The sequence below is a fragment of the Manis pentadactyla genome, chromosome 11, assembly GCF_030020395.1.
Source record: "Manis pentadactyla isolate mManPen7 chromosome 11, mManPen7.hap1, whole genome shotgun sequence".
NCBI classification, from domain to species: domain Eukaryota; kingdom Metazoa; phylum Chordata; class Mammalia; order Pholidota; family Manidae; genus Manis; species Manis pentadactyla.
Window position 1 is genome coordinate 80,333,805 of NC_080029.1, and position 144,179 is coordinate 80,477,983.

General features: G+C 39.2%; 2 protein-coding genes and 8 pseudogenes across 2 annotated transcripts; 2 read left to right on the top strand and 8 right to left on the bottom strand.

The window, feature by feature from the left end:
* Nucleotides 1–993: 993 nt before the first annotated feature.
* On the bottom strand, nt 994–1,924 carry LOC118909845 (olfactory receptor 11G2-like; annotated as a pseudogene).
* Nucleotides 1,925–14,489: 12,565 nt separating this feature from the next.
* LOC118909844 (olfactory receptor 11G2-like) lies at nt 14,490–15,574 on the bottom strand. The gene has a single exon (XM_036880607.2). The coding sequence runs from the start codon at nt 15,438–15,440 to the stop codon at nt 14,490–14,492; it is 951 nt and encodes a 316-aa protein (XP_036736502.2). The 5' UTR covers nt 15,441–15,574.
* Nucleotides 15,575–26,186: 10,612 nt separating this feature from the next.
* LOC118909840 (olfactory receptor 11G2-like) lies at nt 26,187–27,170 on the bottom strand. Its single transcript, XM_036880602.2, has one exon. It carries the CDS (start codon nt 27,120–27,122, stop codon nt 26,187–26,189), a length of 936 nt encoding a protein of 311 aa, XP_036736497.2. The 5' UTR covers nt 27,123–27,170.
* Nucleotides 27,171–35,145: 7,975 nt separating this feature from the next.
* Nucleotides 35,146–40,502, bottom strand: LOC118909854 (olfactory receptor 11G2-like; annotated as a pseudogene).
* Nucleotides 40,503–45,680: 5,178 nt separating this feature from the next.
* LOC130679422 (olfactory receptor 11H4-like) lies at nt 45,681–46,611 on the bottom strand (annotated as a pseudogene).
* A 12,599-nt stretch (nt 46,612–59,210) lies between these two features.
* On the top strand, nt 59,211–92,696 carry LOC130679665 (olfactory receptor 11G2-like; annotated as a pseudogene).
* Nucleotides 92,697–95,166: 2,470 nt separating this feature from the next.
* Nucleotides 95,167–100,785, top strand: LOC118909886 (olfactory receptor 11G2-like; annotated as a pseudogene).
* A 3,777-nt stretch (nt 100,786–104,562) lies between these two features.
* Nucleotides 104,563–105,557, bottom strand: LOC130679666 (olfactory receptor 11G2-like; annotated as a pseudogene).
* Nucleotides 105,558–117,307: 11,750 nt separating this feature from the next.
* LOC130679667 (olfactory receptor 11H6-like) lies at nt 117,308–118,250 on the bottom strand (annotated as a pseudogene).
* A 25,565-nt stretch (nt 118,251–143,815) lies between these two features.
* Nucleotides 143,816–144,179, bottom strand: part of LOC118909885 (olfactory receptor 11G2-like) — a 638-nt pseudogene continuing 274 nt past the window's right edge.

The window sequence follows — 144,179 nt, forward strand, 5'->3', positions numbered from 1 at the left end:
AGGCTGTGTCCCTAGAGTAAGGGTCATGTTTTTGAAATAAGAGCACAACTGACACAGACTATTTTTATAACACTTAAAAACAGCCATTAAATGAGAATAAAGTAATATGCCATGTGCTATCTCTACTGCTAGAAGAAAACTTAACTTCTGTTGAGTTACTATGTCTATTATCTTTATAATTTTTAAAATACAATGTTCAGCATTCAATTAAAGAAATTGAGGCACACTTAGGAACAGGACAAATGACTGAGAACCAAGAGAAGAAATAAACAACATACACATGCTCACAGGTGATTGAAGTTTTGGTCAATACTAGGATGAACATTTATCTAATAAAACCAGTTTTTATTTTTATTTTTATTTTTTTAAAATAAGTTCTTACATGGTGAACAGTGCAAGGGCAGTCATCACAGAAACTTTCGGTTTTGATCACACATCATGAACTATAAACAATCAGGTCAATTATGATTATTAGTTTGATTTTTATACTTGATTTATATGTGAATCCCACATTTCTCCCTTATTATTATTATTATTATTATTTTTAAATAAAATGCTGAAGTGGTAGGTAGATGCAAGATAAAGGTAGAAAACATAGTTTAGTGCTGTAAGAGGGCAAATGTAGATGATCAGGTCTGTGCCTATAGACTAAGTATTAATCCAAGCAAGACAAGGGCAACAAAACATCCACGGATGCAGAAGATTTCTCTCAAAACGGGGGGTGAGGTTCTAAGTCTCACCTCTGTTGATCCCCAATTTCTCACCTGATGGCACCCCTGCAACTGTGCCTGTCTTAGGTTGTTCCTCCCTTGAGGAATCTTACCCATCTCTGGCTAACCAGTCATCTTCCGGGGCCATACAGGGAAATGTAAAGTTGAAAACCAGTTTTATTTTAAACTGAAAATAAGTAAGATACTTTTGTAAATCTTTATAAGTAAGTTAATTACAATTCTGGGCTTCAATTGCCCAAGAACCTTTTCAATTAACATCTTTTTATATTCTCAGAAATTGCTTTACAGCCTTTTTCATATCTTTCTTCCTCAGACTATATACCCTAGGATTAAAGAGTGGGGTCACGACAGAATAAAACAGAGTCACAATCTTGCATGTTCCAGCTTCGTGCTCAGAAGATGGGCTCTGTACATGACCAGTACTGAACCATAAAAGAGTGAAACCACAGCCAGATGAGACCCACAGGTGGAGAAAGCTTTTCTTTTCTCAGCTGCTGAAGGGACAGCTCTTAGGATCAGAGCATAGACCCCATGATGAAAATAAAAATAATGATGATGGGCAGAAGACTTAAAGTAGAGAAGGCAAGTTTTACCACAGGAGCTTCTTTGCAAGTGAGTGCTAGAAGAGGACCTGGGTCATGCAGGAAGTGGTCAATTATTCTAGATCCACAGAAGGACATATGGGAAATGATGATGATGGGAATCAAGAACCAGAGAAAACCAAGTACCCAGCAGTTGACCACAAGTTTGGTGCAGAGATGTCCAGTCATAAGAGCAGGGCAATGCAGAGGCCAGCAGATGGCAAGGTATCGATCAAATGCCATAACAGCCAGGAAAAAGCATTCTGTAGAACCCATGGAGAAGAAAAAGTAGAACTGGAGAAAGCAGCCAGAGAAGGAGATGATCTTGGTGTCAGAGAGGAAGTTGGCTAACATGTTGGGGACAGTGGAGGTGACATACCAGACATCCAGGAAGGAGAAGTTGGCAAGTAGGATGTAAATGGGGGTGTGGAGTCTCTGATCCCAGCTCACAGCACAGATGATGGAACCATTGTTCATGAGGGTGAGGAGGTAGACCACAGAGAAGAGCACAAAGAGGAGGATCTGCCCCTCCTTGGGGCAAGGGAAGCCCAGGAGGATGAAGCCAGAGATGGTGCTGGGGGCACTGAGGATATTCATAAGTCTGTGAGCCGTGAAAGGACCAGCAAATATCAAATGACTGTGTAAAGACTTATGGGAACCCAGATTTATATTTAAACCACTTGGGAAAGAAAATAAAGACTTACATATCAATAGCTACTTTTTTCTTTAAAACTAAAATATTAAACTGGGTTGCTTCTTTATTCTCATTCACATATTGAGTGTGGACTGAATAACTTTTGGTCAGAATTGATATGCTCTTGAAGGAGAGTGTTGTAGAGGTATTTGGGGATTATACTAGGCTTTACATTTAATAGAATATCTATTCTCACATAAATGGAATATCATCTGGAATTCACATCATTGTACTTATAGCAGAAACTGATTCAAACTATGTAGCTATGTAATGTGAACTAATGGAACTTTTCAATCATTTCTTTTATGTAACTTTTGAAACTGGACTTATGTCAAATTAGATGATTAACTTACTAATTTAGTAATATTATATACTAATTTCAAGTGTAAAAGAGTCAGATCAACTAGAAAAAGTTAGCCTTAGTTTCTGTCATGTTAAAACAGCAATCCTAGCCATCCACAGTAGGCCAAGGTGAAAGAATTATTAATGGGCTATGTTGAAACAGGGCTATGTTTACCTGGAAAAGAGATATGAATTTGCCCCAGTTTAGAGTTATAAAGAAAATTCTCTTCCAATAATATAAACTATGAGTAGTATTGATAACATGGAATCCTAAATAGCAGTGGATTTGTTGGGAATAGAAAGCTAAAACTTAGCTCCATCTGCTAGTAGCTACTTGGGAGCATCTCATGGCAGAGTGGCTTTTAAAGGTTGAATACCTGGATAATGCTTTCCTCTGTCCTAAGTGAGTTAGAATACCTTTGTTAAACATTCATGCATTCAGGCCTCGGTATCTATTGGAATCCTCTGTAAATAAAAGTATAAATGAGCAACTTAGAGAGTCTGAGTCCCCACCCCTTCTTCTATGTTATATCCATATTTTGCCTTTTGAAATTTGACATGGAGTTCCAGGGAGCCCAGTAATTTCTTACTAGGAATATTCACATTCTGAGAAACCTCTAGGACCAAGATTAAAAGGTGGGAGCAGCAAGCTGATACCTCTTCCCAAATACAGGTGTGAGTGCTTAGAGTGCTGTGTGGGAAGGGGAATACAGTTTGTGGGGTTTGGGAGGAGACTGGAAGAGTAATTATGACACAATGTATAAATTCTTTTAAATCCCTTTCTGGTCATTTTAAATTAAGGATTCAGTATTCACTGATTCTCATGGCATGAGGGATGTTTGGAGCCAATAAAATCTCTACAGATCTGCAAGACTCTATCTGAATGTATGTAACTAGACTGGGGTTCAATGGACTCTGCCCTTGGTGGGGGAGGGTGGCTAGGTTCTAGTGATTGCACTATTAACTTCCATTTCTTACAATACTTTTACTTTTTTCTTTTAAAGTCATTTGTCGAGGAACCCACTGTATTTCTGAGAACACATATTTACTTTCATAAAGGGGAGTTGAAAACAGACAGCAGAAGAATCTAATATTTTTCAGAAGTCACTCTGTATAAGCTTCACTAATGATGAAGGACATTAAGTATTTAGCCTTTGTAATATGTTTTCAAAGTTATGTTGGAGTCATATGAGCCCACTGATTGCTAATGAAGAAAAACAGGGACACAAAAGCAGAATTCTGTTATGTGTAAAGGTCCTTGGATTTGATGATTCTAAAAAAGATTAAGTCTATAAGTCTAGTGCCAATTCAGAGTAAGTTAAATTTACTATGATCAATTAAAAACAATTGTTATTAATAATGATTAGGTATTTTTGACCAGGGTTGCTTTGCTGTTTTTCTTGAAAGTTCATTTTAGGAATAAGCATCTGCTTGGCATTTAATAACTGACCCCTTGTATTAAATGTTTAAGAACTTTTCTTTCTAGTGGAATTTATTTCAGTGGAGTATTTCCTCCCTTTCTTTTCCCCTCACATATAATTAATCTCCAAAATAAATCTGTCTATTTGATTCTCTATACTTTTAGCCATCTTTTCTCCCCTGAACCACTGTGATACTTGAAGGGTCCCCACCAGTAAGATGGTGAACTTCTGGCTTCTCTTCCTGGTCCTCAGTTCCCAACGGCGCCACCTAAAGACCAATCACCTCTCTCCCCACTCCCACTCCCAGCACCTAGCCAATAGCCACCAGCCCCGTAGAATTGACACCACAATCACCCCATGCCCCTTCCTATATAACCCAGCACCTTTCCCCAATAAAGCGGAATTCTCTGGTGAATTGCTGCTGTGTGTCGCTCCCTTCCTTTCATTGGTGCTGAAACCCGGGAGACGGGACACCCCAACTGGGCCCCGTCTTTCCACCGACACCAGCAGCAGCTTGCCCTTATCCTCTTTTTCCGGCGCTGGCTCCTCACACTCACCACTCCTCTTTGGCCTTTAGTTAAGTTTTCCCCCAGAGTGGGCCACTCTTCCCCGAGCTGTCGCAGTGCCATTGACTGTGATCGTCCGGCAAGGCCCTGATGCTCGGGGATGAAGAAGGAACTCTCCCCACCTCCGGCCTTCATGGCTGCAGCAGACCCTCAGGCCCCCCTCCAACAGCCATAAATTGCCACCTCCGGCCTTCACGGCTGCAGCAGACCCTCAGGTCCCCCTCCAACAGCCATAAATTGCCACCTCCGGCCTTCACGGCTGCTGCAGACCCTTAGGCCTCCCTCCAACAGCCATAAATTGCCACCTCCGGCCTTCGCGGCTGCAGCAGACCTTCAGGCCCCCCTCCAACAGCCATAAATTGCCGCCTCCGGCCTTCACAGCTGCGACAGACCCTCAGGCCCCTCCTCCAACAGCCATAAACGAGGTGACTCCTTTGTGGATGAGAACGCTCCCTTTTCCACTTCTTCCTTCTGTTCTACCTGCCGAAATCCGTTCCATCTGCCAAAAACTCCTAGTACTATGTACCTCGGACTCCGGCACTCTGCCTTCTTAGAGAAGTCTGGGTGACGACCCACACTTCCTAAGAAACCGACTCGTATGCGAGTTTCCGCAGACCCCCAAGGATCATCGGGGACGCCCTTTGTCTCCCTGCGGTCTGTTCCCACTCCGAGGATCTCCGTTCGTCTTCCCCTGTTTGTCTCCTTCTCTGTCCTTTAGCCATGGGAGCCTCCTCATCCCTCCCTGGAAGTTCACCTCTTGAATGCCTGCTCAAGTATCTAGCCACCCTCTCCCTGACGCCTGATATAAAAACCAAAACTTCTCTGCAAATACTGCTCCCAAATTGGCCGACATACCCCCTAGACAATAACAACCAATGGCCCACAGGGGGAGCTCTTGATCCTAACATCACTCGCGATCTTTTTAACTACTTCCAGCGCCTGAAAGAATGGAAGGAGATTCCCTATACCGAAGCTTTCCGCCTCCTCCCCCAGCCTCCCCCCAAGTTCTCCTAGCCTGCAAGCCGTCTCCCTCGCAAAAGCCTCCCATTCACTCCCTTTCCCCTCCTCCTCCCGCCTCCCTCGCCGCTGCCACCGCCTCCTCCCCCCCCCCGCATCCCCCCAAGTTCTCCTAGCCTGCAAGCTGTCTCCCCTACAAAAGCCTCCCATTCACTCCCTTTCCCCTCCTCTCCTACAACAACCCCTCCCCCTTCCTCCCCCACCATCTCCTCCCCCACCTCACTCCCCTTGCAGTTCAAGCCTGAGCCTTTCAGCCCCCCTCTAAGTTCCAAGAGCCTCCTCTGTCTTTGCCCCATCACCTGTTTCTCCCCCACAGACTGAGCCAGAACCCTTCAGTCCTCCTCAGACTCAGTCCCCAGCGCCTCCTAAAATTATCGCCCGCCTCTCCTAGACGTAGCAAGATCCGAAAGCATTGTGCGCATTCACGTCCCTTTCTCCTTAGGAGATTTAGCCCAACTTTGAGAAACGCCTAAGTTCCTTTTCCACTGATCCCACAACATATATCAGAGAGTTTCAATAGACCCTCCAGTCATACAGCCTCACACATCATGACATTTTCATGCTCCTAGCCAATACCCTCCTTCCTGAAGAGCATAGACGAGTTTGAGACTTCGCCCAAACGCATGCCACCAAAACCCACAGGATTGACCCCACCTATCTCCCTGGCCCCACCGCTGTCCCAGAACAAGACCCACACTGAGATTATAACACCACCGTGAGTCTCCGCTCTCGAGATATCTTCGCCTGCTGCTTAATAGCAGGTCTGAAAAAAGCAGCTCGTAAATAGTCAATTTTCAAAAGCTCCCTCTGAGTTCTTAGACAGACTCCCTCAAGCCCTATTACAGTATACCAGCCTGGACCCAGAAACGCCTGACGAGAGACATGTCCTTATGACATACTTCCTAGCTCAAAGCTACCCCGACATTAAAGCTAAACTCAAAAAGTTAGAACAGGGCCCTGCTACCCCACAGACTGAGATCTTAACAGTGGCCTTTAAATCTTCAATAACCGGGAGGAGGAGAAAGAACGCCGTAAACAAAAGGCTGATCAGGCCAATTTCCAAATGTTGGCCCAGCTGATAAAACCACAACTCGGGCACTCTTCTACAAATAAGCCCCCCACAGGAGCTTGTTTCAAGTGCAGACAAGAAGGACATTGGTCAAGGGCTACCACCCCATGCCCCAGATGCCACAAAAAAGGCCACTGAGGGTCTGATTGCCCAGCCACCCGAAGGGGAGGCTGGACGAACAACCCCCATCCTAAGCCCTCCATAGTGGGGCTGGCAGAAGAAGGTTGAGGTGGCCTGGGGGCTTCTCGCCCGACCATTTCCATCACCAAACAAGAGCCCAGAGTTACTTTAATAGTAGACGGTTGCCCCATCTCCTTCCTCCTAGATACAGGAGCCACCTTCTCAGTCTTGCGAGAATACCGGGGCCCTACCACGCCTGCCATTACTCCTATAGTCAGGGTAGGAGGTAAACAGATTTTCCCATTAAACCCCCCCCCCTTTTATGCACAATCCAAGACAATCCCATACCTTTCTCCCACTCCTTCCTGGTTATGCCCCAGTGTCCCATCCCCTTACTAAGACGGGACATCCTTTCTCTCCTCCATATTTCCATAACTATATCCACTCCTACAGCCCCCAGTACTCCCTTTCTAATGGCCCTCATAGCCGACGACCCCCTTCTACCCAATAAAAGCTCCAGTTCCACCCTCATACACCCTGTAAATCCCAGAGTTTGAGACATTACAAGCCCCTCCATAGCTCTATGTCCTCCTGCCTCTATCAAATTAAGTGACCCCTGTCAGTATATCTGTCAGGCCCAATACCCCCTAACCACTTCAGCCCTCATAGGCCTCCAACCCATCATTCAAGATCTTTTAAGCAAAAATTACCTCAGACCCACTCACTCCCCATTTAATACCCCCATATTAGCTGTTAAAAAAGACCAACATATCTTTCGGCCTCATCCAAGACCTTCACCTCATCAACATGGCCATTGTCCCTATCCATCCCTTAGTCCCAAATCCATACACCCTTTTATCTCTGCCCTGCCTTGGCCTCCCGAGACCCCTCCTCCCAAGATTTTTTCACCTTCACCTGGACGGACCCATACACAAGACATTCTGAACAACTCACTTGGACAGTTTTGCCACAAAGCTTCCGAGTCCATCTTATTACAATACGTGGATGATCTTCTACTCTGCAGTCCCTTGTGAGAACAGTCTCAACTTGACACTGCCTCCCTACTTAACCTTCTAGCTTCCAGAGGTTACCGGGTATACCCTGTCAAAGCTCAAATCTCTTCCCCTTCTGTCACTTACCTCCGATTTCTTCTATCTCAACAAAGAAAGTCCATTACCTTAGACAGAAAACAGCTCCTCTCTGACCTGCCCGTTCCCAAAACCAAGACAGAAATCCTTTCCTTTCTAAGCCTGGCTGGGTATTTTAGAGTGTGGATCCCTAACTTCTCCCTGTTGGCAAGACACCTACGGGGGATGTCCCTACTAGTCTTGCGCCATTCACTACATGAGTAACTCCCAGTACCCACAGTATTACTCCTCCAACCATTTCATGAAATACCCCAACAGCTCATTCTCCTTATCAATCCCAGATCCCTAGGACTCTCGATGGGCCACCGGAGTCACAGCCTCAGTTTACTATGGGGGGTCCTCGACCCCCCACGGTACCCTTCATATCACTCGAGAGTATGTTCCCTCTCACTCCCAGATCTCTCAAGTTGCATCAGATATTGGACATTCCGAAAAAGTCATTATCCAAACTCTTGATGGCACTTCTTCATCTTCTTATTCCTCCTACTCTTAGTTAACAGCTTATTCAAGACACCACCATCTTTCTCAACCACATCCTCAACACTGCCAATTGTTTCTTGTGTGCATCACTACAGTGCCCATTGCTCGCCGCCGTGCCCCTTAATATTTCCAACTACTCCTTCCATGCAGAAAGACAACCCCTCCGCCCCCTGGCAGACATACCCCTATGAGAACCAGAATACGCAGATAATCTCACCATCCACCACTGTGTAAGCCCAGCTCCACCCCCTTCCAGCGCACTTCACTGCCTCTCTATCTACACCCCTACCTCCGGCTCTAAGACTTTCACTCAACCGAGACACTTCTTTTAGTGTAATGGCAGTCTTTTCAACTCACTGCCTCCCAACTCCGATATACCCTGCATTCTCATCACCCTAATCCCACAGCTTACACTTTACAGCATGGCAGAATTTCTTGAGCTCCAACCTCCCTTGCCCTCGTGCACAAAAAGGGCTGCTTTCCTTCCCATCATGGTCGGTATCTCTTTGACCACCTCAGCCATTGGGGCAGGGTTTTCGAGAGGAGCCTTGAGTCACTCTCTATGGGCAATTAGAGATCTCAACGCCAAACTTGAGGGAGCCCTGACATCCACTGCCGATTCCCTAGCCTCTCTCCAAAGACAGGTCACTTCGCTAGCTAAAGTCACCCTTCAAAACCGGAGGGCCTTAGATCTGCTTACAGCCGAAAAGGGCGGCACCTGCGTCTTCCTTCGAGAAGAGTGCTGCTATTACATCAATGAATCCGGCATTGTGAAAACTGACATTACCAAACTCACCAACCTTGCCTCCAGCCTCCACTCTGCTTCCAATTCCAACCCATTCTCTTCAATACTAACAAACCCCCTCCTTACCTGACTCTGGCCCATTGCAGGCCCCATAATAATCATTCTTCTCGCCTGTCTCTTCTTACCCTGTATAATAAAGTTCATCAAATCCCAAGTCGGAAAAATCTCTAATCAAACTTTCAACCAGCTTTTACTCAGGAACTATCAGCTTCTAGCCACAGAAGATCCCTCACCCTCATGTAACCTCCTCACCACATGCTGAGATGGACCCCTCTCTCCACTGGAAACTGTTCCTAGAAACAATGGATGCAGACGCCTGGCTTCTGGCACCCATATCCTCTTGGCACCATTAGAATCAACAAGTCCTCGACCTATAATTACAAAGAACCTTCATTGATTTCCAACCTGAAGAAGTCCACATCTACTCGTCCTTACTGTGGGGAGTCCTATCAACCCTTTCCCCCCAATTCTCAAGCCCTCACTCCCTTCTCCGCCCCCATTCAGCAGGAAGCAGTCAGAAAGAAAGCAAAGTCCACAACCCCATAGAGGAGAAAGGGGGGAATGAAGGGCCCCCACCAGTAAGATGGCGAACTTCCAGCTTCTCTTCCAGGTCCACAGTTCCTGACGGCGCCACCTAAAGACCAATCACCTCTCTCCCCACTCCCACTCCCAGCACCTAGCCAATAGCCACCAGCCCTGTAGAAGTGACACCACAATCACCCCATGCCCCTTCCTATATAACCCAGCACCTTTCCCTAATAAAGTGGAATTCTCCGGTGAATTGCTGCTGTGTGTCGCTCCCTTCCTTTCAATACTATTCTTGTCTCTCTACAATCTGCTATCCATGCCAAACTATGTATCTGTAATGTAGCCAGAGAGATTCTTCAAAAACAGAAAGTCAGATCAGTCCTTTCCCTTGTACACAGACTTTAATTAGCTTCCCAATGCACTTAGAATAAAATAAAATCTCCAAACTGGGATCTTTGATTTGACCCCTCTTAACATCTCTAACCTCATCTCATGATTCTATTAATCAAACACACACACTCTCTCTGCTTCTCTCTCTGTCACACACACACCACGTACACATACACAAACACACACTCTTTTGAGCAAAGGAGACACACACTCCACTAACATAAGCACTACAAATATAAAATAGGATACAACAAGCAGAGGTTATATATCATCTGCTGCACTTTCCTGATCCCTACTGAGAGGTAGGTGCATGTAGACTATATCCACATGAGTCAGCATTTCAGTAGAAAGGGAACCACCTCTATAATGCTCTATGTTGGGGGTCGGTAGAATTTTACTGAAATAATTTAGGCTTCTAGGCCATGCAGTCTCTGTGACAAATACTACAGTGATTCTGGCCTGATAGAATGAGTTTGGAAGTATTCCCTCCTTCTTTCCTTTTTTTGGAATACTTTGAGAAGGATAGACATTAATATCCATCTTTAAATGTTTGGTAGAATTCACCTGTGACACCACGTGGTGCTGCACTCTTGTCTGTTCAGAGTGTTTTGATTACCAGTTCAATTTTATTACTGGTAATTGGTCTGTTCAGATTTTCTCTTTCTTTCTGGATCAGTCTTGCAGCTTGTACTTTTCTAGGAATCTGTGTATTTCTCATTGGCTGTCCAGTTTTTTAGCATATCATATTTAATAGAGTTCTCTAATAATTCTGTGGTGTCAGTTGTGACTATTTCTTTTTTGTTTCTGATTTTATTTGTGTGCTCTCTATTTCTTGATAAGTTTGGCTAAGGTCTGTTTATTTTGTTTGTTTTCTCAAAGAACCAGCTCTTGGTTTCATTGATTTTTTCTATTTTATTCTTCTCTATTTTATTTATTTCTGCTCTAATCTTTATTATGTCCTCCTTTTACTAACTTTGAGTTTCATTTGTTCTTCTATTTGTAGTTTCTTTAACTGCGAGTTTAGACTATTTATCTGGAATTGTTCTTGCTTTTTGAGGTAGGCCTGTATTGCTATGTACTTCCCTCTTTGAACTGCTTTTGCATCACTCCATATATTTTGAACTGTTTTATTTTGTGTTCATTTGTTTCCATGTATTGCTTGATTTCTTCTTTGATTTGTTCATTGACCCATTGCTTATTTAGAAGCATGTCACTAAGCTTCCATGTATTTGTGGGGGTTTTCTGGTTTTATTCATGTAATTGATTCTAGTTTCATACCATTGTGATATGAAAAGATGCTTGATACAATTTCAATCATACTAGTCAACATTCAGTCCAACACTTTCCTTCTCTAACTGCTTTGCTCAATTCTGTACATTTCTTTGGATACAACTGAAAGCTTCTGGCTGTCTCTCATAGCCAGCAATCAATACCTGAATATCTGTTGTATTATCTCACCATCATGAGTGGGTGGCTCTGGGCATTCTGGTTTCCCTGTGATCACTCATTGATGTTCTTATATATTTAACACTCATCTTCTTCTTTTTTTTAACATTATTTATCACTTTCCATGTGACATGAAACCATTGATGCTCTGTCCTGTACCCCCATACTGTACATCATGGAATATGTATATCACTCCTGGAATCCCACATTTGAGAGTTCAATTAAAATACAGACAATTATTACATCATAACACTGAGATATTTTGTAGTATTGCCAATATCAAATGCTCTCATCTCTAGCCCATCTTGACAATAATATGAATCTTGCCCTCAGTCATATCTTTGTGGAATGATAATTAACCAAAGCTTATGACTTACCTTTAGATATCCCAATAGCTCCATCTCTTCCTGTTTTGGCAAACAGGAACATGGGAAAATTCAAGCTGACCTGTATATATCCTTTATGCATCTCTAGCTGTTAGTGCAAAGGAAAATATATTTTGTATGTGTAATCAAATTTTAGTACACATACTATAAACAAAAACAAAATGATAGATTAGAGAAAAATATTTCTAATATAGTCATTAGATAAAGGGTTAATATTTAAAATAAACTAAACTCTCTTAAGAAAAATATAAATAATCAAAAATGGATCAGGATGTTAACAGGTAAGTCACAGTAGAGAAATTAATTGGCCAATGACATGAGAAAAAAGATGTTCAACCTTATCACTACTAAAAGAAGTGGCACTGACATTCATTAACAAGGGGCTATTTCTCCTGATGCCTTGGACTGCAAAACTTGCAGGCATTATATCAGCTTCTAAGAGTAATAGGGTGCTCATGTTGATGGTGGAAATGTGATTGTATACAGCTTTGAATGGAAGCAATATAACACTAGCTAGTCTGTGTACTGCTCTTTGATCTATAAATATGCTCCTGGAAATCTGTCTCATAAACCAAAGGCACAAGTATTTTAGAATATGTGTGTTTGTATACATATGTGTATAAATTCTATATATACACATTAATATAAATTATGTACTACATATATTTAATATACATATGCATACAGACATGTCTGAGGAGATGGTACCAAAAATTTAATGGCAGTTACCTTAGGATAGTGGGATTTTTGGGTGGTTTACCCCTGTTTATACTTTACTGTTTAAAAATGTTCATGAATGAGTACTATGTGATAAAAAAGATAAATAAAAATGCTTTTATTATAAAAAATAATTACTATATTAAAAATTCATGTGAATGGAAAAAACCTGATCTTTACTTTGAGATATATGTTGAATGTAAAGGGAAGGGCAATGAGCTGAAGCAGTTTCCAGCTCTGGTGGTTCCTACTCAAAGGGAAATCGGACAGGCTATTTTAAATTCCATGTTTCTTGAAGAGAATTTTTCACATTTTAGTCATAAAATAATCTATTTTTAATTGCACATGTTGTTTTTTAAAATGCATTTTGGTCTACATTTTGTCATATTTTATAGTCAGACTTCTTTTGCCTGTAGTTGCAGTAAATTGGAAAACATGAGACAGACTTTAAGAGCTTTGTGGACCCTTTCAAGGGACACCCTGACCTTTATCTTGCAAAGACCTTGTAGACTGTAAGTTGTAGTTAACTGTGCACAAATACTTCCTTTTCTTGGTCTTTTACCCCTCACCTTTCCATACTTTGTACACACTATTCCCCAGCTGACTCCTATAGCAACTGTATCTCTTTTGGTAATAGCACATATCATAATTAAAATTTTTTTCTCATCCTAAACTGTCAGCTCCATGGGGGACTGAAATGGGACTTATTCGTTTTATATGATTTATTTCCAAGCTCTGTACTAGACTTTTTGAAGGTATTCATTAAATGTTTTTAAATGAATGAGTGAAGAAAAAGGAACATAAATATACTAGTTCTAAAAAGCGACTTAGTTATTACTTTAACACAGTTTATTTCCTCTTACAAATCTTCAGATGAAATAGTAATTTCCCATGTTCTCCCTGTAGAACCAAGAACTGGAAATGAAATGATGTCTGTGGGTTGTTGGATCCGGGCTCCTTGTTTGCCGTGGAAAGTAGCCTCCTTCATAGATCCCCCAAAGAACCCAGGAATTGTAGGGAAATATTTCTTGAATACCAATTCTCAGAAAATTTACCAGTAGGGATATAATCACCATCATTATCAATCATCTATACAATTTTGTATAAAAGAGTAACAGTGAAAGTCTTTTTTGTTCTTTTTTATCCAAGACTCTCACCTTCCAAATGCAACCACCTCCCAAATGCAATCCATAAATTTAAAGGATTTCATTTAAGTGAAATCCTTTAAAAAAAATACATACACAGATTTATAATTTTATGCATAAGGAACAGCTTACATACCATATACTATTTATTTATTTAAAAATAAAACCTGGAGGTAGTTCCACATCTGCACATCGCAAACTCATTTAAAAAGTGCTACATCATATTCAATTGCATGGACACCTTGTAATTTATCAAATATGTCTCAATATATTGGCATTTAAGCAGGTTCTAATAATTTGTTATTCATTAGAAGCAGTGCTACAATGTATTTTCATACATGTATGATTATATATGTGTAGCCCAAGTATCTAGAAGTGAGTGAAATTTCTGGGTTAATGTATATGTACATTTTATATTTTGTTTATTTTTTCCTAGAAGAAGAAGTTGTACCAGTTTACATGTCTATTAGTAATGTATATATCTTCCCCTCCTCAGATGAAAGACTATTTGATGGCTTCACATCCAAATGGCAAAAAATCCAGTATTCTCTTATAGTTTATTATGTATTTCTCTCTTTATGAGTAGAAAGAGCAGTTCTTTAAAAAAATAAAAAGATTTCTATGTGCATTATAAAGTTATGACCTGAGCAAATCACTCAAACTTTCCATTGTCCAGCTTCTTCATGTGTAAAATGAGGAAGTTTAATAGTCTCTGAATCCTTTCTCACCCTAGGAGAAGTCTAGGAAAAGTACAAACAGCTAATGACAAATAGGTTCAATGAGAGGATAAACAATTTTCAGAGCAGTACTAGTTATTTTCTTAAAATTTGTTTTACCTGAAAAAGTATGCAGATAGGCTAGTTGCTGAAATATTTTTGTGTTTTTTGACAAACACTCTAATTTTTATAGTCCTAGAAACTTCTGCAGGGCATGTTTCATATCTTTGTTCCTCAGACTATAAATGACAGGATTAATGAGTGGGGTTCCCACAGAGTAAAACAGAGTCACAAGCTTCTGCATTCCAGCTTCATGCTCAGAAGTTGGGCTTAGATACATGACCATCACTGAGCCATAGAAGAGTGAAACCACAGCCAAATGGGACCCACAGGTGAAGAAAGCCTTTCTTTGTCCAGCTGCTGAAGGGACCCTCAATACAGCTCTCAGTACTAGAACATAGGACACCATGATATAGAGGAATGGAATACATAAGAGCAGAAAACTTATGATCGTCCAAAAAAACTCCATTACTGGGGCTCTAGTACAGGTGAGGGCTAATAGAGGACCTGGGTCACACAGGAAGTGGTCAATTATTCTAGATCCACAGAAGGACATCTGGGAAATGATGATGATGGGAATCAAGAACCAGAGAAAACCAAGTACCCAGCAGCTGACCACAAGTTTGGTGCAGAGACATCCAGTCATAAGGGTAGGGTAATGCAGAGGCCAGCAGATGGCAAGGTATCGATCAAATGCCATAACAGCCAGGAAAAAGCATTCTGTAGAACCCAAGGAGAAGAAAAAGTAGAACTGGAGAAAGCAGCCAGAGAAGGAGATGATCTTGGTGTCAGAGAGGAAGTTGGCCAGCATATTGGGGACAGTGGAGGTGACATACCAGATTTCCAGGAAGGAGAAGTTGGCAAGCAGGATGTACATGGGGGTGTGGAGTCTCTGATCCCAGCTCACAGCACAGATGATGGAACCATTGTTCATGAGGGTGAGGAGGTAGACCACAGAGAAGAGCACAAAGAGGAGGATTTGCCCCTCCTTGGGGCAAGGGAAGCCCAGGAGGATGAAGCCAGAGATGATGCTGGAGTTGTAGATTTTCATGTGTCTATGAGCTCTGGAAGTATGCATAATTAACGACTATCCCTGTAGTAGCAGAGGGACTTCATTTTCTTTGTCCAAGCAAGAAATTGAGATTCATTTATTAATTAAGTCAATATTTATTTATTTATCTATTTTAAGTTGAAGTATAGTTGATATACAATACATTGATTTTAAGTATAAAACATAATGATTTGACTGTTTACATTTTAAAATGCTCTACCCAATAAGTTTAGTTACCATTGGTCAATATAGAAATATATTATAGTATTATTCTATATTCCATATGCTGTACTTTCATCTCCGTAACTATTTTATGTTATGATTGAAATTTTGTGCCTCTTTATCTCCTTCACCCATTTTACTCACCCACCCAAACCCTCCCCTATGGTAACCACCAGTCATTTCTCAGTGTTTGTGTGTTTATTGCTGTTTTGTTTGTTTTGTTTTGTTTTTAGATTCCACATATAAGTGAAATCATATAGTATTTGTCTTTCTCTCCTTGGCTTATTTCTCTTAGCACAATACCCTCTAGGTCTATCCATGTTGTTACATATGGCAGGATTTCCTTTCTTTTATGGCTGAATAATATCCACTGAATATATGTACCACAACTTTATCCATTCATCTATTGACTGGCACTTTAGTTAGTATTTGTTGAGTGTTTACTGTTTGCTAGGTATTTTTTTCTAGATACAGGGGATACAGCAGTGAACAAAATAGAACAAAATAGAATTCAATAGAACAAAATAGATTTAAATACCTGCCCCAGATAGGGGAAAGTAATGTGTATTCTCTTTTATTTCCCTCTTAAACTTAATATACTGAGCTAGTTCTCTTTTTGGAGAATGACTTTTTCAGAATAGGCTGAGGTTATTGCTGTGTCAAACACAGTGTTGTGGAGATGACTGGGGATGTATACGACACTTGCATTTAGAATAGGCTCTGTAATTTTTATGTTAATGAATGGATAAATGCATTTCTAAGTATTCCATGAGCAGCAGTCATCACATGCAGCTGCTTGTATGCAGGTGTCCTGTTGGATCATGTGATGTGGAGCAGGAAAAATGTAGGACTTTTGATGTCACTTAAAAATTATCTGACAGTTGGCTGTATCTCAACTTTACAGGTTAATTCATTCTCTCTAATACCATTATCTACAATTTCATGAGTAGATCCATCAGGTTTGTTGGAGAAAATTACCTGAAAAAATAGTTCAAGAAGCCAGATGGATAGGTATCCTGAAAGATAAAATTAACATATTTAACTGTATTAGAATAGGCCTATTGTGTAGGGAAAGGATACAGTAGTGTGCTGGAAACCCTTGGGTCAGGTTTGTTTAGGATATATCAAGAGATATGTGTCCAATAAAAACTCCCAAGATTCTAACCATCCGGGTTTTAATGGATATTACCACAGGGTCTTGCTGGCCTCAGCTAGGATGGGTTGGAGACAGGGAGAAGATAGCTACATTATTAGCTCTGTTTTCTATATGCTTTTGCTCAGCTCTTAAATTCATCTTTCTAGGGACTCAGATTAAGTTTGAAATGATTATGTATTTATTTCTCATGAAAGGTTGCTGAAAGCAGGTTTCATTTAAAAAGCCCACATCTATAAAATGACTCTACCATATTCATTTAGGATAAAAATATTCAGGACATTTGCCTTTGTTGAAGTTTGTTTGCTGTTTCCTGATTTGACTTGTCTCTTTGTAGATGTTTTAAAACTAATGTTGGTATCATTTGGCACACTGCTTATCCCTGAGTGGCAGAAGGCAGGATGTGATATGACCAGTGAACTCAGGGTATCTAGTCTCAGAAGTCAAAACAATACAAAACAAGAGGTTTATGAAGTCTGTGAGTTTGTAATATTAATTTAGAGAAATGACACCTGGATTTTATTGATTCAAGGAATCTGTGGCTTAATAGTGGTTTTGTAGTTTTGGCCTGGGTTCTAGTTTTCCTTAAATCCCTGTTTATATGCAGTCATCTTCTTCTGTATGCCCCATGTAAATTCCTTTGCCATTCTTTTGTTTATAAATGTCTAGTTACTTTCTTCTTGGTACTTATAAAAATCTGAAATTATTTTATTTCTTCACTTGTCTGTCTTTACCAGTTGAGTAAGGTTAGGAAACTTGTCTGTTGAACTCACTTTTTTATTATAGATGTGGCACCCAGTAGGTATTTAATACATTGTATTTAATAACTGCTTTCTTTTTTTTTTTTTCAAAAAATGTTTTTCTAATTATAAAATATGTTTATCATAGAACTTTGGAAAATGCATGAATTGTTATGAAGAGAATAAAAACTTCTTTGAAAAAATCTATAAATAGAAGACATTTTGGGAGAAATATGATTCAAGTCTTAAGACAATATTATCTATATGAAAGTGATTTTTACACTATGGGAACCTGAAAAAGAATTTAAGTAGAATTTGCAGGAATGTATTTTTTTCAGAACTTTTCTGTACCACATCAAGTTATTGGGGTATTTATGTAGATTTCAGGGAATTCAGGGTTATTAGATATTGAATATTTTTGGTAAGAGAAGCTATTCTATTTTAACTGATTACCTTTTCATCTTCTAAAAGATGGGATGCAAAGTGGAAGAGCGGAAAGACAAAAAGGCCTTTATTCTGTTGATTTAAAAAAATCCACAAACTTGCTTTATAGATCTAGCAGGTATTTAACATTTCTAAGTTTTAGTTTCTTAAATGTAAAATGGGAGTTGTACTACAAAATTCTTACTCCTGTTCATTTCTGAGAAGTTTATTGTTATGCCAGGAATGCTCCAACTACACAGGATAGCTAGGTTCGCAGGCCTAGAAGTGATATATAATCCTGCAGTGAACTGTTGCTGGATGTTGTATTAATTATATTTGCAGGTACAGAATTCAGGACAGTTTCCTTTCAGGGTGGTTCTCCAAGTACAAGCCTGACAAAACTGCCCCGGAAAACAGGAAATGTTTTGAAATATTTTATGCTAAACTAAATAAAATTAATCACATGGAAAGCAATACTTCCACTAAAGCTGCTTCATTACTCATCATTTGTCAGATATGTCCTAAGCATGGAAAGCAGCTGCTGTGTTAACTGGTTAGTCTGAGTTGGCTGTGTCACCCTGAATAGGCCTCAGTGGGTGCTGTGGCCAAGGTCATGGGGACATGAGCACAGGGGCCTCAAGGCTGTGTCTGTGCACCAGGCTACTTAACAGAGGATTCACAAAACAAAGCAAACAAGCTTCACTTTTTGATTTGTGAGACAATTGACTTCCAGATGTTAATTTAACAATATTGATATTTTCACTGAAATTTTCTTTATCCTTAAAGCTGGTGCCAGAAACCCCAGTGGAGTGAAAGCCTCGGTATCCTCACTAGTTTACATCTCTCATCAGCAGTCCTGACAATTCCCCTATAAATATAACTTTCTGCTTTGCTGGCCTGGCTTGGCTGCTCCATGGAGCACAGTTTGTAGAGCTTGATCAGCTGGGTTCAGAGCCCACCTCCACTACTTTCTAGCTGTAGATGAGTTATTAATCTCTTTGTGCTTTGGTTGCCTTTTTTGTAAGGTGGAGAGAATAAGACAACTGTTTATAGAGGGTATTTTGAGGATTAAATAAATAATATCTGTAAAATGCCTGGCAACAAGTTAGTGCTAAATAGCTCCCTATCTCATTGGATAAAATTTCTTAATAGCCCTCAAAAGTAAGCATATTTATCCATTGCTGGTAGGTGGTAGGAAATTGTGGTATACTAGAAATAGTACTGGACATGAATATGGGAACCTATGATATGAATTGCAGCACTATATTGCATTATTGTGGGAAATTTTACAAGCCAATTATTTCCTGTTTCGTAGTTTCCTCAAATGTCAAATGGAGATGATAATGCCTTGCCCAAAGGATGGTTCTAAAGATTGTTGAATGAAATAATGAATTAATAAGATGGAAGTACCTTGTCAATATCTGACACATAATAAATATTAGATGTTTTGTAGAAAACTATAATAGAGTTAGCAGGACAATTATTTCCTAGAGATAAAGATCCTCCAGCCAGACCTCTCTAAGCACTACATTACCTTCTTTCCTGATGCAGGAAAGGGAATCCCAACTGAAGCTTCTCAGTCAGTTTCTTTCAGGCTTTTCTGAGAGTAGAATTATTTGTCTTTGTAGTAACCAGCTGGGAGAGACGATGTAAAAACAGGTTGCGGTGAAGCTTAGTGAATGTATGTACTGTAAGTTCCAGAGATTATAAGCAAAGCTTGTCCTTTTCTCCTTGAGGGTTTATTTACTGTATATAGAAGGAGGACAGTGTCTGGAGACAAGTCTGTGCCAGTTAGTCCCTATCTTCTCTGGAGATCCCTGGCCTTCATTTCTGCCTTTATTTTCCCCAGTGGTGGAGGAAGTAATTCTTACTGTGTCTGAATCTCTTAGAGGTGGCTAGAGATGCAATCAATAGATTCATCAATCACTTACCAACCTTTTGGAATGTCTACCATGTGCTCAAGGGAAACTCTGTCAAACTAAGCCCAAGATAAAGTGTCTGTATTGCAGGAGTTTGTATTTGGCTTCTGATAAGCTGACGTCAATTATGGGTCCAGGGACAGATCTCCTTTCCCTACTGGGAAGAGAGATCAGCTGGGGGAGTAACGGACCTCAGTCAAGGGGTCTGTGGAGTCCCTCTCTTCCAAAGGCCATCATGGCCTCCTCAGTGATCTTTTAGTTAGAGTTTCTGAGTCACAACAGTTCCACCGAAGAACCTGCCTCTCACAGGACACTTACCAGCCTGAGGATACTGTAGGTCAAGGGGCCACTTAGCAGGGTCATTCAGCAGCAGTGTGCAGAGGAACTGCAACTGGGGGTTGGGCTTCAAGTTTTCTTCATCCCCAACAAAGGAGCAGGTCTTTTAGTACAGGTTATTGCCTTTCCATTCACACTTCTTGAAAGAGTTCTCATCTTAACATCTCACTTCCTGTTTAAGCACCTTTGATATTTCGCCTACCCACAGTGTAAAACTCAGTCTATTGCCTGGTCAATAAGGCCCCTGCAACACAGTCCTGGCCTATCTTTCAAGTCTTGCATTTTGGAGTTTTCTGTGCTTTTTTCCCTATGCTCTGCCATATTTACCTATGTGCACCTAAAACTCCAGCCATGTATTTATCAAGTGAGTCATTTTGCCTTCTGAATGGCATGAAAGAGCTCCTTGACTCTGAAAGCAGGAGATCCCATCTCTGTGGAGTGATACACTCAAAGAGCTGAATTCATAACTTCAAGTATAGCAAGTTTATGAATTAAATGCATATAAGATTATCCATGTGTTGCTATGGTTATTTTTCTTCCTTTTATTTGCCTTTTCCTACCCTTCCTGGTACCTGTGATGTGATTGGATCCTAGAATACATTGATATTATGAGCAGGTCCATTAGGATTGGACAAGATATCATGTGTACTGACTTAGGCACCTAATCACCATTTATAATGTTTAGATGGAAAAAAACCTTTTTCAAATTTCAATTCATCTTGTTGTGGATTTATATTTCCAGCAATTATTATTATAAAAGTACACACTTCATATGGGAAACTTGTCACAAAAAATAAAAAGATGCAAAACAGGCTTTAGCTTTCTATTCTGTAAAACATGTAAAATAGTAATGGCTACTACACAAAATGAAAATATTTGGTATATCTAGTCCTACTTTGGAGAGGGTTGCATATTATAGTCCAAATGAAAAAGCAATGTATAAGAAAGTCTATATAATATGATTTGATTTTTGTAATATAAACCATAAAAAACACTGACGTGTTTCAAGAGTATGGAGAATGGCATGAAGCATACATACTAGGTTGTTAATGTTGTTTATCTAGTAGGGGGAGGTGGTGGAGTGAAAAGCAGGTTGAGGACAAAGTGGTGGCAGAAGGGAATTGGAAGGAAAAAATAAAGAAATGTCCCTCATAACAGTATGTACAATATTCCACTCATGTAATATTGACATATGTGAGTTCATGTGTGTGTATAAAAGCATTCATAAAAGATTGTTCACTAAAATATTAATGGTGGTTACCGCAGAGTGGTGGAATTTCACATAACTTTTAAAATCTTTTTATACTTCAATAATTATTACAATGAGCATTTATTATTTATAAATTGAGAAAAAAACAAGCTGTTTTTTTTACTATGGATGAAAAGAAGTCATTTTCTTATGTGTGAGTATACTGCTCAGATAAATATCCAGGAGAGGAGTTGCTGAGTCAAAGGAATGCCCTTTAAATTTTATGGTTTTTAGCAATGTATCCTGTGTAGATATTGTATCAATTTATGCTCCATTAGCAAAGGACAAGATTGATCTTTTTCCCAATATCATTTTTGATCTTGTTAGTTTTGGGGGAAATGAAGCATATTTATCATAGTTTTCTTTTATTTATCTGATTCTGAATAAAACAGAATGTCTTTTCAGATACTTGAAAACCTTTGCTGTTTACTTTTTTCATATATTTGACACCTTTTCTATTGTGCAGATGCTTTTTTTCTTATTGATCTGAAGAGATATATGATATTTATCTTTTGTCTGTAATTGATGCCCCCATGACAGATGTTCTGGGTGGAAATAGAAGCTCAGTTAGAAGAATAAGGACAATTTGTTGTTGTTCAAAGGGTAATAGGAAACCAGGTTTGTCAAAATGTTATATAACCTTGTGTAATTTGTAAGCACAAATACAAATAAAAAAATAAGGGGCTCAATTATCTTAATGGAAAATAAGGGAGCTTGCCCCTCTCATTTTTTACTAGGGTTTACTTTAGAAAACTTGTAACTAAATTCTTTGTTTGAAATGTATGTAAATATTTTTAAGAGCTAAATGAACCTCTTGCCAGCTTTATGACTTTGTCAAAGATAGGAAGTATTTTTGAAATAAAGTCATCAAGGTAGAGAGCCCAGTTTCTGTGGGAAGGTAGGGACTTAACTCCACTGGCCTAACTTCCAAGTTGCAAAGCTACCCCAGGTCATATAGGTATGTTTATTTTTCCTTCTTGTGAAGCCAATTAGCAAACACAGATGGCCATCCCAATTACCAGGTGAATCTAGGATGACCTGTGTGACAACTGGTGTTGTCAGGTCTTTTTGAAGAATAGTTATAGCGTATCTTGAGATCATGTACGTAATGGGTTGTATTTGCTTGGCTATATAAAAGGATGAGATTTCTTTCTGTTTTTGCCATCTCTCAGTGAATTGACTGTGATGCATATATTCCCTTACTTTGATGTTTTTTCAGTAATAAAACTGTTTTATTCTCTTCTACCTTTGTGGAGAGGGTTTCTGGGCTGACAGATGTGTTGTTTTTAATTATATTTCCCCAACAAATTCAACTCAGCTTTAAAAATCTATGGCTTTATAATTTGTAAAATTATGGAGATGGAGTACATCTTTGAGACTCCTTATAGTCCTACAAATTCTAGGAAATAAAAAAACTCTATGGTGTGTAAAGTTCAAAAATAATTTGAACAATTTTCTAAGTGAGGTCAGTTAGTCTTCTTTTCAACCAAGAAATTAAAACAGATTCTGATGCCCAAATCTTTATGTCTATTTATTTTATTTATTTCTTTGCCATTAATCTACAATTACACGTTTACTAGGGTCCTCCCTTCACCAAGTTTCCCCCACAAACCCCATTACAGTCACTGTCCATCAGCGTAGTAAGATGCTATAGAATCACTACTTGTCTTCTCTGTGTTGCACAGCCCTCCCCATGCCCCCCCCACATTATACATGCTAATTGTAATACCCCCTTTCTTTTTCTCCACCCTTATCCCTCCATTCCCTCCCATTCTCCCCAGTCCCTTTCCCTTTGGTAACTGTTAGTCCATTCTTAGGTTCTGTGATTCTGCTGCTGTTTTGTTCCTTCAGTCTTTCTTTGTTCTTACACTCCACATATGAGTGAAATCATTTGGTGTTTGTCTTTCTCTGCTTGGCTTATTTATATCCTCTTGCTCCATCCATGTTGTTGCAAATTGTAGGATTTGTTTTCTTCTTATGGCTGAATAATATTCCATTGTGTATATGTACCACATCTTCTTTATCCATTCATCTACTGATGGACACTTAGGTTGCTTCCATTTCTTGGCTATTGTAAATAGTGGCTTTTGGATGTAGAGTTCTATAGATGTCTATTAGGTCCATCTGTTCTAGTGTGTTGTTTAGTGCCTCTGTGTCCTTACTTATTTTCTGTCTAGTGGATCTATCCTTTGGAGTGAGTGGTGTGTTGAAGTCTCCTAAAATGAATGCATTGCATTCTATTTCCTCCTTTAATTTTGTTAGTATTTGTTTCCCATATGTTGGTCTCCTGTGTTGGGTACATATATATTTATAATGGTTATATCCTCTTGTTGGACTGAGTCATTTATTGTTATGTAATGTCCTTCTTTATCTTTTGTTACTTTCTTTGTTTTGATGTCTATTTTGTCTGATACTACTGCAATACCTGCTTATTTTTCCTAGTTGTTTGCATGAAATATCTTTTTTTCATCCCTTGGCTTTTAGTCTGTGCATGTCTTTGGGTTTGAGGTGAGTCTCTTGTAAGTAGCATAGAGATGGGTCTCGCTTTTTTTTATCCATTCTATTACTCTGTGTCTTTTGATTGGTGTATTCAGTCCATTTACATTTAGGGTGATTATTGAAAGATATGTATTTATTGCCATTGCAGGCTTTAGATTCGTGGTTACCAAAGGTTCAAGGTTATCTTCTTTAGTAACTTACTGTCTAATTTAACTCACTTATTGAGCTGTTTTAAACACTGTCTGGTGATTATTTATTTTTCTCCCTTCTTATTCCTCCTCCTCTGTTCTTTATATGTTGGTTGTTTTTTTCTGTGCTCTTTTTGTGTTTCCTTTAACTGCTTTTGTGGGTAGTTGATTTTATTTGTTGCCTTTAGTTAGTATTTGGTTGGTCTACTTTCTTTGCTGTGATTTTATTTTCTCTGGTGACATCTATTTAGTCTTAGGAGTGCTGCCATCTAGAGCAGTCCCTCTAAAATACCCTGTAGAGGTGGTTTGGGGGAGGCAAATTCCCTCAACTTTTACTTGTCTGGAAATTATTTAATCCCTCCTTCATATTTAAATGATAGTCATGCTGGATACAGTATTCTTGGTCTGTAATACCCCTTTCCTTTTTCCCCACCCTTATCCCTCCCTTCCCTCACATTCTCCTCAGTCCCTTTCCCTTTCTTTCTAAACAATAAGGCCCTTCTCTTTCATTGCATTAAATATATCATGCCATTCTCTTCTGGCCTGTAAGGTTTCTGTTGAGAAGTCTGATGATAGCCTGATGGGTTTTCCTTTGTAGGTGACCTTTTTTCTCTCTCTAGCTGCCTTTAAAACTCTGTCCTTGTCCTTGATCTTTGTCATTTTAATTATTATGTGTCTTGGTGTTGTCCTCCTTGGGTCCCTTCTGTTGGGAGTTCTGTGCACTTCCGTGGTCTGATTGATTATTTCCTTCCCCAATTTGGGGAAGTTTTCAGGAATTATTTCTTCAAATACACTTTCTATCCCTTTTTCTCTCTCTTCTTCCTCTGTTACCCCTATAATGCGGATATTGTTCCTTTTGGATTGGTCACACAGTTCTCTTAATATTGTTTCATTCTTGGAGATCCTTTTATCTCTCTCTGTGTCAGTCTCTATGTGTTCCTGTTCTCTGGTTTCTATTCCATCAAAGGCCTCTTGCATCTTATCCATTTTGCTTATAAATCCTTCCAGAGATTGTTTCATTTCTGTAATCTCCTTGCGGACATCATCCCTTAGTGATTGCCTATTTCTCTGCAGCTCCATCAGCATGGTTATGAGCTTTATTTTTAATTCTTTTTCAGGGAGATTGGTTAGGTCTATTTCCTTCTCAGGGTTTGCCTCTCTGATCTTGGTCTGTATCAAATTCTTCTGCCTTATCATGGCGATAGAGGTATTTGTGGGGAGCTGGCATGTGTTTTGGGTAAGAGAAAGTCCCTTCTTGCTGTTTTGTGGCCTTCCTCTCCTGTGAGAAGAGCGACCCCTAGCGGCTTGTGCTGGGTAGCTGCATGCAGGCGGGTTTTCTAATTCTTGCCCGGCCGCTGTGGAGCTCCACGATTGCTGTGGAAGTGGCCAGCCTCAGGCTGCTTCTCCAATATGGTGGAGCCGTGTCAGAGGTGGAACGGGCGGGAGGCTGTTTATTGCTGTGAGGGGCCTCTGAGCTGTGCTGCCGCCCAGGGGGTTAGGGTGCCCGGAGTTCCCTGGGATTCCCAGCTGCTGGGCTAAGTGTCTCGGGATGCTTCCGTCCAGCTGTGGGGTTCCTGTCCCTTTAAGACTTTCAAAAAGCACTTGCTTTTCTTTGTCCCGGGTGCGCCAGCTGCGGGGACCTGCTCACAGGTCTTACTGTCTTGTTTCCCTAGTTTCCAGCACCCCACGCATGCACTGTGTCTGCGCTCTGGTGCGGATGGCTGAGGCTGGGTATTTAGCAGTCCTGGGCTCCCTCTCCCTCCCCACTCTGACTCCTCTCCTTCTTCTGGGAGCTGGGGTGAGGGACGCTCGGGTCCCGCCGGCCTGTGGCTTGTATCTTATCCCCTTTGCGAGGTGCTGGATTCTCACAGGTGTGGATATAGTCTGGCTGTTGTCCTATGTCTTCTGGTCTCTCTTTTAGGATTAGTTGTATTTATTGTATTTTCAAAAATATATATGGTTTTGGGAGGAGATTTCCACTGCTCTACTCATGCCATCATCTTGGTTCTTCTCCCCACAATCTTTTAAAACAAGATTCTTACTTTTATATTCTTAATAATTTCTTCATAGCATGTTTCATATCTTTGTTCCTCAGACTGTATAATACAGGGTTAATGAATGGAGTAACTACAGAATAAAACAAAGTCACTATCTTCTGCATTCCAGCTTCATGCTCGGTTGTTGGGCTCACATACATGACCATCACTGAGCCATAGAAAAGAGAAACCACAGCGATGTGGGACCCACAAGTGGAGAAAGCCTTTCTTCGTCCAGAAGCTGAAGGGACCCTCAATACAGCACATAGGACCAGAGCATAGGAACCCACGATAAAGAGAAAGGGAACAAATAAGAGCAGAGAGCTTAAGGTAGAGCTAGTTAACTCTATTACAGGGGCTCTGGTACAGGTGAGGGCCAATAGAGGACCTGGATCACACAGGAAGTGGTCGATGATCCTGGATCCACAAAAGGACATTTGGGAAATAACAATGATAGGAACCAGGAACCAGAGAAAACCAAGTACCCAGCAGCTGACCACAAGTTTGGTGCAGAGACGTCCAGTCATAAGAGTAGGGTAATGCAGAGGCCAGCAGATGGCAAGGTATCGATCAAATGCCATAACAGCCAGGAAAAAGCATTCTGTAGAACCCAAGGAGAAGAAAAAGTAGAACTGGAGAAAGCAGCCAGAGTAGGAGATGATCTTGGTGTCAGAGAGGAAGTTGGCCAGCATATTGGGGACAGTGGAGGTGACATACCAGATTTCCAGGAAGGAGAAGTTGGCAAGCAGGATGTACATGGGGGTGTGGAGTCTCTGATCCCAGCTCACAGCACAGATGATGGAACCATTGCCCATGAGGGTGAGGAGGTAAACCACAGAGAAGAGCACAAAGAGGAGGATCTGCCCCTCCTTGGGGCAAGGGAAGCCCAGGAGGATGAAGCCAGAGATGGTGCTGGAGTTGTTCGGGGTGTTGGAGATTTTCATGGGTCTGTGAGCTGAAAAGCAACAAATTATTGAATGAGTATGTAAAGACAGATGGAGACCCAGATATGTAATGAAGCGACTTTGAGGAATAGTTACTATTTAATCCCAAAATACTGTTCTAGCTTAGTTGTTGGATTATAAAAAACACTAGAAGTCAGTGAGTATCAGTAGATAGACAGAAATGTTTTTTTATTGTGAAATGTATGGAAACATGCTTAATGTGTAACTATACAGCTTAGTAAATCATTATACATAAAACTGCAAATAATTACCACTGAAGTCAAGAAATAGAGTATCACTTGCTCCCTAGACCTCCCCTCATGCTCCACCCAATCACTACCCTCTGTCTTTCTGCTCCCCCAATGGTAACATTCTCTTTTTCTTATGGTAATCATTTGCTTGTTTTTCTTTATTTTAATAACTATGTATGCATTCCTAAATGAAAATTTAGTTTGCTTGTTTTTGTACTTCACATAAATGAAATCATGTTATATGTAGTACTTTTCGATGGCCTCTTTTGTTTAACAGTAAGTTTGTGAAATTCATGTTGTTGCATGTATCTATAGTTTCTCTATTTTTACTTTTCTAAACTATTACATTCTGGGAATAAACCATCACTTATTTAGCCATTCTACTATAGAGGTATAGTTTCGTTATTTCCAGTTTGGAGATATCAGGAGTACTGCTACTATGAACATATAGTTAATTTTTTCCTGGTTCATACATGCATGCACACCTATAGGCTGGATCATAGGATGTGTGTATCTTCAACGTTAGTAGGTCATATAAGTACTGTTCCATCCTTAATGCATTGTTTTTCATTGCTACTGATAGTATATGAGAGGTCTGATTGTCAAACATTCTTTTCTAATGTTAAGATCTGTATTTACCAGAGCCTGGGGAATGACCTATAGACTACATTTTAATAGCTTCTCTCTTTTTCTTTTTCTTCTGGTAATATCAGACTGGATTGTTTTCTTCTTGGCAGTACTTTTTTTCAGAGTAGGTGTTTATATAAGAACTGTGCTGCTTTCAAGAGAGTATTCTGTAAGTGATAAGGAAAATTATCTCAAAACTTGGTTTAGGAGAACATTTTAATACCTGGTATAATTTACAGCCACTTCTGGAAGGTCCATTATCCATCTATATGAGCTTCGGGTCTTGTGATCAGCTTCATGACTAAACAAGACATTTATTTATCTAACCTCTTACTTTTTGTATATGCCTCTCCCAAGAGAGAATTCTTTGAAATGGCTCACATAAGAGAATCTTTCTAAACAATAATTTTCAAATAGAGCTCTGTCACAGGCTTAAAATCAGTTTGTTTGAGAAGTTACTTTGCTAGAAATAATTGGAATTAGCATGATGATTTGTACTTACACTGCTTTTAATAAATATTCATAAAATGAATGAATAAAGAGACTTTTTAAGTTCCCCAAAAAAGATCACACCAACATAGCTATTTGTGGGCAAAGCTGACTTCTCGTGTGGCCATGGAACAGAGGATCCTTGGGACTATTGGAATCACTTTTCTTTTGAGGTAGTTAACTAACTCATTGATTCTCTTTGGTAATGCAGTCTACCAGTCTAGTACTGCAGTAGTAAAACATGCAAACTAATTGTAAGAAATAGGTGCAACTTGCTTCTGTTAATATAGTTCCCCAGCCCTCCAAGGTAGGGATAGGATCAGTATTAATCAGATTTTGTTGAAACAGGTTTTTGATTGTCTGGATTGGGAATATGACTCTTCAAAATCCATTGGTTCCTATTCCAGTTATGTAAACTGTGGAACCTGATGTTACTGATCTAATATTAAGGTACAGGGAGGAGGAAACTTGAAAAGAAGAGAAAACTTAAAATTTTTTGTTCCCTTTCCCAGTTACTGCTTGGGAGCACCTCAAGGCAGAATGACCTTTGATGGTTACACATTTGCAAAATGATGTAATGTTTTTCTGAGTTAAAAAATAACAACCTTTATTAAATAATCCTGCACTCAGACCTTGGTTTTAGTTATTACAGCCTCTGTAAATATGGTATGACCTCCCTGGATAAATGGCAGAAAGTGTCAGGGTGGTTGATTAGAATGTATTTTTGTTTTATTTTTGGAGAGGAAGAAAATTTGTGACAGGGTACTCAAAAACTGATTAATATTTTAGAACTTATAAAATGTTGCCAAATCTCTCTGAGCCCTGTCTAGTTCTGGATTTTTTATATGATTCCCCCTGCATGGACTGTAGAGGGTACTGTGAATATTGGTACAATGATGTCTGTGTTTATGTCCTAAGGCCAAGTTAATGGACTGAGTTAATTAATAGTAATCACTTTTTAAAAAAAATTTACTTGTTGAATTAGTCACCCCTGGAAAGGTAGACTATGTCTGAGTGAGCACTGCCATGTCAAACACACTGTGAGAAAGATATTTCCTAATATTTAAATTTTTCTTCAAAGCTCAGGGCAGTAGAAATCTTGGTACATCCATGTGTTGGCCATCTTTCTACAACCAGGCCAGAGATGTCTCATGACAACTCATTTCTCTCCCTTAGCTAGTTTGCATGGTTTTAGTTAGGGTCTGCCACATCTGTAATATTGAGTAATCTCTTCCTGGAAAACACAAAAAAATAAGGATAATTTTCCAGGTTAGGCAGCTGTCTATAACAGAAAAAATACTGAATTTAGAGTCAAGAATTTTTTTTTACTAGTCAGAGGAAATTAATGCTCAGTTTTTTATAGCTATAAAATAGGCATAATTATCCCTTCTCTGTGGGCTATTAAGAGGATTATGGAATGAGATAAATGTCTGTGGCAGTACCTTTTACCAATGTTGACCAATAAGAGCTTAAATATTGGTTGTTTGTATATGGCCATAGAAAATTCAAAGAGAACTGTGGGTAACAGTTACTAATTATGATTGTTTTTTACTCTTCTAAACACTACATAACCTTATTACCTGGATCAGTAAAGGGAATTCCAAACTGAAGCTTCTCAAAGGTTTCTTTTTTATTTTCTTCATTAGAAGAAATAACCAGAATCTTGGCAATAACCAGAATGGAGAAGAGAGGTAGAAATGGTTGTGATAAGGATCCTTGATTGTGCTGCTGAAGAATGGAGGGATTATAAGGAGAGCCTTCCAGGAAGTAAGCCCTTTTTTTACTTGATCCTTGAGGAGCCATTTACTGCTTCTAAAGGGAAAACTGTGTCAAGAGACATCTCTATGCTTGTTATTCACTTCCCTTGGGCTCTGCCTTAATTTCTGTTTTTTTTTCTATGCAAGTTGAAATAATATATTTTCTTTGTTTTAAACCTCTCTAGGCAGAATGAAATTCAACAAATTAATTGGTTGTTTGATTTATTAAGCAACAAATAAATCCATCTTTAATTTCCCTTAGTGTGACTACCATTTGGCTAATGATGAATCTTACAAACCTGAAGAGGATAGAAGCAGCCTCAGATGTCCGTATCTGATCTGACATTCCCAACTAGGTCATGCTGTTCTCTTATTGGACATAAACAATATTATAAAATACAACCCCAGTTGAAGTTATTCTGACACCATGATAAAATGAGACAAAACAGGGGTACTTCTTAATTTTGTCTCTGCACAGAAAAAACAAGTTAACTGTGCTACCCATAAAATACCAAATATCCTCTCTTGGCTAAAATGAGTGGCTGCTACTTTTTTTTTAGAGCCAGTTACATCTTTATTCTCCTTTTTGTCTTTCTTCTCTATAGATAAGATCGGTTGAGACACAGACCCATAGAATTGCCCTTGCCTTGACAACATCCTGTCTGGCGCAAACCACCACTTCCTTAGACCCTCCTCCAGATCACTCAGCCAATGCAGCAATTCTGTCCTAGGCTCTTTCTAAGACCGTTTTAGTGGGACAGCCCATGGTTCTCTCATGATATATGCTATTCCTTGCTATGATGAGTAATAAACCCAACTCATTCATCTTCAGGTATTCCTGTGGTCTTTGGCCAAAGGGCATTGACAAACCTAATGCATAGCAAGTTGTCTGAGAAGCAGGAAGTTTTTTTGTGAGACCTCATGTAGACATCTCCAAGAAGGCAGCTGCATCTAGGGACACTTCCCAGGCCCAAGGATGTTCTGGGTTAGGGTCAGTCAATACAGGGTCATTCTGCAGTGGCTGTCTAAGTAACTGCCACTGGGAGGTGGCTCCACTGTTTGCCTATCCTCAACAGAATGGCAGATCCTTTAACACAACTGATCTCCAATGTCTCCATCCACCCTATTGTGGCAGAAATTCCTGTTTAAAATACTGTTGAGTTCAGTTCACTTGCCTGTTTGGCCACCATTTATATTTTAAAATATTTCAAAGTCCTCATCTGGCAGACATGGCATCCTGTAGCACAGCCTCATTCATTTTTCTTCCAACTTCCCAGAGTTTCTTGCAGATGTTGCTATGTCTTGGTAAAACCAAACCACTCAGGTGCACAGTGGGAGCTCAAAAAATGTGTCTAGCAAATGAAAAGAGCACCCAGTGTGAATGATTTGCAGTGGGCGAGGCAAGCCCTGTGGAGAAAGTGACCTAGAAAACCAGGTGTGGAGGGTTGATCAGTTAATTGTGTTCAGGAGTGTCCGTACTGCTCTTTGCCTCTTTTCTGTCCTTTTTATATTTCTTCACCAACTCTGGGATTGATTGGAGAATACTTCTACATTTTATTTTTAAAACAGTTTTATGGTATAACTGGCATACTATAAACTGTATACAGTCAAAACATGTAATTTGATAAATATTCACACATGTATATATGTGTGTGTATATATATATACATAACTGTGAAACCATCTCCATAACCAAAATTGTAAACAGTTGTCATCTCCAATCATCATGCCCCTTTGCAATCCCTCTTCCTACCCTTACCTGACCCCAGTCCTGACCACTGATCTTTCCCTTATTATAGATGAGTTTTCATTTTCTACAGTTTTATATGGATGGAATTGTACCATATATACTTTTTTTTTTTGGTTTAGTTTCTTTCACTCAGCACATTTTGAGATTCATCCACTTTGTGGTGTGTATCAGATCATTCCTCTTTATTGCTGAGTAACATTCTGTTGTACAGATATATCAGAATTTGTTCATCTGTTTACCTATTGATGGACATTTGGGTTGTTTCCAGTTAAAATAAACCTGCCAGGAACATTTCTTTGTAAGACTTTGTGTGGCATATGTTTTTTTCTCTAGGTAACTAGCTAGGGGTGAAATGGCTTTATCAAATAGTAGATGCATGTTTAACTTTTTAAGATACTGCCAAACTGTTTTCCAAAGAGCTCGTACTATTTTACATTCATACTAGCAGTGTGTGTGAGCATCAGTTCCTTTATGTTGTCACAAAAACTTGTATGGCCAGTTTTTGAAATTTTAGTCATTCTGGCATCTATACAGTGCTATTTCACTGTAGGTTTAATATATATTTCCCTAATTTCAAAACATTGAAAATATTTTAATTTTCTTATTTGCCATCTCTGTATCTTCTGTTTAAATCTTTTTCCCGCTTTTCAATTGGGTCATTTGATTTCTTATTATTGATTTTTGAGCATTCTTTTTGTATTCTGTATTCTGTATTCAAGTTCCTCAACAGACTTATGCTGTATCAGTATTTTCTTCCAGCTTGTGGCTTGTCTTTTCATTTTCTTAAAAGTGTCTTTCAAGGGCAGATATTTTAAATTTTGTTGGAGTTCAACTTTTCAGTTTGTTCCTTTATGGCTTGCATTTTTGGTGGTGTACTTCAGAAGTCATTGCCTAAGCCACAGTCACAAGAATTTTCCCTTGTTTTCTTTGAGGTGTTTTAGTTCCAGACCCATTTTGAATTAATTTTTCTCTACTTTTTGAGGTGTGAAATATTAAAATTACTTTTTTATATGGTTATCCAATTATCCAGCACCATTTATTAAAAATACTCCCTTTTCTCTACTTACTCTTGTGCCTTTGTTTAAAATCAGTTTTCCACACATATGGGACTATTTCTGGGCTCTCTATTTTGTTTCATTGATTGATTTGCTTACTTAAAGCTAATTAAGTTTTTTTATTGTATGCTAATTATTTTTATTATTGTAGCTTCATAATAAGTCTTAAAATCAGGTAATGTTACTCCTCCAACTTTGTTCTCTCTAGTCTAAGTCCTTTACATTTCTATATGAATATAAAAAGGCACACATAAATAACATGCAAGTAAATAAGTAGTTTTAAGAGAAGAAGAACTTATGAAGGTATGAATTTACGGTGAGATTTTTATTAAGCATTTCTTTTAGTGTATAGTATTGAGCAGGCCTCCCAAGGAATTAAAATAAAACTGTTTATTGGGTCCTAGAAAGTTCTAGATGGTCTGATCATGCCTACCTCTCCAGTTTCACATGCCATTTTCTTTTAGAATCGTCACATCAATTTGTTTTATTCTTTGAAAACTCCAAACCTTTATCTGTACTTACATGGGAACTTTGCATGGCATATTCTCTTATTTTGAAATATCAACTGCTAACAAAAGCATTCTCAAACCATCCCACATACATTATCCCTGTATTCACACTCAACATTTTCTGTATTCACACTCACTTTTATTCTCATGTATTGTGATACAGTTGACATATAACATTATATAAGTTTCAGATGTGCAATGTAATGATTCGATGTATATGTATATTGCAAAGTGATCACCACAATTAGTCTAATTAACACCCATCACCAAACATAGCTACAAATTTATTTTTCTTTCTTCTTTTTATACTACAATGACTACTGGAATTACAGACATGTGTTTATCTGCTTATTATCTGTCTTTCTCACTAGAATGTAAGTTTTACAAAGGCAGGGATTTTATCTTCTACACTAAGGCAATTAAGGGCACATCACAGAGGTAAATAAATCCTTAATGAATAAATGAAACGCATCAACTCCAGATGTCAGCTTAGACCAAATCACCTGGAGCTGTCATCAGATTCCTCTGTATCTGTCCTTGCCTCAGTATCTTAGAATCACTGGCTATTGCTCTATATCTGCCTTTACATCTTTTGGACTGTGCATCTAACTCAAACTTCCTTCACTTGGAACTAATCCAAATTGTAATGCCACTGCATACTAATCTTTGAAAATGTAAACCTATTTCCAGGTATCTTAATTAATTTGCATAAGTGAAAAAAAAGGTAAGAAGAATGTAATCTGTTTCTTATTTTACAAATGAAGGATTTGAAGCTTGAGGGAGGAAAAGAAACTTCAGCTGTTGTCATGAGTGTTTAAGTCATTTTTCATTTTTCTCAACTAATATAAGACTTTTATTTCCGTGTGTCACATATTTATTTAAAATATGGCTATATAAGATCAGTCTATATATGATCTTATAGCAGTCTGTATGGATGTTGAACTAGGTGAACCAGAATCACATGAGTAACATTAAAATAGGAGTTTCTGGGGCCCTCTTCCAAGATTCTGATTTAGATAATTTGCAGAAAGCCTTGGGAATCTGTTCTTTTAAAAGAGCTCTCCAAACAATTATGAAACAGACAGGTTTGGGATATAGTACTTTAGATCGTCATTAGTCTCTTGGATGTCAAAAAAAAACCCAACTTTTGGTTTAGTTGTATTGACTTGCACTAACTTCCTTTAATTTGAGATAAAAAGGTGTGTATGCTCTTGTCTTCTACTAGAAGTAGAGCAGAAATCATTAGGCCAGAAAAATCTGGTCTAAGAATGGATGCTTATAATAGAGGTCAAAAACATTATGAGGTCAGGGACCAGACTAAAGGGAAAGGAGATATTGGAGGACAGGTTGGGAGAAGAGTGTAAAGTCAGGCATCCAGGTCATTTAGCTCAAGTTACCATCTATCAAGTTCTGATTTGAAGGCAAGGTTTGGTTAGCTGGGTGAACCCTTTTTCATTATTGACTAGGCAGAAATGGATAAATCTGGGTCTTTGTCTTTAAGTGCAAATGAATAAAGACCTATTTTTAAAATGGGAATACAAGTGGGGGAAAATAAATATTTTGATCTTGGCTCATTCATGAGCTCTCATTTTCTTTGTCTAATTTTTATGCACACCTGAAATTTTCTCAAGGCAGCCTTCATGTCCTTGTTCTGAAGACTGTAGATCAGTGGGTTTATAAGTGGGGTCACCAATGAGTAGAACAAGGTTAAAATCTTCTGTATTCCAGCTGTATTTCCAGAGGTTGGACTGCTGTACATAAGCATGATGGTTCCATAGAGTAGAGATGCCACAGCCAGGTGGGAGCCGCAGGTGGAGAAGGCCTTACTCCTGCCAGCTGCTGAGGGGACACGCAACACTACTCTGAGAAACAGGGTGTAGGACCCAAGGATGAAGAAGAAGGTGATGAAGACAATAAGGGAGTCCAATACAGAATAGGAAAGCTCAATTCCAGGGGCAGGGATGCAGGAAATGGAAAGAAGAGGACCAAGGTCACAGATAAAGTGGTCAATGGTGTTGGGGCCACAAAACGGGAGTTGTGTGATAAAATAGATAGGGACTGGATAGCAAAGGAAGGCTGTTACGCAGCAAAGGGCCACCCAGTTCATGCACAGGTGGCTGCTCATGATGGTAGGGTAGCGGAGAGGCCGGCAGATGGCCAGGTACCGATCAAAAGCCATGAGGGGCAGTAAGAAGGTCTCAGTGATGCCCACGGAGAAGAAATATAACTGGAGGCAGCAGGCAGTGAAGGAGATGGTTTTGGTCTCCAACGGGAAGTTCCTTAACAAAATAGGAACAGTGGTGTTGATGTAACAGATCTCTAGGAAGGAGAAGTTGGCCAGCAGAATGTACATGGGGTGTGAAGCCTGCGATCCAGCTTTACTGCACAGGCGATGGCCCCGTTCCCCAACAGTGTCAGGATGTAGGACACAGAAAACAGCATGAAGAGGACGACCTGAACCTCTCTGGAGCAGGGAAAACTCAGGAGTACAAACTCAGTCACTGTGTGGACTCCTGACATATTGATGGCTTCCTAAAGGGTGGGGAGGAAAAAATGACAGGGACAAAGATGACTGACCTTATCTTTACTCCTCAGGAACATTTCCTTTAGATATCCCCAAGTCCCTCAGATTATTCTAGTAAATAAGCACTGCTGAAGACTGTCAAACTGAGAGGGCTTGATACGACCAGCCTTTGAATCTTTGTACTCTCTCACTCTTTCAGAGTTTGCTCAGATCCAGTAAAGGGTTCACATGCAGCTTGGAGAAGGTTAATGGCAATGTAAGTAGGTGTGAAAATCATGGGTTTTTATCTATAAGATAAGATATATTGATCCTTAATATTGGACACAGAATTTCAAAACTTTGATCTTTGGAATTAAAGACAAATGTTAGACATCAAAACAAAAGAGGGAAAAGGTAACATAACACAGTGAAATCTTTATGCATTTCACTTTTATCCTGGATCAGTGTTGGAAGTTTAAGTGTTGGCATATTAAGGTTGACAAAAAATGTCAATGTACCATCCTTTATTCAGTGTTCACTGAAGTGTGTTAACTTCAGTGTCTGAAGACCCAGACACCGGCTTTCACACTGGTCCCATGTGCTACCTGTTGAAAAAAAAACCTTACTTTAAAATCTTGGTCTAGGTTAAAATTCTACTGATATGTATAAAAAGTGAGCAGTGTATCTGGTATGTTCTTTAAGGATTTTGAGGGTTTTGCATGAGGTGTCAGGATTCCAGGTTTGTGGACAGATGCAGAGAATCTGAGACCTCTGGGCACCAAGGACGGTCGTGGGGGCCATGAGCTGTCACTGGACAAGGATTCCTGTCCTAGTTGGGCAGCCTCTCTGTCTCCCCCATCCTATTACAGATGTGCAAGGTTGGAGTTGTTTTGGGAGGTGGAAGGAGAATCTTTATGAAAACTTCCTCCTCTGAGCCAGACTCAGTCTTGGATGTTGTATGACCTCCGTGGTGAGAAAAGCAGAATCAAGCCATTGAATCCCCCAAGATTCTGCTAACAGTCATTTGTCTTAAGTTACTAACTTTTTAAGGATCCTTTCTCTTACTGAGGAACAGTCATCGTTTGGTCCTAAGTGATCTAAAGTGACATAACTGAGTGATGATATTTATACAGGAAATATAAGTGTGAAATATAGACCCCAATGCTTTTCTTTATTCTAGCTAAGAATATTTATTAATGTATTAGTTATCAAATGTGTTACTTTCCAGATTATGTAAAGTCATAACTTTAAAGATGTTGTTGATGAATGCAGTTAGTCATATAAAGATGAAAAAATTCAGAATTTTCCACATCAGACTTCATTGTGAGGCTCCTCATAGATTTGTGAAGAGATCATGTTTGTCACAGCAAGCTGTGAATGATTCCTCTGGAGCAAGAATTCAGAGTGACCCAGAAGCCAGAGAAACCCAGAGGAAAAAGTTTATAAAGCAAGAACTATTTGTGACTAATGTGTCTGAGGATTCTACTGGCTTTGTAAGCCATGTGGGGTGAACTCACTGATCTGGAGCGCTCAGTCATGTTCTCCCTTGCAGTGGCTGATCATCTGCTCTGTGGCTGAGCCAAACATGAGTAAAAAAAAGGAAGAGCTGCAGTTCTGTCTTGTCCAGCTCTGCACACTTTGTCGGTCATTTCCAGATGTCACCTCACTAAGATCTTTGTTCCCCCAAAAGCCTGGTTCTGACTGATACACCTCTTCATTAATAAGGACAGAATTTACATACTATTGAGGCTTCTTCCTCATCTTCATCTCTCAGTTCCCTGATGCCTGCACCACTTAGTTGTAAAGATGAATCTCTTTACATTAATTCATGTAACTTGAGGTGCTGTTGTTTATACAGCCACACAAAAGAGGTCAGAGATAAAGAGCACACCTGAGAACACTCCTCTACTTCTATACTTGTATCTCTTCTGAACCCATCTCCTCAGAGACCTGTCAGGTCTGATTTGTAATCTTCTGTTTTCACTGCAGTGAAAGGCAGGCAAGATGGAGCACACGGCATCCTTGGCAGCCAGCAGCCTAGAGAGGAGGCTTGCACTGCTGGACACAGGATACTGGTTTGGACAGAAATGGGCGTATTTGCTGCACAACAGAGACTTACCTATGTTGTGCTGAAACGTATGCCTTCTTCCTCCTAAGGGATATAGTCTTCTGTGAGTTCCCAAAGTGAGACTTTATGAGGGAAGATTGTCAATCATATCCCAAATGTTCCCTTCCCTCAGGGGCCCATTAATTGGCCTTTGGGACCCAGTTTCTCCAGTGGTGAATGATTATCTCATGTTATTCCTAGAGCAGCTGTTTATTTTGTTCTGTAGACAGGTTACTGTTATGGTGCAATCAGTACAGTCACGCCAGCTTAGCTGGAACACGAAGGTTTTGTCTCTCTTCTTGTTCCTTTGTATTCAATTTCATTCATGTTTTCAGTTTGTTTGCAAGCTTTGTACTTTCCTATCTGTCAGCATCAGAGTTATGATATCAGATTTCTCATCTTCTTTCCTACTGACTCACTGAATGACTTGAAGAGGGTCATTCCTTTTTTTTGGTAAACAGCTTACTCTCCTGGCTCAGCTCTAGTGTGGCACTGGTAAGTAAGTACCATGTCATGGTGATCAGGTCCCAGGAGCAGAAACCATAGCGCATGTGGTAAAATGCCAAACTTCTAGAAGATACTTCTCCATTTAGCTGTTTAGTTCAGTTCAAATAGAGTTTAGTATATTTCCTCAAGAGTTGTCATGCCTGTTAAAATTTTCATTTTTTAAAAATTTTCAAGTGAAGCATAACTGAGAGAACTCAAACTTTTGGACTCCTCTGTTATTATTATTATTATTATTATTATTATTATTATTATTATTATTATTGTATTAAAGGTATTATTGATATACACTCTTATGAAGGTTGCACGTGAAAAAACAATGTGGTTACTACATTTACCCATATTATCAAGTTTCCACCCATACCCCAATGCAGTCACTGTCTATCAGTGTAGTGAGATGCCACAGATTCACTATTTAACTTCTCTGTGCTACACTGTTTTCCCGGTGATCCCCCACACCATGTGTACTAAACATAATACCCCTCAATCCCCTTCTCCCTCCCTCCCCACCTGCCCTCCCACACCCCTACCCTTTGGTAACCACTAGTCCCTTCTTGGAGTCTGAGTCTGTTGCTATTTTGTTCCTTCAGTTTTGCTTCGTTGTTGTACTCCACAAATGAGGGAAATCATTTGGCACTTGTCTTTCTCCACCTGGCTTATTTTAATGAGCATAATATCCTCCAGCTCCATCCATGTTGTTGCAAATGGTAGGATTTGTTTCTTTCTTATAGCTGAATAGTATTTCATTGTGTATATGTACCACATCTTCAGTATCCATTCATCTACTAAGGGGCATTTAGGTTGCTTCCATATCTTGGCTATTGTAAAAAGTGCTGTGATAAACATAGGGTGCATATGTGTTTTTGAATCTGAGAAGTTGTATTCTTTGGGTAAATTACAAGGAGTGGGATTCCTGGGTCAAATGGTATTTCTATTTTGAGTTTTTTGAGGAACTGCCATATTGCTTTCCACAATGGTTGAACTACCTTACATTCTCACCAGCGGTGTAGGAGGGTTCCCCTTTGACTTTGGGGATAGTTAATTTAATTTTACAGTTGCTTAGTAATTAGCTGTTCTACTTTCTTTACTGTTGTTTTATTACCTCTGGTTACAGCAATTAAACCTTAAGAACACTTCCATCTATAGCAGTCCCTCCAAAATACACTGTAGAGATGGTTTGTGAAGGTAAATTCTCTCAGCTTTTACTTATCTGGAAGTTGTTTAATCCCTCCTTCAAATTTAAATGATAACTTGCCAGATGAAGTCATCTTAGTTCGAGGCCCTTCTGCTTCATTGCATTAAGCACATCATGCCACTCCCTTCTGGCCTGTAAGGTTTCTGCTGAGAAGTCTGATGATAGCCTGATGGGCTTTCCTTTGTATGTGATCTTATTTCTCTCTCTTGCTGCTTTTAATAGTCTGTCCTTGTCCTCGATCTTTGCCATTTTAATTACTATATGTCTTGGTGTTGTCTTCCTTGGGTCCCTTGTGTTGGGAGATCTGTGCATCTCCATTGACTGAGAGACTGTCTTCTTCCCCAGATTGGGGAAGTTTTTAGCAATTACCTCCTCAAAAACACTTTCTATCCCTTTCTGTCTCTTCTTCTTCTGATACCCCTATAATGTGAATATTGTTCCATTTGGATTGGTCACACAATTCTCTCAATATTCTTTAATTTTTAGAGATCCTTTTTTCTCTCTGTGCCTCAGCTTCTTTGTATTCCTCTTCTCTAGTTTCTATTTCATTTATCATCTCCTCTACCATATCTAATCTGCTTTTAATACCCTCCATTGTGCTCTTCAACGATTGAATGTCCTACCGGAATTCATTCCTGAGTTCTTGAATATCTTTCCATTCCATTGAGTATGTTAATGATTTTTATTTTGAACTCCCTTTCAGGAAGATTCATGAGGTTGATGTCACTTAAATCCTTCTCAGGAATTGTATTAATAATTTTACTTTGAACCATGCTCCTTTGGCATTTCATATTTGTATATGGTGCCCTCTAGTGTCCAGAAGCTCTACTTTCTGGAGTTGCTCAGTCCCTGAAGCAATGTCAGGGGTTGCAGGGTAGTGGTATTGGTGCCTGGGGAGAGGAAAGAGCTGTTTCCTGCTTCCCAGCTGCTATGCCTGTCTCCACTGCCTGAACCAGTAGGCTGAGTACACAGGTACAAGCCTCTATGCTTTGCATTTGTAGTTGCTGTAGACAGATCTTCCCTCTGGCTGGCCTAATGCCAGGGCAGGGTTTGCTGCTTTGCGAGCCAGGTGTGGCTGGCTGGGAGAAAGGCACGGTAGACTCTGAATCATGGAGGGGGTCCTTGGAGCTGTGTAGGCATCCAGGAAGCTGGAGCACCTGAAAATCATGAAAGTTCCCAACCTCCTGGGCAGAGTGCTCCTGGAAAATTTTGTCTACCTGTTCTTTGTCCTCAGCAGTAAGTTCTGTGCAATCATTGCCCCTTCAGCAGCCCTCTTGCTATGGGCTTCTTTGTTGGGAAGTCTCTCAGTTTGCCCACCTTTCTTTCATCCCACAGCAACTGGATATGGATTCCTGCTTTCCACAATCGGCTGGACTCTCAGTCTCTCCAGGAATTCTACCTGTCTTAGCTTTCCAACCCCCTAATCATGAGAGTACCATGTAAGCACCATGAAATGTAGGTTTGTGCTCCTAGAGCAGATCTCTGGAGGTAGGTATTCAGCAGTCCCATGTCTCCACTCCCTCCCCACTCTGTTTCTCTTCCTTCTGCCAGTGAGCTGGGTGGGTGGGGAGGGCTTGGGTCCCACCAGGCCACAGCTTTGGTACGTTACCCTGTTCCATGAGGTCTGCTCTTTTCTCCAGGTGTATGCCATCTGTCGCAGTCCTCTTTCCTGTTGCTCTTTCAGGATTAGTTATAGTAATTATATTTTCATATTATATGCAGTTTTAGGAGGAAGCCTCTGTCTCACCTCTCATGCTGCCATCTTTTGTGTGTAGAGTTCTTTAACTGTGTGTTAGGTCCATCAGTTCTAATGTATTGTTCAGTTCCTCTGTGTCCTTACTTATTTTTTGTCTGATTTATCTGTCCTTTGGAGTGAGTGGTGTGTTGAAGTCTCCTAAAATGAATGCATTCCATTCTTTCCTCCTTTAATTCTGTTAGTATTTTTTTCACATATGTAGGTGCTCCTGTGTTGAGTGCATAGTTATTTGTAATGGTTATATGCTTTTGTTGGACTGACCCTTTTATCATTATGCAATGTCCTTCTTTGTCTCTTGTTATTTTCTTTTTTTTGAAGTCTATTTTTTTCTGATACAAATACTGCAACACCTGCTTTTCTCTCCCTATTGTTTTCATGAAATATCTTTTTCCATCCCTTCACTTTTAGTCTGTGTATGTCTTCGGGTTTAAGGTGAGTCTCTTGTAGGCAGCATATAGATGGGTCTTGCTTTTTTATCCATTCTATTACTCTATGTCTTTTGATTGGTGCATTCAGTCCATTTACATTTAGGGTGATTATTGATGGGTATGTACTTATTGCCATTGCATGCTTTGGATTCATTTTACCAAAGTTTCAAGAGCAGCTTCTTTACTATCTAACTGTCTAACTTAACTCACTTATTGAGCAATTATAAACACAGTCTGATGATTCTTTATTTCTCTCCCTTCTTTTTCTTCCTATTCCACTCTTTATATGGTAGGTGTTTTATTCTGTACTCTTTGTGTTTCCCGTGGCTGATTTTGTGGATAGCTGATTTTATTTGGCATTTTGTCAGTATTTGGTTGGTCTACTTTCTTTGCTGCGGTTTTATTTTCTCTGGTGCTGCTATTTAGCCTTAGACATACTTCCATCTAGAGCAGTTCCTTTAAAATACCCTGTAGAGATGGTTTTTGGGAGGCAAATTCCCTCAACTTTTGCTTATCTGGGAATTGTTTAATCCTTCCTTAAAATTTAAATGATAATCATGCTGGATACAGTATTCTTGGTTCGAGGCCCTTCTGTTTCATTGCATTGAATATATCATGCCACTCCCTTCTGGCCTGTAACATTACTGCTGAGAAGTCTGATGATAGCCTGATGGGTTTTCCTTTGTAGGTGTTCTTTTTTCTCTCTCTGGCTGCTTTTAATACTCTGTCCTTGTCTTTCGTTTTTACCATTTTAATTACTATATGTCTTGGTGTTGTCCTCCTTGGGTCTGTTGTGTTGGGAGATATGTAGACTTCCACGGTCGGAGAGACTATTTTCTTCCCCATCCTGGGGAAGTTTTCAGCAATTGTTTCTTCAAAGACACTTTTTATCCCTTTTTTTTCTCTTCTTCTTCTGGTACCACTGTAATGTGAATATTGTTCCATTTGGGTTGGTCACACTGTTCTCTTAATATTCATTCATTTCTAGAGATCCTTTTATCTCTCTCTTCCTTAGCTTCTCTGTATTCCTGTTCTCTGATTTCTATTCCATTAACAGTCTCTTGCACCTCATCCAGTCTGCTCTTAAACCCTTCCATTGTTTGTTTCATTTCAGTTATCTCCCTCCTGAATTCATCCCTTAGCTCTTGAATATTTCCCTGTAGCTCCATCAGCATAATTATGACTTTTATTTTGAATTCTTTTTCAGGATTTTGGTGATTTCAGTCTTACCAAGCCCTCTCTCTGGTGTTTGAGAGATTTTGGACTGAACAGGGTTCTTCTGCCTTTTCATGGTGATGGGAGTGGTCACCAGTGAGTTGTGCACATGTCAACTGGGAGAAGAAAGTCCCTTCCTGCTTGCCGGATGCCTTGCCTATCTCCTCTGCCTGTTCACACACAGTGAACACCATCTGGATTAATCCCCTAAGCTGTTGTGGGTGGGATGGCCTTCAAGATGGCCCAGGGTATTGGTGGGGGTCGCAGGCAAGTGGCATGTGTTCTCCCACGAGAACAAAGCCCCTTGCATTCCAGAACTCTGCACCCATCTCTGCTGTCTGTGCTGGTTAACCATGCACAGGAATCAGTCTCTGGGTCTGGGCCAGTTAGCCGTGTGCAGGGAGAAGCCTCTGTGTTAAGCTGTGTGGTTGCTGTTGGCGGTGCTGCTTCCTGGCTCTTCTGCAGCAATGGTGGGTCAACCAGTTTGCTTGTAGTGCCGGCAGTGGGGAAGGAATGCAAGCTGCTTATTGCCCTGAGGGGGTTCATAGCTGTGCTGCCACACCGGAGGTTAGGCCAGCTGAAGATCCTTAAAGTTTCCATCCTGCTGGGGTGAGTGTGCTAGGATAATTTAAACCCTTGTCCCTTTAATACTTTTAAAGTGCCTGCTTTTCTTTTGCCCCAGGGCACCTGGCTGTGGCAACTGTTTGCAGTCTTAATATTGGATTTTGCTTTTCCACTCCTGTCAAATCCAGTGAACCATGCAATGTGTTTCTGTGCTCCCAGGGCAGATTACTAGGGCTGGTTATTTAGCAATCCTGTGCTTCCACTCCCTTCCCACTCTGATTCTTTTTTTCCCTCCTGTGAGCTGGGGTGGGGTGTGTTACCGGATCGCACTGCGTCATGGCTTTGTATCTTACCCTTTTCTGTGAGATGCTGGCTTCTCACAGATGTAGCCTGGCTCATGTACTGTATCTTCTGGTCACTCTTTTAGGAATAGTTGTATTTGCTGTATTTTCAAAATATATATGGTTTCTGGAGGAGATTTCCACCACCCTATTCATGGTGCCTTCTTGAGAATCCATAATTACCTACTGATATGGAGATGGGCTCCTTCTCTGTAGCCCTTAGAAATACCTATTGATATGGAGATGCATTAAAGCCAGGCGAGCGATTCTGGAAATATTGCAATTTTACCCACAACAATGATTATTATATTTGCGTTATAACATGTCTTATATTCAGTTTGATTTGTACCAAGTTTGTTTTTGAAAAGAAAAAGAATGTGGGTGTGGTCTCACATGTTCTAAATTTAGAAATTCCTAAATTTAATCTCAGTGTTCATAACTCTGTGTATTACAATATCCTGGGGAGGTTTTCACAATACCTGTGCCTAGGCCCCACCCCAAATCTGAGTCAGTTAGTTGAGAATCACTCTTTATATGGATATAGGTTCAATAAAGTTCTACTTATTTGTTGTGATTAGTGTGAGCCTTTCAGACAATCTGTGGTAGAGCAATGGTTTTCCAACTTTAATATGCCTAAGAAACCACTGAAAATAAAATGCAGATTCTGCTTCAATAGGCCTAAGATGGGACCCTGAGATCCTGCTTTCTAACAAGCTCTGCAGTGATGCTTAGCCGATGATCCAAAGTCCACATTTTCAGTTGTAAGTGTTGTATATTTTAAAATGTGCTGGAATAGAAGCATGGTTAGTAAGAAGAAAATGAAATAAAGCACTTACATTATTAGAGAAAGGGACTTATTAAGTGAAGGAAGATGCAGGTAATTTCTTGTACATTAACTTTCTAGTGAGATTTTTTCACTGATTTGATTATCACTTCATGACTGGTTCAACCAATTCAGGTTGACCTCATATTTTTTCTAGGAAAATTCGTTTCACTTCATCTATAGGACATATAAAATGAAGATTGTTACAGAGTTTGTGTAGCATCTTTAGATATTTTTCTGACTGTCAAGAAAGATAGAATCTAGTGAGAAAATATGAACAAATATAGGTGCTTTATTTAAATTGATATTTAATTTAAATTGATATATTTACATTTTTATGCTAGGCATTGTGTTGGGTTCTGGCATTACAGAAATTAATAAAGCATAGGACTGCTCTTAAAAATCTAATCTAATAAGGATGGGGAGGCATGTGGGGACAGATTTGTGAACTGCTAATTTTAAATGCAAAGAAGAGGAAACGACATGTTAAATAGACATGCGGACAATGTGCTACAGAAGAGGCAATTCCACCTGGAGAAGCCTTCCTTGATGACCTGGTATTTAGGATTTTGAAATGCTTCCTTCAAAACATTCACATCTCTTTGCCAGTTTCTCAGTGTGCACTCTGCAGTGACAGGAGGCTCACAGTCTGCTGGAAATCATTCACTAACGTCACAGACCAGTTTAAGAAATTCCTAGAACTTTCTTCAAGGCATCCTTCATTTCTTTATTCCGGAGGCTGTAGATCATAGGGTTGAAAAAGGGGTCAAAACTGAGTAGAACAAAGTTGTGAACTTCTGCATGCCCTCCACTTGTCCTGACCCTAGACTCACATATGTCATCATAACAGAACCATAGAATAGAAACACGACAGCCAGATGAGAGGACCAGGTGGAGAAGGCCTTTTTCTGGGCAGCAACTGAGGGCACCTGTATAACAGCACCAGGGTGTAAGAGCCAATAATGTAGAAAAAGGTGGCAAAGATGAGGAGAGAGCTCATGGTGCCACATATGAGAACAGTCCCTGGGACTGGGACACAGGCTGAAGCCAGGGCCAGCAGAGGACCCAGGTCACATAGAAAGTCATCAATCACATTTGGGCCACAAAATGATAGTTGAGTAATGAGTATCACTGGGATTAGAAACCAGAGGAAACCATACATCCAGCAAAAACTGACCAGGCTGCAACAGAACTTGGTAGTCATGACAGTGGGGTAGAGCAGAGAGCAGCATATCGCCAGGAACTGGTCATATGCCATGATGGAGAGAAATAAGCATTCAGTTGTGCCCAGTGAGAAGAAGTACAATTGGAGGAAACACTGAGCAAAGGAGATGGTTTTGGTCTGGGAGAGAAAGTTGGCCAGCATGTTGGGCACATCAAAATTGACATAGCAGATCTACAGGAAGGAGAAATTGGCCAGCAGAATGTACATTGGAGTGTGGAGCTGGTGGTTCCAGCATACCACACACACAATAGCCATGTTTCCAAGGAGGGTCAGAATGTAAGTCACAAAGAAAATGGAAAAGAGGAAGATCTGTATTTCCCAGCGGCAAGGGAAGCCCAAGAGGATGAACTCACTCACAGTGTGAGAAATGTTTCTGGCCTCTGAGGTCATTTCCTTCCATCCTATGAGGGTTGCAGCAGAAATTGCATATATAAAGGGAATTATGCCTCTTGATTCTTCCCCAGGAGAATGAGAAAAATTTCCTGATCATGGGGGAGGGGCCTAGACCAGTGGTTTCTGTTTTTGACTGGGTACCCCAATGAAACAGTTGCTGAGTATACTCCTCTGTACATAACAATTCATTTTTAAACTATATATAAACCCCTGCTGATGAATATAGTAAATATTGGTAAAGATTTTTTTTAAAGTTTTCTTATAATTAAAATAAGAATAGAAATTCAGATATTTCCTTACTGCATCCCTCACTGGGTTGCTTGGTGTCTGAACTTTGCTGAATTGGTCTAGACAATTTAGATAGGTGGTTGCCTAGAGCTGAATTATGTTAACTCTGCCACAGGCAATTCAATTATAAGAAAATTAGAATTGACAAATTTACTGAACAAAAATTTGTGATGTAAAGGAGAAAACGAGGTGCTTTGAAGCCAGATGTGAAAATAACCACAGAGTGACTTTAAGCGAGTTACAATTTAGCTACATTAAGTGAACATTTATAGGCCATTATTAGTATCTATTCTCTATCTGTAGGACAGTGTAGTACATGGGCTCCAGACAAGTATCAGAATCACATGGGGAAGGCTTTCAAGGGTGTAGATTTCTGGGCTTCAGCTTGGTTTAGGATTCACTAGTGTGGCGGAACACAGGCTTTAGAGACATTACAGATCTTGGCTCTGCCTCTTCCTGGGGAGTATTCCTTTAGGAAAGAACTTATGCTCTGAGATTACGTTACTTTCTTTATAAAATATGAGTAATACCTCCATAGCATGAATGACATGAGAACTGCATAAAACATTAAAAGCAGTTAATAAATTATGAAATGCTGCAGAAATATAAACTATTGCAAACTGTTCTGGTATTACTATGCTGGATGTTACACTCTCTTGTTAATCTTATAAATACAGAAGAGTTTTTTTTTTTTTTTTTTATAATAATTATTTTTTATTGAAGGGTAGTTGACACACAGTATTACATTACATGAGTTTCAAGTATACAACACAGTGGTAGAACATTTATATACATAATTCTAGGTTCCAGCTATCACCCTACCAGGCTGTTACAATATCTTGACTATATTCCTTATGCTATACCTTACATCCCGATTACTAATTTATTTTACCATTGGAAGTCTGTCCTTTTTTTTTTTTTTTTTTTTTTTTTTTGTGAGGGCATCTCTCATATTTATTGATCAAATGGTTGTTAACGACAATAAAATTCTGTATAGGGGAGTCAATTCTCAATGCACAATCATTATTCCACCCCAAGCCTAATTTTTGTCAGTCTCCAATCTTCTGAGGCATAACAAACAAGTTTTTACATGTAGAACAAATTCTTACATAATGAATAAGTTACATAGTGAACAGTACAAGGGCAGTCATCACAGAAACTTTCGGTTTTGCTCATGCATTATGAACTATAAACAGTCAGTTCAAATATGAATACTCATTTGGTTTTTATACTTGATTTATATGTGGATACCACATTTCTCTCTTTATTATTATTATTTTTAATAAAATGCTGAAGTGGTAGGTAGATACAAGATAAAGGTAGAAAACATAGTTTAGTGTTGTAAGAGAGCACATGTAGATGATCAGGTGTGTGCCTGTAGACTATGTGTTAATCCAAGCTAGACCAGGGCAATAAAACATCCACGTATGCAGAAGATTTCTCTCAGAACGGGGGGGTGAGGTTCTAAGCCTCACCTCTGTTGATCCCCAATTTCTCACCTGATGGCCCCCCTGCGACTGTGCCTGTCTTAGGTTGTTCCTCCCTTGAGGAATCTTACCCGTCTCTGGCTAACCAGTCATCTTCCGGAGCCATACAGGGAAATGTGAAGTTGGTAAGTGAGAGAGAAGCCTTATTGTTTGAAAAAGTTAGCTTTTTACTTCTTTGCATATTTGTGCCCTGTGGCTTCTATGCCCAGCATTTGTCTTGAGGTATCTTTACCACTTGGAAGAATTATGATACTCGGTAAATTTGATATGAGGCACGAATTCTATTTAAGGGTTGTAATTAGGAAGGAAGAAGAAAAGCTATAGAAGTAGCAGGCGGAAGAAAACATGGGAAGATTGATTATTTCTTTGATATATCTTCTTGTAGAGTAACTTCAGCATGTATAGGTTTTAAGCTACTACTTAAATTGCACACACACATTAACATAATAGGAGTATAGTTACATAACCAAAGCATATCTGTAATTACCAGCCATCTGCAGTGAAACCAAGAAATCCAGTTAGGCACCTTAGGCATTTGTGAAAACTTATCTATGATATGGTGGATATTGTCCAAATGAACTTGAACAGTCTGAGAGAAATCAGACAAATTAAAACAACCCATTCCTGGGGACTGTTCACATGCCATATGTTCTTTTAACAATAAATAGTTTGTAGTTGTAAGACTTTGGAGCGCTACAATTTGCACTTCTCCAAATTCTTGGTTGAGTTCCAACAGTATAGATCCAGTCCAATTTTGTTGTTTTACTGTATGCACAGGCCAGCTTAGATATCTCCTTCCTCATTCCCATGGCAGGTCCAGGAACTGGTGGGATGAGTGCATCTACAGCTGTAGCAGTGCGTGGATCTTTGTTGGGGTTTTTTGATTATCATCTTCTGGCATGAGTCTTCCAGAGAGTGCAGATGTTGGAAGTTCTTTTTCATATCGTATCTTAGTTCATTTTCGGAGTAGCCCAATTAGGCTATGATCCTCTGTATAAACACAAACAGCCCCTTTGCCTACACTTTTATATGCCCTTTATACCCTTGTGTAGAACTCGTTGGAGGTTACCACACAGGAACTGCCCTTTTTTTTTTTTTTTTTTGCTATCACTAATCAACACTTACATGATGAATATTATGTTTACTAGGCTCTCCCCTATAGCAGGTCTCCCCTATAAACCCCTTTACAGTCACTGTCCATCAGCATAGCAAAATGTTGTAGAATCACTACTTGCCTTCTCTGTGTTGTACAGCCCTCCCTTTTCTCCTACCCCCCCATGCCTGTTAATCTTAATACCCCCCTACTTCTCCCCCCCTTATCCCTCCCTACCCACCCATCCTCCCCAGTCCCTTTCCCTTTGGTACCTGTTAGTCCATTCTTGAGTTCTGTGATTCTGCTGCTGTTTTGTTCCTTCAGTTTTTCCTTTGTTCTTATATTCCACAGATAAGTGAAATCATTTGGTATTTCTCTTTCTCCGCTTGGCTTGTTTCACTGAGCATAATACCCTCCAGCTCCATCCATGTTGCTGCAAATGATTGGATTTGCCCTTTTCTTATAGCTGAGTAGTATTCCATTGTGTATATGTACCACATCTTCTTTATCCATTCATCTATTGATGGACATTTAGGTTGCTTCCAATTCTTGGCTATTGTAAATAGTGCTGCAATAAACATTGGGGTGCATCTGTCTTTCTCAAACTTGATTGCTGCATTCTTAGGGTAAATTCCTAGGAGTGGAATTCCTGGGTCAAATGGTAAGTCTGTTTTGAGCATTTTGATGTACCTCCATACTGCTTTCCACAATGGTTGAACTAACTTACCTTCCCACCAGCAGTGTAGGAGGGTTCCCCTTTCTCCACAGCCTCGCCAACATTTGTTGTTGTTTGTCTTTTGGATGGCAGCCATCCTTACTGGTGTGAGGTGATACCTCATTGTAGTTTTAATTTGCATTTCTCTGATAATTAGCGATGTGGAGCATCTTTTCATGTGTCTGTTGGCCATCTGTATTTCTTTTTTGGAGAACTGTCTGTTCAGTTCCTCTGCCCATTTTTTAATTGGGTTATTTGTTTTTTGTTTGTTGAGGCGTGTGAGCTCCTTATATATTCTGGACGTCAAGCCTTTATCGGATGTGTCATTTTCAAATATATTCTCCCTTACTGTAGGGATCCTTCTTGTTCTATTGATGGTGTCTTTTGCTGTACAGAAGCTTTTCAGCTTAATATAGTCCCACTTACTCATTTTTGCTGCAGTTTTCCTTGCCCGGGGAGATATGTTCAAGAAGAGGTCACTCATGTTTATGTCTAAGAGGTTTTCGCCTATGTTTTCTTCCAAGAGTTTAATGGTTTCATGGCTTACATTCAGGTCTTTGATCCATTTTGAGTTTACTTTTGTATATGGGGTTAGACAATGGTCCAGTTTCATTCTCCTACATGTAGCTGTCCAGTTTTGCCAGCACCACCTGTTGAAGAGACTGTCATTTTGCCATTATATATCCATGGCTCCTTTATCAAATATTAATTGACCATAAATGTCTGGGTTAATGTCTGGATTCTCTAGTCTGTTCCATTGGTCTGTGGCACTGCTCTTGTGCCAGTACCAAATTGTCTTGATTACTATGGCTTTATAGTAGAGCTTGAAGTTGGGGAGTGAGATCCCCCCTACTTTATTCTTCTTTCTCAGGATTGCTTTGGCTATTCGGGGTCTTTTGTGTTTCCATATGAATTTTTGAATTATTTGTTCCAGTTCATTGAAGAAAGTTGCTGGTAGTTTCATAGGGATTGCATCAAATCTGTATATTGCTTTGGGCAGGATGGCCATTTTAACGATATTAATTCTTCCTAGCCACGGGCATGGGATGAGTTTCCATCTGTTAGTGTCCCCTTTAATTTCTCTTAAGAGTGACTTGTAGTTTTCAGAGTATAAGTCTTTCACTTCTTTGGTTAGGTTTATTCCTAGGTATTTTATTTTTTTTGATGCAATTGTGAATGGAGTTGTTTTCCTGATTTCTCTCTCTGTTGGTTCATTGTTAGTATATAGGAAAGCCACAGATTTCTGTGTGTTGATTTTGTATCCTGCAACTTTGCTGTATTCCGATATCAGTTCTAGTAGTTTTGGGGTGGAGTCTTTAGGGTTTTTTATGTACAGTATCATGTCATCTGCAAATAGTGACAGTTTAACTTCTTCTTTACCAATCTGGATTCCTTGTATTTCTTTATTTTGTCTGATTGCCGTGGCTAGGACCTCCAGTACTATGTTAAATAACAGTGGAGAGATTGGGCATCCCTGTCTAGTTCCCGATCTCAGAGGAAATGCTTTCAGCTTCTCGCTGTTCAATATAATGTTGGCTGTGCGTTTATCATAGTTGGCCTTTATTATGTTGAGGTACTTGCCCTCTATTCCCATTTTGCTGAGAGTTTTTAACATGAATGGATGTTGAACTTTGTCAAATGCTTTTTCAGCATCTATGGAGATGATCATGTGGTTTTTGTCTTTCTTTTTGTTGATGTGGTGGATGATGTTGATGGACTTTCGAATGTTGTACCATCCTTGCATCCCTGGAATGAATCCCACTTGGTCATGGTGTATGATCCTTTTGATGTATTTTTGAATTCGGTTTGCTAATATTTTGTTGAGTATTTTTGCATCTACGTTCATCAGGGATATTGGTCTGTAGTTTTCTTTTTTGGTGGTGTCTTTGCCTGGTTTTGGTATTAGGGTGATGTTAGCTTCATAGAATGAGTTTGGGAGTATCCCCTCCTCCTCTATTTTTTGGAAAACTCTAAGGAGAATGGATATTATGTCTTCCCTGTATGTCTGATAAAATTCCGAGGTAAATCCATCTGGCCCGGGGGTTTTGTTCTTTGGTAGTTTTTTGATTACCTCTTCATTTTCGTTGCTGGTAATTGGTCTGTTTAGATTTTCTGTTTCTTCCTGGGTCAATCTTGGAAGGTTATATTTTTCTAGGAAGTTGTCCATTTCTCCTAGGTTTCCCAGCTTGTTAGCATATAGGTTTTCATAGTATTCTCCAATAATTCTTTGCATTTCCGTGGGGTCCGTCGTGATTTTTCCTTTCTCGTTTCTGATACTGTTGATTTGTGTTGACTCTCTTTTCTTCTTAATAAGTCTGGCTAGAGGCTTATCTATTTTGTTTATTTTCTCGAAGAACCAGCTCTTGGTTTCATTGATTTTTGCTATTGTTTTATTCTTCTCAATTTTATTTATTTCTTCTCTGATCTTTATTATGTCCCTCCTTCTGCTGACCTTAGGCCTCATCTGTTCTTCTTTTTCCAATTTCGATAATTGTGACATTAGACCATTCATTTGGGATTGCTCTTCCTTTTTTAAATATGCTTGGATTGCTATATACTTTCCTCTTAAGACTGCTTTTGCTGTGTCCCACAGAAGTTGGGGCTTAGTGTTGTTGTTGTCATTTGTTTCCATATATTGCTGGATCTCCATTTTGATTTGGTCATTGATCCATTGATTATTTAGGAGCGTGTTGTTAAGCCTCCATGTGTTTGTGAGCCTCTTTGCTTTCTTTGTACAGTTTATTTCTAGTTTTATGCCTTTGTGGTCTGAAAAGTTGGTTGGTAGGATTTCAATCTTTTGGAATTTTCTGAGGCTCTTTTTGTGGCCTAGTATGTGGTCTATTCTGGAGAATGTTTCATGTGCACTTGAGAAGAATGTATATCCCGCTGCTTTTGGATGTAGAGTTCTATAGATGTCTATTAGGTCCATCTGCTCTACTGTGTTGTTCAGTGCTTCCGTGTCCTTACTTATTTTTCTGCCCAGTGGATCTATCCTTTGGGGTGAGTGGTGTGTTGAAGTCTCCTAGAATGAATGCATTGCAGTCTATATCCCCCTTTAGTTCTGTTAGTATTTGTTTCACATATGCTGGTGCTCCTGTGTTGGGTGCATATATATTTAGAATGGTTATATCCTCTTGTTTGACTGAGCCCTTTATCATTATGTAGTGACCTTCTTTATCTCTTGTTACTTTCTTTGTTTTGAAGTCTATTTTGTCTGATATTAGTACTGCAACCCCTGCTTTCTTCTTACTGTTGTTTGCTTGAAATATGTTTTTCCATCCCTTGACTTTTAGTCTGTACATGTCTTTGGGTTTGAGGTGAGTTTCTTGTAAGCAGCATATAGATGGGTCTTGCTTTTTTATCCATTCTGTTACTCTGTGTCTTTTGATTGGTGCATTCAACCCATTAACATTTAGGGTGACTATTGAAAGATATGTACTTATTGCCATTGCAGGCTTTAAATTCGTGGTTACCAAAGGTTCAAGGTTAGCCTCTTTAGTATCTTACTGCCTAACTTAGCTCGCTTATTGAGCTGTTATATACACTGTCTGGAGATTCTTTTCTTCTCTCCCTTCTTCTTCCTCCTCCTCGATTCTTCATATGTTGGGTGTTTTGTGCTGTGCTCTTTCTAGGAGTGCTCCCATCTAGAGCAGTCCCTGTAAGATGTTCTGTAGAGGTGGTTTGTGGAAAGCAAATTCCCTCAGCTTTTGTTTGTCTGGGAATTGTTTAATCCCACCGTCATATTTGAATGATAGTCGTGCTGGATACAGTATCCTTGGTTCAAGGCCCTTCTGTTTCATTGTATTAAATATATCATGCCATTCTCTTCTGGCCTGTAGGGTTTCTGTTGAGAAATCTGACGTTAGCCTGATGGGTTTCCCTTTATAGGTGACCTTTTTCTCTCTAGCTGCCTTTAACACTCTTTCCTTGTCCTTGATCTTTGCCATTTTAATTATTATGTGTCTTGGTGTTGCCCTTCTTGGATCCTTTCTGTTGGGGGTTCTGTGTATTTCCGTGGTCTGTTTGATTACTTCCTCCCCCAGTGTGGGGAAGTTTCCAGCAATTATTTCTTCTAAGATACTTTCCATCTCTTTGCCTCTCTCTTCTTCTTCTGGGACCCCTATAATACGGATATTGCTCCTTTTAGATTGGTCACACAGTTCTCTTAATATTGTTTCATTCCTGGAGATCCTTTTGTCTCTCTCTATGTCAGCTTCTATGCGTTCCTGTTCTCTGATTTCAATTCCATCAATGGCCTCTTGCATTCTATCCATTCTGCTTATAAACCCTTCCAGAGTTTGTTTCATTTCTGCGATCTCCTTTCTGGCATCTGTGATCTCTTTCCGGACTTCATCCCATTTTTCTTGCGTGTTTCTCTGCATCTCTGTCAGCATGTTTATGATTCTTATTTTGAATTCTTTTTCAGGAAGACTGGTTAGGTCTGTCTCCTTCTCTGGTGTTGTCTCTGTGATCTTTGTCTGCCTGTAGCTTTGCCTTTTCATGGTGATAGGAATAGTCTGCAGAACTGGGACGAGTGACGGCTGGAAGGACTTCCTTTCTTGTTGGTTTGTGGCCCTCCTCTCCTGGGAGAACAGCGGCCTCTAGTGGCTTGTGCTGCGCAGCTGCGCGCAGACAGGGTTTCTGCTTCCTGCCCGGCTGCTATGGAGTTAATCTCCGCTGTTGCTGTGGGCGTGGCCTGGCTCGGGCAGCTACTCCAAAATGGTGGAGTCGCGTTGGAGCAGGAGCTGCTGGGAGGCTATTTATCTCCGTAAGGGGCCTCCCTGCTCCCTGCAGCCCAGGGGTTAGGGTGCCCAGAGATCCCGGATTCCCTACCTCTGGATTAAGTGGCCCGCCCTGCCCCTTTAAGGCTTCCAAAAAGCACCCGCCAAAACAAAACAACGACCACAAAAAAAACATGAAAAAAATTTTTTTTAATTAAAAAAAAAAAAAAAAAAATTTTAATTAAAAAAAAAAAAGGTGGTCGTTCGTTTTTCTTTATTCTCCGGTGCCAGCCTCAGGCCTCTGCTCACCGGTCTTTCTGCCCTGTTTCCCTAATATTGGGGTCCCTGTCCCTTTAAGACTTCCAAAAAGCGCTCGCCAAAACAAAGCAGCAAAAAAGCAAAAAAAAAAAAAAAAAATGGTCGCGCGCTTTTCTTATGTCCTCTGTCGCCCAGCCTCCAGTGCCTGCTCACTGTTCTTGCTGCCCTGTTTTCCCAGTATCGAGCGCCCTGCACTCTGGCCCGGATGGCTGGGGCTGGGTGTTCGGCAGCCCTGGGCTCCGTCTCCCTCCCGCTCTGCCTGCTCTTCTCCCGCCGGGAGCTGGGGGGAGGGGCGCTTGGCTCCCGCGGGGCTGGGGCTTGTATCTTACCCCCTTCGCGAGGCGCTGGGTTCTCTCAGGTGTGAATGTGGTCTGGGTATTGTCCTGTGTCCTCTGGTCTTTATTCTAGGAAGGGTTGTCTTTGTTATATTTTCATAGATATATGTTGTTTTGGGAGGAGATTTCCGCTGCTCTACTCACGCCGCCATCTTCCGCCTGCTCCAGAAGAGTATTTTTGCCCATAGAATTTTAGCCATGTGACAAGCTGAGTAAATGCATGTGTGTGTGTGTACATATATGTGTGTATACATGTGTGTAGTATAAGGCTACAAGGGAGCTCCTCAGTCCTCTCATACCACACCAAATGCAATTCCCTAATAAGACACATTTTGCCCATCAGACACACCAGGGCTCTTATTTTCTTCTTTACAGGCTGTCTTCCCTGGTAGGGATACCAGTAGAATTTTAAATTATAGGGTCATTTTCCTGATGGCTACAACATAGTTTGTACTAAGGTTACCTAGTTTTGAATCTGCAAAATATCCTGGGTAATCCCTTCCCACACTGCCCTCCACCTATGCCCCACTCCCCTGTGGAATTTGAGGATCAGACTGTACTCAACTGATCATAATAGAGGAGCACCAAGAAATACTATTTCAAGACAGGCAGCCTTATGGAAATCAAGTTCTTGTTGCAACCTTTTTCTTTCTTTATTCTTTGATTTTGTGGTTACTCAGACCTGGAGGAAGCCTGCCTATTCTTTTGAATAAAGGGAATAAAAGGAAGTTTATCTAAATTTTAGACCTTATCCTAAGCCAAAGTTTAACCCACAGGTTTGGAATATAGGTCTGCCATCTCTGTTTCACATATCTTTGTCCTCCTTTCCCAATTTAGAAGCTCAGGGCTTAAATGTTCTGTTTGCCTTTTCATAACATCAGCAGTTCTCTGAGAGAAAAAATCCAATAAACTCATGCATAAACTTACCCACCAACATCTATGAAGATTTCAGCAGTTCTCATTTTCCATGTTATGTACTCAGGGCACAAGACTAGATGGCACACATACTCAATTTACTGGAGCAGAATTTACTGGGGGAACTTGTTGGCCCAGGATCAGTCACAGGCATACAGGTCCCTCTTGCTTTTTGTAACTACAATGGCAACCAGAACTCAGGGATGTTTCATTCCGAGAGGGCACCCCAGCCTTTGAGCTGTGATTTTTTTTAAAACTGTATGATTAGGGAGTGCTTACCCCTCCCCTGATGTGATTAGGGTCAGGATATAATATCAAAATGAAGGCAACTTGGCTTTAGTCCTATTTCTAAGCTAAGAGTTTGTGGCAGGGGGAAAGCAGGCACCAGCTCTTCTGGTGTGATTGGGGGCTCTGGTTCAAACTTTGCAGTGGCAAGCTAATAGGATTCTTTATGTCAGCCATGTGATGGAGAAAGTAATTGCCTTAAGCACTGGGCAATAGATGCTTCATTTTGCTGGAGCTTCATAGGAGACAAATTCCTCTGTGAGAGGGCAGCTTGAAAGGGATTAGTTTTGAACAAGTTAGCCCTTATGTCTAACAGGTGTTATTTTGAGGGGCTTTCTTAATCACACTATAGGAAAGCCATAGCAAGGATTATTATCTCCATTTCACATATGAAAATATGAAGATTAAAAGAGGTTAAGTGGCTGAGGTCCCGAGTCAGTACGTGCAGGGTCAGGACAAAAGTCCATGTTTTTTGCTTCTGTTTTAGTTTTTTTGTTTGTTTTTTACCATTGTAAAGGAACTTTGAGGTAAATGTCTCTAAAATGTTACCCCAGGGAAAAAGTGCATCAGATTAATAAAATGAGTAAGTGTTGGTGTGATAGACATTACCACAACCATCTGAGGAGAAAGAGGTAGGGTCTCCCAAGCACCCCTCAAATCATACCACTTAAGTAGGATTTTGGTTTTTCCTTTTTACATGACCATCTTCTTTTTGTAGTAAGTAGTTAAAAAGGCATACAAAGACCATGCAATATAGTTCAACTTCGAGAGCTGAACCTAATTTATTCTCAAATATGGTCACAAAATGGCATCAACTGGCCATAGAAAATGGGATCTGCTGCACGTATTAATTTATGAAGGTAGTTTAAAAAGAGGTGATCCCTCTCAGATGACCTGAAATGAGATGAGCAGAGTCTGCAGTTACTTGTATTTTACTCTTAACTGACTTTTGTGACATGCAGTATTCAGCTCCTGTATAGTTACCCTAAACCTGAGGCTGCTCACCCCTCATCCAAACTCAAGATAAATGATTAACTTAAAGAAGTAAAATGAAAAGAAATTTTAAAAAAGGATACTAAGAATCAATGATAGACACTAAGAAGACATGTAAGGGGGATACAGACAATGGTTTCTTGGCATTTTTTGGGAATTATAATTCTATTTGGTGGAGCCTTTCATCTGTTTTCCAGATGTTTTGGTAGCACAGAGGACAATTGATTCGATGTCCTATGTCCTAGGGACTCACTTGAAGGAATAATTGAATTCTGTTCCTTGTTTACTTGTTTCCTTTTGTATTCTGGAGACAACAAAGAAACAGCCAAGTCTGGCTTTCTATTTCTGGGAATAATGTATTTCTCATATTTACTGACCACAGATATTGTGGTTTAGAATGGGTTCTACAAAAGTCACACTCTGTTACTGACCTGAGCTCACTGAATCATGGATCTGGAGGAGACTCCAGGGTTCTCTAGCCTCCCCTTCCACAGCAGTGAGAACCCCTGTCTTTTAACCTCTTGCTAGTTGGTTCTCTAGCTTCTCCTGTATTAATCCATCAAGTCAATGCACAAAGAGCTCATTGAAAGGCTGAATAGCTTTCATTTTTAGAAGTTATAATAAACTTCCCTGTTCTCCCTTACACTCCTGAGTCACTTTACAGCCTTGATTTATCATCTTGGTCTTACTTCTACCTCAGGGAAGGGAGGTTAACACTTGCTATGTGCCCATTATATGCACACACCCTGTTAAGATTTTGAAAATGCATTAGCCTTCTTACTCTTCCAACAATCACAGATGGAATCATTGAGCCACAGGAAGACAGTAAGTGGCAGTGCTGGGAAGATCTGAGTTCTTTCAATCATACTATATTGATTCAGACTAAGTTTACATAGCAGCATTTAAAAATATTGAGGAAGGTGCTCATGTCTTTGAATCTTCTCTATGTATACTAAGGATCCTTGGCTTCGTCAATGGAATATGACATAAGTTCCAGGGTGCTCATCATCCTGGTTGCCTGCCTCTGATTGTTCATAACTTTTTGAAGATGTGATCTTGCTAAAAGTGAACACACCACTCATACTGTGTGACTGACACAGAGCACAGCAGTGCTATAATCTATTTTGCTCTAGAAACTCATGCACATTTATATTGACATTAGCTTTTTTTGGGGCAGGAACTTTATGCTGTTTGACTTTTATTGATTGAGCTTTCATTTTACCAAAGCCTTTAGAGTTTGTTCACAAGAACTTACTTAAAACCATGTTGGCCATGTGTGATGTTTGTGATACTGAGTTTTTGAAGTGAGGGAAGTTAATTACTGAATTAACTTTCAAGTATTAGCTGCCCTATCTATTTTTATTGCCTATAAGTTTGATAAAATTTCCTGTGAGTTTCACTCATGTCTTTGATTAAAATATTTGTAGAACATGGGAGGGGCGGAAGATGGCGGCGTGAGTAGAGCAGTGGAAATCTCCGCCCAAAACAACATATATCTATGAAAATATAACAAAGACAACCCTTCCTAGAATAAAGACCAGAGGACACAGGACAATATCCAGACCACATCCGCACCTGAGAGAACCCAGCGCCTCGTGAAGGGGGTAAGATACAAGCCCCGGCCCCGCGGGAGCCGAGCGCCCCTCCGCCCAGCTCCCGGCGGGAGAAGAGCAGGCAGAGCGGGAGGGAGACGGAGCCCAGGACTGCCGAACACCCAGCCCCAGCCATCCGGGCCAGAGTGCAGGGCGCTCGATACTAGGAAAACAGGGCAGCAAGAACAGTGAGCAGGCACTGGAGGCTGGGCGACAGAGGGCATAAGAAAAGCGCGCGACCATTTTTTTTTTTTTGCTTTTTTGCTGTTTTGTTTTGGCGAGCGCTTTTTGGAAGTCTTAAAGGGATAGGGACCCCAATACTAGGGAAACAGGGCAGCAAGAACAGTGAGCAGGCACTGGAGGCTGGGCGACAGAGGGCATAAGAAAAGCGCGCGACCATTTTTTTTTTTGCTTTTTTGCTGTTTTGTTTTGGCGAGCGCTTTTTGGAAGTCTTAAAGGGATAGGGACCCCAATACTAGGGAAACAGGGCAGAAAGACCGGTGAGCAGAGGCCTGAGGCTGGCACCGGAGAATAAAGAAAAACGAACGACCACCCCTTTTTTTTTTTTTTTATTAAAAATTTTTTTTTTTTTAAATTAAAATTTTTTTTTAAATTATTATTATTATTATTTTTTGTGGTCGTTGTTTTGTTTTGGCGGGTGCTTTTTGGAAGTCTTAAAGGGGCAGGGCGGGCCACTTAATCCAGAGGTAGGGAATCCGGGATCTCTGGGCACCCTAACCCCTGGGCTGCAGGGAGCAGGCAGGCCCCTTACGGAGATAAATAGCCTCCCAGCAGCTCCTGCTCCAACGCGACTCCACCATTTTGGAGTAGCTGCCCGAGCCAGGCCACGCCCACAGCAACAGCGGAGATTAACTCCATAGCAGCCGGGCAGGAAGCAGAAACCCTGTCTGCACGCAGCTGCGCAGCACAAGCCACTAGAGGTCGCTGTTCTCCCAGGAGAGGAGGGCCACAAACCAACAAGAAAGGAAGTCCTTCCAGCCGTCACTCGTCCCAGTTCTGCAGACTATTCCTATCACCATGAAAAGGCAAAGCTACAGGCAGACAAAGATCACAGAGACAACACCAGAGAAGGAGACAGACCTAACCAGTCTTCCTGACAAAGAATTCAAAATAAGAATCATAAACATGCTGACAGAGATGCAGAGAAATACGCAAGAGAAATGGGATGAAGTCCGGAAGGAGATCACAGATGCCAGAAAGGAGATCGCAGAAATGAAACAAACTCTGGAAGGGTTTATAAGCAGAATGGATAGAATGCAAGAGGCCATTGATGGAATTGAAATCAGAGAACAGGAACGCATAGAAGCTGACATAGAGAGAGACAAAAGGATCTCCAGGAATGAAACAATGTTAAGAGAACTGTGTGACCAATCCAAAAGGAACAATATCCGTATTATAGGGGTCCCAGAAGAAGAAGAGAGAGGAAAAGAGATGGAAAGTATCTTAGAAGAAATAATTGCTGAAAACTTCCCCACACTGGGGGAGGAAGTAATCGAACAGACCACGGAAATACACAGAACCCCCAACAGAAAGGATCCAAGAAGGACAACACCAAGACACATAATAATTAAAATGGCAAAGATCAAGGACAAGGAAAGAGTGTTAAAGGCAGCTAGAGAGAAAAAGGTCACCTATAAAGGGAAACCCATCAGGCTAACGTCAGATTTCTCAACAGAAACCCTACAGGCCAGAAGAGAATGGCATGATATATTTAATACAATGAAACAGAAGGGCCTTGAACCAAGGATACTGTATCCAGCACGACTATCATTCAAATATGACGGTGGGATTAAACAATTCCCAGACAAACAAAAGCTGAGGGAATTTGCTTTCCACAAACCACCACTACAGAACATCTTACAGGGACTGCTCTAGATGGGAGCACTCCTAGAAAGAGCACAGCACAAAACACCCAACATATGAAGAATCGAGGAGGAGGAAGAAGAAGGGAGAGAAGAAAAGAATCTCCAGACAGTGTATATAACAGCTCAATAAGCGAGCTAAGTTAGGCAGTAAGATACTAAAGAGGCTAACCTTGAACCTTTGGTAACCACGAATTTAAAGCCTGCAATGGCAATAAGTACATATCTTTCAATAGTCACCCTAAATGTTAATGGGTTGAATGCACCAATCAAAAGACACAGAGTAACAGAATGGATAAAAAAGCAAGACCCATCTATATGCTGCTTACAAGAAACTCACCTCAAACCCAAAGACATGTACAGACTAAAAGTCAAGGGATGGAAAAACATATTTCAAGCAAACAACAGTGAGAAGAAAGCAGGGGTTGCAGTACTAATATCAGACAAAATAGACTTCAAAACAAAGAAAGTAACAAGAGATAAAGAAGGACACTACATAATGATAAAGGGCTCAGTCAAACAAGAGGATATAACCATTCTAAATATATATGCACCCAACACAGGAGCACCAGCATATGTGAAACAAATACTAACAGAACTAAAGGGGGATATAGACTGCAATGCATTCATTCTAGGAGACTTCAACACACCACTCACCCCAAAGGATAGATCCACTGGGCAGAAAATAAGTAAGGACACGGAAGCACTGAACAACACAGTAGAGCAGATGGACCTAATAGACATCTATAGAACTCTACATCCAAAAGCAGCGGGATATACATTCTTCTCAAGTGCACATGAAACATTCTCCAGAATAGACCACATACTAGGCCACAAAAAGAGCCTCAGAAAATTCCAAAAGATTGAAATCCTACCAACCAACTTTTCAGACCACAAAGGCATAAAACTAGAAATAAACTGTACAAAGAAAGCAAAGAGGCTCACAAACACATGGAGGCTTAACAACACGCTCCTAAATAATCAATGGATCAATGACCAAATCAAAATGGAGATCCAGCAATATATGGAAACAAATGACAACAACAACACTAAGCCCCAACTTCTGTGGGACGCAGCAAAAGCAGTCTTAAGAGGAAAGTATATAGCAATCCAAGCATATTTAAAAAAGGAAGAGCAATCCCAAATGAATGGTCTAATGTCACAATTATCGAAATTGGAAAAAGAAGAACAGATGAGGCCTAAGGTCAGCAGAAAGAGGGACATAATAAAGATCAGAGAAGAAATAAATAAAATTGAGAAGAATAAAACAATAGCAAAAATCAATGAAACCAAGAGCTGGTTCTTTGAGAAAATAAACAAAATAGATAAGCCTCTAGCCAGACTTATTAAGAAGAAAAGAGAGTCAACACAAATCAACAGTATCAGAAACGAGAAAGGAAAAATCACGACGGACCCCACAGAAATGCAAAGAATTTTTGGAGACTACTATGAAAACCTATATGCTAACAAGCTGGGAAACCTAGGAGAAATGGACAACTTCCTAGAAAAATATAACCATCCAAGATTGACCCAGGAAGAAACAGAAAATCTAAACAAACCAATTACCAGCAACGAAATTGAAGCGATAATAACAAAACTACCAAAGAACAAAACTCCCGGGCCAGATGGATTTACCTCGGAATTTTATCAGACATACAGGGAAGACATAATACCCATTCTCCTTAGAGTTTTCCAAAAAATAGAGGAGGAGGGGATACTCCCAAACTCATTCTATGAAGCTAACATCACCCTAATACGAAAACCAGGCAAAGACACCACCAAAAAAGAAAACTACAGACCAATATCCCTGATGAACGTAGATGCAAAAATACTCAACAAAATATTAGCAAACCGAATTCAAAAATACATCAAAAGGATCATACACCATGACCAAGTGGGATTCATCCCAGGGATGCAAGGATGGTACAACATTCGAAAGTCCATCAACATCATCCACCACATCAACAAAAAGAAAGACAAAAACCACATGATCATCTCCATAGATGCTGAAAAAGCATTTGACAAAGTTCAACATCCATTCATGTTAAAAACTCTCAGCAAAATGGGAATAGAGGGCAAGTACCTCAACATAATAAAGGCCATCTATGATAAACCCACAGCCAACATTATATTGAACAGCGAGAATCTGAAAGCATTTCCTCTGAGATCTGGAACTAGACAGGGATGCCCACTCTCTCCACTGTTATTTAACATAGTACTGGAGGTCCTAGCCACGGCAATCAGACAAAATAAAGAAATACAAGGAATCCAGATTGGTAAAGAAGAAGTTAAACTGTCACTATTTGCAGATGACATGATACTGTACATAAAAAACCCTAAAGACTCCACCCCAAAACTACTAGAACTGATATCGGAATACAGCAAAGTTGCAGGATACAAAATCAACACACAGAAATCTGTGGCTTTCCTGTATACTAACAATGAACCAACAGAAAGAGAAATCAGGAAAACAACTCCATTCACAATTGCATCAAAAAAAAATAAAATACCTAGGAATAAACCTAACCAAAGAAGTGAAAGACTTATACTCTGAAAACTACAAGTCACTCTTAAGAGAAATTAAAGGGGACACTAACAGATGGAAACTCATTACATGCTCGTGGCTAGGAAGAATTAATATCGTCAAAATGGCCATCCTGCCCAAAGCAATATACAGATTTGATGCAATCCCTATGAAACTACCAGCAACATTCTTCAATGAACTGGAACAAATAATTCAAAAATTCATATGGAAACACAAAAGACCCCGAATAGCCAAAGCAATCCTGAGAAAGAAGAATAAAGTAGGGGGTTCTCACTCCCCAACTTCAAGCTCTACTATAAAGCCATAGTAATCAAGAAAATTTGGTACTGGCACAAGAGCAGAGCCACAGAACAATGGAACAGACTAGGGAATCCAGACATTAACCCAGACATATATGGTCAATTAATATTTGATAAAGGAGCCATGGACATACAATGGCGAAATGACAGTCTCTTCAACAGGTGGTGCTGGCAAAACTGGACAGCTACATGTAGGAGAATGAAACTGGACCATTGTCTAACCCCATATACAAAAGTAAACTCAAAATGGATCAAAGACCTGAATGTAAGCCATGAAACCATTAAACTCTTGGAAGAAAACATAGGCAAAAACCTCTTAGACATAAACATGAGTGACCTCTTCTTGAACATATCTCCCCGGGCAAGGAAAACTGCAGCAAAAATGAGTAAGTGGGACTATATTAAGCTGAAAAGCTTCTGTACAGCAAAAGACACCATCAATAGAACAAGAAGGATCCCTACAGTAAGGGAGAATATATTTGAAAATGACACATCCGATAAAGGCTTGACGTCCAGAATATATAAGGAGCTCACACGCCTCAACAAACAAAAAACAAATAACCCAATTAAAAAATGGGCAGAGGAACTGAACAGACAGTTCTCCAAAAAAGAAATACAGATGGCCAACAGACACATGAAAAGATGCTCCACATCGCTAATTATCAGAGAAATGCAAATTAAAACTACAATGAGGTATCACCTCACACCAGTAAGGATGGCTGCCATCCAAAAGACAAACAACAACAAATGTTGGCGAGGCTGTGGAGAAAGGGGAACCCTCCTACACTGCTGGTGGGAATGTAAGTTAGTTCAACCATTGTGGAAAGCAGTATGGAGGTACATCAAAATGCTCAAAACAGACTTACCATTTGACCCAGGAATTGCACTCCTAGGAATTTACCCTAAGAACGCAGCAATCAAGCTTGAGGAAGACAGATGCACCCCTATGCTTATTGCAGCACTATTTACAATAGCCAAGAATTGGAAGCAACCTAAATGTCCATCAATAGATGAATGGATAAAGAAGATGTGGTACATATACACAATGGAATACTACTCAGCCATAAGAAAAGGGCAAATCCAATCATTTGCAGCAACATGGATGGAGCTGGAGGGTATTATGCTCAGTGAAACAAGCCAAGTGGAGAAAGAGAAATACCAAATGATTTCACTTATCTGTGGAATATAAGAACAAAGGAAAAACTGAAGGAACAAAACAGCAGCAGAATCACAGAACTCAAGAATGGACTAACAGGTACCAAAGGAAAGGGACTGGGGAGGATGGGTGGGTAGGGAGGGATAAGGGGGGGAGAAGTAGGGGGGTATTAAGATTAACATGCAAGGGGGGGTAGGAGAAAAGTGAGGGCTGTACAACACAGAGAAGGCAAGTAGTGATTCTACAACATTTTGCTATGCTGATGGACAATGACTGTAAAGGGGTTTATAGGGGAGACCTGGTATAGGGGAGAGCCTAGTAAGCATAATATTCGTCATGTAAGTGTAGATTAGTGATACCAAAATCAAAGAAAAAAAAAAAAAGGGCAGTTCCTGTGTGGTAACCTCCAACGAGTTCTACACAAGGGTATAAAGGGCATATAAAAGTGTAGGCAAAGGGGCTGTTTGTGTTTATACAGAGGATCAAAGCCTAATTGGGCTACCCCGAAAATGAACTAAGATACGATATGAAAAAGAACTTCCAACATCAGCACTCTCTGGAAGACTCATGCCAGAAGATGATCATCAAAAAACCCCAACAAAGATCCACGCACTGCTACAGCTGTAGATGCACTCATCCCACCTGTTCCTGGACTTGCCATGGGAATGAGGAAGGAGATATCTAAACTGGCCTGTGCATACAGTAAAACAACAAATTTGACTGGATCTATACTGTTGGAACTCAACCAAGAATTTGGAGAAGTGCAAATTGTAGCGCTCCAAAGTCTTACAACTACAGACTATTTACTGTTAAAAGAACATATGGCATGTGAACAGTCCCCAGGAATGGGTTGTTTTAATTTGTCTGATTTCTCTCAGACTGTTCAAGTTCAGTTGGACAATATCCACCATGTCATAGATAAGTTTTCACAAATGCCTAAGGTGCCTAACTGGATTTCTTGGTTTCACTGGAGATGGCTGGTAATTACAGATATGCTTTGGTTATGTAACTATACTCCTATTATGTTAATGTGTGTGTGCAATTTAAGTAGTAGCTTAAAACCTATACATGCTGAAGTACTCTACAAGAAGATATGCCAAAGAAATAATCAATCTTCCCATGTTTTCTTCCGCCTGCTACTTCTACAGCTTTTCTTCTTCCTTCCTAATTACAACCCTTAAATAGAATTCGTGCCTCGTATCAAATTTACCAAGTATCATAATTCTTCCAAGTGGTAAAGATACCTCAAGACAAATGCTGGGCATAGAAGCCACAGGGCATAAATATGCAAAGAAGTAAAAAGCTAACCTTTTCAAACAATAAGGCTTCCCTCTCACTTACCACCTTCACATTTCCCTGTATGGCCCCGGAAGATGACTGGTTAGCCAGAGACGGGTAAGATTCCTCAAGGGAGGAACAACCTAAGACAGGCACAGTCGCAGGGGGGCCATCAGGTGAGAAATTGGGGATCAACAGAGGTGAGGCTTAGAACCTCACCCCCCCGTTCTGAGAGAAATCTTCTGCATACGTGGATGTTTTATTGCCCTTGTCTAGCTTGGATTAACACATAGTCTACAGGCACACACCTGATCATCTACATTTGCTCTCTTAGAACACTAAACTATGTTTTCTACCTTTATCTTGTATCTACCTACCACTTCAGCATTTTATTAAAAATAATAATAATAAAGAGAGAAATGTAGTATCCACAGATAAATCTAGTATAAAAACCAAATGAGTATTCATATTTGAACTGACTGTTTAGAGTTCATAATGCATGAGCAAAACTGAAAGTTTCTGTGATGACTGCCCTTGTACTGTTCACTATGTAACTTATTCATTATGTAAGAATTTGTTCTCCATGTAAGAACTTGTTTGTTATGCCTCAGAAGATTGGAGACTGATGAAAATTAGGCTTGGGGTGGATTAATGATTGTGCATTGAGCATTGACTCCCCTATACAGAATTTTATTGTCGTTAACAGTCATTTGATCAATAAATATGAGAGATGCCCTCACAAAAAAAAAAAAAAAAAAAGGACAGACTTCCAATGGTAAAATAAATAAGTAACCGGGATGTAATGTATAGCATAAGGAATATAGTCAAGATAATGTAACAGCTTGGTAGGGTGATAGCCGGAACCTCGAATTATGTATATAAATGTTCTAGCACTGTGTTGTACACTTGAAACTAATGTAATGTAATACTGTGCGTCAACTACCCTTCAATAAAAAAATAATTATAAAAAAAAAATATTTGTAGAACATGATAAAATACTTTTTCAGATCACTGAAAACTATCTCTAGGTTAACATCTGTTATTATCAACAATTGTAAATATATGGTGAAGCTAAAAATAGATAAATAATGCAAAGGTAGAAAAAATGACATGGTATTTCTGTAAAGATTCTGGCATATATTATTAAACAGATCATTTATGAAAAAATTTTAGAAGCAACTTTTGGACTTTAAATTAGTACCCTTGTTCAATTACAGTTTTTAAAATTTTTTCTTTCATTTTCCAAAAGTCTTTAAAAACACCAGTAGTGGTTTTGAAATCACACCTATAAATTCTTTCTGTACCCTGGAATACAATTTTTCTAGTTCTGACAACTTTAGTTTATTTAAAACAAATAAGTCCTGTTTCACTTTATTTTCACGTCAATTCTCTTTACACACTTGTTTTCCTTTGTAAAGGAAGGCCATCCTTTGGAGCTGTCCATATTCTAATTTAGATTGATGGGTCCCATGCCTTCCTCTTCCCAGAGGGCAGGAGATGCCCCAGTCTCTCTTTCTCTTCTTTTTTTTTTTTCATCTCATAAACTCTGAAAGCAAGGTGTCCCTGTCAACCCAATGCTATCAGCTGGTGTTGGAAAGACCTTTTTGTTTAGGTCTTAGTATAGTGAGAAGTTTACTAAGTTCCTGAGAGAAACTCATTTTTCTTTTATATTCACTTTATTATAACATACTTTCTCTGTATCTGTTTCTGTCAGCCTCCCTATTTCTTTCTCTTTGCATTTATTTTTTCTCTAGAGTTGCTTCTAAAATGACAGCATGGCTTGGGATTTCTTATCTTTGGAAATACAAGGACTGGCTACAATAGTATCCATCTAATATTGCTTCTGTACTTGTATAATTAAGGAAAAATATATCACGACATGTTTTCTGTAAAATATTTTTAAGTAAAAGCATTAACTTAATGCTGTCCATCATGAACTGGTTCATTTTCTATTAAGTATAACTTTGCTACCACTTGTCAAACACCTATGTGCTAGGTACAATCTTTTCAAGCTTATCTTGAAAAGAACTTCATTTGGCTTTATAGCTGATCATTGGTCTAAAACCATAAAAAATACAACAGAAGTGCCTACTGTATTCTTGTATACTTTTCAATGCAAGGGATGTTTTGGAACATATATTTATATTCCAGTATGGTGAAATGTCTTAAAAATTAAAAGTATTCCTTTCAATAAATTAAGGTGTGAATATGAAAAGAAGTGAGTATGAGATTTCTATGTAAATTTTGGGAATTAAATCTGTTACCTCTACATTTCTAGATGAACGTTGTTAGCATAGATGAATAATCATAATACCAGTGTTGGTGAAAGTGCAATGCAATGACCCTCAGAAGAACTCTTAGAGGGAATATAAATTTGTAAATTTTTTTTTTCTGGCAGGCAATTTGGAAATACACGGAGCTTTAAAAACATTAAATAAAAATCAGAGGTGTATAAAAAATAATAAGCAAGTTTATTGTAGTACTGCATAAAAATTTCTGGGGATCATGTTAAAATACAGATTCTGACTCAAAAAGAATAGATGGGGCTTAGGATTCTAATTTTCTAATGAGCGATAAGATAATGCTGAGTATTTGAGTAATTAAAGGTTTATAAACTTCTTTATACTTTATATAGTTCATGTAGCAACGGTTTTTGTGGTTCTTTATATACATTTCTATAGAAAAAGTAAATAGTACAAAGTAGTAGAAAAATTCCTGGAAAGAAATAAAGATTAATAGTGGGAAGTCTTTCAAGTTTGGATGATAAGTCATATAATTTTCTTTATATATTTCTCTCTCAATATTTCCTTGAGTAACATATATACTCTCATAATCTGAAAAAATAGTCACATAAAATACTGTTTTGAAGGTACTTACCCTTCTGGATCTTCTTCCTCCCCTAAGCACTTTTTGTAAACTTCATTATTTCTGGAATGTTCCATGGTGCTAGGAAGCCCATTACTTTTGTGATGTTTGACTTACCATGTAAGGTGTCACCTCCCATTTACTTGCTACTTGGATTTAAAACCAATGAAAGCAGCTTCTGTGCCAGGGTTGAGGAGAAAGGGAAAATTCTCAGCAGGGCTTCCTGAAAGTTGTATTACTTTTACAAGACCATTTCATAAACCTAGGGCAGAGATTAGAAGTTCAGTTTAAAAAGCTGAATGGCAACATTTTGTGAAATGATAACCATCAGCTTCTGGAGGGGATTAGTGTTGTTACTCCTTTCGCATCAGGAGTCATATCTTATCCTCAGTCTACTTTTCTTTCCTAAAAGAAATAAAAAGGGAAATAATTTTAGTTTCTATTTTGGGTTTTACTTTTCCTTAGTAAATTTCTTTTAAGGAGAATCCTGTAATTTATAATAAAATTAAAGAGTAAATAAATGCTGCAGTTTATAACAAAACAATGGCAATAGGAGAAAGGATTAAATGAAGGCACTATAATTACTTATCTTTTCTTTTTTGCCTTTCCAGTGACATAATTTGAAAGTAATGGTTTCTTTTTCTTCTAGAAAGATAGAAAAGAACTTTTTCAAACTCACATTTCCACACTCAAAGTATAACACATATGTTTTTCTCTCTTCCACATTCAGGAAGTATGGACATGTCCTCATTGGTGAAGGAGCTGATTCAGGCACTGATTGGGAATAGGAAACAGTGTCTGCATTGATAAGCCTTTCCCCTGCTCTTCATTTCTCCTGGATCTCAAAAGTTCTGTCCCTTGTGCTTTCAATTTCAGTGCATTTGGGGAAATATTTTGTTTTGTTTTGTTTTTTTGAGGTTGACAAACTGTGTTTCTCATAATGATAGAAGAAAAACATTTATGTCTAATTTTTATGGTTGCATGTAATTGACATACAGCACTCTTTAAGGTGTGCAGCATAGTGATTTCCATATATTATGAAATGATTACCACATTAAGTTTAGTTAGCATCAGTTATTTTATATATATACATTTTTTCCCTTACAGTATGAACTTGGAATTTACTCTCTTAACAATTTTCATGTATACCATACAGCAGTGTTAGCTATCATTATCATGTACATTACATCCCTAGTACTTACTTATCTTTTGTACCTTTTGACCACCTTCATCCAGTCCTCCCCTTCATCTAATACCCCTCCCCTATGGTAACTATAATTCTGATCTCTTTTTCTATGAGTTTGGTGTACTTTTGAATTAAAAATTTTTTTGAGTCCATATAAGTGAAACAATACAGTATTTGTCTTTCTCTGTCTGACTTATTTCACTTAGCATAATACCCTTAAGGTTAATCCATAGTATTGCAAATGGAAGGATTTCCTCCTTTTAAATGGCTGAATAATATTCCATTGTATATATATATCCCACAACTTCTTTATCCATTTATCTGCGATGGACACTTGGGTTGTTTCCATGTTTTGGCTATTTGTAAATAATGCTGCTGTGAACCAGGGTGCAGATATCTCTTTGACATAGTATTTTTATTTCCTTTGGATATATTCCCAGAAGTGGAATTGCTGGATTATATGGCAATTCTATTTCTAATTTTTTGAGGAACTTCCATACTGTTTTCCATCATGGCTATACCAATTTACAATCTAACAATGCACAAGGGTTCCCTTCTCTCCATATCCACACCAGCACTTGTTATCTCTTGTCTTTTTGATGCTAGCTGTTCAAACAGGTGTGAGGAGATGTCTTGTGGCTTTGATTTGCATTTCCTCATGATTAGTAATGTTGAGTGCCTTTTCATTTACCTGGGGGCCATCTGTGTATCTTCTTTGGAAAAATGCACATTTTTTAATTGAATGTTTTTCCTGTGAGTTCTTTAGATATTTTGGATATTAATTCCCTATAATATATATAGTTTGCAAATATTTTCCCCCATGCTGTAAGTTATCTTTCATTTGGTTGATTGTTTCTTTTCTTTATTTTTATTTTTATTTTGTTACCATTAATCTACAATTACATGAAGAACATTATGTTTACTAGGGTCCCCCTTTCACCAAGTCCCCTCCACAAACCCCATTACAGTCACTGTCCATCAGCATAGTAAGATGTTGTAGAATCACTACTTGTCTTCTCTGTGTTGCACAGCCCTCCCCATCCCCCCCACATTATACATGCTAATCGTAATACCCCCTTTCTTCTCCCTGCCCTTATCCCTCCCTTCCCTCCCATTCTCCCCAGTCTCTTTCCCTTTGGTAACTGTTAGTCCATTCTTGGGTTCTGTGATTCTGCTGTTGTTTTGTTCCTTCAGTTTTTCTTTGTTCTTATACTCCACATATGAGTGAAATCATTTGGTATTTGTCTTTCTCTGCTTGGCTTATTTCAGTGAGAGCATAAGACCCTCTAGCCCCATCCATGTTGTTGCAAATGGTAGGATTTGTTTTCTTCTTATGGCTGAATAATATTCCATTGTGTATATGTACCACATCTTCTTTATCCATTCATCTACTGATGGACACTTAGGTTGCTTCCATTTCTTGGCTATTGTAAATAGTGCAGTGATAAGCATAGGGGTGCATCTGTCTTTTTCAAACTGGGCTGCTACATTCTTAGGGTAAATTCTTAGAAGTGGAATTCCTGGGTCAAATGGTATGTCTATTTTGAGCATTTTGAGGAACCTCCATACTGCTTTCCACAATGGTTGAACTAATTTACATTCCCACCAGCAGTGTAGGAGGGTTCCCCTTTCTCCACAACCTCGCCAACATTTGTTATTGTTTGTCTTACTGGTGTGAGGTGATATCTCATTGTGGTTTTAATTTGCATTTCTCTGATAACTAGCGATGTGGAGCATCTTTTCATGTGTCTGTTGGCCATCTGAATTTCTTCTTTAGAGAACTGTCTGTTCAGCTCCTCTGCCCATTTTTTAATTGGATTATTTGCTTTTTGTTTGTTGAGGTGTGCGAGCTCTTTATATATTTTGGATGCTAAGCCTTTATTGTATCTGTCATTTACGAATATATTCTCCCATACTGTAGGGTACCTTTTTGTTCTATTGATGGTGTCCTTTGCTGTACAGAAGCTTTTCAGCTTGATGTAGTCCCACATGTTCATTTTTGCTTTTGTTTCCCTTGCCCGGGGAGATATGTTCATGAAGAAGCCACTCATGTTTATGTCCAAGAGATTTTTGCCTATGTTTTTTTCTAGAAGTTTTATGGTTTCATGACTTACATTCAGGTCTTTGATCCATTTTGATTTTACTTTTGTGTATGGGGTTAGACAGTGATCCAGTTTCATTCTCTTACATGTAGCTGTCCAGTTTTTCCAACACCATCTGTTGAAGAGACTGCCATTTCCCCATTGTATATCCATGTCTCCTTTATCGTATATTAATTGACCATATATGTTTGGGTTAATTTCTGGAGTCTCTATTCTGTTCCACTAGTCTGTGACTCTGTTCTTGTGCCAGTACCAAATTGTCTTGATTACTATGGCTTTGTAGTAGAGCTTGAAGTTGGGGAGTGAGATCACCCCCACTTTATTTTTCCTTCTCAGGATTGCTTTGGCTATTCAGGGTCTTTGGTGTTTCCATATGAATTTTTGAACTATTTATTCCAATTCGTTGAAGAATGTTATTGGTAATTTGATAGGGATTGCATTGAATCTGTATATTGCTTTGGGCAGGATGGCCATTTTGACAATATTAATTCTTCCTAGCTAAGAGTATGGGATGAGTTTCCATTTGTTAGTGTCCTCTTTAATTTCTCTTAAGAGTGTCTTATAGTGTTAGGGGTATAGGTCTTTCACTTATTTGGTTAAGTTTATTCCTGGGTATTTTATTCTTTTTGATGCAATTGTGAATGGAGTTGTTTTCCTGAGTTCTCTTTCTATTGGTTCATTGTTAGTTAGTATAGGAAAGCCACCAATTTCTGTGTGTTAATTTTGTATCCTGCAACTTTGATGTATTCTGATATCAGTTCTAGTAGTTTTGGAGTGGAGTTTCAGGGTTTTTTATGTACAATATCATGTCATCTGCAAATAGCGAGAGTTTAACTTCTTCTTTACCAGTCTGGTGTTGATTGTTTCTTTTGCTGTGCAGAAGCTTTTTGGTTTGATGGAGTCTCGCTTGTTTATTTTTTATTTTGTTGTTTGTTTGTACTTAATGTATAATATCCAAAAGTCATTGCCAAGATCCATGTCAAGGAGTTTTTTTCCTGTGTTTTCTTATAGAAGTTTTATGGTTTCAGATTTTACATTTAAGTCTTTAACCTGTTTTAGTTAAATTTTGTGAGTGGTGTAGAATAGGGGCCTAGTTTCATTGTTTTACATGTGAATATTCAATTTTTTGAAGCACTACTTATTGAAGAGATTGTGTTTTCCCCTTTTAATATTATTAGCTCCCTTGTCAAATATGTGTTTACTGTGTATGCATGGATTTATTTCTCGGCTCTCGATTATGTTCCATTGGTCTAAGTGTCTATTCTTATGCTAATATCATACTGTTTTTGATTACTATAGTTTTGTAATATAGTTTGAAATCAGGAAGTTTGATGTCTCTTGCTTTGATCTTCTTTCTCAAGATGACTTTGGGGTCTTTTGTGGTTCCATACAAGTTTTAAGATTTTTTTTCTATTTTTTGTGGTATTCCAAAATACCATTTCAGTTTTGATAGGGATTGCATTGAACCTATAGATTGCTTTGGGTAGCATGAAAATTTTAACAATATTAATCCTTCTGACCCATGGATATGGACTACCTTTCCATTTATTTGTGTCTTCTTCAGTTTTTTCTTCAGTGTCTTAAACATCAATCCTTATTTTAAACCTAAAATAATGGAAACAGCCAGAGTGCCATTATATTTATTTCACCCGGAAAATCAACAACCAGATGACAAATACTGAAAGATCAGGAAAAGAAAAGGAGTGGGGCACCTGTTAAGGAATAGGTGATGCCTTTCTGTGACTCATGTCTTTTTGACTTATCTGTTGTGATAATAATTGAAAAGCCAGTTATTGTCAAGTTTTGACTCTAAAGGGAAATTGATCTAAGCAAAATGTATCTGTTCTCCTCTGTAACAGTGGTCCTCAGAGAAGACAGTGGTTCTACAGTGGATAGAATGAAGCTGTTTAGGGTCAGAACATCCCTCAAGAAGTCTGAGACAGCATTTTTTATACCTCCCAGAAGTCAGGGACTGTGAATCTGAGCTGCCTCTTTTTCAGGATTCATTAAAAAAAAATATGTGCACCCTACAGGGCAAATATCCCAGTATTCCTTTCCAGTAAGTCTTCAGAGAAAGCAGACAAATTGAAGGGAGAGAAAAAAAGTAAATATATTTTCTGTAAATAATAATCCTGTTAGAGCCAGAAGTGGTGAATGCAAGAAATGTATGCTTTCTCCTGCAGACAGGACCCTTGGATTCCACTGGAGGTTGGATGTATCTCATCAGAGTGAGTGTAAATGAATTTCTAATTTAGTCTATCTTCCACATAATACATGGTTAAATATATATGTACTGAGTGAATGTATAGATGTCCTGAGGAAGTCACTTGAAAATTTCACTGCATGGTTATCACCTGTGCCAGGTGTCTAGATGGGGACAGGCCCCCTGAGTTTTCTCTTTGACAAAATTACCTTGAGAATTAACATAACTCTCTGAAACATTCCTGACATATAAGAAAACCAATCTTGGCAAATTTTTCACATTTCAAACATCAGGACTTATTGTCTCTTAAAAATTTCTAAACCAGTTATAATCATTTGCATTATGAATAACTCATCCCTCCTTGAGCTGTCTCATAATTTTAGTATCTCCCCTGATCATGTAACTCTCCTCCCAGTAGCAGAGTTACAGTATGGTAACTTTTTGCTTCATAGAGTCCCCTCCAAAGTCACTCTAAATTATTTCCCACCTTCTGCAAACTACCTTGCTGTTTTTACTTGAATCACATCTGGGCCACAATCACCTCAGTGATCAGGGTATTTTATTATGTAGAGCCCTGTCCTGTTGTCATTTTTGTTTGACAGGCGTTCATCCAGGTGGATGCTGAAAAAGAGGCTAAGATGGAGGTGTGCGGTGGGGAGAGTGGTCGAAGTTACTAGCTTCAATTCATTGTAGGCTGGGAAAGGGAGGGAAGGCAAGAGGGCATGACAGTAGTATCTTATAGCAGGTAGAGGAGGGAAGAGACCTCCTCAATATTATTATTTGGTCAAGCCCTCTCTATACCTCTTTTTTTTTAAAATTTTGGTATCATTAATGTACAATTACATGGGCAACATTATGGTTACTAGACTCCCCCCATTATCAAGTTCCCACCACATACCCCATTACAGTCACTGTCCATCAGCATAATAAGATGCTATAGAATCACTACTACTTGTTTCCTCTGTGTTGTACTGCCTTCCCCGTGCCCACCCCCGACATTATGTGTGCTAATTGTAATGCTTCTGTTTCCCCCTTATCACTCCCTTCCCACCCATGTTCCCCAGGCCCTTTCCCTTTGGTAACTGTTAGTCCATTCTTGGGTTCTGTGAGTCTGCTGCTGTTTTGTTACTTCAGCTTTTTCTTTGTTCTTATACTCCACAGATGAGTGAAATCACTTGATACTTGTCTTTACTTACCTGGCTTATTTCACTGAGCATAATACCCTCTAGCACCATCCATGTTGTTGCAAATGGTAGGATTTGTTTTCTTCTTATGGCTGAATAATATTCCATTGTATATATGTACCACATCTTCTTTATCCATTCATCTCCTGATGGGACACTTAGGTTGCTTCCATTTCTTGGCTATTGTAAATAGTGCTGTGATAAACATAGTGGTGCATATATCTTTTTAAAACTGGGCTTCTGCATTCTTAGGGTAAATTCCTAGAAGTGGAATTCCTGGGTCAAATGGTGTTTCTATTTTTAGGTTTTTGAGAAACCTCAATATTGCTTTTCACAATGGTTGAACTAATTTACATTCCCACCAGCAGTGTAGGAGGGTTCCCCTTTCTCCACATCCTTGCCAACATTTGTTGTTGTTTGTCTTTTGGATATTGCCATCCTTACTGGTGTGAGGTGATATCGCATTGCATTTTAATTTGCATTTCTCTGATGATTAGTGATGTGGAACATCTTTTCATGTGCCTGTAGGCCATCTAAATTTCTTCTTTGTAGAAGGGTCTGTTCAGATCTTCTGCCCATTTTTTGTTGGATTATTTGCTTTTGGTTTGTTGAGGTGTATGAGCTCTCTATATATTTTGGATGTCAACCCTTTATCAGGTCTGTCATTTATGAATATATTATCCCATACTGTAGGATACCTTTTCGTTCTATTGATGGTTTCCTTTGCTGTACAGAAGATTTTCAGCTTCATATAGTCCCATTTGTTCATTTTTGCTTTTCTTTCCCTTGCCTGGGGAGATGTGTTCATGAAGAAGTCTCTGATGTTTATGTCCAAGAGATTTTTGCCTGTGTTTTTTTCTGAGAGTTTTATGGTTTCATGACTTATATTCAGGTCTTTGATCCATTTCGAGTTTACTTTTGTGTATGGGGTTAGACAGTGATCCAGTTTCATTCTCTTACATGTAGCTGTCCAGTTTTGCTAACACCAACTGTTGAAGAGGCTATTTCCCATTATTTGTGCATGGCTCCTTTTTCATGTATTAAATGTTTGGCTTAATGTCTGGAAACTCTATTCTGTTCCACTGGTCTGTGGCTCTGTTCTTGTGCCAGTACCAAATTTTCTTGATTACTGTGGCTTTGTAGTAGAGCTTGAAGTTGGGAAGCGAGATCCCTCCCACTTTATTCTTCCTTCTTAGGATTTCTTTAGCTATTCGGGAATTTTGGTGATTCCATATGAATTTTAGAACTATTTGTTCCAGTTCACTGAAGAAAGCTGTTGGTAATTTGATAGGGATTGCATTAAATCTGTAGATTGCTTTGGGCAGGATGGCCATTTTGACAATATTAATTCTTCCTAGCCAAGACCGTGGGATGAGTTTCCATTTGTTAGTGTCCTCTTTAATTTCTCTTAAGAATGTCTTATATTTTTAGGGGTATAGTTCTTTCAGTTCCTTGGTTAGGTTTATTCCTAGGTATTTTATTTTTTTGATGCATTTGTGAATGGAATTGTTTTCCTGGTTTCTCTTTCTATTAGTTCATTGTTAGTGTATAGGAAAGCTTCAGATTTCTGTGTATTAATTTTGTATCCTAAAACTTTGCTGTATTCCAATATCAGTTCTAGTAGTTTTGGAGTGGAGTCTTTTGGGTTTTTATATACAATATGTCATCTGCAAATAGTGACAGTTTGTCTTCTTCTTTACTGATCTGGATTCCTTGTGTTTCTTTGTTTTGTCTAATTGCCGTGGCTAGGACCTCCAATACTATGTTGAATAACAGTGGGGAGAGTGGGCATCCCTGTCTTATTCCTGATCTTAGAGGAAATACTTTCAGGTTCTTGCTGTTCGGTATAATGTTGGCTGTGGGTTTTTAATATATGGCCTTTATTATGTTGAGGTACTTGCCCTCTATGCCCATTTTGCTGAGAGTTTTTATCATTAATGGATGTTGAATTTTGTGGAATGGTTTTTCAGCATTTATGGAGATGATCATGTGATTTTTGTCCTTCTTTTTGTTTATGTGGTGGATGATGTTGATGGATTTTCAAATTTGTACCATCCTTGCATCCCTGGGATGAATCCCACTTGGTCATGGTGTATGATCCTCTTGATGTACTTTTGAATTCGGTTTGCTAATATTTTGTTGAGTATTTTTGCATCTATGTTCATCCGGGATATTGGTGTGTAATTTTCTTTTTTAGTGGGTCTTTGCCTGGTTTTGGTATTAGGGTGATGCTGGCTTCATAGAATGAGTCAGAAAGTATTCCCTCCTCTTCTAGTTTTTGGAAAACTTTAAGGAGAATGGGTATTATGTCTTCTCTGTATGTCTGGTAAAACACCGCGGTAAATCCATCTGGCCTGGGAGTTTTGCTTTTTGGTAGTGTTTTGATTAGCAATTCAATTTCTTTGCTGGTAATTGGTCTGTTTAGATTTTCTGTTTTTTTCTGGGTCTGTCTTGGAAGGTTGTATTTTTCTAGAAAGCAGTCCATTTCTTCTGGGTTATCTAGCTTGTTAGCGTATAGATTTTCATAGTATTTTAAAATAATTTTTGTATATCTGTGGTGTCCATCGTGATTTTTTCTTTCTCATTTCTGATTCTGTTTATGTGTGTATATTCTCTTTTTCACTTAATATATCTTCCTAGAAAATGTTTATTTTCTCAGTGAACCAGCTCTTGGTTTCATTGACTTTTACTTTTGTTTTATACTTCTCAATTTTATTTATTTCTTCTTTCATCCTTATTATTTCCCTCCTTCTGCTGACTTTGGGCCTCATTTGTTCTTCTTTTTCCAGTTGTGATAATTGTGAATTTAGAGTATTCATTTGGGATTGTTCTTCCTTCCTTAAATAGGCCTGGATTGCTATATACTTTCTTCTTAGAACTCCCTTCGCTGTGTCCCACAGAAGTTGGAGCATTGTGCAGTTGTTGTCATTTGTCTGCATATATTGCTTGATCTCTGTTTTAATTTGGTCAGTGATCCATTGATTATTTAGGAGCATGTTGTTAAGCCTCCATGTGTTAGTGAGCCTTTTTGTTTTCTTTGTATAGTTTATTTCTAGTTTTATACCTTTGTGATCTGAGAAGTTGGTTGGTAGAATTTCAGTCTGTTTGAATTTACTGAGGCTGTTTTTGTGGCCTAGTATGTGGTTTGTTCTGGAGAATGTTCCATGTGCACTTGAGAAGAATGTGTATCCTGCTGCTTTGGGGTGTAGAGTTCTTTAGATTTCTGTTAGGTCCATCTGTTCTAGTGTGTTGTTCAGTGTCTCTGTGTCCTTACTTATTTTCTGTTTGGTGGATCTGTCCTTTGGAGTGAGTGGTATGTTGAAGTCTCCTAAAACGAATGCATTGCGTTCTATTTCCTCCTCTAATTCTGTTAGTATTTATTTCACATATGCTGGTGCTCCTGTGTTGGGTGCATATATATTTATAATGGTTATATCCTCTTGTTGGTTTTCCCCCTTTATCATTATGTAATGTCCTTCTTTATCTCTTGTTACTGTCTTTGTTTTGAAGTCTATTTTGTCTAATACAAGTACTGCAACACCTGCTTTTTTCTCCCTATTTGCATGAAATATCTTTTCCCATCCCTTCACTTTTAGTCTGTGTATGTCTTCAGGTTTGAGGTGAGTTTCTTTTGGCAGCGCATAGATGGGTCTTGCTTTATTATTGAATCTATTACTCTGTGTCTTTTGCTTAGTGCATTCAGTCCATTTACATTTAGGGTAATTATCAATAGGTATATACTTATTGCCATTGCAGGGTTTGGATTCGTGGTTACCAAAGTTTCAAGGGTAGCTTCTTTACTATCTAACTGTCTAACTTTAACTCACTTATTACGCTATAATAAACACAGTCTCATGAGTCGGTATTTCTCTTCCTTCTTATTATACCTCCTCCACTCTTTATATGTTAGATGTTTTATTCTGTACTCTTTTGTATTTCCCTTGAGTGCTTTTGTGGCTAGCTGGTTTTATTTTTTGCCTTTATTTAGTATTTGGTTGGTCTGCTTTCTTTTCTGTGGTTTAATTTTCTCTGGTGACATCTATTTAGCCTTAGGAGTATTTCCGTCTAGAGCAGTCCCTTTAACATACCCTGTAGAGGTGGTTTGTGTGAGGCAAATTCCGTCAACTTTTGGTTATCTGGAAATTGTTTAATCTCTCCTTCAAATTTAAATGATAATCTTGCTGGATTAAGTATTCTTAGTTCAAGTCCCTTCTGTTTCATTGCATTAAATATATCATGCCATTCTCTTCTGGCCTATATGATTTCTGTTGATAAGTCTGATGATAGCCTCCTTGGTTTTCCTTTATAGGTGATCTTTTTTCTCTCTCTGGCTACTTTTAATGCCCTGTCCTTGTCTTTGATCTTTGCTGTTTTAATTATTATATGTCTTGGTGTTTTCCTCCTTGGGTCACTTCTGTTGGGAGATCTGTGGGCTTTCATGTTCTGAAAGACTACTTCCTTCCACATCTTGGGGAAGTTTTCATCAATTATTTCTTCAAAGACACTTTCTATCCCCTTTCATCTCTTCTTCTTCTGGTACCCCTATAATGCAAATATTGTTCCATTTGGATTGGTCACACAGTTCTCTTAATATTCTTTCATTCCTAGAGATCATTTTATCTCTCTCTTCCTCAGCTTCTCTGTATTCCTGTTCTCTGATTTCTATTCCATTAACAGTCTCTTGCACCTCATACAGTCTGCTCTTAAGTCCTTCTATTGATTGTTTCATTTTTGTTATCTCCCTCCGGACTTCATCTCTTTGCTCTTGCATATTTTTCTGCAGCTCCATCAGCATGGTTGTGACTTTTATTTTGAATTCTTTTTCAGGAAAATTGGTTATATCTATCTTGCCAGGCCCTCTCTCTGGTATTGTTTGAGTGATTTTGAACTGGACCAGGTATTTCTGCCTTTTCATGGCAGTGGAAGTGATCACTGCAAGTGGCGCCTGTGTCCACTGGGTGAACAAAGTCCCTTCCTACTTGCAGTTCTCCTTGCCCATCTCTGCTGCCTGTGCTGGTTACCCACACACAGGGAGCAGACTCTGGGTTAGTTCCCTGAGCTTCTATGGGCGGGACAGCCCTCAGGATGGCCTAGAACAGTGCCAGGTGTCACAGGCACACACAACTATTCTCCTGTGAGAACGGTGCCCCTTCATGCCTTCTGGACTTTGTGCTGGCTCCCTCTGTCTGTGCCGGGCAGCTGCGTGCTGGTGGCAGCCTCTGGGTCTGGCCCAGTTAGCTGCGTGCTGGGTGAAGACTCTGTGTGGTTGCTGTGGGTGGGGCTGCTCCCTGGCTGCTCTGCAGCAATGGTGGGTCATCCAGTTTGCTTGCATTGCTGGTGTGGGGGAATGAACGGCAGGCTGCTTATCACTGTGAGGAGCTTCTGTGCTGCATTTTCACCTAGGGGGTTTGGGCACCTGAAGTTCCTTAAGATTCCCAGCCTGCTGGGCTGAGTGCGCCAAGATGATTTTGTCCACCTGTTAAACCCTTTTCCCTTTAAGACGTTTAAAGCTCCCACTTTTCTTTTGTCCCAGGGGAGGTGGCTGTAGGGACCTGCTCGCAGTCTCAATTTCAGATTTTAGTTTTCTGTTTCTCTAATATCCAGTGCACATGCTATCTGTGTCTGTGCTCCCAGTGCAGATTACTAGGGCTGGTTATTTATCAGTCCTGTGCTTCCATTCCCTCTCTACTCTGATTTTTTTCATCCTGCTGGTGAGCTGTGTGAGGGGAGTGCTCAGGTCCCGCTGAGTCACGGCTTTGTATCTTACCCTTTTTGTGAGATGCTTAGTTCTCACAGATGTAGATGTAGCCTGGCTGTTGTACTGTATCTTCTGGTCACTCTTTTAGGAATAGTTGTATTTGCTGTATTTTCAAAATAAATATGGTTTTGGGAGGAGATATTTATGCTGCCCTACTCACACCACCATCTTGAGTGCCTCCAACAATCCTTTCTCTATTTCTTTAGCTAGCAGTTTAGGTTTGATTGATTATGGATTTTGGAATTATGCCAACTTGGGTTCAAGTCTTGTCCCTCCCATTTACTGCTCTGAGATATGGAAAGTATCAAATATTCTAAAACCTGGCATTCCAACAGCTTACTTTCTCTCCAAAAAATGTTTTATCAACTCCTGGCTTTAACATATGCAAGGGAGTAGAGGAGAGAGCTGTGCCTGGACTCATAAGTTTTAACTAAAATGGAATTTTTTTTCATAGAAAGAATTTTCCTAGTGGTGGTTGATTTCAAGATATCCACAAGTCTTTTCAACAAAATCTGTAGCTGAAACACTGTGTGCAGGAGACTGAAAGAGAATGGAAGCCGATATGTTGAGAATCAGAGAAAGAGAAAGACTGTATAGAATGATATAAGAATGGGCTAAATTCAAAGGGTAAGAAATAATTAAGGTAAATTTCAGTGATCAAATTATGCTTCTATGGGCTATTTGGGAATTCAGCTATAATGTTTTTGTTGAAAGATTCATTCTGAGTTCTATACCATGCAATTTTAGATATTTTTTCAATTCTAAGTTAGCACCTCATTAAATTCATATCATGTATGAGACTGAATACTCAGAGGTAAGAATGTATATGGAAGCTGAACATTCACCCTTTAGATTCAAACAAATACCTTTTGGGAAGAATAACTGTTTTGCCTATGGTAATTATGGCAATAATATGAACATTTACTTTATGGTTGGTGCTTTAAAAACATGATTGTATTTAATGTTTCACTGACTCCCCTGAGTAGGTCTTGTTAGCCTGATTTTGCAGATAAAGATGTTTAAACTCAGAGAGAAAGTGTGTCACTAGTTCCAGGTTATAAATCTCCGATTTAAAGAATGAGGATTTCATTTTAGCTTTTTGCAAAATTTGATTATTTTTCAATTAAAAAATGTTTAATTGTGATAAGACTGACACTTAATTCTTAAACAGTCACTTTGACTTTCCCTTAGAAAACATTAAGATGTTAAACTCTTTGTTTTTTTCACTAAAGTAGAGTGAAAATTGAGGGAATGTAATGTAAAATGCATAGGAAAGAGAAATGAATGAATGGAAAGCCTGTTCTAACTAAAAAGTAAAGTATGTGATATCATTTAAAAAAAATAGTAAAGTTGGCAAATTTTGCAAATGGGACTGAAAGACAAATGTGAATGAAGGGACTCCATAGAGGGTACTTTGAATGAAGTTAAAATAACTTAGTTTAGTATATGCTACATTCCTTAATTTAGACTAGGGGTTGTTGAATAGCATCCAGTTATTTATGACCTCTTTCATTTTATATGCCTGTGCTTCCAACACAGTAATATAGCCTCCATATTTTACTTTCATTGCTATCAATACAAATCTTCTGAAATAACCTTCTCTGAGTTCAGACTTCTCTGGCACCCATATAGTATGATAGTAATTATCAAAAGCCAGGCATTGTTTTTTTCACACCAGAATCATTGGGAATATAGATTTTTAGTGGAAACTAATGAATGAATGAATGTATTTCTTTAGGGATGTACATTATTATTGTGACTTAAAAAATGTCTATAATAATGTAATTAAGTAGTAAGAATTTATGGACCTCATGGTGCTGACTGAAATGATAGTCTAAGCAATGAAATATTTCATGTTCAGTTTAAGGGCATAAATACCTTCCTGAAGTTTATTAGCTGTACTTGAGTTAAAAAAGACCAATTAGGCTGTATAATGATTCATCTCCATCTCTGTTTTTCTCTTTCATCTATCTCTGTTGTTCTTTTTTTTTTTTTTTTTTTTTTTTTTTTTTTTTTTTTAGGGCATCTCTCATTTTTATTGATCAAATGGTTGTTAACAACAATAAAATTCTGTATAGGGGAGTCAATGCTCAATGCACAATCATTAATCCACCCCAAGCCTAATTTTCGTCAGTCTCCAATCTTCTGAAGCATAACGAACAAGTTCTTACATGGAGAACAAATTCTTACATAGTGAATAAGTTACATGGTGAACAGTACAAGGGCAGTCATCACAGAAACTTTTGGTTTTGCTCATGCATTATGAACTATAAACAGTCAGTTCAAATATGAATACACATTTGATTTTTATACTTGATTTATATGTGGATACCACATTTCTCTCTTTATTATTTTTAATAAGATGCTGAAGTGGTAGGTAGATACAACATAAAGGTAGAAAACATAGTTTAGTGTTGTAAGAGAGCAAATGTAGATGATCAGGTGTGTGCCTGTAGACTATGTGTTAATCCAAGCTAGACAAGGGCAATAAAACATCCACATATGCAGAAGATTTCTCTCAGAACAGGGGGGGTGAGGTTCTAAGCCTCACCTCTGTTGATCCCCAATTTCTCACCTGATGACCCCCCAGCGACTGTGCCTGTCTTAGGTTGTTCCTCCCTTGAGGAATCTTACCCGTCTCTGGCTAACCAGTCATCTTCCGGGGCCACACAGGGAAATGTTAAGTTGGTAAGTGAGAGAGAAGCCTTATTGTTTGAAATGGTTAGCTTTTTATTTCTTTGCATATTTATGCCCTGTGGCTTCTATGCCCAGCATTTGTCTTGAGGTATCTTTACCACTTGGAGGAGTTATGATACTCGGTAAATTTGATATGAGGCACGAATTCTATTTAAGAATTCGTTGTAATTAGGAAGGAAGAAGAAAAGCTATAGAAGTAGCAGGCGGGAGAAAACATGGGAAGATTGATTATTTCTTTGACATATCTTCTTGTAGAGTATCTTCAGCATGTATATATTTTAAGCTACTACTTAAATTGCGCACACACATTAACATAATAGGAGTATAGTTACATAACCAAAGCATACCTGTAATTACCAGCCATCTCCAGTGAAACCAAGAAAACCAGTTAGGCACCCTAGGCATTTGTGAAAACTTATCAATGATATGATGGTTATTATCTAACTGAATTTGAATAGTTTGAGAAAAATCAGACAAATTAAAACAACCCATTCCTGGGCACTGTTCACATCCCATATGTTCTTTTAACAGTAAATAGTCTGTAGTTGTAAGATTTTGGAGCGCTACAATTTGCACTTCTCCTAATTCTTGGTTGAGTTCCAACAGTATAGATCCAGTCAAATTTGTTGTTTTACTGTATGCACAGGCCAGCTTAGATATCTCCTTCATTCCCATGGCAAGTCCAGGAGCTGGTGGGATGAGTGCATCTACAGCTGTAGCAGTGCGTGGATCTTTGTTGGGGTTTTTTGATGATCATCTTCTGGCATGAGTCTTCCCGAGAGTGCTGATGTTGGAAGTTCTCTTTCATATCGTTTCTTAGTTCATTTTCGGGGTAGCCAAATTAGGCTTTGATCCTCTGTATAAACACAAACAGACCCTTTGCCTACACTTTTATATGTCCTTTATATCATTGTGTAGAACTCATTAGAGGTCACCACATAGGAACTGCATTTTTTTTTTAAATCATTAATCTACACTTACATGACGAATACTTTGTTTACTAGGCTCTCCCCTATACCAGGTCCCCCCTATATACTCCTTTACAGTCACTGTCCATCAGCGTAGCAACCTGTTGTAGAATCACTACTTGTCTTCTCTGTGTTGTACAGCCCTCCCTTTCTCCCACCCCGCTATGGATGCTAATCTTAATACCCCCCTACTTCTCCCCCCCTTATCCCTCCCTACCCACCCATCCTCCCCAGTCCCTTTCCCTTTGGTACCTGTTAGTCCATTCTTGAGTTCTGTGATTCTGCTGCTGTTTTGTTCCTTCAGTTTTTCCTTTGTTCTTATATTCCACAGATGAGTGAAATCATTTGGTATTTCTCTTTCTCTGCTTGGCTTGTTTCACTGAGCAAAATACCCTCCAGCTCCATCCATGTTGCTGCAAATGGTTGGATTTGCCCTTTTCTTATGGCTGAGTAGTATTCCATTGTGTATATGTACCACATCTTCTTTATCCATTCATCTATCGATGGACATTTAGGTTGCTTCCAATTCTTGGCTATTGTAAATAGTGCTGCGATAAACATAGGGGTGCACTGATCTTTCTCATACTTGATTGCTGCATTCTTAGGGTAAATTCCTAGGAGTGCAATTCCTGGGTCAAATGGTAAGTCTGTTTTGAGCATTTTGATGTACCTCCATACTGCTTTCCACAATGGTTGAACAAGTTTACATTCCCACCAGCAGTGTAGGAGGGTTCCCCTTTCTCCACAGCCTCGCCAACATTTGTTGTTGTTTGTCTTTTGGATGGCAGCCATCCTTACTGGTGTGAGGTGATACCTCATTGTAGTTTTAATTTGCATTTCTCTGATAATTAGCGATGTGGAGCATCTTTTCATGTGTCTGTTGGCCATCTGTATTTCTTTTTTGGAGAACCGTCTGTTCAGTTCCTTTGCCCATTTTTTAATTGGGTTATTTGTTTTTTGTTTGTTGAGGCGTGTGAGCTCTTTATATATTCTGGACGTCAAGCCTTTATCGGATGTGTCATTTTCAAAGATATTCTCCCATACTGTAGGGTTTCTTTTTGTTCTATTGATGGTGTCTTTTGCTGTACAGAAGCTTTTCAGCTTAATATAGTCCCACTTGCTCATTTTTGCTGTTGTTTTCCTTGCCCGGGGAGATATGTTCAAGAAGAGGTCACTCATGTTTATGTCTAAGAGGTTTGTGCCTATGTTTTCTTCCAAGAGTTTAATGGTTTCATGACTTACATTCAGGTCTTTGATCCATTTTGAGTTTACTTTTGTATATGGGGTTAGACGATGGTCCAGTTTCATTCTCCTACATGTAGCTGTCCAGTTTTGCCAGCACCATCTGTTGAAGAGACTGTCATTTCGCCATTTTATGTCCATGGCTCCTTTATCAAATATTAATTGACCATATATGTCTGAGTTAATGTCTGGATTCTCTAGTCTGTTCCATTGGTCTGTGGCTCTGTTCTTGTGCCAGTACCAAATTGTCTTGATTACTATGGCTTTATAATAGAGCTTGAAGTTGGGGAGTGAGATCCCCCCTACTATATTCTTCTTTCTCAGGATTGCTTTGGCTATTCGGGGTCTTTGGTGGTTCCATATGAATTTTTGAATTATTTGATCCAGTTCATTGAAGAATGTTGCTGGTAGTTTCATAGGGATTGCATCAAATCTGTATATTGCTTTGGGCAGGATGGCCATTTTGACGATATTAATTCTTCCTAGCCATGAGCATGGGATGCGTTTCCATCTGTTAGTGTCCCCTTTAATTTCTTTTAAGAGTGACTTGTAGTTTTCAGAATATAAGTCTTTCACTTCTTTGGTTAGGTTTATTCCTAGGTATTTTATTTTTTTTGATGCAATTGTGAATGGAGTTGTTTTCCTGATTTCTCTTTCTGTTGGTTCATTGTTGGTATATAGGAAAGCCACAGATTTCTGTGTGTTGATTTTGTATCCTGCAACTTTGCTGTATTCCGATATCAGTTCTAGTAGTTCTGGGGTGGAGTCTTTAGGGTTTTTTATGTACAGTATCATGTCATCTGCAAATAGTGACAGTTTGACTTCTTCTTTGCCAATCTGGATTCCTTGTATTTTTTTGTTTTGTCTGATTGCCGTGGCTAGGACCTCTAGTACAATGTTAAATAACAGTGGGGAGAGTGGGCATCCCTGTCTAGTTCCCGATCTCAGCGGAAATGCTTTCAGCTTCTCGCTATTCAATATAATGTTGGCTGTGGGTTTTTCATAGATGGCCTTTATTATGTTGAGGTACTTGCCCTCTATTCCCATTTTGCTGAGAGTTTTTATCATGAATGGATGTTGAACTTTGTCAAATGCTTTTTCAGCATCTATGGAGATGATCATGTGGTTTTTGTCTTTCTTTTTGTTGATGTGGTGGATGATATTGATGGACTTTCGAATGTTGTGCCATCCTTGCATCCCTGGGATGAATCCCACTTGGTCATGGTGTACGATGGTTTTGATGTATTTTTGAATTCGGTTTGCTAAAATTTTGTTGAGTATTTTTGCGTCTACGTTCATCAGGGATATTGGTCTATAGTTTTCTTTTTTGGTGGTGTCTTTGCCTGGTTTTGGTATTAGGGTGATGTTAGCTTCATAGAATGAGTTTGGGAGTATCCCCTCCTCTTCTATTTCTTGGAAAACTTTAAGGAGAATGGGTATTATGTCTTCCCTGTATGTCTGATAAAATTCCGAGGTAAATCCATCTGGCCCGGGGGTTTTGTTCTTTGGTAGTTTTTTGATTACCGCTTCAATTTCGTTGCTGGTAATTGGTCTGTTTAGATTTTCTGTTTCTTTTTGGGTCAGTCTTGGAAGGTTGTATTTTTCTAGGAAGTTGTCCATTTCTCCTAGGTTTCCCAGCTTGTTAGCATATAGGTTTTCATAGTAGTCTCTAATAACTCTTTGTATTTCTGCGGGATCTGTTGTGATTTTTCCTTTCTCATTTCTGATACTGTTGATTTGTGTTGACTCTCTTTTCCTCTTAATAAGTCTGGCTAGAGGCTTATCTATTTTGTTTATTTTCTCGAAGAACCAGCTCTTGGTTTCATTGATTTTTGCTATTGTTTTATTCTTCTCAATTTTATTTATTTCTTCTCTGATCTTTATTATGTCCCTCCTTCTGCTGACCTTAGGCCTCATTTGTTCTTCTTTTTCCAATTTTGATAGTTGTGACATTAGACCGTTCATTTGGGATTGCTCTTCCTTTTTTAAATATGCTTGGAGTGCTATATACTTTCCTCTTAAGACTGCTTTTGCTGCGTCCCACAGAAGTTGGGGCTTAGTGTTGTTGTTGTCATTTGTTTCCATATATTGCTGGATCTCCATTTTGATTTGGTCATTGATCCATTGATTATTTAGGAGCGTGTTGTTTAGCCTCCATGTGTTTGTGAGCCTTTTTGCTTTCTTTGAACAGTTTATTTCTAGTTTAATGCCTTTGTGGTCTGAAAAGTTGGTTGGTAGGATTTCAATCTTTTGGAATTTACTGAGGCTCTTTTTGTGTCCTAGTATGTGGTCTATTCTGGAGAATGTTCCATGTGCACTTGAGAAGAACGTGTATCCTGTTGCTTTTGGATGTAGAGTTCTGTAGATGTCTATTAGGTCCATCTGTTCTAGTGTGTTGTTCAGTGCCTCTGTGTCCTTACTTATTTTCTGTCTGGTGGATCTGTCCTTTGGAGTGAGTGGTGTGTTGAAGTCTCCTAGAATGAATGCATTGCATTCTATTTCCTCCTTTAGTTCTGTTAATATTTGTTTCAGGTATGTTGGTGCTCCTGTATTGGGTGCATATATATTTATAATGGTTATATCCTCTTGATGGACTGAGCCCTTTATCATTATGTAATGTCCTTCTTTGTCTTTTTTTACTTTCTTTATTTTGAAGTCTGTTTTGTCTGATACCAGAATTGCAACACCTGCTTTCTTCTCTCTGTTGTTTGCTTGAAATATCTTTTTCCATCCCTTGACTTTAAGTCTGTGCGCGTCTTTGGGTTTGAGGTGAGTCTCTTGTAAGCAGCATATGGATGGATCTTGCTTTTTTATCCATTCTATTACTCTGTGTCTTTTGATTGGTGCATTCAGTCCATTTACATTTAGGGTGATTATTGAAAGGTATGAATTTATTGCCATTGCAGGCTTTAAGTTTGTGGTTACCAAAGGTTTAGGGTTAGCTTCTTTACTGTCTTACTGTCTAACTTAACTCGCTTGTTGAGCTATTATAAACACAATCTGATGATTCTTTATTTCTCTCCCTTCTTATTCCTCCTCCTCCCTTCTTCATATGTTGGGTGTTTTGTTGTGTGCTCTTTTTAGGAGTGCTCCCATCTAGAGCAGTCCCTGTAGGATGCCCTGTAGAGGTGGTTTGTGGGAGGCAAATTCCCTCAACTTTTGCTTGTCTGGGAATTGTTTAATCCCTCCTTCATATTTAAATGATATTCGTGCTGGATACAGTAGTCTTGGTTCGAGGCCCTTCTGTTTCATTGCATTAAGTATATCATGCCATTCTCTTCTGGCCTGTAGGGTTTCTGTTGAGAAGTCTGATGATAGCCTGATGGGTTTTCCTTTGTAGGTAACCTTTTTTTTCTCTCTGGCTGCTTGTAATACTTTGTCCTTGTCTTTGATCTTTGCCATTTTAATTATTATGTGTCTTGGTGTTGCCCTCCTTGGATCCCTTGTCATGGGAGTTCTGTGTACCTCTGTGGTCTGAGAGGCCATTTCTTCCCCTAGTTTGGGGAAATTTTCAGCAATTATTTCTTCAAAGACATTTTCTATCCCCTTTTCTCTCTCTACTTCTTCTGGAATGCCTATGATTCTTAAATTATTTCTTTTATATTGATCACTCAGCTCTCTTAAAATTCTTTCATTCCTGGAGATCCTTTTATCTCTCTCTGCATCAGCTTCTCTGCGTTCCTGTTCTCTGTTTTCTAGTCCATTAATGGTCTCTTGCATCTCGTCCATTCTGTTTTGAAGTCCTTCCAGAGCTTGTTTTATTTCTGAATTCTCCTTCCTTAGTTCTTGCATATTTCTCTGCAAGTCCATCAGCATGGTTATGACTTTTGTTTTGAATTCTTTTTCAGGTAGACTGGCTAAATCTATCTCCCCAGATTCCTTCTCAGGGGAAGATGTAGCAGATGCCGAAGCTGTCTGGGTTAGTCTTGTCTGAATCATATTTTTTTGCCTTTTCATGTTGACAGGTGCTATTGACTGTCAGCTGGGAGGGCCAAAATTTTCACTTACTACTGGCCTTTCTTTACTGGGGCAACTGCGACCCCTAGTGGCTTGTGTTGGGTAATTGCGTGTAGAGTGGGTCTTTGTGTCTTGCCTGGCCGGAAGGGAGAAATTTCCCTTTCTGTGGGCGGAATTTGTCTCAGGCTGCTTCTCTGCTTTCGCAGCGCCCGGTGGGGTGATGGATGGGGGGGCTGCTTGACTGTTTGCCTCCGTGAGGGGTCTCAGAGCTGTTGCCCAGGGGGTTAGTGCACCCGGTTTTCCCTGTAATTTCCAGCTGCTGTACTGTGACCTGGGTTGTTTCCGTCAAGCTGTTAAGTCCCTGTCCCTTTAAGACTTTCAAAAAAGCCCCCGCTTTTCTTTGTCACAGGGGCATCAGCTTCAGCACCCGCTCTGAGGTCTACCCCCTGTTCTCCCAGTATCCAGGGCCCCCTGGGCATATACTGTGTCTGCGCTCTGGCCCGGATGGCTGGGGCTGGGTGTTCGGCAGTCCTGGGCTCCGTCTCCCTCCCGCTCTGCCTATTGTTCTCCCGCCGGGAGCTGGGGGGAGGGGCGCTCGCGTCCCGCAGGGCCGGGGCTTGTATCTTACCCCCTTCGCGAGGCGCTGGGTTCTCGCTGGTGTAGCTGCAGTCTGGCCACTGTCCTGCGTCTTCTGGTCTCTCTTTTAGGGCTAGTTGTGTTTGTTGTATTTTCAAAAGTATATATGTTTTTGGGAGGAGATTCCCACTGTCCTACTCACGCCGCCATGTTGGCTCCGCCCCGCTGTTGTTCTTATAGGCTAAAATCAGAAGAAAAAGCTCTAGAGGAAATATTTAAATTAAAGTAATATTTAAAATATTATTAATAATGGTGTTCTTCTAATTGTCTTCCAACAGTGCTGTTTTGATACAAATTCTTCATGTTGACTAAATATTAATATTCCATTTTATTCTTTACTTATAATACTCCTACTTCCAGTGAGAAATTGAGGTATTATGGAGAACTGAATAAAATAGGATACTTTTAATATGTAGTTTTGATTATGTCTGTGCACATCACAGGTTAAAGAGAAATGCATGCTTTGCAAATAATAATGTCACTGCTCCCATTTTTAAATTCACCCCTATAAGTTTCCTGTGTAGTAAAGAAGCAGAAATTCTCCTTTTTGTTTTTGTTCTCCATCATCTACATCTTGACTTTATTGGGCAACAGTACTATTATCAGTGTTACATGGTGGGACCAAGCAGCTCCACATCCTCATTACATCTTATTGGCCAATTCGTCTTTCCTGGAAATCTGTGACATCAATTCCAGTGTGCTCAGCATGTTGTCAAGCTTCCTATCCAAGACCAAGACCATCTTCTATATGGCTGTGTCCTACCATTCTACATCTTCCTCTTTTTATGCCACAGAACCCTTCTTTCTGGCTCTTATGGCATTTGATAGGTGTGTTGCCATCTGTCACCCACCATACTACCCCACCATAACGACTGGGAAGTCTGTGGAACCCTATGTCTGTTTGCTGGATGGGTGGCTTTTTCTGGTTGATGAACCTTACCACTCTTCTTTCCCAAGTTTCATTTTTCTGGTTCAAATGCCATTGATCACTATTTCTGTGATTGTACAGCAATGCTGGGCATATCATGTGTCCCTGTCTCCAAGACAACTCTGACTTATAGCAAGTTCAGCGCTTTGATGACCTTCATCACTTTGTTCTCCATCCTGTGTCCTACAGTCTGGTCCTTTGAGCTGTGGTTCGGGATCCCAAAGCTTCAATAGGAAACAAGACCTCCACAAGTGTCTTCTACCTGGTGGTGGTGTCCTTTCTCTATGGCTCAGTCATGGTGATGTGAGCCCAGAGACAGGCAGGCAGCCAGGGCTGCAGAAGCTCTTGATCATGTTCTACTCAACTGTGACTCTACTCTTAAACCCTCTGGTCTACAGCCTCAGGAATAAGGAGATAAAGGTTGCCCTGTGGAAAGTTATGTGTAAAGTTTAAAAATAATTCCTGAATGGGCGATACTTGGGTGAGATAAAATTCCTTTTAAGTTCTGTTATAAAGAATTAAGAAAAAGTGTACTTAAAAGGAAAGATATTAAATCTATAGTAAATGTTTCCACCAGAGAATTCCTTAAAATTCAAAGCTTGTTTTTATTTCTTATTGATTGAGTGACTGGGAAAATTACTCAAATTGTTATTTGTTTTCCCAATTTTAACTGGAGATGATCCTAATAATCATATCTATATCATAGAATATTTGAGCTAAGTGAGTTAATATCTTCAATCATTTATAACAGTGCCTGGGACTCAATAAATATTATATAATATGTTGTTATCAGTAGTAATTACACCAAAATTTATTTCACATTATTGTTGCCAAATATGAGCTTCAGCAATTTTTTTCTAAACTTTTACATGATAATCCTATTACATTGTTGTAAAGAAAAAAGTGCCCATTTTTATGGGAAAGAGTTTTTTGATTCTTGGAATATCTGTATAAATGCAAATAAAAGTTATTTCTGGTACATTCTCCACATTTCCTTGTCTTAGAAAAGTGATTTGTTCAGAGATTGATGAGGACTATCTTCTGGTAACATCTTATCAAATCAAAACTTGTATTCCCAGTTTTTAGAAAGGGCATTTTTGGGGGGTGGTTCGAGAGATCATATATAAAATATTTGTAAAATGCAAAAGACAGCCAAAAGATAAACCAACCAAATGTCCATCAGTGGATGAGTGGATAAGTAGAATGTGTTATCTACATACAATGTAATGTTATTCAGCCATATAAAGAAAGGAGATTCTGAAACCTGCTAAACCATTGGTTAACCAGCCAGTCACAAAACAACAAATACTGTATGACTCCACTCTTAGAAATTTCTAGAATAGTCAAATTTGTAGAGACTGAAAGTAGAATGGTGGTTGCTGAAAGTAGGGGCTGGGGGGAAAGGAATGGGGAATTATTAGTTAAGGGACACAAGTTTTCCATTTTGGAAGATGAAAAGAGTTATGGAGATGGATGGTAGTAATGGTTGCTCACCAATGTTAATGTACTTAATGCCACAGAACTATAAACTTAAAACTGTCGGGATGGTAAATGTCATGTTATGTGTGTTTTACCACAGTTAAAAATAATTTTAAAAATGCAAAGCACATTCCCAATGTCAATTTTTTTTTATCATTGTCCTTTAACACTTTCACTGTATTCTTTTCCAGCAGCCCCAGCAGCTATTCTTCTTTGTGTCTGCATTTTCTTTTCCTCTGTGATGTTGCTGTTACAGCTTCTTCTCAGTAATAAAAGCTATGGAGAGTAGGATCTTTCCCTTCAAATCGCTAATACTTTTTCACTCCCCAACTCGGTCACTGCCCTGCCCTCAAAGGTGCTCCTTTGCTTTGCTCCTTGATGACCCGTAGTGGTCACAAGGAGGCAGCCACTCCCTTCTCCCAAAGGCAGACTTCCTTATCAGGGATTTCCTTCTACTCCAGTGCGCATGACTGTTAGAAACTGCATTATCACCAGGGATAAAAGTAACGAAAGGAGTGGTGTTGGTTCTGGGACAGGTGTGTAAGGTAAAGTCCATCCAAGGTGTGCAAACCCTTGATGCCTAAAGAAACTTGCTCTGACTGCCCAGTGTTGTCCACTTTTCGGGTCTCAGGCAGAGCCTTTCCTGAAGCTCAGAAATACCTCCTAGCTGAGTCGACTGGATTCTGCTTTGGATCACACGCTTCCTCAGCTGTGAGCAGCAGCTGTGATATGTCTGAGGGCAAGGAGCTCATCCCCAACCTCTGTTCTAAGGACAGAAAGGCTATGGCAGAGCTGTCCTCCAACAGAATATGGTCACACATGCAAGCAACATATACAATGCAAAATTTTCTAGGTACCACATAAAGAATTAAAAAGAAACAGTGAAATCTATTTTTGTAACAATTAGCCCAGTGTATAAAAATATTATTTCAATATGTAATCAATATAAAATTAACTTGTTATTTTGCATTCATTTTTTTCATACTAAGTCTTTCAAACTGAGCTGAATATTATACTTACAGCACTTTTAATTTGAACCAGCCACACTTCAAGTGCTCGGTAGCCACATGTAGCTGGTGCTTACCACATCAGACAGTGTAGCTCTACAGCTTCTTATGTTCTCCTTTGTGTGAGAGTGGGAGGGAGTGGGGTGAATTAGGGTTAGGAAGTTAGAAGTTTTCCAAATAACCTTAGATAAGTGGCTTATGTGTTTTCTTTATTCTCTCTCCCTTCCCCTTTGTCCTCTCCCTCAAAGGGAGATTCAGCTTCAAAAACATGGCTCTTAAAGAAGAGGGAGGGATTTCTCTGTTACTGCTTGGAAGCAGTAATAGAGAAAGGAGGACCCTCTTTTAGTTACCAGTGGACTCCATTGTTCAGGGCCATTTTGGGAAAAAGAGCACAATGGAATTTATACTGATGCTCTCCACAGCAAATAGTTATAGAAATGTTAATGGAGAAGACAGAGAAGGATACTGGGGTACTAGGAGATGGCAGAGCTCTGCAATCCCTCTTCAGTCTTGCTGATGGTAGTGAGGTTAGAGGATGTGCAGTCTCATGCATGAAACTCTGGGGCCTGCAAAAGCTTCTTAAGTTCAAATAATGTTCTAAGCAATATACTTGGTATCATGATACAAGGAACTCTTCACTTATGGGGGCACAGATGTGTTAACATTCCAGCTAAAAAAATGGTAAAGGGGAAATACCAGGGGACCAGAGGAGCACAGAGAAGGACTAAGAGTGTAAGTTTGAAGGGGCATAGGTGGGATGTGTCAGAGAAGGGTTTACAGAGAGGTCAATATATCAGCCTAGTCTTGAATGACAAGTTGGTGGTTTTATAGAGGAGAAGAAGGGAGAGTGAGTGATTATGTTACAAGCAGAAGGAGTAGCATATAGAATTGCCTTAGTGTATGAGTGTAGAGTGAATGTTGGCATCCTGAAAGGAGATGAACTTAGAGGTTCAGGAATTTAGATATACTAAAGAGGTTGAACTTGGTCCTATAGGCAAGAAGGAAATATTTAATGATTGAAAGCAAGGAAGTGACATGATAAGATTTGTATTTTTGAAAATTTGATGTCTGTAAGTATAGATTCTGTGCTGTTCAAAGCCACAATATAGCTCCTTTTCTCATCAAATGTGTTGTGAGCTATCCAATTAGCTATAGGGGATGAATTCAAATTATTCTTATTGCTTCAATCTTTTGAGAAGTTTACAATTCCCCTTGAAAATACTGCCAACACCTCAGTCTTACAGAATCAAGGCTGGAAATTTCTGTATTCCAATAACATTGTCAGAATTTAAGTTTAGTAGCTTGATATTTCAGTCAGTTAGGTATTCAGTTAAGACATTCCAATTCTAATTGAAAAGTGCCCAGATGGAAATCCTGGGCCTTTCACCTTAGACTCTAAATAGTGGAATAGTCCCAGGGGCTTCTACTACATACTTGGCATTTGAGAACAATTTAAATAACAACAACACCACAATAATAAGTCCCTTACATTACTTCAAGCCCTCTGTAGCATATTTCCATGGGCTGTTAACTACTGAACACAGAATGTATGACAATGTTTGTGTTGGATGTCACAGAGCACTTATGAGCCAGAGAAAACTACTCAGTGCATAGTTTAAAGGTAAAAAAGCTGTGTGCCAGAATATGGAGCCCATCTTGAGAAATTAGAATATAAAAATTCTCCAACAAATGTGTGATTTGTAAGATGTGTGTGAATTCCAAGGGTAACACCCTGGTTTAGTGACAGATCTAGTGAGTTCTGAAGAATGACATGTCCCTTATATGTACATATTTGAACAAAAGGAAAGCTAGGTTGGCTCTATAATAGCTTGTGGGTAGTTAATGTGGTTCCCCAGGTCTTTACTTAGTGTGGTCATTAGCTTTGTGTACTTGAGAATGGAGATTGTATGTTTGAAGGGTAGATACTGGGTCATGTTGGATGAAAAGAGATTCTTAAACTTAAGAATATTTTCCATGTCCTCTCAATTGACACTGACATACTTCATCATAATGGAGGCATTAAATATATTCATTTATAAGGTCCAGTTTGAAGAACTAGGCCAGCAGTACAGTATTAAAAGCTATGCTTGGTGCTTAGGATGGAGAGAAAGGTAACAGTAGTGATGAAAGCTCTGACACCTCTTTGGAGGGAAATGTGGCCATGGTGATCAAAATTTTAAATGCACTGTATGACTCAAAATTTTCATTTCTCAGACTCTAGCTTCCATAAACATTGTTCCCTCAATTCTCTCTGCTATTTTGGTAGAAAGTTGAAGGGAATAAGCCACAGGTATATACATTTTGATATAGTCACCCACAGATTGTTTGGTTTATACATTTATTAAAATGTAAATATTTGATTCAGTGAGTCACACTATTGTTCTCCTAACAACTTTTTTTCAGTGGGTCACATATGAAAGGTATTTATTTACTACCTACTTAAAATACTAAGGGATAGTCCTGATTAGACAGGTGATTGTTCTTCAAGTGATGTTCTGGAACTTAATCTTTTTCTATCTTTGGCTTCATCATCTTTAAAATTTGGCTTCCTAGGTCAACATGCTTAATTACAACAGAAAGATCATCAAAGACCATGCATAAGTAAGGCCTGAAGTGTTGCACATTAGTTTTAATTACAATCTATTGACTAGAACTGTGTCACATTTCACACCTAGAAATGTGAAGGCTTAGAAAAAATGTAACCTTACTTAGGGAAGGGGAAATGGATTTGTTTCTGTCACACAATTAATGTCTTAACTTCTTGGCTGACCAACATCTATCCTGTCTGATTTATATGTGGAGAGAGAGAAGGAGTTTGTAAAGAATGTAGATAGTTTTGTGGATGTCTGAGAGTAGGTTCATTCTGAATTTAGTGGATACACCTCATGTCTAAAAACTTTGTTAGTGAAGAAGTAATTTTTTAACATCAGAAGATGCAACTCTGAAGGGAAAAATACTGTGTTCATCTAGAATATGTGTACATGTACATTCATGTGCATGTGTGTGTGGGTATACATGTGATTGTGTACACATTCATGTAGTTTTCATCTCCATTATGATAATCACTGAAGATGAAACATATTCAAGTTGGCAGGGTGCACACATTTCTCTTGGGGTTGCAGTCACTAGAGAAAGTCTTCAGTCAGAAGGGATAAGTAATGGGGAATGGAGAGATCTATGGCACGTTCTATTCTCTGAGTAAAACCTTGAAGGAAACTTCCTGAGAAAGGAATTAAAAGGTGTTTTACTAAGGACATGATACCCTAGGCTCCTGGGATGTATTAGGATGAGTGGGTATGGGCATATGGAACAGTAACCTCTTTCCTATGTCTCAATGTCCATTTCATTTTATATATTGATATGAAAAGGCATACATTTTCATGATTATTTTCCTTTACAAACACTGTTCCTATTATACAATTTATAAGATGTGAGATTAAGGAAATGTTTTTTGTCCAATTATCATTTTGTCTTTGCAGGTCATCTTTCAAAGCACTGTATTCTTAGCCAACAGGAAAAGGGGAATATTTTTCAATTCTTTGGCAATAATTTAGATGATTCTCTTGTTTACTGTTCTCCTTCACACAGATGATAGCATAACAAATCAACACCCACTGTGTGTGGCTTGTAGGAGAATACTTTGTAAGTAGAAGCTAATCTACTTAATGGAATATAATACTCAGATTCAAAAGAGTTAAAAGAAAATAGAGGACTGGAGAATCAAGTGGGATCTTGATGAGAGAGATACCCAAAGACAAGGACAGGAGTGTTACTGTCGGTTTGTTGATCTGGGGTAACAGAAGGCCCTTAGCATGGGTCCTTTGTGCTGGAAGGGGTTTTCTCCCATGAGGCCTCAGAGGTGAGAGGACAATCAGAAGAGAGCTAGTGAGTATTACTGTGGCAAAGAGAAAGTGAGCTCTGTCTTCCCTGTGTCTTTCTCCTCTGCTCTATGAGCAGCATTTAATTACCTCTGCTGATTTTAAAGACCTGGAGATTAGGTTCCTACCAATGCACATCTCTTGAATCCAGCCTTGGTATCTTTTTGACTATACATTACCCACCCTGGGTTAAGCCCTTCATGCTTTTCCCCTGGACTATTGAAATAGTTTTCTGATAATTTCCATATAATTTCATTACTCTGTAACAATCAGGCAAATTGTCTTGCAAATGCAGCTTCCATAAACCTTCTGTCATTTTACTCTTCTAGACCAAGTCCACTTGTTTTCTGTTGACTAGTAAATTAAGTCTGAACTGGTCAGACTAGCAGTGAGTGCTGTGCCACATGGCCTCATCTTTGTGCCTTATATCCCACTATTCCTTTACAAGTACTCCAACTTCCACTCATTTGGACTCTTCTCTTAACATGTCTTGTATGCAAATCTTTCCACATTATTGTAATATGCTATTATTGTTCTGCCTCCGTCATTATCCTTGGAAAATTCTGTCTTTTGCTAAGATCCATTCGTTTCTCAAAAGCCTCTTCTCATTTTTTCTAACTGAATATAATCCTGTTCCACATGACAAAAAAACTTTCACCTTGATTTGTCATATTCTGTTTCTGGTTCAGTGGCAGCACCGGCAGTGCAGGTGGATGGGTGCTGTCATCCACTCCTTGTTCTGTACCAGCTCTCCATGAACATGCCACAAATTAACATACCATCTAAGTAAAAAGTTTCCTGGCTCTGCAAATGAGTTTCTAAGGTAAATCTCTTTAGATCTCTTCCAATCAGTTTTAAGCTCCTAAACTCCCTCCCTACAGAAATTCTGGAGCCACCAATTTGTTGTCTGAAATTGCTTTGAATGAGAGATATTTGATATAAGGTCCAAAAGAACAGGGCCTCTGCATTGTTATTCATCATCATTTCCCTGGCTCTAGAACAGTGCCTGGCAATAATGAGTATGGAATAAATGTTTTTGCATAAATGAGGAGGAAATGAGACAAAGAGAAAAGAACAAGTCACCCCTCCAAAGGGAATAATATCGTAAACCCACATTGAGGAAAATAAACACATAGCTCTTCAGGAAGAATAAAAATAGTGTGTTTCTGTGTTTCTTCCTGCCTCTGTCATTTCAACAGGTCACACTAACAAGGACTTTGGAGACTACTGATTTCTCTGGGTCTGTGAGTAAGCTCACCCTCCTGGGCTTCCCCTGCCACAGGGATATCCAGATCCTCCTCTTTGTCCTTCTCCCTCCTCTACCTTCTGGCCCTCCTGGGGAATGTCCACCATCTGTGCTGTGTGGTCAAACCGGAAACTCCACACACCCATGTACATCCTCCAGGCCAACTCCTCCTTCCTGGAGAGATACCTGCTATGTCAGTTCTGATCTGCCCAAGATGTTGGCCAACACCCTCTCCTAAGACCAGTAGCATTTCCTATGCTGGCTGCCTGCCCAGTTCTCCTTCCTCTTTTCTGTGTATGCTCCTGAGGTCTTATTTCTGTCAGTGATGTCTTTTCACTGATTTCTTGCCATTTGTAGATCTTTGCACTCTCCCACCATAATGGCCCATTGCCTGTGCACTTGCTTAGTGCTCTTCTGCTGGGCAGGGGGCTTTCTCTGGTTACTGTCTCCTCTGACTCTAATATCTCAGGGGTCCTTCTGTAGTCTAACCACCACTGAACATTTTCTCTGTATTCTGGCACCTTTTCTGGCACTGTCCTGTGCTCCAAGATCTAGAATTGCTTTGATCTGTGGCATTATTAGCTTTCTCTTCTTTCTCACCTCCCTGCACATCCTTGGCACTTGCTTCTGTGTCCTAAGTGTGGTGCTACAGGTGCCCCCAGGCTCAGAGAGGAACAGGGCCTTCTGTGCTTGTGCCTTCCACCTTGCTGTGGTGTCTTTGCTCTATGGCTCAGTGAGTGATGTATGTTAGCCCAGGTTCTGGAGATTATCCTGGGATGCAAAAGTTTGTGACCTTGTTCTATGCTTTGGCAACCCCATTCTTTAATCCCCTGATTTACAGTTTCCAGAACAAAGATATGAAAGAGGCACTAAAGAAAATTTTGAATGTGTTATTGTGGGAAATCTCTAAAGGATTCAGAAGTCAAATTTAATATAATGCCTCATTAATGCTTAGGAGGATGGAAGATAATGAGACAAGTGAGATCATGCTTTTTCCCTCTTTGCTTTATTTTCATATATTGGGAGGATGACTTTTAAAAATTCATTAGACTCATGTTTTAAGTCTTAGGTACCTATTACTGTTATATTCCAGTTATGCTTGTACCTTAGGTAGACTTCCTTATTTTGAAATCCAACAATAAGATTTTCATATATTTTTGAGTTCCTAGTTTCTCTTCTGGTTTTTATTACATACTGCTTGATGTATTTCCACATCCTCAAGTTCTGCCTTCACCAAAGCGAGCTCTTTTTTACAGCTTAGCAAATGTTAAATGTACTGCAGACACATAAATAGTTAACCAACAATCATTCAGATAACCAGACTTTTAAAAAACCCTCAACAACAGGGACAATTTTAAAGCATTACTTTTACATATTCCATAATTCCATGTATAGTTTTGCTTATCAACAAGGGTACCAAGTGAGGTTATATTGACTTGACTGACTCCCCACTCATTGCTGATGCCATCACTTAGGAGTTAGGTCTCAAGTTTCTGTAGACAGACACATGAGGGTTAGTTAAGACTCAGTATAAACCAAAGAGCTATAGAATTTGTGAAATCATTACCAACTGGGCCTAAGGTGCAGTTATTTTCTCTGTAAAATTCTGGATAAGTGTTCCTCAGAGGTAATTTATAACCTTCTAATTTCTTATATTCTAGAGTAGTAGTTTGATTTATAGTATTGCACTTCATGAGGAAACCTTGGGCTAAAACTTTGTTCTGGGATAACAACATCACGAGGTTTACTTCCAAATCCTAGTCAAACATTTATAACCTCTTATCGGATATTTTTAATTGGAGCTCTACTTCAAGTTCAGAGGTTGAATCTTAAATTTGCTAATCTTGTAAAATTAACTCTAGCCATCCTTATTTGCTAATGGCTCCACTGATCTATAACCTGAATTTACAATCTTAACATTTATAATTCTTCACCATCTCATACCCACCCTAATATTGTTAAATTCTGTGGGATTATCCCTGTGATCCTTTGTCATCTTTACTTATCATTTTTGTCCATGTTCTAGCATTCCATACCTGTGAAGGCATAATAATTTCATAATCTCTCTGTCCCTGATATCACCCATGTCAAATTCCAAAATCAACTTCTTAAACCTCCTTTCTATCACTCCCTGCACTTACTTATTCTCTACTTACACAGATTTTGGACACAAATCCTAAATTATTATTTATTTTTCATTCACTCTTTCTTTTTTTAAATGGATATATGTCATTATTAATTTATTCAAACCCATAGAATGTACAACACCAAGAGTGAACCCTAATGTAAACTATAGACTCTGAGAGATGATTATGTGTAAATGTAATTTCATTAATTATAACAAATGTACCACTTTGGTGCAGGATGTTGATATGGGGGAGCCTATGCATGTGTGGAGTCAGAGGGCATATGGGAAATTTCTGTGAATCTAAAACAACTGCTCTAAAAAACAACTATAACTGAAACAACTACAACTAACAAACTATATATATATTTATGGACTTAATGTTCTCCTCACATAACCATAAATTTGCTAGTAGTCTATCCTTAGCCATTGCTCTGTGCTGGATCTGTAACATTTAGCTTGTAGATCCTTATCTTCATATTTGTTATTTCGTGGTTACAAGGTGGCTGCTCAACATTCAGGTATTTCCCTGTTCCAGGCTGGAAGAACATGAAGCAAAAGCCTTCCCAGAAACTCTCAAGTTTGGTGCTCGTTGGTCAGAACTATGTCACATGACAAACCTAGCTGCAAGGAAGGCTGAAGAAGCAAGTGCTTTTACCTGGACTCATGAGACTATGAACAATCAGGATTCTTTTACTAAGGAAAAGGGGATGCACTTTGGGTGGACAATAACAATCCCTGCCACAGAAGAATCTAATTTCTCTAGTCACCTTAGACATAATGAAACTCAAACAACTGGGAAAACGGACCTTTGAAAAATATGAAAAAGTTGAAGATGGAAAACATGCAAAATTTCAAGAAGCTGTCACATTCGTAAATCTTACTAGAGGCAAATAGGACTGAGAACTGTTTATTCTCACTTGAACTCAATTTTTAAAAATTATAATGGTATTTTTGTAAACAATTGGTACAACTGAACTTAATAATAATGTGTTCTAATGATCAGGAAAATATTGAGCAAATAATGTTTGATTATAAAAGTGCACCTATGGGTTCAAAGTTGAGGAAAACAGGTTGGAAGAGAAAAGACCAAAGAGAAAAAGCTGTTTGGGTCCTAGTTTTCTGTGAACACTGTCAGCTAAATGGGCATCGCTAATGAATTTAACCATCTTCTCCCAAGGAATATATAAATATTTCTCCCACCCTGATAATTAGAAAGGAGTCAGTTGAATCATGGAGACCAAAGATTGTGTCAGCCTGCTAAGAGGAAATGACATCACCCTGCCAGTCGTTCATCTTGGGGCTTGGTGTGTCCTTACAAATGGAATAGAGTGGGAGAAAAGAGAAGAGAAGCAGAGAGAAGAGAAGGGAAGAGAAGAAAAATGCATCATTTGTGATAAGGGTGGTATTGCTCTAAGAAATTTCTGTTTCAGTTAGATATGCATATGTTGTGGGTATAATTTAAGATTTATTTCTGTAGATTGTGATCAAAGAAAGAGCAATTTCTTAGCAGTAATAGGACATCTAAGAGCAGCCATTACATAGGTCACCAAAAAGGAAACCCAATCTTAAACACAGCACAAGAGCTCAAAACAAGAAATGAGCCCTAAAATGTTGAAGTCAAATATAGAATAATGTAGTCTCCAGACCGGTGGAATGTGTAGAAAACAACAGGAATAGCAATAAACAAGACTATTTGTAAAAAGGGTGGCAAATCTTTATCCTGTCATAATCATCTTAATGCCTGATGAGTTGGAGGAGATATGACACTTGAGAACAAGGACAAAAACCAAGTTTCCCCCAAGAAGGGAACAATACAGTGTGAAAGAACTTCAGAAAAGCCTGAAGACCATCATTCTGAGCAGCCACCCATGAGAGGTGCCATCCTAGAAAGAAAGGATCAGCAGTTAAACAAGATCATGCTTGCAAAAGTCCCATGCAATCAGCTGTGCCCAAATTTCTCATACTTTATTTCTACTTTCAGTAAAAACATGTTTCATTAGTACTATTTGACTCACATTCCCTAGTTAATGCAGTACAATCTTAGTTTTAGAATCTGAGTTTAAAATTATCCTACTCATTAGTTGCCCATTTTTAGGCACCAGTCAGTCTCCCCTTGAAAATTTCCATGCCCACTACAGCTTATCATAATATTTATTTTCTAAATTCATGGCATTTTTGAGTTCTGTCAGATACAGTCTTATAAATAAAGTAATTGAATTTTTGTGAGCACAGTGAGTAGATGGTGTATCTCATTATAGAAAAACATGTAATTGGAAAGGACAAAATTTTTGATAAATCTGAAACAAAATAGTATTAAGATTAAAGCCAAGATACACGTAAGAGGCTTGAGTCTTAGTTTTGTACATACCAACATGAGTATGTTATTTTTAGAACTTAAAAAAACCTTTAAAACAGAGAAATGATACATTGGTGAAAACTGTACAGAACTTTCTTACAGGAGATCTTTAGGACTGTGGGTATTTGCTCTTAAGATAGGATGAGGGCTCTTTGTGTTTAATGAATCACAGTTCTATGAGAGTAAGGAATAAAACACCCAGACATGCCCAGAAAATCGTTTTTTTTATGAGAAAAAAATTATATTTCTGGGAGAATAGTGACATAAAATTTTATATTGTTTTTCTGTATTTTTAGGAATTTCTTTTGATGGTGCTCCCAGGACTTTCTTCAGTGCATCTTTCCTATCTTTATTCTGGAGGCTATAGATCAGAGGATTAAAAAATAGAGTTGCCATAGAATAAAACAAGGTCACAAATTTCTGTGTTCCAAGATGGCCCCTGGAGCCCTGGATTCACATTACCATGGCTGAGCTATAGAATAGGGAAACCACCAAGGAATGAGAGGCACACGTGGAAAAAGCTTTGTTCCTGCCTGAGTCAGCTGGGACATGATGGCATACAAAACTAAGGTATGTGACCCAAGAATGTAGAGGAAGGTGATGAAGATTAGAGAGCTTACACAATGAGAATGAGTTTGGGAACTGGGGCACAGGACAGTGTCAGCAATGGTCCCAGGTCACAGAAAAAATGGTCAGTGATGCTAGGGCCACAGAAGGGATCCCAGGACATACGAACCTCAGACATCAGTATGGATGGAAAGCCACCTGCCCAGCAGCAACTACTAATAGGGCACATAGATGGTGATTCATGGTGGTGGGATAATGCAGAAGTTGGCAGATGGCAAGGAACCTAGTAAAGGACATTGCAGACTGAAGGTAGCCTTCAGCACCACACATGAGAAGTAGAACTGGAGCAGGCAGCCAGTGTAGGAGATGCTTTTGGTCTGGGAGGTGATGTTGGCCAACATATTGAGCACATCAGAACTGACAGAGCAGATCTCTAGGAAAGAGAAGTTGGACAGGAGGATGTGCACGGGTACGTGGAGTTTCTGGCTTGACCACACAGCACAGATGACAGATGTGTTCCCCAGGAGGGCCAGAAGGTAGAGGAGGGAGAAGAGCACAAAGAGGAGGCTCTAGATAGGGCTGCGGCAGGGGAAGCCCAGGAGGGGGAGCTCACTCACAGACCCAGAGATGTTACTGGCTCCTGGGCTACTCATTCTTCTAATCTAATCTATGTAATGAGCAGTAAAAACTATTATTTTAGCCATTTTCTCCTTCTTGAAAAGTTATTTTTATTTCTTATGACTCCTATATATTCCTTTAACACCCTTTCCCAAAAAGACACAATATGGGTTCTAAATTAAATAATTTGTTTCCCAAGGGTCTGGCTTAGCCCAACAAGATCAGGGTCCTGGGAGAACCTGGCTCCACATGTTCCTATATGTTCTCACGCCCCTGCTATACCATTTTTCAGAGTATAAATTTCACTAATATCATGTAACATAGAGTCCAAATTATTTTTTCCATTTGCATTTAAATGAATTATTCTTCAATGTATAGTTTCAAAATATACACACTCATGCATTTACACACCTAAGTTGTTTCTTGTTGCAAAGAAAATTTTTATAATATTTGGGAAAATTGCAAGAAAAATAAAAATTTAATCTGAAATTGAATTAGGTCAGTACAAAAAGAGCATCTTTCTTACTATATTGTCAAATACACAGTATCTTCAGGAGATCTGTCCTAGATAGCTCTGTTGAATGAAGCAGGATGCTGAAGATGCTACCATAAATTCCATTCTATCAAGTGCTTATTAGCTTCTTATAGGTTGTATTTAACTTCTACTTGCTGAGCAAGAGCTAGTTTGATAGAGAAAAAGGGTCATAGTTAGCATCATTTTCTTGCTAGGAGATCCTGGCTCTCAAATAGAAAAATAGCAAAAGGCAGATGGAGAAGAGCTGTCTCAGCTCAGATGCCTCATTATCTTGTTACTGCATGGTGATGAATTAGCTTATGTAAAAACACAATAAAAAAGGAAACAAAAGCATGTATTTAATTCTAAAACTATGAGAGGATTACACCAGCACTGAATGTTAGTGTCAGAAGGATCTCGAGAGATTATCAAGCTCAATTTCCTCATATCACAGAAACTGAAACCAGGGAGGTTAGATCAATCCAAGGTCACCTTGTCTTTTGGTGGGAAAAGCAGGTCTAAAACAAAATGTTTGGATATTCAGTCCAGAACTTTTTCTATAAACCTTGCTTTTGTGGACCCTACTTTTCTGTCAGCTCAGATGGCTACAAAAGTATATGGTGCATGTGTTACAGCTTTCCCTCCTTTGAGCCAGATTCCTATTTATACTGAAGAAGGACTTTAACAAGGCTAGTAACCCAAGCTGGAAATCTCTAGCTTGTATCCTCCATCCCTCTTTAACCTGCCCTGTGTCCTAATTCTTTTTTATGACATGAACTCATTTTTGGCCACTTTCTTTAAAAAACATTTGACTTCTAAGATCATAAGTGTATCAACAACTACTGTCATGTAATAATATTTATTGTGACAGTCCCTTAACATTCATTATCCCATTAAATTTTACTCCCCTCTTCTTTCCAGTTCTGGAGCCTTAGAAATAAAAACCCAAAACACCTTCACATTTCTAAATGTAGCACTGAATTTTATTGTCCCTCTGAGTATGTTGAATTTTATTGTCCCTCTGAGTATGTTGTCCACCCATTTTTTATGCATAGCTGTCAGCTATGTGTGTATTAGCTGTTTTTCCTTACTGTATCTGATTCACTTTGTTCACATGCAACTTGCTTATATCCAGTTACCACTTGTGAATATGGAGGATTAACCTCAGGAAAGCTGAGTTAGGAACTGAGGCTTTATAATATAGGACAAGATTATTTACATATTTCTCACAGTCTTTCTCTGTAGTTTACCTCAGGTATATCACCTATGATGATGAGGCAGGTTATCTTCCAGGCTAGCAGTTTGCATCAAATACCAAAGGAAGACCAACTATGAAAAAGAGTTTTATGTTCCTTCAGAAAGACCAAACATGGCCTACAAACAGGCTGGTGAGTTGAAATAGGAAACTGTAAACCATAATTCCAAGGTTGTGGGCTCCCTGGAGGAAGCTTCGGACAGGAAATTCAGTGATTGTAAGGGATGATATGGTGCTTTAAGCCAAAACTAGACAACCTAAGTCTTCTATATTTGAGATTTAATTTAAGTGCATGTAGTAAGAGCCCCCACAACTCTTTATTTTTAATTTTTAAAAATTACTTTCACTTTATACATAATTTTACTTACACAGTTGAACTGACTATGGTGGGGAAGATAGCATGTAAACAGGGCAAAGAAACGTGATAAGGAAAGAACAGAGTGGAAGGAAGGTGCATTTCAGGATTGCTGTATTTAAATAACCTTTTCACTCTTGGTTAGAATCAGGGTAAACTCACCTCAAAATTCTCAAAAAGTAAGAATAGGGCCCTTGAGAATAAGCCTTTGATGTTTTGACGGTGGATCCTGAATGAGCTGTTTTTCAGAATTTGAAGAGAAAAGAAAATGTCTGCAAAGGGAAAGAGAAAGAAGCAGCAGGTTTTCTTTCAAATTCTTATCTGTAATTCAACTTGCCACTGTTCTGAATGCTCGTCATTCCTTTCCCAGCTCAGGAGCAGACTTGGTGGCCTCTGATATTCCCTCTGCTCCCGCCTCACTGGTCTAAGTTCCATACACTGAGGTTCCTTCTCTCCCTGCCTGGTGTCCTGTCTGTGGATTCTACCTGGGACTGCATGTTAATTTTTCCTTTCACTGAAAATATAAGAGTTCTTAAATCTTAATTAGACTTAATGAAAATAAATACCTATTACTTAACAAATGTTTTTTCTCCTCTCAAGTGATATGAAGCCCACTGGCTTCTGTCATATATTTTGGCTGAACTATAATGCAAACAGAGAAGTGTCAACTCAGATTTTCCTGATGTGATTTTTAAAACAAACATATCCTGGATAGATCTTTGAGATGTCCTGCAAGGAGGAATGAAGACTTTTTAAAAATTATATATTATATTATATTTTATTATATTATATTAATTATATTATATTAATTATATTAATTATATTAATTATATTATATTATATACTATATAGTGTTCTTGATAATATAAAACACATTTATCGATAAAAATGGAAAGGAAAATTCACAGCCCTCTTTTTATAGCCACATTACACCCAGTGGACACTGCAGCAGGTGGCTGAGGGGATCCCACCTGTGCCCTCTTAGAGATCCTGGGTGTGCAGGAGTTTGGTTTTCTGGTGACCCTCTGCCACAGTTTGAGCTTCATTAAGGATTCTCTGGAGCTGTTCCACAAAGATGAATAGAGTGTCAGGAAACTCTCCATTTTATTATGCATTCTTTTCTGGAGGCCACCCCTCCAGAGCAGCAGGGACAATCACAATGCATCACTCAATCCCCAAGTGTATTTTACTTTCAGTGATGAGCTCAAGGTGAAAGGTCTTCCTGAAACCGTTGGAGACACTGTCATCTAGAAATGGTCCCTCTGGTTTGCTGCCCATCTGACACCTCCAGCCTGGTTCTGGATTTTAAAAACCAGCCTCACACTCAGTGTTAGCAGTTGCTTCCAGGCTCCTGGAGCAACCCTTCTCTCTGATGTGCTTCTTCAAAGGACATTTAAAGTTCACTTTAATAAATTCTCCAATCCTGCATATCTGCCCAATCATCCACTAAAAACCTCTGTGTACATCTTTATCACTTAGTATGGTGCTATTAAAAGTTGGTTTCTACTCCCTCCACAGCCTCCTAGCAGCAGGGACTGATGCCCACTGGGACTGTCCAGTGACTTTCAGACTTCATGGATATAAAGAAACTTGGGGTCTCATTTAACATTCAGAGCCTCCCCTTACACCCTCAACCCCAAGAATTCTTTATCTTCTTATATTTTTAAATTATCTTCCCCCATCCAATAGATATATCCAGCTTTACGTCATGTTAGACGATAGTCTTTTATATCTGCTATGTGCCAGTAGATTTCAGATGCATTATCTGATATATAAAACTCATAAAATTCTTTTGAAGACAGTCTTACCATTTTAATGTGATTAAACAGAAGCCCACAGAGGGAAAGAGTTTATATTTGGCTGTCATTCAACAGCATATTTTCTTTTCATGAAAAGGATGCTTGAAGTGAAAAATTACATACATCTAATGTGCCTTTGAACCTACCGTTTATTCTTTCTTGTTCTTTGTTAAGTCTTTTGGTCCCTCTGGAAAACTTCTGTTAACATTCTTTGGGCTTTTTCTTTAAATATTTTCACTCCAAACATTGCAGTTGATAAGATTGTTCAGAAGCTGGTTTCTATGGCTGAACTTCCTGTTTATTTTGGTACAACAAACTTCACTGAAGAATGATTACCCATTGTGAACAAATATTTATTTAAAATGATCATTGTCCACAAGGAGCTTTAGAGGTAATGAGCCACTCTGGCTAAAGTTCTAGCAAAAATATGTGTAAGGTCAAACCTTTAACACCTTTTTATTCTTCGCTGCTTCATTAGATATGTGGTAATCCTACACTGACAGGGGGTACATCTGAACTCCTGGGCACAGTCCACAGGAAGGTGGGATCAGACCTGTTTCAGATGTTATCCTCTGTTAGACTCTCTGGAACTCGTGTTAGGCTCCTCCTTTTCTCTCTAAGCATTGGGCCTTTAGCACAGAGAGATGATGTGTCAGGAACCAGCCAGAATGTCTCTAATCCAAGCTGACAAAGGCAGCAAGACTGAAGTGTCCCTCTCACTCTGCTCAGTGTTCATCCTGCAGAAAGTAACTTGGCAGCAGATATTTCTGAGTAGCATTAGTGAGGTCCTTTGTTGCCACTATTTCCTGTCTCTTCTCCTGGTGCTAGTAATTTAATGCTCTAGTCCACCATTTTGGAAGCACCACCGATGTTTCTGGAAGTCCTAGAGTCACTAATGATTTCATATTGCACTTCGAGATTCCTTTTTAACCTCCTCCTCCAATTATTTCCTTATGAAAAACTATTGATTCTTTGCCCCATTGATGATGGCTCTCTAACCTCTTCAGTACAATTTGTTAAAAATATTTTATTATGAATAATATTTATATTGCTGTCTCTTAAGTATGTAACCTTCCAAATCAGTTCTTTCCCTTTTTAATTTCAGAAGTACCTCAGAAACTAGTCCTTTTTGATGTCACCTGCCCCAAGAGACAGATATTTTGAAAAAACTTGAATTTTTCTAGATGTTTTAGCTTCAGATAAATTCCTCAAATGTAAGTTTCAACCATTTTCAATGCATTAGCATTTGGATTCATTCGCATTTATGTGAATCCTAGAGTAGAAGGAATCACGAAACAGGGCTCTGAAGATTGTGAATATAGATAGAACAGTAGAGGAAGTGAGAATTGTGGGTATAACTGAGGCATTTGCAGCATTAACTAGGGTCTCTTACTTTTCATTACTGTTATCCTACCAGTTTTCCTCTTTTTTCTTTCCATTCTCTGATTCTCTGTGCTTTCTTCCTAGAACTGGTGCCATGACAACTAGGCTCTGTGACATCCCACTTTGCTCAGTGCCTCTCTTGTCCTGCTCAACTTGTCAGTGGGTATTTGAGCTCATACAATATAACTCATGGAGTGCTTGAATCACTCCAATTTGGGTATCCCAGGACAATGCTCAGTGTAAGTCACCTGGATGTTTTAATGCTGAAGGAAAAATGTCCTTTGGGCCTGGAAGTCTTTGCTTAAATTTGGAGTACCCATAGGAAACCAAGTCCTGATCAGGTTTCTGGATTCAAATTCTAGGAAGAAATCAACACTGAACTGGAAAGTCATTGGCAGGAAGTGGTGCCCTGTGGGTAAATCTGACCTTCTCAAGCCCTCTTTCCATCACGTGGAAGGTACAGCAGCCAAACCCCAAGGGCTTTGTTGATCTAAGGTCTGCTTTGGGCAGTGTGGTCCAAGATACCAGGTCCTATTGAACAGCCTCTGTAGGCCACATGTAAAGGCTCTTAGGGTTGCTCTGAACTCTGTGGAATTGGCATGGAAGAGAGAAAAGTAGCCAAATATACATATTTGGTCATTTCATAACTGACTTTAGATTAGTAATATCCAAACTTTTGGAGCTGCTATAGATAGTGCTTATTTTTACCATGGTGCCTCTTTTGTTCTCTCCAAACATGCCCTATACATTTAATAATGACTTTCCAAATTAAAGAGAATTTAATTAAATTTTGAGAATTTTCTGGGATTTTGAGTCTTACATTCACCTGTTTTTTTCATATTTTATTTTTTTTAATTTAAAAAATTTTATTTATAAGTATATTTTTTATTGAAGTGCAGTTGATATACAATATTATATTGGTTTCAAGTACACAACACAGTAGTTCAAAAGTTACACAGTTACTCTCTGCCAACATACAAAGATGTTACAGAATCATTGACTATAATCAATGATTATCTCCTTCCATTCCCTTGACCAACTTAAATTTAGATTGATATTTTTGTTCCCCTTTATACCTCTCACACTCCGCACTCCCGCAATCCCTCCCCATGGTAATCACCAATCACTCTGCAGTGTCTATGAGTCTACTGCTGTTTTATGCATTTTGTTTTTAGATTCTATATATAAGTGAAATAATATGGCATTTGTCTTTCTCTGCCTGGCTTATTTCACTGAGCCTAATACCCTCTAGTTCCATCCATGTTGTTGCAAATGGTAGGATTTGTTTTCTTCTTATGACTGAATAATATTCCATTGTGTATATGTACCACATCATCTTTATCCATTTATCTATTGATGGACACTTAGGTTGCTTCCATATCTTGGCTATTGTAAATAGTGCTGTGATAAACATAGGGGTGCATATGTCTTTTTGAATCTGTGATATTGTTTTCTTTGGGTAAATTACTAGGAGTTGAATTCCTGGATCAAATGGTATTCTTATTTTTAGTTTTTTGAGGAACCTCCATATTGCTCACCACAATGGTTGAACTAATTTACATTCCCTCCAGCAGTGTAGGAGGGTTCCCCTTTCTTAACATTCATTTTCGATATGACTGTTGTACTCAGGTCTGAGTAGTGAATTCTTGACTCAGAAGAAGTTGGGCAGAAATAGAATTTCAATAGGCTGGAGGCAGGCCCCCAGTAGTGGCTCAGAGAAACCTTAGTTAGTGCTGAAAATGCCTCAGTTATACCCATAACTCCTCTCACTTCCTCCAATGTCCTATCTATACTCACAATGTCTTTAGAGCACTATTTTGTGATTTCTTCCCCTCTAGGATTCTCCCAAAATGCTAATACATTTAAAAATACTCTTTAAATCATGCAATTCAGACTATGTATCATTATAGAAAACCTAAAAAAAACCCAAAATGGCATAATATTAGCATTAGTTCTTTATCTTTCAATTTATTTTTATGTTAAAAAATAGTATCATACCAGACATGTTGCTTTGGAACATATTTTTAAAATATACAAACTAGAGTGAGACTTTTTCCATATTAGTAAATATAGGTCTACCTAATCACTAATGGGAATATAACATTGCATTTTATGAGTACAGCATATTTTGTTCAAGCAATTCTCTCCTGTTTGACATTTAGATTGCTTGCAATTTTTTCTACTACAAATAATTCTGTGAAGATGTCCCTTTTCAGTGAATTACTGTAAGTGGATTAGCTGATTAAAATGATATATATATATATATATATATATATATATATATATATATATATATATATATATAATTTTAAAGCTTTTGTTTTAAAGCTTTTGTTTTTATTGCTAGGTTGCTCTCCAAAAGTATTGTCCTTATATTTCAACCAACAGGTTGTAAGAATGCTCATTTTCCTCACATCTGAAATACAATCACACACACATACACACACACAGGCTGTTATAATTCTAAAAATTACCATTATGAATATTTGAAAGTAATGTCTCATTATTTTAATGTGTATTTATTTCATTTGTAATTAGGTTGATTTTAAAAGAATACTTTATTGGTTGTTTGGCCTTTCTTTTGTTTCCTTTATTTCTTTTTTCTTCCTATTTATGTATGTAACTCATTTTTCTATTCATATGTTCATTTTTTTATTTAAAGGAATTTATATATTTTATGAGGATTTTTGTATATTTATATATTTATATTTTATAAAGATTTGCTTTTACCATTTTTGGCATTTGTCTGTTCAATATATGTATAGCAATTGCTTAAAGCAATCAAATTTATTTTTTATGTAGTCATATTTATCACTCTTTACCTTCACGGTTTATACTTAGACTTAATGCTTAGGAGAATATCAATACCTTGAGATTATATAACATGTAAGATGTAGAATTGAAAAATTTCGTTGACATCTTTATTTGTGAATAGCAAATGTGTATAGTTAATAAAAGGGAAGATCAGCCTGTCTCTAGGTTAAGTGGCAGTTTCAGAAAGGATAAATCATCACTTCCCCATAGAGAAAGGTAATTAATGCCATAGACTTGCTGCTCTTCTCAGTGAATGGAACCATACTGATGGCACTGCAGGTCGGTTTCTGAACCTGCCTGGACTCATCCACTAATGAACCATTTACAGTGCATTATGAATTGCTGCTCTTCTTGACTGAATTTATGATTTGGTGAATATGACAATATCCAGCTCATGATTGTAAGCTCTCTTTGCATAGCCACTTGATTTCCCATGGAAAGATGTTCAGGCTTTTCCCCCAGTGGAAGTAAGATTTCCTTTGCCAACAATTAGTTCGATGCAATAAAAACATGATCTTGTTCTAGGACTCTAGGGCCATGCTCTACAAATCTAATGCTGCTTATCACATCATATTCACATCTTTATAGCCTGAGCAGCAGGGATGCACAGCAGCCTGAATCTATTGTAGAAGTTTCTTTTTTCTCTGGGCTCTACTCAAAATCAGCAGTCTTCCAAGTCAATCACTTGATCAATGATTCAGAGCAGTATTCAATAAATTTGGTTTTACCTACCTCCCAAACAACAGGAGTTCCACCGAGTTCTGTGCCTCTTTCTTAGTAGCAAGGGTTGCAAAATATAACAACTTATCCATTATTTTAGAGGAAATGTGCCCTGACTTAATAACTGGTTGGCCCAGTTTGTCATTCTTTCTTAAAATAGAAATATGTCAAGGAAATAAAAAGTCACCCAACTCCACAGCTCATAATTATTATCTCTTTCCATTCAAGGGCTAAAGCCATTGCATAGACAATGCTTTCTCTTCAACTTTACCTCCTCCCAGTTTATCATACGTGAAAGTCTGAGTAGATGCACTGCTTTTCAATACTAGGAGTTATCACCATCTGTCTTATTTCCTGCACTGGATCTTTGCTGCCATCTTTCTAGGTTCTCATACTGAGGGTTTGATTTCTAGGGCCTCTTAAATTACCAGTTGTATTTATATGGGCTCTCTTGAAAGCAGAGCCTAAATCAAGGACTTGGATGTACATGTTACATATGAGAGGTGATCTTAGAAAGAGCAGGGAAAGTAAGTGGAGGAGGAGGAAAAGCCACTGTAAGAGGCTGGATTCTGGGGCTTCTGAAGTACATAGGGAATGTGTCCCCAAAAATGAATGTTTGATGCATTCATTCTGAGTTCTGAGTTACCCTGTAACACTTCAAGGCTGCACTTATACACATAGGCTGTGGGGGCCCTGATGGCTTCTAAGAATATCTGAGGTAGAAATTTGAAAGACATGTGGTACTTCTGGGGCAGTAGGAGTTAAAATCCACATGGAACTGTTCAATACAGTTGTAGCTGAAAATAGCAGTTCCCTAAAAGCACCTGCTACAGTAACCCTCCTGGTCTCATTATCGTTTACTAGTTGTGTGACATTAGGGGAACTGCTGAACCTCACTAAAACTGCTAGTTTTCCAATTTAACATGGCATCAATAATAACCTGCTCCAGAGGGTTGTTGTAAGTAATAAATGAAGTAGCTGTCCTTAAAACATATTCTGTGGAATAATAGTCCCATGTAGTGATTTGGTGGAAAAGAAAGTTATCCTGTCAAAATTGGATAAAGCTCCATCCTCCTGTGTCTATTTTGAAGACTCATACTGCTTATGATGTTCTTGAAGACTTCATGAATTACCTTAATTTGGTGTAATCCATTACTTGCCCTTTTTAAATAAGGGACTTTTTTTTAAATTGAGAAGACTTTTCCCCCCTCTCCTATTAACTTCACATGGATTATTCCTAGAAAAACACGTTGAAAAATTTGGAAATAGTTTATATGTGATTTATCTCAGTGATTAACAGCAGATAAATGCTCAAATAGTAGTGTATATTATTGAAATAAATGAGTTTGCAAGGCTATCTGTATGTGAGGAGGTAAGAATTTATTATATGGTTAGAAAAGAACGTAACTGATAGTGGTTAAGGGAAGTGTGAGGACAATAATGAAGACAAGAAGTCATTATTGAGTAGGATAGGCTTTTGTTGGTATTCTTATAAATCATCTCAAAATAAATTTTAAAAATTTGAAGTTCACATTTTGTTATCACTATTTTGTTAGTTTATAAAGCTGAATTAATCAAAAGTTACTAAATAAGATGTATTTTACTCCACTAAGTGAAAGCAACCTGAAATATGGGGTGAAAATCTTCCTGGGACATGGAAAGTCTTAGATATAAAGAGTCTAGTTAATTATTACCTCAAACTTGGTTACAAGTATAGAAACCACACACCTTTAGAAACAGTCACAGCATATTTTATTAATTACCACACATTTTGATTTCTTTTCCTAGTCTGCTAAGAAAGATAGATGTCTATGGAATGAATAAACCATAAACATCTACAGGGAAATTGTAATTAAAATAATCAGGAAAACATCAGTATCTTACACTTTCATTAAAGATATTTTGAGTGAAGTTCTTAACGAAGATTTTTTGCTAATGACAATAATTTGTCCAGGCAGTTGTTTAGCCATTCAATTCACTTTGCTTTTGTGACATACAACACAGAACACTTCTCTTTTGTTATGGAACTTCCAGAAATCCTGCCTCTTAAATCCTTGGTTCTTTCCTTAAAGAAGTCAGATTACAGTTGCATTTCATTTTGTGGAACAGATGACTTTCTGAAAGTTGTAAATGTAGCTCTGTAAATTGCATTTTATTTCCCTATTGCCTTTACTTAGATTTTAAAGAGTCATCCTCAAAAGAATAGAAAGCCAATGGTTAAAATGAAATGCACAATCAAAACAGCAATTGTGATTTTAATTTATATATTTTAAACATATCTTTTAAAGAAGAGAAGAGCTTTAGAGACATTTCGGATAATACTTAAATATGTTACAGGGCACAAATTCTGACAATACGGTCCTAAAGCCCATCAGTTGACACTAGATGTGCAGCAGAGGGAATGAGTCCTAACTAATGCCTGGCCCTTTACATATGGCCTCTATTTTTAACCATATTTGAGATAAACAATAGCCCCTAAATTCCTAATTTTTATTTTGAATGCTCTCTGACCAGCTATGGCTGTTAGTTTGTTTCTTTAAGATATTATGAGTAAAAACGTATCAGTCTTTGGAGGTAGAGTGATAAGATCATGCCTGTAAAGTTGGATTTATACAGAAATCCTTTCTCTTAGTCAGTAACTACCAGTGGAGGAGAATTTGTTTACAGTGTTAGAACAAGTTTACGACCTAAATTATATCCATATATATTACTTTAATTATGAAACACAAAACAGATTTATACTTTTGAGAAACTCAGTTTCATATTATATATTTCAATTTCTTAAGACAATTTTATTTCCTAAGTAAGATGAACTCATCATATAGTGAGTGATATTTAAGATAATAATGGGCTTTATTATAATAGTTCCAAACCAAAATTACTGAATTCTCTTATATCTTACTAAGATAGGTTGTGATGGGATTTAGTTCACTATGACTTCAGATTTATGTTTTATGCACAGGTATTTCAGTCCCAAAGACTTTGTTGAGGGCTGCCTTCATCTCCTTGTTCCTGAGGCTGTAAATTAGGGGGTTGCAGAGGGGTGTTATTACAGAATAAAATATGGTCACAATTTTTTGCATTTCTACTGGGTGTCCTGATCTCGGACTAACATATATCACCATAACAGAGCCAAAAAACAGGATCACCACAGCCAGATGAGAAGCACAAGTGGAGAAAGCCTTGCGTTTGCCCACTGCTGAGGACATCCGTAGTACAGCCAGAATCACCAGAGTGTAGGAGCAAAGGATAAAGAGAAGGGGGCCGATCATGAAAACAGAATTGAAGGTCGAGTAAATGAACTGTGAAGCGGTGTCATCAGAACACGACAGCATCATCAGTGGGACAGGATCACACACGAAATGGTTGATGGTGTTTGGGCCACAGTAGGGCAGCTGAGAAATGAGGACAACCGGTGTTAGGAAGAGGGTGAACCCACACGACCATTCAAAGACGACAAGAGCTGTGCACAGCTGTCTGGTCGTGATGCGCGGGTAATGCAGAGGGCGGCACACGGCTAGGTACCTGTCAAAGGCCATGATGCAAAGGAAGAAGCCCTCGTCACACCCGAAAGAGAAGTAGAACTGCACAAAACAGCTCACAAAGGAGATGGACTTGCTTGTGGACGGGAAGTTGGCCAACATGTTGGGGACGGTGGTGGTGACATATTTCCAGGAGAGAGAAATTCCCCAAGAGGATGTACATTGGGGTGTGAAGGCATCGGTCCCACCGCACAGCACAGGCAATGGCCACGTTCCCCATCAGGGTCAGGATGTAGGCCACAGAGAAGAGCCCGAAGTAGAGGAGCTGCGCTTCGGGGCCGGAGGGAAAGCCCATGAGGAAAAAGTGGCTGACGGTGTGGGTGGTTTCTCTGCTGGACACATTCATGAGTTTGGAGGGCGTGGCGATGACATCAGCTGTTGCACTCTAGTGGGGTTTGCTGGCTCTTCCACCAAATGTCCTTACCATGTTTTTGCATAAAGAAATACAGAATGAGGTTTCTGTTTAAACAACAAAACTGATCCTCACAACCTGTTCCCAAAGTGTATGATTTCATTTTGATAAGATGCAAAAAATTAAAAAGAAGCATGGTTTGGTGTAATCTCTAAACTAGGTCAGGAGCAGGATTTACGTATAAGGAATGGAAAAGTTGTAATTTTGAATATGTCACTTCACCTCTATTTGCTAACCTCATCTACATACCATGTATAGAGTATTGTACATGCAAATCAATGTATGTGAAATTTGTTTTAAAGCATTCTGTAAAACTAATTTATTATAATTAATAACATTGATAGTCATACCAAATGAAGCACTACTTAAGTCTCACATTGGAAAAGGTGGTGTCTCACTGAGGAACAGTGAAGGGGCAGGGCAAATATTCCTCTTTGTGCTTGTTTATGGTATTGCAAAGCGATGACTCAAAGGGCCTCTCTCGTTCCTGCACAATGCATATGATATGACCACACGTTTGGTGTGTAGGAAATGCTTTCTCTCTCTCTCCAGCTGGTGGTTTCAGCTCCAGAGCATGGGAAGAGCCCTGCACTTTGGCACCCAGATTTTCCTGGTTAAAAATTTTAATGCCCTCTCTTGTGAATGTGAGAAGTAGATATGCCATTTGGGGCACCTGACCTTAGGGAGAGCCACTGCTCTGAGTGGCTGGACTGTTGATGGAATGAGAGTTGGCCAATTTTTCCAAAAATGTCGTAAAGTTGATTTGCGTGTTTAGATTTCTGTGTGTGGTGTTCTAGATTGCTTCGATTGCTGCTTTCTATGTTTGAAGTGTTTTCATTTTTACACTTACCTCTGATACATTTGTCTCCATTCAAGGCATTTTCTATTGACATGGAATATCTTGCTTCCCTCCCTCTTGCTCCTGCCCTTTTTCCAGTTTATTGTTACTGAATCAAAGCTTAACTTTTCTGTCTTGTTTCCTTAGAAGCCTACTCTTGGGTATGACATTTGACATTAAGTGGAAAGACTATTTATATAATCTTATTGCCCATGAGGCTATGTACATTTTTTGAATGGAACCTGGTAGTTCATCTGTTTGTTTCCTGTAACAATCATATCTTACCAGGTGGCAATGTAGGGCAGGTCCAGCATTTCTCCAGCTATAAGAGAATGTGTTTTTTTGTTTATGTTTGTATTTTTTTTCTTTTTGCCCTGTAAGATAAAGATTCTCCCTTGATCTGTTTTGATTGTGTAGTAAGATTTTTAAAAAGAGATTTCTTAGGAATTTCCCTGAATAATTGTATAATTTTCTTAGCTGTGGTTGTTACACACTATGTGAGAAAGCATGAATGTCATCTTCTCTGGAGACAGCCAACTATGGAGCTAGTGAGCCTTGGATTTTCACTAGAAATGGAAAACAGAGTGCCTTTAACATAAGAGTATTTAATTTGTACTTAGGCACAAATAGTACATAATAGACATTGGCAAAGAGAAAAAAGTATAATATTATTATTAATGTAAGAGGCAGATAGTATGACTACATTTCAAAAATATCATACTGATGAATGCCCACAAGTTATTCTGCTGTTTCTTTTATTGATGAAAAAGCTCATATAGTTGCCACACAGGTCTTAGTGGTTGTCTTCATAACTGAATTTGACTGAGTTTTTTTTTTTTTGGTAGATATTTTTTATTGAAGGGTAGTTGATGCACAGTATTACATTACATTAGTTTCAGGTGTACAACACAGTGATAAAACATTTATATACATAATTCTAGGTTCCAGCTATCACCCTACCAAGCTGTTACAATATCTTGACTATATTCCTTATGCTATACATTACATCCCAGTTACTTATTTATTTTACCATTGGAAGTCTGTCTTTTTTTTTTTTTTGTGAGGGCATCTCTCATATTTATTGATCAAATGCTTGCTAACAACAATAAAATTCTGTATAGGGGAGTCAATGCTCAATGCACAATCATTAATCCACCCCAAGCCTAATTTTCATCAGTTTCCAATCTTCTGAGGCATAACAAACAAGTTCTTACATGGAGAACAAATTCTTACATAATGAATAAGTTACATAGTGAACAGTACAAGGGCAGTCATCACAGAAACTTTCGGTTTTGCTCATGCATTATGAACTATAAACAGTCAGTTCAAATATGAATACTCATTTGGTTTTTATACTTGATTTATATGTGGATACCACATTTCTCTCTTTATTATTATTATTTTTAATAAAATGCTGAAGTGGTAGGTAGATACAAGATAAAGGTAGAAAACATAGTTTAGTGTTGTAAGAGAGCAAATGTACATGATCAGGTCTGTGCCTGTAGACTATGTGTTAATCCAAGCTAGACAAGGGCAATAAAACATCCACGTATGCAGAAGATTTCTCTCAGAACAGGGGGGTGAGGTTCTAAGCCTCACCTCTGTTGATCCCCAATTTCTCACCTGATGGCCCCCCTGCAACTGTGCCTGTCTTAGGTTGTTCCTCCCTTGAGGAATCTTACCCGTCTCTGGCTAACCAGTCATTTTCCGGGGCCATACAGGGAAATGTGAAGCTGGTAAGTGAGAGGGAAGCCTTATTGTTTGAAAAGGTTAGCTTTTTACTTCTTTGCATATTTATGCCCTGTGGCTTCTATGCCCAGCATTTGTCTTGAGGTATCTTTACCACTTGGAAAAATTATGATACTTGGTAAATTTGATATGAGGCACGAATTCTATTTAAGGGTTATAATTAGGAAGGAAGAAGAAAAGCTATAGAAGTAGCAGGCGGAAGAAAACATGGGAAGATTGATTATTTCTTTGACATATCTTCTTGTAGAGTAACTTCAGCATATATAGGTTTTAAGCTACTACTTAAATTGTGCACACACATTAACATAATAGGAGTATAGTTACATAACCAAAGCATATCTGTAATTACCAGCCATCTCCAGTGAAACCAAGAAAACCAGTTAGGCACCTTAGGCATTTGTTAAAACTTATCTATGATATGGTGGATATTGTCCAACTGAACTTGAACAGTCTGAGAGAAATCAGACAAATTAAAACAACCCATTCCTGGGGACTGTTCACATGCCATATGTTCTTTTAACAGTAAATAGTCTGTAGTTGTAAGACTTTGGAGCGCTACAATTTGCACTTCTCCTAATTCTTGATTGAGTTCCAACAGTATAGATCCAGTCAAATTTGTTGTTTTACTGTATGCACAGGCCAGCTTAGATATCTCCTTCCTCATTCCCATTGCAAGTCCAGGAACTGGTGGGATGAGTGCATCTACAGCTGTAGCAGTGCGTGGATCTTTGTTGGGGTTTTTTGATAATCATCTTCTGGCATGAGTCTTCCAGAGAGTGCAGATGTTGGAAGTTCTTTTTCATATCGTATCTTAGTTCATTTTCGGAGTAGCCCAATTAGGCTTTGATCCTCTGTATAAACACAAACAGACCCTTTGCCTACACTTTTATATGCCCTTTATACCCTTGTGTAGAACTCGTTGGAGGTTACCACACAGGAACTGCCTTTTTTTTTTTTGCTTTGTTTTTGGTATCACTAATCTACACTTACATGACGAATATTATGTTTACTAGGCTCTCCCCTATACCAGGTCTCCCCTATAAACCCCTTTACAGTCACTGTCCATCAGCATAGCAAAATGTTGTAGAATCACTACTTGCCTTCTCTGTGTTGTACAGCCCTCCCTTTTCTCCTACCCCCCCATGCCTGTTAATCTTAATACCCCCCTACTTCTCCCCCCCTTATCCCTCCCTACCCACCCATCCTCCCCAGTCCCTTTCCCTTTGGTACCTGTTAGTCCATTCTTGAGTTCTGTGATTCTGCTGCTGTTTTGTTCCTTCAGTTTTTCCTTTGTTCTTATATTCCACAGATAAGTGAAATCATTTGGTATTTCTCTTTCTCCGCTTGGCTTGTTTCACTGAGCATAATACCCTCCAGCTCCATCCATGTTGCTGCAAATGATTGGATTTGCCCTTTTCTTATGGCTGAGCAGTATTCCATTGTGTATATGTACCACATCTTCTTTATCCATTCATCTATCGATGGACATTTAGGTTGCTTCCAATTCTTGGCTATTGTAAATAGTGCTGCAATAAACATAGGGGTGCATCTGTCTTTCTCAAAGTTGATTGCTGCGTTCTTAGGGTAAATTCCTAGGAGTGCAATTCCTGGGTCAAATGATGAGTCTGTTTTCAGCATTTTGATGTACCTCCATACTGCTTTCCACAATGGTTGAACAAGTTTACATTCCCACCAGCAGTGTAGGAGGGTTCCCCTTTCTCCACAGCCTCGCCAACATTTGTTGTTGTTTGTCTTTTGGATGGCAGCCATCCTTACTGGTGTGAGGTGATACCTCATTGTAGTTTTAATTTGCATTTCTCTGATAATTAGCGATGTGGAGCATCTTTTCATGTGTCTGTTGGCCATCTGTATTTCTTTTTTGGAGAACTGTCTTTTCAGTTCCTCTGCCCATTTTTTATTTGGGTTATTTGTTTTTTGTTTGTTGAGGCGTGTGAGCTCCTTATATATTCTGGACGTCAAGCCTTTATCGGATGTGTCATTTTCAAATATATTCTCCCATACTGTAGGGATGCTTCTTGTTCTATTGATGGTGTCTTTTGCTGTACAGAAGCTTTTCAGCTTAATATAGTCCCACTTACTCATTTTTGCTGTTGTTTTCCTTGCCCGGGGAGATATGTTCAAGAAGAGGTCACTCATGTTTATGTCTAAGAGGTTTTTGCCTATGTTTTCTTCCAAGAGTTTAATGGTTTCATGGCTTACATTCAGGTCTTTGATCCATTTTGAGTTTACTTTTGTATATGGGGTTAGACAATGGTCCAGTTTCATTCTCCTACATGTAGCTGTCCAGTTTTGCCAGCACCACCTGTTGAAGAGACTGTCATTTCGCCATTGTATGTCCATGGCTCCTTTATCAAATATTAATTGACCATATATGTCTGGGTTAATGTCTGGATTGTCTAGTCTGTTCCATTGGTCTGTGGCTCTGCCCTTGTGGCAATACCAAATTGTCTTGATTACTATGGCTTTATAGTAGAGCTTGAAGTTGGGGAGTGAGATCCCCCTACTTTATTCTTCTTTCTCAGGATTGCTTTGTCTATTCGGGGTCTTTTGTGTTTCCATATGAATTTTTGAATTATTTGTTCCAGTTCATTGAAGAATTTTGCTGGTAGTTTCATAGGGATTGCATCAAATCTGTATATTGCTTTGGGCAGGATGGCCATTTTGACGATATTAATTCTTCCTAGCCACGAGCATGGGATGAGTTTCCATCTGTTAGTGTCCCCTTTAATTTCTCTTAAGAGTGACTTGTAGTTTTCAGAGTATAAGTCTTTCACTTCTTTGGTTAGGTTTATTCCTAGGTATTTTATTTTTTTGGATGCAATTGTGAATGGAGTTGTTTTCCTGATTTCTCTTTCTGTTGGTTCATTGTTAGTATATAGGAAAGCCACAGATTTCTGTGTGTTGATTTTGTATCCTGCAACTTTTCTGTATTCCGATATCAGTTCTAGTAGTTTTGGGGTGGAGTCTTTAGGGTTTTTTATGTACAGTATCATGTCATCTGCAAATAGTGACAGTTTAACTTCTTTACCAATCTGGATTCCTTGTATTTCTTTGTTTTGTCTGATTGCCGTGGCTAGGACTTCCAGTACTATGTTAAATAACAGTGGAGAGAGTGGGCATCCCTGTCTAGTTCCCGATCTCAGCGGAAATGCTTTCAGCTTCTCGCTGTTCAATATAATGTTGGCTGTGGGTTTATCATAGATGGCCTTTATTATGTTGAGGTACTTGGCCTCTATTCCCATTTTGCTGAGAGTTTTTAACATGAATGGATGTTGAACTTTGTCAAATGGTTTTTCAGCATCTATGGAGATGATCATGTGGTTTTTGTCTTTCTTTTTGTTGATGTGGTGGATGGTGTTGATGGACTTTCGAATGTTGTACCATCCTTGCATCCCTGGGATGAATCCCACTTGGTCATGGTGTATAATCCTTTTGATGTATTTTTTTTTTTTTAGGTAATTATTTTTTATTGAAGGGTAGTTGACACACAGTATTACATTACATTAGTTTCAGGTGTACAACACAGTGATTCAACATTTATATACATGATAATTCTAGGTACCAGCTATCACCATACCAAGTTGTTACAATATTTTGACTATATTCCTTATGCTATACATTACATCCCGGTTACTTATTTATTTTACAATTGGAAGTGTGTACTTTTTTTTGGTTGTTGTTGTTTGGGCATCTCTCATATTTATTGATCAAATTGTTGTTAACAACCATAAAATTCTGTATAGGGGAGTCAATGCTCAATGCACAATCATTAATCCACCCCAAGCCTAATTTTCGTCAGTCTCCAATCTTCTGAAGCATAACGAACAAGTTCTTACATGGAGAACAAATTCTTACATAGTGAATAAGTTACATGGTGAACAGTACAAGGGCAGTCATCACAGAAACTTTTGGTTTTGCTCATGCATTATGAACTATAAACAGTCAGTTCAAATATGAACACACATTTGATTTTTATACTTGATTTATATGTGGATACCACATTTCTCTCTTTATTATTTTTAATAAAATGCTGAAGTGGTAGGTAGATACAACATAAAGGTAGAAAACATAGTTTAGTGTTGTAAGAGAGCAAATGTAGATGATCAGGTGTGTGCCTGTAGACTATGTGTTAATCCAAGCTAGACAAGGGCAATAAAACATCCACATATGCAGAAGATTTCTCTCAGAACAGGGAGAGTGAGGTTCTAAGCCTCACCTCTGTTGATCCCCAATTTCTCACCTGATGACCCCCCTGCGACTGTGCCTGTCTTAGGTTGTTCCTCCCTTGAGGAATCCTACCCGTCTCTGGCTAACCAGTCATCTTCCGGGGCCATACAGGGAAATGTTAAGTTGGTAAGTGAGAGAGAAGCCTTATTGTTTGAAATGGTTAGCTTTTTATTTCTTTGCATATTTATGCCCTGTGGCTTCTATGCCCAGCATTTGTCTTGAGGTATCTTTACCACTTGGAGGAGTTATGATACTCGGTTAATTTGATATGAGGCACGAATTCTATTTAAGAATTCGTTGTAATTAGGAAGGAAGAAGAAAAGCTATAGAAGTAGCAGGCGGGAGAAAACATGGGAAGATTGATTATTTCTTTGACTTATCTTCTTGTAGAGTAACTTCAGCATGTATAGATTTTAAGCTACTACCTAAATTGCGCACGCACATTAACATAATAGGAGTATAGTTACATAACCAAAGCATACCTGTAATTACCAGCCATCTCCAGTGAAACCAAGAAAACCAGTTAGGCACCCTAGGCATTTGTGAAAACTTATCAATGATATGATGGTTATTATCTAACTGAATTTGAATAGTTTGAGAAAAATCAGACAAATTAAAACAACCCATTCCTGGGGACTGTTCACATCCCATATGTTCTTTTAACAGTAAATAGTCTGTAGTTGTAAGATTTTGGAGCGCTACAATTTGCACTTCTCCAAATTCTTGGTTGAGTTCCAACAGTATAGATCCAGTCAAATTTGTTGTTTTACTGTATGCACAGGCCAGCTTAGATATCTCCTTCATTCCCATGGCAAGTCCAGGAGCTGGTGGGATGAGTGCATCTACAGCTGTAGCAGTGCGTGGATCTTTATTGGGGTTTTTTGATGATCATCTTCTGGCATGAGTCTTCCCGAGAGTGCTGATGTTGGAAGTTCTCTTTCATATCGTATCTTAGTTCATTTTCGGGGTAGCCAAATTAGGCTTTGATCCTCTGTATAAACACAAACAGACCCTTTGCCTACACTTTTATATGTCCTTTATATCATTGTGTAGAACTCATTAGAGGTCACCACATAGGAACTGCATTTTTTTTTTAATCATTAATCTACAATTACATGACGAATACTTTGTTTACTAGGCTCTCCCCTATACCAGCTCCCCCCTATATACTCCTTTACAGTCTCTGTCCATCAGCGTAGCAACCTGTTGTAGAATCACTACTTGTCTTCTCTGTGTTGTACAGCCCTCCCCTTTCTCCCACCCCGCTATGGATGCTAATCTTAATACCCCCTACTTCTCCCCCCCTTATCCCTCCCTACCCACCCATCCTCCCCAGTCCCTTTCCCTTTGGTACCTGTTAGTCCATTCTTGAGTTCTGTGATTCTGCTGCTGTTTTGTTCCTTCAGTTTTTCCTTTGTTCTTATATTCCACCGATGAGTGAAATCATTTGGTATTTCTCTTTCTCTGCTTGGCTTGTTTCACTGAGCAAAATACCCTCCAGCTCCATCCATGTTGCTGCAAATGGTTGGATTTGCCCTTTTCTTATGGCTGAGTAGTATTCCATTGTGTATATGTACCACATCTTCTTTATCCATTCATCTACCGATGGACATTTGGTTGCTTCCAATTCTTGGCTATTGTAAATAGTGCTGCGATAAACATAGGGGTGCACTGATCTTTCTCATACTTGATTGCTGCATTCTTAGGGTAAATTCCTAGGAGTGCAATTCCTGGGTCAAATGGTAAGTCTGTTTTGAGCATTTTGATGTACCTCCATACTGCTTTCCACAATGGTTGAACAAGTTTACATTCCCACCAGCAGTGTAGGAGGGTTCCCCTTTCTCCAAAGCCTCGCCAACATTTGTTGTTGTTTGTCTTTTGGATGGCAGCCATCCTTACTGGTGTGAGGTGATACCTCATTGTAGTTTTAATTTGCATTTCTCTGATAATTAGCGATGTGGAGCATCTTTTCATGTGTCTGTTGGCCATCTGTATTTCTTTTTTGGAGAACCGTCTGTTCAGTTCCTTTGCCCATTTTTTAATTGGGTTATTTGCTTTTTGTTTGTTGAGGCGTGTGAGCTCTTTATATATTCTGGACGTCAAGCCTTTATCGGATGTGTCATTTTCAAAGATATTCTCCCATACTGTAGGGTTCCTTTTTGTTCTATTGATGGTGTCTTTTGCTGTACAGAAGCTTTTCAGCTTAATATAGTCCCACTTGTTCATTTTTGCTGTTGTTTTCCTTGCCCGGGGAGATATGTTCAAGAAGAGGTCACTCATGTTTATGTCTAATAGGTTTGTGCCTATGTTTTCTTCCAAGAGTTTAATGGTTTCATGACTTACATTCAGGTCTTTGATCCATTTTGAGTTTACTTTTGTATATGGGGTTAGACGATGGTCCAGTTTCATTCTCCTACATGTAGCTGTCCAGTTTTGCCAGCACCATCTGTTGAAGAGACTGTCATTTCGCCATTGTATGTCCATGGCTCCTTTATCAAATATTAATTGACCATATATGTCTGAGTTAATGTCTGGATTGTCTAGTCTGTTCCATTGGTCTGTGGCTCTGTTCTTGTGCCAGTTCCAAATTGTCTTGATTACTATGGCTTTATAATAGAGCTTGAAGTTGGGGAGTGAGATCCCCCCTACTTTATTCTTCTTTCTCAGGATTGCTTTGGCTATTCGGGATCTTTGGTGGTTCCATATGAATTTTTGAATTATTTGTTCCAGTTCATTGAAGAATGTTGCTGGTAGTTTCATAGGGATTGCATCAAATCTGTATATTGCTTTGGGCAGGATGGCCATTTTGACGATATTAATTCTTCCTAGCCTTGAGCATGGGATGCGTTTCCATCTGTTAGTGTCCCCTTTAATTTCTTTTAAGAGTGACATGTAGTTTTCAGAATATAAGTCTTTCACTTCTTTGGTTAGGTTTATTCCTAGGTATTTTATTTTTTTTGATGCAATTGTGAATGTAGTTGTTTTCCTGATTTCTCTTTCTGTTGGTTCATTTTTGGTATATAGGAAAGCCACAGATTTCTGTGTGTTGATTTTGTATTCTGCAACTTTGCTGTATTCCGATATCAGTTCTAGTAGTTCTGGGGTGGAGTCTTTAGGGTTTTTTATGTACAGTATCATGTCATCTGCAAATAGTGACAGTTTGACTTCTTCTTTGCCAATCTGGATTCCTTGTATTTTTTTGTTTTGTCTGATTGCCGTTTCTAGGACCTCTAGTACAATGTTAAATAACAGTGGGGAGAGTGGGCATCCCTGTCTAGTTCCCGATCTCAGCGGAAATGCTTTCAGCTTCTCGCTATTCAATATAATGTTGGCTGTGGGTTTTTCATAGATGGCCTTTATTATGTTGAGGTACTTGCCCTCTATTCCCATTTTGCTGAGAGTTTTTATCATGAATGGATGTTGAACTTTGTCAAATGCTTTTTCAGCATCTATGGAGATGATCATGTGGTTTTTGTCTTTCTTTTTGTTGATGTGGTGGATGATATTGATGGACTTTCGAATGTTGTGCCATCCTTGCATCCCTGGGATGAATCCCACTTGGTCATGGTGTACGATGGTTTTGATGTATTTTTGAATTCGGTTTGCTAAAATTTTGTTGAGTATTTTTCGTCTACGTTCATCAGGGATATTGGTCTGTAGTTTTCTTTTTTGGTGGTATCTTTGCCTGGTTTTGGTATTAGGGTGATGTTAGCTTCATAGAATGAGTTTGGGAGTATCCCCTCCTCTTCTATTTCTTGGAAAACTTTAAGGAGAATGGGTATTATGTCTTCCTGTATGTCTGATAAAATTCCGAGGTAAATCCATCTGGCCCGGGGGTTTTGTTCTTTGGTAGTTTTTTGATTACCGCTTCAATTTTATTGCTGGTAATTGGTTTGTTTAGATTTTCTGTTTCTTTTTGGGTCAGTCTTGGAAGGTTGTATTTTTCTAGGAAGTTGTCCAAGTCTCCTAGGTTTCCCAGCTTGTTAGCATATAGGTTTTCATAGTAGTCTCTAATAATTCTTTGTATTTCTGCGGGATCTGTTGTGATTTTTCCTTTCTCATTTCTGATACTGTTGATTTGTGTTGACTCTCTTTTCTTCTTAATAAGTCTGGCTAGAGGCTTATCTATTTTGTTTATTTTCTCGAAGAACCAGCTCTTGGTTTCATTGATTTTTGCTATTGTTTTATTCTTCTCAATTTTATTTATTTCTTCTCTGATCTTTATTATGTCCCTCCTTCTGCTGACCTTAGGCCTCATTTGTTCTTCTTTTTCCAATTTTGATAGTTGTGACATTAGACCGTTCATTTGGGATTGCTCTTCCTTTTTTAAATATGCTTGGAGTGCTATATACTTTCCTCTTAAGACTGCTTTTGCTGCGTCCCACAGAAGTTGGGGCTTAGTGTTGTTGTTGTCATTTGTTTCCATATATTGCTGGATCTCCATTTTGATTTGGTCATTGATCCATTGATTATTTAGGAGCGTGTTGTTTAGCCTCCATGTGTTTGTGAGCCTTTTTGCTTTCTTTGAACTGTTTATTTCTAGTTTAATGCCTTTGTGGTCTGAAAAGTTGGTTGGTAGGATTTCAATCTTTTGGAATTTACTGAGGCTCTTTTTGTGTCCTAGTATGTGGTCTATTCTGGAGAATGTTCCATGTGCACTTGAGAAGAACGTGTATCCTGTTGCTTTTGGATGTAGAGTTCTGTAGATGTCTATTAGGTCCATCTGTTCTAGTGTGTTGTTCAGTGCCTCTGTGTCCTTACTTATTTTCTGTCTGGTGGATCTGTCCTTTGGAGTGAGTGGTGTGTTGAAGTCTCCTAGAATGAATGCATTGCATTCTGTTTCCTCCTTTAGTTCTGTTAATATTTGTTTCAGGTACGTTGGTGCTCCTGTATTGGGTGCATATATATTTATAATGGTTATATCCTCTTGATGGACTGAGCCCTTTATCATTATGTAATGTCCTTCTTTGTCTTTTGTTACTTTCTTTATTTTGAAGTCTGTTTTTTCTGATACCAGAATTGCAACACCTGCTTTCTTCTCTCTGTTGTTTGCTTGAAATATCTTTTTCCTTCCCTTGACTTTAAGTCTGTGCGCGTCTTTGGGTTTGAGGTGAGTCTCTTGTAAGCAGCATTTGGATGGGTCTTGCTTTTTTATCCATTCTATTACTCTGTGTCTTTTGATTGGTGCATTCAGTCCATTTACATTTAGGGTGATTATTGAAAGGTATGAATTTATTGCCATTGCAGGTTTTAAGTTTGTGGTTACCAAAGGTTTAGGGTTAGCTTCTTTACTGTCTTACTGTCTAACTTAACTCGCTTGTTGAGCTATTATAAACACAATCTGATGATTCTTTATTTCTCTCCCTTCTTATTCCTCCTCCTCCCTTCTTCATATGTTGGGTGTTTTGTTGTGTGCTCTTTTTAGGAGTGCTCCCATCTAGAGCAATCCCTGTAGGATGCCCTGTAGAGGTGGTTTGTGGGAGGCAAATTCCCTCAACTTTTGTTTGTCTGGGAATTGTTTAATCCCTCCTTCATATTTAAATGATATTCATGCTGGATACAGTAGTCTAGGTTCTAGGCCCTTCTGTTTCATTGCATTAAGTATATCATGCCATTCTCTTCTGGCCTGTAGGGTTTCTGTTGAGAAGTCTGATGATAGCCTGATGGGTTTTCCTTTGTAGGTAACCTTTTTTTTCTCTCTGGCTGCTTGTAATACTTTGTCCTTGTCTTTGATCTTTGCCATTTTAATTATTATGTGTCTTGGTGTTGCCCTCCTTGGATCCCTTGTCATGGGAGTTCTGTGTACCTCTGTGGTCTGAGAGGCCATTTCTTCCCCTAGTTTGGGGAAATTTTCAGCAATTATTTCTTCAAAGACATTTTCTATCCCCTTTTCTCTCTCTACTTCTTCTGGAATGCCTATGATTCTTATATTATTCCTTTTATATTGATCACTCAGCTCTCTTAAAATTCTTTCATTCCTGGAGATCCTTTTATCTCTCTCTGCATCAGCTTCTCTGCGTTCCTGTTCTCTGTTTTCTAGTCCATTAATGGTCTCTTGCATCTCGTCCATTCTGTTTTGAAGTCCTTCCAGAGCTTGTTTTATTTCTGAATTCTCCTTCCTTAGTTCTTGCATATTTCTCTGCAAGTCCATCAGCATGGTTATGACTTTTGTATTGAATTCTTTTTCAGGTAGACTGGCTAAATCTATCTCCCCAGATTCCTTATCAGGGGAAGATGTAGCTGATGCTGAAGCTGTCTGGGTTAGTCTTGTCTGGATCATATTTTTTTGCCTTTTCATGTTGACAGGTGCTATTGACTGTCAGCTGGGAGGGCCAAAATTTTCACTTACTACTGGCCTTTCTTTACTGGGGCAACTGCGACCCCTAGTGGCTTGTGTTGGGTAATTGCGTGTAGAGTGGGTCTTTGTGTCTTGCCTGGCCGGAAGGGAGAAATTTCCCTTTCTGTGGGCGGAATTTGTCTCAGGCTGCTTCTCTGCTTTCGCAGCGCCCGGTGGGGTGATGGATGGGGGGGCTGCTTGACTGTTTGCCTCCGTGAGGGGTCTCAGAGCTGTTGCCCAGGGGGTTAGTGCACCCGGTTTTCCCTGTAATTTCCAGCTGCTGTACTGTGACCTGGGTTGTTTCCGTCAAGCTGTTAAGTCCCTGTCCTTTTAAGACTTTCAAAAAGCCCCCGCTTTTCTTTGTCACAGGGGCATCAGCTTCGGCACCCGCTCAGAGGTCTTACTCCCTGTTCCCCCAGTATCCAGGGCCCCCTGCGCATGTACTGTGTCTGCGCTCTGGCCCGGATGGCTGGGGCTGGGTGTTCGGCAGTCCTGGGCTCCGTCTCCCTCCCGTTCTGCCTGCTCTTCTCCCGCCGGGAGCTGGGGGGAGGGGCGCTCGGGTCCCGCCGGGCCGGGGCTTGTATCTTACCCCTTTCACCAGTTGCTGGGTTCTCGCTGGTGTAGCTGCAGTCTGGCCACTGTCCTGCGTCTTCTGGTCTCTCTTTTAGGGCTAGTTGTGTTTGTTGTATTTTCAAAAGTATATATGTTTTTGGGAGGAGATTCCCACTGTCCTACTCACGCCGCCATGTTGGCTCCGCCTCCCTTGATGTATTTTTGAATTCGGTTTGCTAATATTTTGTTGAGTATTTTTGCATCTACGTTCATCAGGGTTATTGGTCTGTAGTTTTCTTTTTTGGTGGGGTCTGTGCCTGGTTTTGGTATTAGGGTGATGTTAGCTTCATAGAATGAGTTTGGGAGTATCCCCTCCTCCTCTATTTTTTGGAAAACTTTAAGGAGAATGGGTATTATGTCTTCCCTGTATGTCTGATAAAATTCCGAGGTAAATCCATCTGGCCCGGGGGTTTTGTTCTTTGGTAGTTTTTTGATTACTGCTTCAATTTCGTTGCTGGTAATTGGTCTGTTTAGATTTTCTGTTTCTTCGTGGGTCAATCTTGGAAGGTTGTATTTTTCTAGGAAGTTGTCCATTTCTCCTAGGTTTCCCAGCTTGTTAGCATATAGGTTTTCATAGTATTCTCCAATAATTCTTTGCATTTCCGTGGGGTCCGTCGTGATTTTTCCTTTCTCGTTTCTGATAGTGTTGATTTGTGTTGACTCTCTTTTCTTCTTAATAAGTCTGGCTAGAGGCTTATCTATTTTGTTTATTTTCTCGAAGAACCAGCTCTTGGTTTCATTGATTTTTGCTATTTTTTTATTCTTCTCAATTTTATTTATTTCTTCTCTGATCTTTATTATGTCCCTCCTTCTGCTGACCTTAGGCCTCATCTGTTCTTCTTTTTCCAATTTCGATAATTGTGACATTAGACCATTCATTTGGGATTGTTCTTCCTTTTTAAAATATGCTTGGATTGCTATATACTTTCCTCTTAAGACTGCTTTTGCTGCGTCCCACAGAAGTTGGGTCTTAGTGTTGTTGTTGTCATTTGTTTCCATATATTGCTGGATCTCCATTTTGATTTGGTCATTGATCCATTGATTATTTAGGAGCGTGTTGTTAAGCCTCCATGTGTTTGTGAGCCTCTTTGCTTTCTTTGTACAGTTTATTTCTAGTTTTATGCCTTTGTGGTCTGAAAAGTTGGTTGGTAGGATTTCAATCTTTTGGAATTTTCTGAGGCTCTTTTTGTGGCCTAGTATGTGGTCTATTCTGGAGAATGTTCCATGTGCACTTGAGAAGAATGTATATCCCGCTGCTTTTGGATGTAGAGTTCTATAGATGTCTATTAGGTCCATCTGCTCTACTGTGTTGTTCAGTGCTTCCGTGTCCTTAGTTATTTTCTGCCCAGTGGATCGACCCTTTGAGGTGAGTGGTGTGTTGAAGTCTCCTCGAATGAATGCATTGCAGTCTCTTTCCCCCTTTAGTTCTGTTAGTATTTGTTTCACATATGCTGGTGCTCCTGTGTTGGGTGCATATATATTTAGAATGGTTATATCCTCTTGTTTGACTGAGCCCTTTATCACTATGTAGTGTCCTTCTCTATCTCTTGGTACTTTCTTTGTATTGAAGTCTATTTTGTCTGATATTAGTACTGCAACCCCTGCTTTCTTCTCACTGTTGTTTGCTTGAAATATGTTTTTCCATCCCTTGACTTTTAGTCTGTACATGTCTTTGGGTTTGAGGTGAGTTTCTTGTAAGCAGCATATAGATGGGTCTTGCTTTTTTATCCATTCTGTTACTCTGTGTCTTTTGATTGGTGCATTCAACCCATTAACATTTAGAGTGACTATTGAAAGATATATACTAATTGCCATTGCAGGCTTTAACTTCGTGGTTACCAAAGGTTCAAGGTTAGCCTCTTTAGTATCTTACTGCCTAACTTAGCTCACTTTTATTGAGCTGTTATATACACTGTGTGGAGATTCTTTTCTTCTCTCCCTTCTTGTTCCTCCTCCTCGATTCTTCATATGTTGGGTGTTTTGTGCTGTGCTCTTTCTAGGAGTGCTCCCATCTAGAGCAGTCCCTGTAAGATGTTCTGTAGAGGTGGTTTGTGGAAAGCAAATTCCCTCAGCTTTTGTTTGTCTGGGAATTGTTTAATCCCACCATCATATTTGAATGGTAGTCCTGCTGGATACAGTATCCTTGGTTCAAGGCCCTTCTGTTTCATTGTATTAAATATATCATGCCATTCTCTTCTGGCCTGTAGGGTTTCTGTTGAGAAATCTGACGTTAGCCTGATGGGTTTCCCTTTATAGGTGACCTTTTTCTCTCTAGCTGCCTTTAACACTCTTTCCTTGTCCTTGATCTTTGCCATTTTAATTATTATGTGTCTTGGTGTTGCCCTTCTTGGATCCTTTCTGTTGGGGGTTCTGTGTATTTCCGTGGTCTGTTCGATTACTTCCTCCCCCAGTGTGGGGAAGTTTCCAGCAATTATTTCTTCTAAGATACTTTCCATCTCTTTTCCTCTCTCTTCTTCTTCTGGGACCCCTATAATACGGATATTGTTCCTTTTCGATTGGTCACACAGTTCTCTTAAGATTGTTTCATTCCTGGAGATCCTTTTGTCTCTCTCTATGTCAGCTTCTATGCGTTCCTGTTCTCTGATTTCAATTCCATCAATGGCCTCTTGCATTCTATCCATTCTGCTTATAAACCCTTCCAGAGTTTGTTTCATTTCTGCAATCTACTTTCTGGCATCTGTGATCTCCTTCCGGACTTCATCCCATTTCTCTTGCGTATTTCTCTGCATCTCTGTCAGCATGTTTATGATTCTTATTTTGAATTCTTTTTCAGGGAGACTGGTTAGGTCTGTCTCCTTCTCTGGTGTTGTCTCTGTGATCTTTGTCTGCCTGTAGCTTTGCCTTTTCATGGTGATAGGAATAGTTTGCAGAGCTGGGACAAGTGACGGCTGGAAGGACTTCCTTTCTTGTTGGTTTGTGGCCCTCCTCTCCTGGGAGAACAGCGACCTCTAGTGGCTTGTGCTGCGCAGCTGTGCGCAGACAGGGTTTCTGCTTCCTGCCCGGCTGCTATGGAGTTTATCTCCGCTGTTGCTGTGGGCGTGGCCTAGCTCGGGCAGCTACTCCAAAATGGTGGAGTCGTGTTGGAGCAGGAGCTGCTGGGAGGGTATTTATCTCCGTAAGGGGCCTCCCTGCTCCCTGCAGCCCAGGGGTTAGGGTGCCCAGAGATCCCGGATTCCCTACCTCTGGATTAAGTAACCCGCCCTGCCCCTTTAAGACTTCCAAAAAGCACCCGCCAAAACAAAACAACGCCCACCAAAAAAAAAAGAGAAAAAAAATTTTAAAATTAAAAAAAAAAAAAGTTTTTAATTAAAAAAAAAAAAAAAAAGGTGATCGTTCGTTTTTCTTTATTCTTCGGTGCCAGCCTCAGGCCTCTGCTCACCGGTCTTGCTGCCCTGTTTCCCTAGTATTGGGGTCCCTATCCCTTTAAGACTTCCAAAATGTGCTCGCCAAAACAGAACAGCAAAAAAGGAAAAAAAAAAATGGTCGCGCGCTTTTCTTATGTCCTCTGTCGCCCAGCCTCCAGTGCCTGCTCACTGTTCTTGCTGCCCTGTTTTCCCAGTATCGAGGGCCCTGCACTCTGGCCCGGATGGCTGGGACTGGGTGTTCGGCAGCCCTGGGCTCTGTCTCCCTCCCGCTCTGCCTGCTCTTCTCCCGCCGGGAGCTGGGGGGAGGGGCGCTCGGCTCCCGCGGGGCCGGGGCTTGTATCTTACCCCCTTCGCGAGGCGCTGGGTTCTCTCAGGTGCGGATGTGGTCTGGATATTGTCCTGTGTCCTCTGGTCTTTATTCTAGGAAGGGTTGTCTTTGTTATATTTTCATAGATATATGTTGTTTTGGGAGGAGATTTCCGCTGCTCTACTCACGCCGCCATCTTCCGCCCCCCTCCCCAATATAATATTTTATATCAATTGAACTTCAATAAAAACTACACTTAAAAATGTAAATACAGAAAAGCACATCTGGAAGGGAGCCAAGATGGTGGCGTGAGTAGTTCAGTGGAAATCTCCTCCCAAAAACATATATATTTTTGAAAATACAACAAATACAACTATTTCTAAAAGAGACATCAGTGGATACAGTACAACAGCCAGGCTATATCTCTGGGAGAAATCAGCATCACACAAAGGGAGTAAGATAGAAGCCATGGCCCAGCAGGACCCAAACGCCCCCCTACCCCAGTCCCCAGCAGGAATAAAGGAGTCAAAGCGGGGAGGGAGTGAAAGCTGAGGACTGCTAAACAACCAGCTCTAGAAATCCACACCTGGAGTGCAGACACATGGTGCATGGGGTGCTGGATATTAGAGAAACGGAAAAGCAAAACCTGCGAGCAGGTCCCCACAACCAGCAACCCTGAGACAAAAGAAAAGCGAGTGCTTTCTGCAAGTCTTAAAGGGACAGGGACCCCACAGCTGGATGAAGTCATTCTGGCACACTCAGCCCAGCACCTGGGAATCCCGGGGAACTCTGTGCAACCTAACCCCCTGGGTGCAGAGCAGCCCTGAAGCCCCTCATGGTGATAGACTGCCAGTCATTCCCCCAACTGGCTTGGACCCCAACATACTGACCCAGTAGTGGGAGAGCAGCAGTGCGCGCCGGGGGCAGCGTCACCAAAGGGGCCCAGGGTCGGCCAGCGTTAGCAGGCGGTGGTGGCAACAGAGCAGCCCGCATGAGCCCATGGCAGCAGCACCAGAGGGGACCGGGAGTTGCCTGCGCAAGCCCATGGTGGTGGCGGCTGAGTGGCCTGGGAGAGGCCCATGCACGTCAGCGGCGGAGGTACAAGAGGAGCACGGGAGCAGCCCATGTGCACCTGCGGCAGCGCCAGAGGGGCCTGAGTCTGGCCTGCATGTGCCAGTGGTGGTGGCACCAGAGGGTCCTGGGAGAGCCCTGTGGGAGCTGGTGACAGTGGCAGAGGAGCAGCCACACCCCCAGCAGCTGCCCAGAATCTCAGCCCAGCGCACAACCGTCCAGGCCAGACCCAAAGGCCACTTCTGGTACACAGTTGCCCGGCAGGGGCACCACTTTTGCAGGAGAGCGCATATGGCACACCTGCCACTCCCCACAGGGCTCTGTGCTACTCTGACGGAGACCCTTCCCACACCAGTTTAGGGGATTAACCTGGAGGCTGCTCCAGGAGTGCAGGTAATCGACACAGGCAGCGGAGAAGGGCAAGTTGACCAGCAAGCAGGAAAGGACTTTGTTCTCCCAGATGACACATGCATTACCTGCCTACAGCTACCTCTATCAACATGAAAAGGCAGAAGAATTTAGTTCAGTCCTCTGAGAAAGGGCCTGGGGAGATATACCTAACCAATCTCCCCAAAAACGAATTCAAAATAAGGGTCATAACCATGCTGATGGATCTGCAGAGACATATGCAAGACTAAAGGAGCAAGTACAGAGGGAGAATACAGAAACAAAACAATCTCTGGAAGGACTTAAGAGCAGACTGGACGAGGTGCAAGAGGCTGTTAATGGAATAAAAATCAGAGAACAGGAATGCAGAGAAGCTGATGCAGAGAGAGATAAAAGGATCTCCAGGAATGAAAGAATATTAAGAGAACTGTGTGACCTATCCAAATGGAACAATATTCAGATTATAGGGTTACCAGAAGAAGAAGAGAGAGAAAAATGGGCAGAAAGTGTATTTGAAGAAATAATTACTGAAATTTTCCCTAATCTGGGGGGCGAGGGGGGGTAATAGTCACTTGACCGTGGAACCACACAGAACTCCCGACAGAAGTGACCCAAGGAGGACAACACCAAGACACATAACAATTAAAATGCAAAGATCAAGGACAAGGACAGAATATTAAAGGCAGCCAGAGAGAAATAAAAGGACACGTACAAAGGAAAACCCATAAGGGTATCATCAGACTTCTCAACAGAAACCTTACATGCCAGAAGAGAATGGCATGATATATTTAATGCAATGAAACAGAAGGGTCTTGAACCAAGAATACTGTATCCAGCACAATTATCATTTAAATACAAAGAAGGGATTAAACAATTCCCAGACAAACAAAAGTTGAGGAAATTTGCCTCCCACAAACCACCTCTATGGGGTATTTTAGAGGGACTGCTCTAGATGGGAGCACTCCTAAGGCTAAATAGATGTCACCAGAGAAAATAAAATCACAGCAGAGAAAGCAGATCAACCAAATACTAACTAAAGGCAAAAAATAAAATCAACTTCCCACAAAAACAGTCAAAGGAAACACAAAAGAGCACAGAATAAAACACCCAACATATAAAGAATGGAGGAGGAGGAATAAGAAGGGAGAGAAATAAAGAAACATCAGACAGTGTTTATAATAGCTCAATAACTGAGTTAAGTTAGACGGTAAGAGTAAAGAAACTAACCTTGAACTTTTGGTAACCACAAACCTAAAGCCTGCAATGGCAATAAGTACATATCTTTCAATAATCACCCTAAATGTAAATGGACTGAATGCACCAATCAAAAGACACAGAGTAATAGAATGGATAAAAAAGCAAGACCCATCTCTATGCTGCTTACAAGAGAATCACCTCAAACCCAAAGACTTGCACAGACTAAAAGTCAAGGGATGGAAAAAGATATTTCATGCAAACAACAGGGAGAAAAAAGCAGGTGTTGCAGTGCTAGTATCAGACAAAATAAACTTCAAAACAAAGAAAGTAACAAGAGATAAAGAAGGGCATTACATAATCATAAAGGGGTCAGTCCAACAAGAAGATATAACCATTATAAATATATATGCACCCAACAGAGGAGCACCAGCATATGTGAAACAAATACTAACAGAATTAAAGGAGGAAATAGAATGCAATGCATTCATTTTGGGAGACTTCAACAAACCACTCACTCCAATGGATAGATCCACCAAACAGAAAATAAGTAAGGACAGTATTATGGAAAACATTATGGAATTTCCTCAGGAAATTATAAATTGAACTATATAATCCAGCAACCCTACTTTTGGGTATGTATCTGAAAGAAACCAGATCCCTATGTGGATGAGATATCTGCATTCCTATGTTCATTGCAGCAGTATTCACATAGCCAAGGTATGGAAACAATCAAAATGATGGCTGAAGGATGAAGAAGATTAAACACACACACAAACACGTTGTAGGGGTAGTATTCAGATGTGAGAAAGACGGGAACGCCACCATTTACAACAACAAGGATGGACCTGAAGGAGATTATTCTGTGAAATGAACTAGACATAGAAAGACCAATACTGTATGATCTCACTTATTTGTGGAATCCAAAACTTAAAGAAATTGAACTCACAGAAGTAGAGGAAAGAATATTGGTTGTCAGCATCTGGAGGGTGGGGAGCCTGGGAGATGCTGGTCAATGGGTCCAAGCTTTCAGTTATGAGATCTGGGGATCTAATGTATGGTATGGTGACTACTTAATAATACTGTATGTTTGAAACTTTCTAAAAGAATAGGGCTTAAACATTTTCAACACATACACAAAAAAGCTGTGAAGTGATACATGTATTAATCTGAATCTGGTAACAAGCCACAATATGTACATAAATGAAATCATTGTACACTTTAGATATGTATAATTTTGTCAGTTATATTTCAATAAAACTGGGAAATGCTAAAGTAAAATTTGTCTTAAAAATTGAATTCACACTGTGTTGTACACCTGAAACTAATGTAATACTGTGTGTGTGTCAACTACCCTTCAATAAATATAATTATCTACAAAAAAAAAATGAATTCAGCACTGTGTTCACTCTTTGAAATACTATTTCTCATTGACATCAATGATAACTTATCTTGATTTTTCCTTTGATTTCCCAGAATGTTCCCATCTTCTGGCTATACTTCCTTTATCTAATTTTGAGTTCATTTCTCTCTATTTGGCCATTAAACATTGATGTTCTGAAACCTAACTTTCAAACTGCCATACCTTTTAATGCTAAACTGTGTCCTAGGTACTTTTATTCTCAAAAATTTTGGTTACCACTTATTTGCCAATGATTATATCAAATTACAGATTACATCTTCAGAGTTCCAAATGAGAACTGATCTGACTGGTAGATGATATTTTTACTTGAATGTTTCAATGGCACCTCAAACTCATCTCAAACACTGATCTCATGAATTTCTGAAATGTGATTCTCTGCTTTTGTTGCTAAGAAAATGCAATTCCCATTCATGAGAACTATATGGTTATCCTGAAAGCAGATCCATAATCAAGCACTTATGCACAGGTAGTTCATTTGGTAGGCGAAAGAACCTCTGGTCAGAGAGTGGGGGAAATGACAGATAAAGGAAGTATGGCTGAGTATTAATCCTAGAAAGATCTCTAGAAGCTAGAGTAGAAAATTCATCTCAGAAGCATCCTACCTGAGAGGTGAAGGATATTTGTATACCAATTTCTGATAGTCATCAGTTAGGGACTTTTCCCAGGGTGCTTTCATTCCTCAGTATACAGCTCAAAGTAGAAGCAGCAAAAGCAAGCTTTTGTGATGAAAAGAAGCCCACAGGCAAAGAAATGTGAGTTGACCGTTGACAGTCAGATTGGCATGTACTGAAGTAATAAGGGTGAGGGAACACTGTATGCCACTGAGAGCATCTGTGACAATCTTTACCCCCAACATCCATTACCAATCTCTAAATATATGCTGACTATTCTTCCTTTCAGGTATATCATGAGAATATACATTTCCGTCCATTCCCACTGTTCCTCACCTCTATACCACCAGTATCTCTTTTTAGAATAAATGTATTTGCCTAATAACTGGCTCTTCACTTGCCCTTGTTCTCCTCTAAACTATTCTATACAGTAGTCAGAGTTAGTGTTTCAAAAATAACACTAACTCATGTCATATTCTATTCCTTGTGCCCCAAGTGCTCTTTCCACCCTCAACTCCCTTTACCTAGATAATGTGTTCATTTTTCAAATTTCAACTCAAGCTGAATGAACTCAGGCTTTCTAATGAACATCTCCTGTGCTGTGATGGGGACAGAGCTCCCCACTCCCTCTCCACTGGATATGATAGAGCTTTATGTACCTCTTTATAGCAGTTACTGAAGTTATAATTTGATGTTTATTCATTTGGATATTTTAATTATGAGTTAGTGTTTGCAATACAGGGCTGTGAAGCCCTACAAGAGTATGCTGGATCCAGTGTAGTTCATCATTGTATCCCTAGTGCATAGCACAGATCCCTGCACAGTGCAGATGCTCAACAAATAGATATTTAACAAATGAGTGAATGAAAGTAGTAAAAGAGTCTCTTAATTTGCCTGTACAATATTTTCTGTTTTGTCTCAAATATCAAGTATTGATGAGAATTTTTAGAAATCAGGACTCATGCACTTAAGAAGTATATCAGTCCAATCACATTTCAGAAAAGTCTGGAAAAATCTAGCAGATTTGAAGATGGTGTTGCTCTTTGAAAAGCCCCATTTCTTGATATGTCAGAGGGAAAATCCTGCTGACACAGGAAAGCAATTCAAACTCACATCCAGAAAAAGAATATCAGCCACAGAAAGGATAAAATTTTGCACATTCTAGAATGAAGGAATTTGATGTAATCAGTTATTCACACATTGTTGGACGATGTGTAGGACATAGCGATTTGGAGAGCTTACCACTGGTTTATCATTGAGGCTGCCTCCTTACTAGCTCAGTAAGCTTACCAGCACTGGAAAATGAGTGCCTTTATTTTGTGGCTCATGTATAGCCTTCATCCCTGCCTTTCTCTGCACATGGACTTTGTGTAAGCACTGAGGTCAAGGAGGTCATAGCTGCTGACATCTCCTGGATGACACTTTCTTTCTACCTGCTGCTCAATGTCTCTACTCTAGAGGATCCTCTCTGATGTACCTTGATTTTCTTGTCTGATTCCTGTTGGACCCCTGACCAGTCAGTGAAACTTTTTCAACAGTCACTAGTCAGTGTATGTCCTTTTAGTGTGCAGTGGGCCATTTCTCCCACCATACAAAAGGAGACAAGTAAGTGAATTTCTCCCAGCTCTTCACTTTGTGAGGACTTATTCCACCATCACACTCTATGGCCACCCCTGAGGAGGGCTGTAGTGCAGAGGTAGTACATCTTTTTCCCCTTAAACTAGTATATATTAAGTCAATCTCTGTCGATTAAGGCTGAGGTTGTTTTCCTCCTTTGTCAGTGGGTTTATGAAATCTCACTTCCTAACATGAAGTGCAGGTATGAACTGAGATAGAGATGTTGGTGTAATAAAGATGGGCCTGTGTCTCAAGGAGATGCTTCTTAATGTGTCAAATGATTTGCAATTCTATAACTGCTTGCCAACTTAATGCAAAGTAGAATTTAAGATGGGTGAGAAAAATTTGGTCAATAATTAAAGGCCATTACAAATACAGACACTTACACCTTTATAACAATCAACATAACATTTTATTAAGAATCACTAATTTTTATTCCTTTTTTTCTGTAATTATGAAATTGTCACAAAAATTCCTTGAGTTCTGCAGATGTAAATCAGTATTAAAGTTATCACACTTTAAACCTACTGTTGGAGTTAATTTGGATGAAGTTCTAAATGTCCATATCTTCTTCCAATATAATGTAGCTTTCAGGTAATTGTCCAACTCTTTGTTTCTTATGTGAAGTACAATAAAGACAAGGACTTCTTTTCCATAACTCAAAAATCCTGCTTTTCAAGCTCAGAAAATATTCTCAACCCAGATTTTTCATGAAATAAAACCCAGTTGCTGTGGCAGCTGACTTTATGGAGGAATTGACTTCTTGAAGGCTACAAATTAAAATTCTGTAAAAATTGCACTTTATACTATGATACTTTTTAAGTATGTTTTAAAGACCATGTTTGAAAAAACGGCAACAGAACACTGTAGAAGTCCTAATTAAAGTAAAAATGTTAACTCACTATTTTATAGAATTAGTATTAAGGATGCTTATGGCAGTATAAACATAGTCACACAGTACTAACACTAAACCACAAGTAGTAACAGAAGCTGTTTTTCAAACGTGATTTACCCCAAAGTGGGTTATGCCCTGAGTAATGCCTGGTTCTTAGGTTTAGCTCTTATATTTGCTATATTCTAAGTTAGTAGTAGCTTCAAATTCCTAATTCTTGTATTGTACATCCTAAAAAATCACTACTGTCCAACCAAAACTACTATTGTTTTCTCAAAGTCAAGTCATGCTACACTCTGGCAAGGTGACCTCCAGATTCGAAACTTCTTTATCAATCAATGTGTGTCAGTGGAGAACTACTGGTTTAGAGTGTTAATCCCCAAAGGAATTTATGATCTCTATTACATGTGTATTAGTCAACTCAACTCTTCAGTGCACAGCAAGCTTTTGCCTTCTCTTTAGAAATTAAATTACATGTAGAGAGACTGGTTGGCTTACATACATAAAATGTTATTTACTTGATAATAATTTCAACACAGTTGAATTCACTTGTTATAACATTCTTAAATAACATTACAGCATCTTGTTTAGGATGATAATGGGCCCTTAAAAAAAGGTAATGGATTTCTACACCAATAGATCAGTCATGACTTATTAAGATAAGTTGTGTTTGAGAGATGGATTTTGGCTCTTTGTATTTTATGAATACCTTGGGCAGGGCCAAAGATTTTCCTCAGAGCAGCCTTCATCTGCTTGTTCCTGAAACTATATATTAGCGGAATGCACAGAGGTGTTTTCACAGAATAAAACAAAGTAACGATTTTTTCCATGTCCACTGGGTGTCCCGATCCGGGACTAATGCACATCACCGTAACAGAGCCAAAGAAACAGGATCACCACAGCCAGATGAGAAGCACAAGTGGAGAAAGCCTTGCGTTTGCCCGCTGCTGAGGGCATCCGTAGCACAGCCAGAGTCACCAGAGCGTAGGAGCAAAGGATAAAGAGAAGGGGGCCGATCATGAAAACAGAATTGAAGGTCGAGTAAATGAACTGTGTGGTGGTGTCATCAGAACACGACAGCACCATCAGTGGGACAGGATCACACACGAAATGGCTGATGGTGTTTGGGCCACGGTAGGGCAGCTGAGAAATGAGGACAACTGGCGGTAGGTAGGAGGGTGAACCCACACG

What these genes read in the sequence shown, in the direction of transcription:
- LOC118909844 (XM_036880607.2), bottom strand. Translation starts at nt 15,440, where the DNA reads ATGCATACTTCCAGAGCTCATAGACACATGAAAATCTACAACTCCAGC.
- LOC118909840 (XM_036880602.2), bottom strand. Translation starts at nt 27,122, where the DNA reads ATGAAAATCTCCAACACCCCGAACAACTCCAGCACCATCTCTGGCTTC.